This window comes from Mytilus galloprovincialis, chromosome 2 (assembly GCF_965363235.1).
Source record: "Mytilus galloprovincialis chromosome 2, xbMytGall1.hap1.1, whole genome shotgun sequence".
NCBI lineage: Eukaryota > Metazoa > Mollusca > Bivalvia > Mytilida > Mytilidae > Mytilus > Mytilus galloprovincialis.
The window spans coordinates 107,015,498-107,127,566 of record NC_134839.1 but is presented as its reverse complement, the minus strand read 5'-3'; the positions used below and the strand labels follow the sequence as shown (position 1 = coordinate 107,127,566).

Sequence of the window (112,069 nt, the reverse complement as noted above, 5' to 3'; positions counted from 1 at the left end):
CCTTTCGGGATCCGGGAATCCTTTTTTTCGGATTTCGGGATGTCGGGATTTGCTTTATTTAAATTCGGGACCTCGGGATTTCGTTTTTTCAAGTCCGGGATTTCGGGATCAAGACCCCTCCTATCCCCCCTCTACAATGTTTATCTGATTAAATCGGGCCTTTAGCTAACGTATTCCATGCATATAGAACAAAACTAGTATATTATTTCTAATAAGTTTAGTAAAAAATGCCAATAATTTCTTTCACGGAAACCGCTTTATCCGGTCCGACATGAACATTTCCTAATTATCTGGGAACCGTCACCTGCGTGTCGCGTGTCGTCTGCTTTTAATAAAAAAAATTGTTCCTGAATCCTGTCTTTTTCTAAATAGCATATTTCTCAACCTTAGTATCAGTTTTGGCTAACAGGAATACATTGTTTTGCTAAGGTATGTATTTCCTAATACGTGCTATATATTGAACTATTTTTACGTTCACGATCTATTTTTACATTTTATACAAAGTGAAAGTACTATCTGTTTTAGTAAAATTTATTTTCATTTCGTTCAGTGGCATAACACCTGTCTTAAAAAATAATTGTATACAATTCTTAAGCTTAACTCAACTAAAGTAATATTCTGAAAAAAACTATTTCTGGTAGTTTAAAACGAAATTTGTGTTGTATTGCAAAACTTTGCAGTGACACACGCAAAAACAAAATTAAATCAAAAGTTATTCATGAATACTATCATTGTACCGTTGCATTTTGGAAAATCTAAAAAGAAACAACAACACAAATATACAATATTAAACAAAGACCAAGACGTGCTCTAGGTGGATTTTTTGTACTATTTGCATGCAATTTATCTGTTCTTATCTATTCAGAAATTTGGAAATGATTTGCGTGTAATTTATGTTCAATGGCATTTCTGATTTAGAAATTGAAAGAAAGAGGGAAACATTTGCATAATACATGTGTACATGTATTTCGAAAACTAATAACTTTCAAAATAAAACCTTTTAAACCTCCTTTTTCATATCCCGACAACTTTAAAATTAGTATTCGGGCAATAAAATTCACGAACTATGCATCCGTGGGTCTTACTATTTTTCGTCCGTCCGTCCGTCTGCGTGATTAAGGTAACAATTTTGAAAGATGTAAACTGTGATGTCGGATTAATAAATAATAAACCAAAATTTCATCTAAAAAACCCGTTTATTTTGAAATTTGAACTACTATAATTTAAATAGATAGTATTTGAGATTTTGAACTACCTGTCACAAATCACTGGTGAATTATAATGGCGCAAAGCGCGACTACCAGTCGTATAGAAAAATTCTCTTGGTTCAATTTGTCTTTAATTTCATTCCTTTTTAATGTTGTAGTAAATTTCTGAAATGGACTGGTTCAATAACATAGGATGCGAAGAACTAGAAAATGAAGCAGTTGCCTATTTTGAACAATATATAGGGTCAATACCAGAGATTTTGGCATCAAGCAATGTGTCTGATAACAGCGATTCCGATATTGAAAATGACGAATCTGATATTGAAAATACATGTGACACAATTCAAGCTAGGGCCCGGGAATTTTATTCCACTTCCGTCATTCCAGATCAATCGGAAAATACATTTGTTCTTAATCAAAATGATGAATTAGAGGATCCTTCCCGACTTCGAATAAATGCTCTATATGCTAACGACTGTAATTGTACAAAAAAATGTTTTACAAAGCTTTCCACATTCAGAGAACAGGCCTATGATGTATCGTTATCTGTTTGTGAATTTACAAAAGCAGAGCGTGACATATACTTGCTTTCAAAATTAGAAAACTTAGAAATAACAGACTCGGTTTTCAGAGGAGGAAAGAGAGAACGAAAACGATACCGATATTCTTTTCAAGGAGTTGAGATATGCGAGTTCACATGGAGAAATATTTATAACATTGGGAGGAGCGAATTTAAAAGTTTAAAACAGCACTTAAATGCAAATGGCGTAACCCCTCGATCCCATGGTCTTAGTGGAAGAAAATCGAATCACGGACATTCATTTGAAGTAATTGAAAATACAGTAAAATTTATCAAGCGGTATGCTGATGAATTTGGTCTCCCTCTCCCGGCTGCGCCTCGGGCAACCGACAATACCCCTCCTATTCTTCTACCTTGTAGCGAGAGCAAGAAATATGTACACTCCAAATATGTTAGTTCATGCGTTAACTCAGAACAACAGTATGTTCAACTAACCGTATTTAAAGAAGTTTGGAATGCATGTGTCCCTCATATTCAATTTATGAAACCAAAGACGGATCTGTGTAAAACGTGCTTTCAGTTGAGGGAGGATATTTCCGGATCTATTTCAGAAGACGCGAAATTAGTGACAACTCAAAAATTAATTGACCATATACAGTCTGCGCGGACGGAGCGTGAGTATTATAAATTATGTACACAAAGATCACGTGATGAATTAAAGTTAGCTGAGTCTCCAATAGGAAAGTATAACACTCCATGTTCAAAAAATTTTGAAAACGTTCATTACACTTTTGACTTTTCACAATATGTAAACTTGCCACATTCGTCTCAACAAGTTGGAGCTCTTTACTTTTTAACACCTCGAAAGGTTCAAATATTTGGAGTTTGCGATGAAAACTTTCCAATGCAAACTAATTATTTGATTGATGAGCAACAAACAATCGGAGAAAATGGAAGTCGGACACATGGACCCAATGCTGTTTTAAGTATGCTCCACCATTATCTGCATGGTAATACTTATGGCGAAAAGGCGTGTCATTTTCATGCTGATAATTCCGTGGGACAAAACAAAAATAAAACTACATTACATTATCTGTTGTGGAGGTGCGCAAAGGGTTTGCACAAAACTATTAATTTGCATTTTATGATTGCTGGGCACACAAAATGTTTATGTGACGCATGTTTTGGCATGTTGAAAAAAAAATTTAGAAAGTCGGACGTAAACACTGTATCGCAACTGGTTAAAATTGTTGACAATTCTGCCAAATGCAATAGGTCAGAAGTTTACAATGAAAATGACGATGACGAAAACAGCTTAAAGTGGTACAGATGGGATAATTTCTTCACTAAATATTTTAAACCACTCAGAGGTATAGGAAAATTCCATCACTTCAGATTTACCAGTGACGAAGTAGGAGTCGTATTTGCGAGAGAAACTCTTGATCAACCGGAGAAAAGACTGGTCCTCCTAAAGGAAAGCGCAAACCTACCGGAGTTGCTCACGACACTTCCAGAAGTTATTCAGCCAGCAGGGCTGACAGAGGAGAGAAGGCGTTATCTGTACAATGAAGTCCGTCCTTTTGTTCAGTTTAATTTCCGTGACGAATTTTGTCCTCGTGCTTCAGAGGAGTAACATTTTACATATATATACTGGTTAATGTTGGATTGAAAACTTGAGAATCATGTATTGCTTCATTGTAACAATCTTATAAATTAAATTAAATATTGTATACAAATGTATGTTTTCATGTCTCTCTTTATTACGAGAAAAGGAGAAAAGAATAAAATTAATGCACGATAACGTTAATTTCACGACGTTGTCGTGAGATTTGATGTTAAATATATGTATCCGTCAAAACTTTGAAATGGCGAAACTTTTTTAAAAAGAAAGTTAGAGTAAAACGGTTTTTTGTATTCAAATTGTATAAATATCAGCAAAATTAATATGAACAAAACTCAAATTGAGATTTTTTTTGCATAAGGTCGATTTCTATCCGACGCGGCTCAAATGATATATTTTGTATTCTCAAGGTAATCTATATGTAGCTCTCTACATTTTTGTCCGTATAATTGATTCGTTTAGAATATTGAATTTATCCGTAAGGATTTTGAGACCACCTGTCGTTTTCTTAAGCAATACATTTCGACACTGACCTCTACATTTTTATCCTTTGAATATACACCTCAGCTACATTTCTGAGAAAATATCATTTTGACTATCAAATACAAAACTTGATGACATTACTTGTTCTCATTTCAATATGCATTGACCTTTTTGTCTCAAACAATATATACGAAAAAAAAATCCGCAAACATATTTTTTTTTAAAAACATCTCAAACATAGCCAATCAAATATATTTTGTATCAATATTTATATGCATTGTTAATTTTCATTTATCTAAAAGTATATATTCAAACTAAATTGATTTAATTTAAGCTAAAGGTCAAAAAGTAAAGCAAAAAAAAATTGAGAAAGGAAATGGGGATTGTGTCAAAGCGACAACAACCCGACCATATAGCAGACAACAGCCTAAGGCCACCGATGGGTCTTCAATGTAGCGAGAATTCCCGCACCCGTAGGTGTCCTTCAGCTGGCCCCTACAAATATGTATACTAGTACAGTGATAATGGACGTCATACTAAACTCCGAATTATACACAGGAAACTAAAATTAAAAATCATACAAGACTAACAAAGGCCAGAGGCTCCTGACTTGGGACAGGCGCAAAATTGCGGCGGGGTTAAACATGTTTATGAGATCTTAACCCTGCCCCTATACCTCTAGCCAATGTAGATGGTCAAAACATTATAGCTATATTTGCATAAAAACAAGTAAAAGTCACCATCATTATATTCTACGTTTGAATTCGTTGAATCATTTTACATTAACTGGTATCATGTATATGTATAACATTTTCTTCTTTTTTTCTTTGTATTGAGCGTCAAAAGAGAATTGATTATATTATGTTTCAATACCTGCAAAAAATATTATGATATGTCAATATTACTATTTTCCATCAATGTATTGTCTGATTTTGCATAATCTACATATATATCATATAAAAAAAAGTATACCATGCCATTCTTTTTGTACTATTTTACTATTTCTTTTCAACAATTAAAATGGAATACCCATAAACATGATGAAGTGCATCTTTTTTTCGGATTTGTATGAGTCTTTTTTTAATATATTTATTCCTGTTTGTTTGAAAGTGATCCAAACCATATACGTGTCTTCTAGTTGATTTCTAGTAATTTTTTAAAAGTAAATTTAAAGTAAATTGAAAGTAAATTTTGATTGTTAATCTATTTCTCTGTGACCAGTGTTTTGCGTTTGTGTGTACAGCATTATTTCACGTAGCTTTGTCATTTTAGTGGTATTGTTGACATTGACATTTAAGCGGGAGTTTTGGCTAGCCAGAAAAACAGGTTCAATCTACAACATTTTCTAAAAATTGTTCTGTCTTAAGTCATGAATATGACAGTTTTTATTTACATTCCGTTTCTATGTACATGTTTGTTGTTGTTTGTTGTTGTTTGTTTTTGTTTTAGTTTAGTGTTTATGTTGTTCCCTAGTTTTTCTCACAAAGTTGATATCGTTTCTTTGGTTTTAATTTGTTACCAGGATTTGTTTTTGTTTAATCAAATTATAAATTTTGAACAGTGGTATTCAACAGTTGCCTTAGTTTTTAAGAAATGAGCAAAACTCATATTATACAGTACACGGTAATAAAACCCCAGATATTTACAGTCCGTTCCTTTTTATGTTAGAGTTTGCTTATGTTGTTGATGTTTTCCTCTAATAGTTGATGTTTTTCCTTTGGTTTTAGTCTTTTTCTGAATTTGTATTTGCTTAATCGAATCATAACTATTTAACGCGGTAGATTGATTTACCTCTGGTTGTTAAGATTCAGTGTATAAAATCATTGGCAAATCTCGAGTCAATAGCTCACTTGCATCAATTTCTAACGTAGATTAAATAGGCTTCTTTTTTGTCAACATTTATGTACAGGATGTTGTTAATAAATATCATTCGACAATATGTAATGATGCTCGATGTAAAAACCACTTAGTTCTCAAAACGCAATAAAAACGTGTAAGGGAAGATACAACCACAAGCGACCTAAAGTATATCCTATTTTGACCGGGAATATGAGCTCTGCATGACAAAGAAAGATTTCTCGCATGCTATAAAAGTACACTTCGGCATTTTAGCTGGTAATACATTAACATTAATAACGATACTACATTGTAAATATAAAAAAAAAGAAGATGTTGTTTGATTGCCAATCAGACAACCTTTAACAAAAGATCAAATGACACAAAAATAAATAATTATAGGTCACCGTACGACCTTAAACAATGAGCAAAGCCCAAACCGCATAGTCAGCTTTAAAAGGCCCAGAAAAGACAAAAGTAAAACTCTTCAAACTAACGGACTAATTTATGTACAAAAAATGAACAAAAAACAAGTATGTAACAAAGCAACAATAACAATAATATAAACGGCAACCACTGAATTACATGCTTCTGACTGGGGACAGGCACATACATACAGAATGTGGCGGGGTTTTACTTGTAAGCGGGATCTCAACCTCCACTAACATTGGACAGAGCTGTAAACGTATAACATAAGGACAAAAAATTAATATCAGTTGATAAAAGCTACTGTCGATAGATGTTAGACAACACCAACGTACATGAAGACGTGACCTTATTCTGATGTTCAAATCTAATATTGAAGGACAAACTGCATAACCTCCAAGAAGTATTATTTGTTTTTTTTAATCATACACTGATTTTCCCGAGACTTTTTTAAGACTTTTAAATAGAATACAAGAACTTTACATAAAATATCCCGCATGCGAAAAAATTTATTTGAGCAAGAAATAAAATGTCTGTTTACATTTTTTTTAAATTAGAAAACATATTATTCAAAGGTTCAAAAAATAAATTGAAAATTATTCATCTGAAATTATGTATGGGAGTATAACTTTGAACTTTAATGAAATCTAATAACTGAAAACGGAAATTTATTCGTCAACAACATGTAGATTTGGAATTTTAATGTGCGTATTGTTATGCGTTTACTTTTCTACATTGGCTAGAGGTATAGGAGGAGGGTTGAGATCTCATAAACATGTTTAACCCCGCTGCATTTTTGCGCCTGTCCCAAGTCAGGAGCCTCTGGCCTTTGTTAGTCTTGTATTATTTTTATTTTAGTTTCTTGTGTACAATTTGGAAATTAGTATGGCGTTCATTATCACTGAACTAGTATATATTTGTTTAGGGGCCAGCTGAAGGACGCCTCCGGGTGCGGGAATTTCTCGCTACATTGAAGACCTGTTGATGACCTTCTCCTGTTGTTTTTTTTTCTATGGTCGGGTTGTTGTCTCTTTGGCACATTCCCCATTTCCATTCTCAATTTTATAGATATATTTAAATTTGGAGATTGTATGATTTTCTGCGATTCTATGTGCTTTCTATACAAATGTTCACTTTTATGAATATGCAATCTTTTCTTCTTCTGCTTTAGGTTTCCAGTAGTCCTTCAATGGTCTAAAGATTATTTACTTTTGCGCTGCGTGGCCTATATATATATATATATATATTATTTTGCGCTTGTATCATATTTTCCCTCCGGTTTATATGATCCGTTCATCCTACATTGACTCTTAAAATGCAAGAGTCTATCTAAAATTGTGTGTAAATTATATGGCCTTCCAAATACCGTTTCGATTCCCTAACATCACTGAAGAGACATTCATTGTCGAAACCGGATCTTGTGTACTAAAAAAATACTGACACCTTATGATTGTGGCATAACATCTTGACCACAAGTTTATTGTTTTCTGTTTAGTATTAAATTTGAATTAAGATCCATTTTGTTACATCTTGTGGTCAATTTTATTTGGCAATCGCCAATGGCAGTCATCAGGGTTAAAGAACATCAGTTGTTCGACCTGTTAGTCAAATGCGTTCTGTTTAAATTTACTTTTTCACTATTTTTGGTCTTTTGGAAAATGTTGTTTGTACTGTATTTAGACCCTTCTACAACGAAATTTGTTTTACATGCACACGTGAAAAAATTGCGGTTTTTATCCAACGCAATCATAGGTTTGAACGTAGTTTTCAATTTAGACTTGTTTATATTTTTTCGTTTGGGCTTGTATCATATTTTCTCTCCGGTTTATATGATCTCTTCATCCTATATTGACTCGTAAAATGCAAGAATCTAGGTAAAATTGTGTGTAAATTATATGGCCTCCAAATACCGTTTCGATTCCCTAACATCACTGCAGAGACATTTATTGTCGAAATCCGGTTCTGGTGTACTAAAAAAATATTGACACCTTATGTTTGTGGCATAACATCTTGACCACAAGTTTTTCTGTTTAGTATTAAATTTGAATTAAGATCCATTTTGTTACATCTTGTGATCAATTTTATTTGGCAATCGCCAATGGCAGTCATCAGGGTTAAAGAACATCAGTTGTTCGACCTGTTAGTCAAATGCGTTTTGTTTTAATTTACTTTTTCACTATTTTTGGTCTTTTGGAAAATGTTGTTTGTGCTGTATTTAGACCCTTCTACAACGAAATTTGTTTTACATGCACACGTATAAAAATTGCGGTTTTTATCCAACGCAATCATAGGTTTGAACGTAGTTTTCAATTTAGACTTGTTTATATTTTTTCGTTTGGGCTTGTATCATATTTTCCCTCCGGTTTATATGATCCGTTCATCCTACATTGACTCTTAAAATGCAAGAGTCTATCTAAAAGTGTGTGTAAATTATATGGCCTTCCAAATACCGTTTCGATTCCCTAACATCACTGAAGAGACATTTATTGTCGAAATCCGGATCTGGTGTACTAAAAAAATATTGACACCTTATGTTTGTGGCATAACATCTTGACCACAAGTTTTTCTGTTTAGTATTAAATTTGAATTAAGATCCATTTTGTTACATCTTGTGATCAATTTTATTTGGCAATCGCCAATGGCAGTCATCAGGGTTAAAGAACATCAGTTGTTCGACCTGTTAGTCAAATGCGTTTTGTTTAAATTTACTTTTTCACTATTTTTGGTCTTTTGGAAAATGTTGTTTGTGCTGTATTTAGACCCTTCTACAACGAAATTTGTTTTACATGCACACGTATAAAAATTGCGGTTTTTATCCAACGCAATCATAGGTTTGAACGTAGTTTTCAATTTAGACTTATTTATATTTTTTCGTTTGGGCTTGTATCATATTTTCCCTCCGGTTTATATGATCCGTTCATCCTACATTGACTCTTAAAATGCAAGAGTCTATCTAAAATTGTGTGTATATTATATGGCCTTCAAAATACCGTTTCGATTCCCTAACATCACTGAAGAGACATTTATTGTCGAAATCTGGATCTGGTGTACTAAAAAAATATTGACACCTTATGTTTGTGGCATAACATCTTGACCACAAGTTTATTGTTTTCTGTTTAGTATTAAATTTGAATTAAGATCCATTTTGTTACATCTTGTGATCAATTTTATTTGGCAATCGCCAATGGCAGTCATCAGGGTTAAAGAACACCAGTTGTTCGACCTGTTAGTCAAATGCGTTTTGTTCAAATTTACTTTTTCACTATTTTTGGTCTTTTGGAAAATGTTGTTTGTGCTGTATTTAGACCCTTCTGCAACGAAATTTGTTTTACATGCACACGTATGAAAATTGCGGTTTTTATCCAACGCAATCATAGGTTAGAACGTAGTTTTCAATTTAGATTTGTTTATATATATTGATATATATACAACTCGTCTAAACATAAACCCAAAAATGTTAGATCTGTAAATTTGCTTTCGCAAATATTTGGTTCTTCCCTCGCCGGGATTCGAACCCATGCAACTGTGATATCGTGACACCAAATCGCCTGCACTGCAGCCGTCCCGCTAGACCACACGACCACCTGGGCTCTTATATATATATATATATTAACGAAAACAAAAACAAAGATATTTTGAAATACATTTGAGGTGCGTTTTTTTTTTTAATTTGTGATTAAAACCATGTACATCGGCTAATAATAAGTTACATAAATTAGTGGAGAACAGCTGGTGGGAGCTGTTCGATGAAAGTGTCGACTGTGGCGACAGCGACTGTATGCATTAACAATAAATTTCACTGAGTTATGGTATATGGAAAAAAAATAAATACTTATACGTATCATTTTGGGTTAAAATGTGTCTAAAACTAAAAGTGTAATTATGGTTTTTGCGGGTTCTACTGTCTGATGGTATGATAATAGCTGATGGTATAGCTACGATTTTATGTACTATTTTGTAGAACATTATTGTTCTTGTGCGTGTTCTTCTTTCTTGGCCAGTTTAGTGAGTTTATCATATCTGTTGGACTACTGATGTTATGATACCTGTTACAGACATATCTGGCAGCTCGCCTTTGGACCATCTCAATTTTAGAGTTGTGTTCAACTGAGTGACGGTGTCATACTGACCATGAATATTCCAGTTTAGGATGGACTAGTGACAGATATGCCTGAGTTTTGATGTTCTGACATGTTGTTTTTAAGTTTTTTTTAAGAGGCCCAGAGATTTGTTGCCATTAGCTATGGTGTTGTCTGTATGTTTTGACCATTTGAGATTTTCCCGAAGTGTAATGCCCAGATAGATATTTAGCTGAAGAGACATGTTCAAGTTTGTAATTTGGAGGATAAAGTCAAGTTTAAACGAGTGTGTCTTTTGTTACACTGTAAGGTATGTGCATTTGTCTGAATTGAAGTCCGACAACCAGTCTTGCTCCCACCTAGCAGCTGCATCTAAATCTAGCTGTAGTGCATCACAGTCACTTTGAGATTTGATGGTTTTGTAGATAATACTGACATCGGCAAACAGTCTGAGCTTACTGGATGATAGGTATTCTAGTTGGTCATTTATGAATACCAAGAATAATATTAGGCACAGAACTGTGCCTTGGGGAACACATGAGGTGACTGGAGCCAGGTCAGATGACTCTCCATCCGGGACAACTGTTTGTGTTCTGTCATTTAGGAAGAGACCCAGTTTAAAGTTTCATTTTGGATACATAATGTTTTAATTTGTAGAGTAATCTTTTCTGAGGGGCTTTGATAAAGGCTTTGACAAATTCCATTATAATTAAGTCTATTTGAGTGGTGTTGTTATTATTTGCTGCTAGTTCTTGGATGAATGACTAGACTGGCGGAAGCCTTTCTGGAGGTCATATAATATATTTGTTTTTTTTTCAAGATGGTTGATGATGTGTTTGGTGATGATATGCGTCATAAGTTTACAAAAAATACATGTCAATTTTGCGGTAATTGTCTGGTTTATATTTCCCCCTTTTAAAACTGGTGCTACGTTGGCGTGTTTCAAGTCTGTTGATGTAATGCTAGTTTCAAGTGATGTTTTAAAGATCAGTGTAAGAATTGGCGATGTTTTATCTTTGAGTTCGTTTAATATTCTGCATTTCCTTATTTGGGTTTATGTTTTGTAGCCGTTTCTTGACAACAGGTAAAGATATTATTAGTGGTGTTATCACGGTATGTGAGATATGACCTTGTCTGGAATGGTGTTATTTGATATAGTTGTAAACACTGATTGGAAATGTGTGTTGAGGATGTCTACCTTTTGATTTGCATCTGTCCTTTTTTTAGTTAAGAAAAAAGTAATGACAAAACTGTATTAATTCAATACGAACTCATTTCATTTAATATCGAAATATCATTCAGTAATGGCTATTCCATATTGAGTTATATCAAAACATTATTACGTATGTCAAAACCATATTATGTAAAGGCAATAATAAACCAACATAACGTAATATCAGAGTTTAACATTAGACAGATGTGGCGTTCCATAGTATTATTCTACATTCTGTTTCAGCTTATCGTTGTTTATTTTAGTCTGTACCAGGTTATACCAAACACAATTGTTTTTGGTTTGTCAGTAGGTTTACTGCATTATAAAAGATTTACATTGAAAGTGTTTCAACAATGGTGGCAACTTTAATGTTGTTCTGAAATGGTCTTCTATTGTTATTTTCTTACAGCTGTGTAGTCAAACCTGTTTCAAAGTAATCCTTTAATAAAAACTCGTCATATATACCAGGTTTATACGTTTGTATTCTAGAGGCATGTGTCTACTGAACAAGACTTGTCAGAGGCGATTGAATCATATTTCAATTGATTTGATTCGCCATTTTAACTAGTCATTTATATTGTAGTAATCAAAGTTTCATGATCCATCATGCAAATAAACCAAACCTTATTTTTCTTTGTACACACTCAAATATAGGTACTTTAAATGTGGCTGAATAAATTCTTGTTGCCATGGCTTTGTCAATATTTATCGGTCATCTTTGTTCGAACAAAGCAGCAAATATTAATACAAACAGCCCTTATGCAAAAAAAAACCACATAAAACAAATACTAGCAAAACAAAGTTAACGAAACATAACGATAAAGTTAACGAACCATAACGATAAAGTTAACGAAACATAACGATAAAGTTAACGAACCATAACGATAAAGTTAACGAAACATAACGATAAAGTTAACGAAACATAACGATAAAGTTAACGAAACATAACGATAAAGTTAACGAACCATAACGATTAAGTTAACGAAACATAACGATAACGATAAAGTTAACGAAACATCTTATAAACAAGGAAAATCTAGTCCATGATGGATAAGTGTTTCAGTGTTTCGCTTGTCAATAAAATCACATCTACTTTTGGTTTTATATTTTTTTGGGGTGGATACACCTGTCATTTATGACAACAAGATTTATCAAACGATCATACTTCAATTGATAACATATCATATGAAAATCGAATAACCCAAACATTAAACGAGAGTTTCAAATTTGATTTTAATGACAAATTGTATAGTAAATTTCCCTACTTCTAATTGTGAAATTAATTGGTTTTTATACCTCATATATCACTTAAAGTATTTTTTTAAATTGGACTCCAGCCAGATTATTACTTCCTTTTCGATTTAACAAACCTGTTCTCAAGACTATAAATTAAAGGAACCCGAAAGATAGAAATAGTTTCTCGATGTAACTGACATGTTCAAGACGTAATCATGGCTTTTAAATTACTGGTATTATGTTGTGTTTTTCTATTTATTGGAACTGTGCAACCATGGTCCGGGTAAGAAATATTACATTTAAATAAGATTTATTTTGAAATTGTGTTGTTTTTGATTTTGCTTGTATTATTCCGAAAATCTAAATATAGGTTAAAATCCCCGTACCGTGACATCTAGTTATTAATTTCTGTGATATTTCGTCTCCTTTGCAGATCTGTCTCATTGACAATCATACCACATTTATATATATATATATACAACTCGTCTAAACATCAACCCATCAATGTTAGATCTGTAAATTTGCTTTCGCAAATTTTTGGTTCTTCCCTATATATATTAAAAATTAAATACACAAAAAAAGTTTTAAAAGCAGCATTGTCTAGCGCTTTTATCCATCTTGGGACTTTTCTATAAACGAGTCTAAATTGAAAACTACGTTCAAACCTATGATTTCGTTGTAGAAGGGTCTACATACAGCACAAACAACATTTTCCAAAAGACCAAAAAAGTGAAAAGTATAAGTTATGTTATGCCACAAACATAAGGTGTCAATATTTTTTGTGTACATCAGATGTATATATATAATACATTAAATGGTATCAAATCAGGCATTACTTGTTATTAAACTCATTAATACAATATAGGCAGTCATAAGCGTTTTTATGACAAACAATAGATAAACAACAATATTTACAATTGCGAGCACTAGCGGATGCCACCCTCGTCTCCTATTGCTATGGTAACATGTCATTTCAAATACCAAAATAAATCTTCACGTACCAGTTACAATTTTTGTAAAGTTTCATTAAGATTGTAGCAATTGAAATTTTGGAACCTTTAGCTCATTCCATTGTAACGTCGACCATTTTTTAAAGTCCAAAGTCAAACTGCAACTTCACAAATGCCACTTACCAGTTCTATAAAGATTCAGTAAGTTTGAAACACATTCCTTTTTTGTCTGAATTTTTGCAGTTTCTATATCAACGGCAGCCATCTTGAATATATCATTCCCCAAATGCACATCTGCACTTATGTTAACATTATATCTCATGGGATAGTTCCATTGAATTGGGTCCATTTATTTCATTGGATCCAGAGAAGACAAACAAGTGTTAAAATAGAAAAAGTAAAAGAAACGTTGAAAAACAAGATGACACCCAAAATCAGTTGATGGTGCCATGATTAATTTTTCGGCAGCCCAAGGTAACTTGATCTCTTATGTAAAGCACCTATAATCGTTCTTATTACTATTCACAACTTCTATTGTAAAATCAAATGGCATAAATAATTGTGCAGTAAATGACATTTTATTTTTCTGTTCTTGTAATACGTTTGGAATACGTTTAAATTCCGATGCATAGAGGGAATTGTGATGTTTTCTCATGTTGCAGTTTAGGTCATTCAATCACTAAAATATCTATCCTTATCAGCTTGTTTTTAGAATATATGATATCACTCCCATTGTTTTATGAAACTCTTGTTGCTTTGCTTTTAGTTTTTACGTTATTGTAGACTGTTGTTTGTCATGTGTTTGCTGATTTAAATTTTAACCTTTACTGCTCTACTTATGGGCAAGAACGAAGACGATTTATAAGATTTAATATACATTTGGTACATATAGCTCAACATTGACAACTATTTACAATACCCTTAACGTAAACTCACGGTAAATGTTGAAATATGATGCAACCTGGCTCGACCGAGGTCGGCACAAATTACAAATTAATTTATCAGGTGCCTGCTTTCAAATATCTTCCGTTTTCAGAATATATCTATTATTTTTAGTACGAAACTTAAAGTGATTCTAGATATAAAGTTCACAATTAGGAAGAATTAGTTAATTAGAATCAATTAAATAGGGGGAACTTATTTTCGTTCATCTTTTATAATTTCATAATTTTAAAGGAAACAAATAAAGTATAGAGTTGTTTACCATATCTCTTTTTTATCAAAACAGTTTGCATGAACTTTCATTATACGGTCATCCTTTTGTAATTTTTATGTTTTCAAGATTTTGAATCAATTGAAACATTAAGGTTTAATTTTCTATCCCAAATAACCATATACGTATTCGGTGCACTATGGTCCGGAATATCATGGTTTTTTTCATGTTTAAGACTAGGTATTTGATTTGGCCTTACAATAGAATAAATTGACCGGCACTGTTGATTCTTATGAAAACGTGATCTGACATTATAACAAAATGTTTTGTCCATGGATTTATGAGTTTTGAACAGCGGTATACTACTGTTGCCTTTATTTATTTATTTAAGATGTGTATTCTGAATGCAATAACTGGATTTCACCATCGATAAACTTATGTTGTCTCTAAGAAAATATCAGTGAATTATTTTTGTTTTTTATGACATTTTGTATGGGCTCATGACACGGCCATAGAATATATTGCGAAGTTACTAAGGCACAATCAGAATCATTAGTCCCTAACAATCCATAGCCAAAACGAAAATTGATAAAAACACAAACAGCAATAACAAAACATTACACAGAAAACTTAAGATAAAGCAACACATATTCATCCAAACCCCTGGAAAAATTAACACTAGAAGGGATAAGTTCTTCCTGCTCTAATATGTTGGTGATTAAACATATTTGTATACCCTGTATGTTAACATTACCCTTGTGAGTTGTTTGTTTAAACACTTGTTTTAAAACGACAAAAAATATGTGACGTATAAAAAAATTTGACGTCAGACACGCGAATCAATGAATGTGTTTGTAGATAGATGTTTTTGTATTCTGTTAAATTGTTCGTTTTAAAATTGTTACACGATGATGACTGATGTACCCATATTTTGACTATTTTATTTATTACGCATCATTGTAAACATAACGGAATTTGATGAGACTGTCAACAAAGTGAGAGGTTTAGCGCTATAAAACCAGGTTTAATCCACCATTTTCTACATTTGAAAATGCCTGTACCAAGTCAGGAATATGCTAGTTCTTGTTCGTTCGTTTTTAATGTGTTTTGTTATTTTGTTTTGCTATGTGGTTATGGACTTTCCGATTGGATTTTCCTCTGAGTTCAGTACTTGTGTGTTTTTACTTTTTTCAGAAGTTCCGACCTTGATGACATCTGATATGTTCAACTCACTGTAACAAACTCTCATAATCTCCTTCTGATATTCATTGCATTGAAAATACTCCGATTATCGGAGTTTTACTGACCATAAGCAACCCGAAGCGTACTACTTATAACAAAAGAACTTACTACCAGTTCGGACTACCGTAGTTCTGCTACAATTTGGGATTTTTAACTCTGTAGTTCGATCATAAGAGTCTGTGTTGTGAGTATGAATTGGTTTTGTGTCTTAGTACTGTTCGGCTATGGTAGCATCATCTATGTTTTGTTTTGTGTTTTGGTTCGAGCATCACTGGTGAATCTTTTGTTGTCAAAACGCGCGTCTGGTGCAAAAGTAAAATTTTAATCCTGTTTACATGAGTGTATTTACATTCACGAGGTCGATGTCACTGCTTGTGGATTTTGTATTTTCCGAGGTTATCAACAGCACAGTAGTTACCACTTCTGTGTTGACATGAATAATCATTTATATGGTCATAACTATAAATGGAATGTTTACAAAACTTTAAATTTTTTGAAATACTAAGGTTTTTCTCCTTCAGGAATTGGTTACCTTAGATGTATTTGCCCAAACTATTGGGTATTTTAGGTCGTCAATGCTTTTTAACTTCGTATTTTATTTGGCATCATGTCATCTTTTTATTAGCATCACTGATTAGTCTTCCGTAAACGAAACGATCGTCTTGTGCAAAATGCATTTTTTTCATCCTGGTGTCTATGATGAGTGAATTGTTCCGTATCTGTAACATATTTCTTTTCTTTTTGTTCTTCGTCTGCTTTATAGGAGAAATATGACAATGGTCCAAAACACATTAATTCTTTTTGGATCGCTTAATGTAGTGCTTTCATATTTTGTAGGATCATTTATTAACATATTCTTATCACCATACGTTATCCTTTGTAGTCATTTGACAATTTTAATTGGAGTTATGTAATAAGTATCTAGAAGATTGATGAAAGCTGTTTATGTTTAAATTTTGTCAGTATTACTAGACAGGATCACTTAGCTTATGACAAGTATTTCTTTATTTAGATAAAGATAAATTCTGCACAAATTTTTGAAAAGTGAAAATTTAACAAAGACTTATAGGAGGAAACGATGATGGCTCGTTTGTTTCTCTGTCTTATATTTTCTCCCATTTATCTGTTTATTTATTGTAACCCTGTGTGTAATATTGTCATTTTATTGTTATAATTAACACTGCCATTAAAGCGGGAGGTTTGGCATGACACAAAACCAGGTTCAACCCACCATTTTTTTAATAAAATGCCCTGTACTAAGTCAGGAAAATGGCCATTGTCACATTATAGTTTGTTTCTGTGTGTGTTATATTTCTTGTTGCGTCTCTGTTGTGTCGTAGTTCTTTTATATTTGATACGTTTCCCTCCGTTTTAGTTTGTAACCCGGATTTGTTTTTTCTCTATCGATTTATGTATTTTGAACAGCGGTATACTACTATTGCCTTTATATATAGCATTACACCTTGTACTGATTTTTACTTCATTTACGAGGATTCAAGCAATTGAACTCTTACACATTGAGGAGAATATCATCGTTAACTTCATTATTAGGATGGAATTTTTCACATATATAAATAGCAACCGTAAATAAGTATTGTAATTGACGATACTGACTTCAAAAGTACAATAATATACAAAACAATATTAAAGTAACATATGCTAGCAAAATAAGGGTCTTATTTACATTGGAAGTGGTACGTTTTACATGCTAAAATTGGCGTATGGTCAAGTCCTTTAAATTTCAAAAACAAGGTACGTATCAACAAAGACAACTTTGATGAACGAATTTATGAGACCATAAATGATACAGTCATAAGTAAAACATATCATGTATACTCTGTGTATACATCTGACGGGAAATATACTTATAACAGACCCAAAACAAAACAAACAAAATTGATGTTTTTGAAAAGTGAAGACTTCAATTTCATCTTGAACATTTGGTTATGTAACTCTTTCACCTTCTTCAATTTAGGAATTTTGCCCATTTTCCTTAAACAGTAATTCAATTCATTTTATTATGTTTTGATCTCTTTTTTAGATTTATTTCGTTTCATGATAAGCATTTCAATGTATTAGGTGTCTTGTGTGGATTTCAATTCCTCCAAACATTGGAACTCATTTAAGATTAATTTCCTTCTTCCTTCTTTTGCATATCGTGTCCTTCACCAAAACATATACGCAGATAAATAACCTCAAAACTGTATTTGGAGACGATAGATATAAATATTTATATATAAAAGAACTCTAAACAAAAGGTATTGTGCAGATTTTTTTCAAACAGATTCTTAATAAGATTTCATTCAAACATTGTTAATAATACAGTTTGAAATATGTAATCGATGAACTAAAATCGACATAACTATATGCTATATCCTTGTCTTTCCTTTTTATTTATATGCTTTGTTATTATGCCTTTTTGTTTTTTCCTGTTTAAATATTTGTTTGTTCTTGTGTGTGATTAAGATTATAGCACATTCTGACTGCTGTAAAACTTTTTTTATATTTTTTGTCTACTTGTTTTGTTCACACTGGGCATTTAGTTAGCTATACAATAAGGTTTATTCTAACATTTTCTACATCCGAAAATATCTGTGTTGTTTGGACTCTTGTATAGAGTTTTTTAACTGGTTAGTATACCATATCTACTTATCTATTTCTGAACGTCATATGGATAGTAAATCATAGTTAGAGTCCTTCACTTGTCCAAACAAACAAATTACTATCTGCAGGTTCTACATAAATTTACTATTTTAATTAACTTATAATTGATTGTTGATTTTAGTATATAATGGCAATTTCGATAAATATTAAGTATGGACTGTTTTTGTTTCTTAGTATCGTTCAGCTATGGTGTCATTAGTGTTTTGTTTTTTTTTTTTTGCATAAATGTTTCCGTATCTGTTACATCTTTCTTATTTATTCTTAGATCATCTTGTTGTAGGGGATATGACAATAGTCCTTAACACATTAATTCTTTTTTGTTTTCATACATTGAATGATCGTTTGTTGACAATTTTTTTTGATTACGCTAAATCATTTGATTTGACAATTTTAATGGGAGTTTTAAGAAACATTTTTGTATTGTTACAATGCCACATGTAGATCTTATCTGTGCATGTTACAGAAAGCTCGCATACTTGATGAAATTTTTTGATATCTTGTGCCTCGATTTTGATTCGAACATTTTTGCCATTTTTTATTGAACGAGGCGTTTCATCTATCCTGAGATTGTTTTTGTATTGCCATTATGTGAAGTTGACGACTTTTTAATGCATTTATATCGGACTATTTTATGGGAGTTTCAGCACTTTGACTATTGTCTAAGTGAAATTTAGTATTTTATCTCTTCTAACTGCAGTATGATATTGTTCTAGTTTATGTCATTGTGATATATTTCTTTTATGAATTACAAAATACGTTGAACCATAAACGTCAAAATCATTCAATCGCGTAGTGGAATTAACTATATGTGGATTCTTATAAATTCTATATATAACTTTTGGACTATTTTCAATCGCGGTCTATTTCTGAAATTTTTTTTTACATTGAATTTCTAACCCCATATGCTAACATTGCTTATGTAAATTTTAAAATTGTTTGTATGCTCATTGAACGACAAATTTATGTGACGTATAACATTTACTGACGTCAGACACACAAATCAATGAATGTGTTTGTAGATAGATGTTTTTGTGTTCTGTTAAATTGTTCCTTTTAAAATTGTTATACGATGATGACTGATGTACCCATATTTTGACTATTTTATTTATTGTTTCTGTTTAGTTAACGCATCAATGTAAATATAACAGAATTTAGTGAGAGGGTTAGCGCTATAGAACAAGGTTTAATCCACCATTTTCTACATTTGAGAATGCCTGTACCAAGTCAGGAATATGACAGTTCTTGTCCATTCGTTTTTGATGCGTTTTGTTATTTGTTTTTGCCACGTGATTATGGACTTTCCGAATTGATTTTCCTCTAAGTTCAGTATTTTTGTGATTTTACTTTTTTCTGAGTTTTAATGTTCGTTTGGTATCTCTATTTCGTCTCTAAATTAAAATAATGTCAATTTGTAAACGTATCTTTTCGGAAATTCATTTGACAAAAGCTGTCATACTTGGAACGATTATTTGTCCACATCTGCATCTGACTATACTGTACCGTCCTATGTATTCAACTAGTTGTTAAGAACAAAGGTACTTTTTATCATAGTTTGACTATTATGGGTGTTAATATGAATATATATTTATAAATACATTTCTGGAGAACAAAGCCTTTGATTTTTGTGTTTTTATTTATTCATTGACTTCTACCTAAATTTACTTTTTTAATTAACTTACAATTGAAAATTGGTTTTAGTATATAATGGCAATTTCGATAAATATCTGCAATATCTTCCGATAAACAACTGACCTATTGTCCATATTTGAAAATTTCTAAACATATTTTTTAAAACGAATATTGTTATCTTAAAAATGTCCACTGGCAGTCCATTCAGTATTGCACGTGTCCACTGGCAGTTCATTCAGTAATGCACGTGTCCACTGGCAGTTCATTCAGTATTGTACCATCACCTCTTTTGTAGACAATTCTAAAATAACAAAAACAACACACAAATTAACAACTATAGGTCACCGTACGGTTTTCAACAATGAACAAAGCCCATACCGCATAGTCAGCTATAAAAGGCCTCGAAATGGCAATGTAATACAATTTAAACAAAAATGAACGGATAACAAATATGTAACATATAACACATGGTGTTTGTTTTTCATTTGTACCAACTGATGGTTCTACATAACAGCTGATGTGTTTGTGTTTGTATATTTGATTAGTACTAAATATACAATTCATTCCGTCTGGGCATTATTTCTTTTACTTTTAAATCAAGCTTGACAAAATGATTTTTTCAATAGATGTGTTTCACATATATCTTGCAGTTAGTTTCTCGTACGCATTGGTTTTACATTTTTATTTCGGGGCTTTTGTTGCTGACATTGTTGTAATTTGTATTTGCTAATTGTCGAAGTGACCTATAGTTGTAAACATCATGTGGTTTCTGGTGACAATTTGTCTCGTTGAAAATCATACTCTTTCTTATTTTTATATTTATAGTCATTTAAAATTAGTTCAATCTGTTTACTTGAGTTTTGTAAATAATAAAAAAAAATACATGTAATGAAGTAAAACATCTTCTTCTTGCCGTTTATATTTCTTTGTTTGAAATGAAGATGTTATGTAATGTCAAACGGCTGTTTTCTATAGTTCACTGTTACACTAGTCATTTGTAGTGCCGTTTACAGCTTGTTGTTCGGTGCAAGCCAATGATCTGTGTTGAAAACCGTATTTTGACATATAATGCTGTCCTTTTACAAATTGTGACTTGGATAAATAGTTGTTTCATAGGCACTCATACCACATCTTCTCATATCTATGTATCATTTTATGTCCTTTAAAAATATTTTGTTGTTGTTGGTAAATTGGAATCCCAAGGGAACAGATGTTTATTGGTGTTTCAGTCTAATGAATAGTTGAGAATATAAAATTAAAGTATCTTACAAAATCTTGAATCACATCAACTTAATAAGAAGTAGGATAAGATTATGTTGTGCTAAAGTCATATGCAACTCAAATTAAAACAAATGGTTGCATGGTTTTTAATATACTTGAATGGCTGAGTTTACTTTATTATCAAAATCTTCCTAAATGTACTGCTATTGAATTGATATCTTCCCGTACACAAATTCGTCGAAATTTTCCTGTATGCAGTGTCTTTTACTACGAGACCTCTTGTTAGAAATCCGATCACTGCATAGCGCTAGTGCGATGGAGGAACCGCCATGACGAAAGAATGCAATCTAACAGGAAAATAAATGATAATAACTGATTTTTAAAGAATAAACATATTACATCAAATAATTACATAAGTATTAAGGAAAGTATAATTAGCAAATCCACTTATTTTTCATGTGATCTGTGTTGATTGTTTACCGATGAAATGAACTGGTAAATTTGGACAACAAACTCCGAAGTTATGTATCTCACAATTTGAAATGAAATAAATTGTCAATATTACAGAATAATTTAATGTTGGCAGTAATGCGTATGCTGATTGGCTAACAGTGTTTTGTCTCTCGCCTCATAGACATAATTTTGTCATGTGACCAAGACGTTTCCAATGTTTTTTGTCATAATTAACTCCGGCTCAAAACGAAACTTAGAAATAATTTAAAATGAATGACTGTTATATTTGAAATAATATCACAAATGTGGTGCAATTTAAGATGACACGTTATGCGGGTTATTCAGTGTGCATCACTTTTTTATGTTATTTTTTCATAGATAGAAAACATTACAGTCATTCTTTAAGTGGATTCGTACTAAATGTAAAACAAATGTGCATATACGTCTTATTTTACTATATATATTTTATAACGGTTCAAAATTTTCACGAATATGATTTACCGAATAAGACTATTTACCGGGTTTGTAATAATTTGAGCAACACGAGTGGGACAGGATCTGCTTACCCCTCCGAATCACCAGCGATCATCCCATTTTTGGTTGGGGTCGTGTGGCTTAGTCTTTAGTTTTCTATATTGTATCTTGTGTAGTATTATTTTTTTATTTGTCTGTTTCTTTTTTAGCCATGGCGTTGTTATTTTGATTTTGATCTATGAGTTTGAATGTCTCTCTGGTATATTTGGCCACTCTTCTTTTGCTTAGTTTAATTTTATATAAATAGGGAAGAACGTAGCAAACCAATTATAATGCTCAACAGTATTCACGTTGTCTAATTGTTTGAAGTAGCTCCGTTTTATCCTTAACAACTCAACATAGATACCAGGATTTAAATTTTATTGTTAACGTCAGACGAGCGTTTCGTCTACAAATGGCTCATCAGTGACTTTTAAATCCAAACAAGGCAAAATAAAGTGCGAAGTCGGGGAGTATTGAGGACCAAAATTCCTAAACATTTTGACAAAAACAGCTATGATAATATATTTCTGAGGTAGAAAAGCCTTAGCACTCAATTTATAAATATGACCTTATCAATCATAACTCATGTCAGCACAGAAGTGCTGACTACTAAGCTGGTGATACCCCGGGGAATAAAAATTCCACCAAATTCCGACCAAAAGTAACATTAACAACTATTTGGGGAAGTTATATTGCTTCAAATTCTATATAAAGTGCACCTCGAAGCGATTAAATAACTTGTTGGTATGCCTATGTTCCCACGACCATTTAATTTGGGAAAAAACCTGTACTATACCTAACAAAGCCGATATGTCTAAGCACATATTATACCCAGTTCATAATAAGTCTTTTATCTATCTGTTCAAAATTGAATTAGTCATTTTTTTTGTTCTTCGTTTTGCATTATACCATTCTCAAAACATTGAATTAAATGTGAAAAGGTCACGAACATAGAATAACAAACGACATGTGGAGTGTGCAATGTACTTAAAATTTTAAAAGGAAGGTACAATGATTATAGGAGTAAGCTACACTTTATAATTTATTTTGAAGTCATATTATGCACAGATAGTTTCCTTGTGTATGCTGTTTGTATTCTTTATTTAATGATATGTCTTTAAATCCCTTTATTTCCATCTATTTTGAGACTTGTGCAGAGTGTTAACATTGATACCACCTTCAGGATATTAATTCCGATAGATTACTATCTTATACAATTCTTTTATTACTATCAAACTGAAATATAATAAAATGTTATACTAGATGCATTTTGTACGGCTGTTGACTTATCCAAAACGTAATTTATTTTATTAAACTGATAGTTAATGGTTACACCTCTCTTCTTAACCGTCATATCAAATAACAACAACAACAATTTGGATTTGTCAATCAAAACGCCCCGAGGAGCAGTACTATTACAGTTTAAATTAAAGTGTACAAATAATTATGGTGATTTTTTTCATTGAACTATTTGAAATTACAATACATGACAATAAAACTAAAACTATATAAGAGAAACAGGAAATTTATAAAAATGATCACATTATTGATATTCATGTCAACACCGAAGTGTTGACTACTGGGCTGGTGATACCCTCGGGGACGAAACGTCCACCAGCAGTGGCATCAACCCAGTGGTGTAAATAGTTGTCAAAGTTACCAGGATTATAATTTAGTACGCCAGACGCGCATTTCGTCTACATAAGACTCATCAGTGTCGCTCATATCAAAATATTTATAAAGCCAAACAAGTACAAAGTTGAAGAGCATTAAGGATTCAAAGTTCCAAAACGTTGTGCCAAATACGGCTAAGGTAATCTATGCCTGGGATAAGAAAATCCTTAGTTTTCCGAAAAATTCAAAGTTTTGTTAACAGGAAATTTATAAAAATGATCACATTATATGCCTGGGATAAGAAAATCCTTAGTTTTTCGAAAAATTCAAAGTTTTGTTAACAGAATATTTATAAAAATGATCACATTATTGATATTCATGTCACCACCGAAGTGTTGACTACTGTGCTGGTGATACCCTCGGGTACGAAACGTCCACCAGCAGTGGCATCGACCCAGTGTTGTAAATAGTTATCAAAGGTACCATGATTATAATTTAGTACGCCAGACGCGCATTTCGTCTAAATAAGACTCATCAGTGTCGCTCATATCAAAATATTTATAAAGCCAAACAAGTACAAAGTTGAAGAGCATTAAGGATTCAAAGCTCCAAAACGTTGTGCCAAATAGGGCTAAGGTAATCTATTCCTGGGATAAGAAAATACTTCGTTTTTCGAAAAATTCAAAGTTTTGTTAACAGGAAATTTATAAAAATAATCACATTATTGATATTCATGTCAACACCGAAGTGTTGACTACTGGGCTGGTGATACCCTCGGGGACGAAACGTCCACCAGCAGTGGCATCAACCCAGTGGTGTAAATAGTTGTCAAAGTTACCAGGATTATAATTTAGTACGCCAGACGCGCATTTCGTCTACGTAAGACTCATCAGTGACGCTCATATCAAAATATTTATAAAGCCGAACAAGTACAAAGTTGAAGAGCATTAAGGATTCAAAGTTCCAAAAAGTTGTGCCAAATACGGCTACGGTAATCTATGCCTGGGATAACAAAATCCGTAGTTTTTCGAAAAATTTAAAGTTTTGTTAACATGAAATTTATAAAAATAATCACATTATTGATATTCAAAAGAGGAAAAAGAGCTATATCTCAAATTATATTGACAAGTCTGATACTATAGAAAAAAGTATTTATTCCTAGATATTTTGTTTTGTTTACGTACACAATTAATGGTTCCTAGATATTATCTCTATGTTTCTTACCATAGCGACATAACTTTTGAATGTTAAAATATGCCACATAACCTAATTGTTTTACCTTTGATTAATATAGTAGTGTATATCAACTTTCCATTCAACTATCGGATATTTCATGACACTTTTTTTCCGCAAAGGAAGTTTTGATTGGAAACTGCATTATCTATATTTAAAGAAGTGAAAACTATAAGTACACTCATTTGATAGATGAACCATCATTGTTGTTTACATATATTATTTGAATACAATGGTTTATTTTTAATTCTTATTGTAAATCTATACTACGTCGTTGTCACTTAAAATATTTGAGCGAAACCACGTTTCAACTTCCTTCTTTCTTTGTTGAATCTACATAATTAAATCCAGGTCATCAATAATAAACAAAAACACAAATACGGTGACATATATTTGACACTTTCTTCGTCTTTTGGTAATATCAATATCATACTCTTGTGCTATCTCCTGTCTGTGAAACTTTCATATAGTATCTTGTTCATTGTACACTTTTACAGAAAGACAAACTTTTTTGAGAATAAGCTCCCAAAAAGACGCGTTTATCGGAAAAATATAAATTCCGAGGGTATCACAAGCCCAGTAGTCAGCACTTGTTGTGCTGACATGAATTATCATTGATATGGTTATATTTATAAATTTACTGTTTACAATTTTTTTAATTTTTTGAAATACTAAGGCTTTTCTACCTCAGGCATAGATTACCTTAGCTGTATTTGGCAAAACTTTTAGGAATTTTGGTCTAAATTGCTCTTTAACTTCGTACTTCATTGGCCTTTTTAACTTTTTTTGGATTCGAGCGTCATTGATGAGTCTTTTGTGGACAAAACGCGCGTCTGGTATATATACTAAATTTAGTCCTGGTATCTATGATGAGTTTATTTACAACCACTGGGTCGATGCTACCGCTGGTGGAGATTTTTTCCCCGAGGGTATCACAAGCCCAGTAGTCAGCACTTTTTGTACTGACATGAATTGTCATTGATATGGTTATATTTATAAATTTACTGTTTACAAATTTTTTAATTTTTTGAAATACTTAGGCTTTTCTACCTCAGGCATAGATTACCTTAGCTGTATTTGGCAAAACTTTTAGGAATGTTGGTCCTCAATGCTCTTAAACTTCGTACTTCATTTGGCCTTTTTAACTTTTTTGGATTCGAGCGTCACTGATGAGTCTTTTGTGGACGAAACACGCGTCTAGCGTATATACTAAATTTAGTCCTGGTATCTATGATGAGTTTATTTCCTACACTGCAACGATATTTCTCATAAAAATCGATTCATGTTAATATATAATCTATTTTTTTTTAATTGAAGAAAAATATAGAAAGTAGCCTTTATGAAATATAGATACTGCAACAAGTGTGTTACGATATTTCTCCACTGGAGACAGCTAAATCTTAACTTAAAAAGCGTGCGGCTTACCGAGCTTTTAAAATAATTTAAATTTAACAGTGGAAAAATATCGAAATACACGACTTATAGTGGTGAAATCTGCTTCTCTGATGATTGTTATCCTTCCTTGTTTGGAATACGATTGCTTTTAAGCAATCTGTAGACTTATACCATTGACTCAGGTCCATGCCCTCACGTCAACCGTTTTAATATAAACATCAAGAAACATCTCAGATTCTTGAGATTGTTTTGCTTTAAATGGTATAAAAAACAAACGATTGAATATAAACAACTATAATGTTCTTCTCATAATCTTCATGTTTCGATATTTCCCTTGACTTGTATGCGTGTTTTTTACAACACGGAAAATCAGAATTAAGCAGTATTTACATTTAGTGTTTTTATAAATTTAGAAACACGTCAGAGGGAATTCCCCAGTTTTGATAACATGCGCGAGTTCTCTGGATTCCGATCGATTAATCTATTTCTGTCATATAAGAACTGGAGTTTTCTTATGTCACCGTTATGAAACTGATATTTGATAATGTACTTCCATAATGAAATGGAGGTCGTTTAATTAACATTTAATATACGTCCTTGCTACAAATCACAAGTGTATGGTTTTTTTAGGTAATTATGCACATGCGTATAATTTTTTTGACTTGAAGGGTATCAGATTAAATGGTTGCTAGTTTAGTTTAAACACATTTTATTGTTTAAATATACAATAGGATTGGATACAAGTTATAACAACTTAAGATAATCCTCTCCATATAAGTACAATATACAAAATTTCAAGATGATAGCAATTATATATTTCAGTATAATATGAAAAATATATACAATAGATATAGTACGTTTAAACAGTATAACAGTTGGATACGAGTACATTTTAAGATACAGCAAATTGCCAATATTAATCAAAGAATCTTTTTGTATGGCGTATATAACTATGTACATTTCTGAAAAGGATTGTGTTTTGTTCAACAGTAATTTCGTCTGTTCCAAATAAAATATGTTCTATAGAGATATCAGCTAAGTGTTGAATGTTTTTAAAGAGCTGATTTCTAAATGGTTGCTCTGGATTCCCCACTCCATTGATTAATTTGAAACTCACGAGATCTTTCTATGTCTGTCTGCTATGGAGGGTTATTGTTGTTAAATAATTTTAAATCATTTGCATCACATAAATTAAAATAAATGTAGTCTACAACGTAAAACACCCAACCAAAATGGAGTCTTCCATATTATCGCTTCGAGTTGCCTCCCTTCCGGAAGTAACTTTCGCAAAACGACAATAAGTCCAGAAAAATTAACTCGTTCTGTCGATAGACGTCGTGTTATATTAAAACCGATCGCAATTTAAACAGACGAATGTGTACGGAAAGGAGTCATGCCGTCTGACCAAGGGAAATTAAGTATTTAAAGAGTTAGGAATGGGGTTCCACCTAAAATGCACGTAGGAAAATAGGTGATAAGGTACGACGTGAAATAACTTATCTCACTCTCTGTGACTGCTGTGGAACGTCAACTTAGAATTAAACGTACAAAAATAAAACACAATAAGTACATTGTTCATACACTTGTATCGAGGATTGGCTATTTTTAAAGTTGAATAACTATTCAGATCACGTAAATTGAATTTTACACGTACAGTTGAATTATTTTTGAAAAAAACATATTAATACTTTTTGTACATGTATCAATGAAAACAATGGCAATCGTATCCCTCAGAGCATTCTGCTCTTTGATTAAAAGAGTTTCGGGAAGTTGTGTCCTTTTTACAAATTTCTGGTTTTGGGTTACACTCTTTCATTTTTTGTCAAGAATCACACTGAATCTTCAAGAAAATATAATGAAGATGATATAATCAAAATGCTGGACTTTTTGATCGACAATATATCTGTTGAGTTTGGAGGATTTATATTTCAACAGACAGTCGGTATTCCAATGCGTACTAATTGTGAACCCCTACTGGCCGATTTGTTTTTTGTACTCGTATGAAGCAGAATTTATTCAGAACCTTCTAAAAGACAAAAAGAAAAAGCACCTTGCGAAATTCTTTAATTTTACTTTCCGATATATTGATGATGTTCTATCATTGAATAACCCATATTTCAGCCAATACTTACATCTCATATATCCCAGCGAACTTGAAATTAAGGATACTACTGATACTAGTAGGACTGCTTTATACCTTGATCTTTTCCTCAAAATTGACGCAGATGGACGACTTCACACGAAAATCTATGATAAATGTTTCTCGTTTTTTTTATTTTATTTTATATAGATTAGACCGTTGGTTTCCCGTTTGAATGGTTTTACACTAGTAATTTTGGGCCCTTTATAGCGTGTTGTTCGGTGTGAGCCAAGGCTCCGTGTTGAAGGCCGTACATTGACCAAAAATGGTTTACCTTTTTTTTTTTTTTTTTAATTTTTTTTTTAAATTGTTATTTGGATGGAGAGTTGTCTCATCGGCACTCACACCACATCTTCCTATATCTATTGTCTTCCGTTTCACACCACTTTCAGTACGTTTGCATATATTATTGCGACATGTTTTCTTTGATGGAGGAAGCTTTTATCAGTGATTAAAGACTAGCGATATCTGCAAATTATCTACTTAGACCAGTCATTTAGTTCCCTTAATCCCTTACACCTAGATAACAGTATTATAACCGATGTAAGACAGAAATAAACATACAATCTGTCTAGTTATAAAGATTAGTACGGTTACAATAAAGCACCAAAATCAAAGTAAAGCTATGAAATAATATTTCATTATTTGCCGAACAAATTCGTTAAAATCTTTTGTAAGCGTAATGTATTGGAATCCAACATTTGTTGAAATATACTAGATGAATTAATTTATATTATATTATCTGTCGAACAAAAAATATAAATCGTTAATAAGCTTTAAAACGTACGTGTCTTGCAATATGATTAGATTTAGCTCATTCAGAAAAGGCATACTTCATATAGATGTTTCTTAGTGTTATAACTAAGGTGAAATCTGCGTACGTTTATTGATAGTATAAATTAATCCACAAACGACATTATAATGTGAGGGGTTTTTTTTATGTTCATTATCTTTATAGTAGTGTCGATTATCTTGTATAACAGGGTTTGATTTACGAAATAGATAATGAATGTATCATTAAATGTATATTGAGTTGTTTTCATTTTTTTATTATTCTTATACACAGTTGGTTTTTTTTACTTATCATGGGAAAGTATGCAAATCATCCGTTGAATTTTAAAAACGTCGAACGTTTCATAATTTTGTCTAGTGTGTCGAGTTTTTATTATTTCAATTATATAGATCACTTGATGCTCCTTCAACAGTATTTATAGAAAGCAATTTCAAACAATGATACTTCATATAAATATACTACAAATTCAAGGGAAAGTAGGATTTCTTCTTTGTATATTATTGCTCTGAGATCAGGACAATCAAAGAGGGGAGACAAATACCAGAGGAACAGTCAAAGTCATAGATCAAAAATGAACTGACAACGCCATGGCTAAAGACAAACAAACAAATAATAGTACACAAGACATAAGACCAAAGACTTAGCACAACAAACCTCACCAAAAAATGGGGGTGATCTCAGGTGCTCCAGGGGGGTAATAAGATCCATGCTCCGACCGTTGTGTTGCTCGTGTAATTACAAACCCGGTAAATTTTTGGTAGATCAAATTCGTGATACGTTCGGGATTGTAGTAAAGACAAAAGGAATATACTTATATCTGATATCATCTGTGAAACGGTTATTCCATAACGGTAAACTAACTCGTGTTAAGCTGCATTATGCGAGTATCCTAGATTTGTGTTCCACCCAATAAAATGCTGAAATTCTTGCCATTGTTATTATCTAGCTGGCTACTATGTTATATATAACTAATTGAACATTTTTTTAATACTTTTCATTCTGGATTACAAAAAATATGACCAAAAAAAACCTAAAATGACCGTCAAATCATCCAAAAGTTTTGAAGTTACACATAGGAAGTAGTGCTCATTAGGAATCATTGTGTAGTTTATTATGACCTGTACTTTTGGCTTAAATGTCAAAGAACAATTGTATGAAATATCTAATCGCCGAAAATCACTTAAGACAAGTACTTTAGATTTCCCAAATGGCAAAAGTCGTAGGAATATTGTTTGTCATCAATACATAGTACAGCGTCAGTAGTCTATTATAACATAATTTCAACTGTTCAGCTATTGGCGGCAATTTCAAATTAAAAGACAAAATTTTCACATCTTTTCAATTTGGAGGAAGGGTTGCAAATTAGCGGTGGTCCGAGGTCCGCGACCTTCCACTTTTGCACGCGGTAATTCGACTTGGTTTCTAGCTACGCCCGACGGAGTCACCTTTCACTTGAAAGAAAATAAGAAATTACGTCGCAAACCTTTTCACCAAAGTTTCCAAATAAACGATCTAAAAACTTATTTTCATCATTATAATTCATGACAGCTGTGTTCATTTTGTTCAACCGCTAGCTTTATACAGAAAATCGCCGACAAATAATGTGTAATTGACAAAAACGACATTGTAAACTAAAAAATGGCTACCGTGAAGACAACATTTTACAATATCGGATCCGATTCCAGAAGCGGATAAGGGTAATTCCGGGTTTTGGCTATCAACTCCAAAAAAAATCCAGACAGGTGACAAAATACATCTATGCATAGTAAATGAATATAAGCACTATAATTGAAAACCAAAAGATATATGTTTAAAAAAGAGACAGTAGAAAATATTTTATACAGACACTCAAAATTACTTTTTGACAAATTTTAATGTCAAAATCCAATACAATGTGACAACTGGGAACAGTATATCTAACAATATATGATAATGCATGTGAGATGTTTTTAAAGTGTAAACAAATTACTGCAATTTTAAAGGGATATTTTTGAAGAAAAAACGTCTTTATAAATATTTTGATATGAACGTCAGTGATGAGTCTTATGTAGACGAAACGCGCGTCTGGCGTTCTAAATTATAAACCTGGTACCTTTTATAACTATTGACTATGTTGAACGAATCTATCCCATCGAACTAGAGATAAAGGATACAACAGATACAATTAAGTACAATACTATAGAAAAAAAAAATCACATAACATTTCATGGCATATATGAAGTTAACCATCACTGGAAATTAACCAATCAAAGTTTCACCTCTCTTTTATCTGTGTACAACATGTACAAGCTTTAGTAACCATGTAATCTCAAATTTCAAAAATATTTTATAGAAACCACAAATAAAAAAATAATGGTGCTTTGAAATACCTACGATATATGTTTATGAACCAGAAATGTGTTACTGCAATGAAATGTAGGATTACTTACCTGTCAATTTCAAGGGAATATTTTTTCAACCTGTTTTCGTATGCAACCGGATGTGACGTACTATGATTTGGTGGTATTACGCCTAAAGATATTTAACGAAAATTGCTCTGACATTTATAGTTGTATATGTGTCAAACGTCAGACATACGCCAATATATGCTACTTCAACGCCCGATAAACGTTATTATACGCTTCTCGTATGCACTAAACAGGTTGTGCACACGATACAAATATTATCGACAAGTTGAATGCGTCAAAAATTACTAGCGTATTAGAAGCGTACATGGTTTTTGGACGTCGGTGCTAAACGTTGATGTGTGACACCGGTATAAATCGTGTTAAAAGTATATGAATATTGGATAATATAAAGAAAACCAATGGTCCAAGTTGATATTATGATAATTGTTAGAAGTAGCTTGAAACTTTCTAAAAGTTGAAATATACTTTATGAAACTATATCGGTGCAAATTCCATCTTTAAAGAACCATCCTTATTCTGACAAAATCCGCCACAAATATAGTTTTTAGAATTTACTCTATATTTCAGAGCAACAATTTAAATTTTAGATGTGATTGATTTCTTTATAAAACAACTTTGAAGGATAATGAATGGAAACAAAACGATCACTGATGTATGTTTATAAACTTATATGTTTAAAAATGATTATAGAACCCACTAAAGAAGCTAATTGAGTATTATCTAGAAACTCAGAATTATTTCACAGCTATACTGTAACCACTAAACATGATTCTATAAAAGGCACTTCGAGAGGTACACGTCAATACGATCAGCTTTAGCAGAGATAAAGCGTAGAAAATAGAAGATAATGTTAATTTACTCTTAATGGTAACTAGATTATGTAAACAAGATGGCACGTTTGGATTTCATGATATTAAACGACATTCTAAGTTATTCCGATTATTTCAATGTCATAAACGCTGTAAAAAAATTTCCCTAATTTTAATCTTTTTAATATTCACAGATTTATAAAACATAGGCGTTCTAAAAATTCATTTGGATCCTAGCCAGATTAATAACTTCCTTTTTGTTGCACCTGTTCTAGAACAAGTTAGTTTAAAGAAACAGAAAGATAGACTGTCACTATAATATTGTTAAGACGTAAACATGAAATTATCACTTGTGTTGTGCTGTGTTTTCCTGTTTATTGGAACTGTGCAACCATGGTCTGGGTAAGAGTTATCATAATATAGAAGTAGATCAGATTGATCTTAAAATTGCTTAGTTTATGAAATTTGATGTATGCAGAAAGTTATTATTCACTAAATAATAAATGTGTTCCCTTTTAACGAAATTTCTTATAAAGAATGAACAAGAGTAAAACTCATAAAAGCCTAAAAACATTAAACCATAGATACCAGGATTGACAATTTGTACGTCAGACGCGCGCTTCGTCTACAAAAGACTCACCAATGACGCTCGAATCATAAAAGCTAAAGCGTCGTTTTCCATATTATTAGTGCATCGGAATGAGTCGTCTATGGTTAAAATATAAGAATAATAAAATTGACGGATCAAATGGAAGTATATATTCGCGGGAAGTTTACCTGTTATTGAAGTCCCTTAATCAGCAAAAACTAAATGAAACGCAGTAATATATTATTTGTACTATACTAGAATTTACTTTTTTTCAAAAGGAATTCCACTCATACTAAGAATAAACTTTGACTAAACACTGAAATGACTGTTTCACAACACTTGTTTTGAAAAGCCTAAATATCTTAGGAATAACAGAGACAAAAACACTTTTAACTTCCTTTTAAAGGCTAAATATTATAAATGTGAATAACACACGATGACTTAGCTCTCATTGAATACCTCTAAAATCTCTTAACCCGGTTTCTTACGAAACAATAAATGATAGAGCCATGTCTATGAATGAACACTATCTCAATTTGATTGATTGTCATGAAATTGTTGTACATCGTAAAACATCGAACTCACTAGAAAAGAAAACAAAAATTTTGATTTTTTTTTTTTTGTCATTATAGTTCGTTTCTGTGTGTGTTACATTTTGCTATTGTGTTTCTGTTGTTTCGTAGTTCTGTCATATTTGATACCTTTCCCTAATTTTTGGTTTGTAACCCGGATTTGTTTTTTCTCTATCGATTTATGAATTTCGAACAGCGGTATACTACTGTTCCCTATATATGCATCAATGGTCAATAAAATAAAAAGCCAAAAATCAAGAAAATCAAGATATTGCGCATATATATATATATTTGTTTGTTTTCATTAATTATTTAAACATATAAGTTTGTTAAATAATGCATGTGCTTATTTTCCTCGCAATCTTCGTATCATTATAAAGGCAACATGCAGGGTAATGCCTAAATATGCATTAAAATATCATGACCACCACTAGTAATATCGGGTGTTGACTTTCCAATAATTCCCATGGAAATGAAACTGCATTTGTATACCAACTAGAACTATTCTTTCTGTTATTTGTGAGCATTTAGAGTGAGTTTTCTTCAGTCCAACCACCATGGCGTAGAGAGTTGAAGAAATTGCCCCCTTTACACATGCCGGAAATAGGAATACTCATTTTTTACAATAATTGAATGTGCCATTTCAGATAGGATGGTAGATGGTATAAATATATTAAAAGGTTCAAAAGGTCTGAAAGAAAACATTGCACTTACAAAAGAACAAAAAATGTCACAATGCAACAATTGGAATGATTTACAAACCAAAAAGCAACATAGCAAGTGTCCTCTACACAAAGCAACAATCTTTTTGTTTATATCAGTATTGGCAAGTTTTACATGCTCAACATTCCTGATAATAAAGTACCTTTTAACCCTGGAAATTAAGTAGCAATGATCTAGAGGTAAACAAGCGTGTTATATTTTACAAACACAACTAAAGAGCATGAATTGTACGTAAAAAGGCGGCTAGACATCGTCATTGTATTAAAATTACGGTAAGTCAGTTTGTAATGCTGACCACTGGTGACGGCGTAAATCTTTCATCTTGAAAATTTGACACTAATTCATATTATTATTTTTTTTCTTCAATAAAAGTGTCAAAAATTGATGTTTTTACACGCAACATTGGCATTAAGCCAAATTTCAACTTCCTTGTTCCTTGTTCTGATTGTTTGTGTCCTTGACAAAACAATTTATCATAGATATAGTCCTACAAAGTTTTGACCATATTTGGAGACGAGATATAAATAAGTAATAAGAAAAGATCTTAACAATAGTTAAAACGCAATATTTGTAAACTTGCAGAAGTGGTGCAGACATAATGTTACTTATAGTGTCTTCAAGCAAATGAAATAAAGCAAGTTTTAAACACAAATAATTAAAATAACAACCTTACAAATTTAAATAACAAGGTCCAAAATAATGTTTAAAATTGGACCATTCGCCTGTGTTCACGCGTTATTCATAATCAACGATTATAAAAATATGTTTTCTATTCTGTAAGAGTAAATAATGTTGAAACAGTACTGTGCAATCAATTGTGTCAAAAAAATCAGCTACTAATATTTTTTGGGTCTCATTTTGAGTTTTTAGATGGTAATTGTCATCAGACGATATACCTGATCTGAGAATGTAACCACAGTCGCCAATTTGTTGATAAAATCTTGTCTCTTTGTCCCAACTTATGTGTGACATGAAACCAGAAAAGATTATGTTACCTTGTTTGGCGTATAATGCATGTACACCAGGAAATGCTTATATTTTTTAAAAAGATGCAACCGGTCTGGCTCTGTTTAAACAATAATCATGATTAAACAATGCAGTTGGAATTTTTATCACTATTCGGTATGTTCATAACAAGTCCTGAACGTCAATAAACTACTGCTGTCTCTTAACTATGCACTAAAGTTCATGATATGAAAAGTGTGGGATAAGAAGATTATACATGATCATTTCTCAGAATAAATTGGCATTGTAAAACGTCTTTAGATAATCGTTGACCAAAATTTATCTTCCCTCTTCCTGAATGTAAATATCAAGCTATCAAAAAGTATAACATAACATAAAAGTCAAAGCAAAGGATTGATATGATTTGACAAGAATAAACTTGGTCGGTATATACTGAATATTCATCATTTTCTCGTTTAGTTAATGACTTGACAGACTCTATAAAAATCAAATCTATTAGGTCGGGTTCAAAGATAATAACTGAAATCACAATAACGGTTATCCGTTTATATTTTCTTCCGAAAATTTTTTTTTAAAAAAGGAGATCGATAAAACGGATAAGCTCTGGTACATCTATTCTTAAAGGTGTTAAAAATCAATGTTTTTATCATGTTTGCACTCAGGTAATTTTGAAATTGGATGATAATCCTGAGAAACTTTCTATATATATGTTAGACTCAGATCTACGCCCGGCCTCTAATCGACGTCCGTTCCTCAAATCGACGTCCGTTTCACAAATCGACGTCCAAATCTGACGTCACATTCTCAAATCGACGTCCAATATTTTGATACTCTAATCGACGTCCAATATTTTGATACTCTAATCTACGTCCAATGTGACGGCACTACTTGCCAAAACTACACCCGATTGATTGTTGTCGTCTTAAATCAATGTCCAATATCAATAAATAATAAATTGGTCACAGATAAGGCTTTTAGTTTATTCGTTTGAATTGTTTTACACTGTCATTTCGGGGCCTTTTATAGCTGACTATGCGGTATGGGCTTTGCGCATTGTTGAAGGCCGTATGGTGACCTATAGTTGTAGAGAGTTGTCTCATTGGCAGTCATACCACATCTTCTTTTTTATATCAATTGTTTACACTTATACATGTGCATAATTTATTTTTCAATCCGAAATAGGTATCATGCATATTAAAGTTTTTCTTGATATAAAGTTAATCCAATTGATCCACATCAAGGAGCGTGTGTCATTCCTATTCATAATGATTAGGCAATTAGTAATGCAACCCAACGACTAAGAAAACCAAACGACATGTAGGAGCTTTATTCATTCTTCATCAATAGACAAAATAAAGAAGCACAGCCAAGTGTTTTGAGAGTATTATAATTCGGGTTTTTATTTTAACAAATTTCTGAGTTTTACACCTGGAGTGAAACGTAAACACAAGATAATTGGCATTATGTTTTTATGTTATGCTTTTACATCACTGTTCTAGGTTAAGTGCTCACACACATGTGTAACCCCTGACAAATTCTGTATGGGCATGCAGTACATTGGTTTCCCTGGTTTATGTCTGTCATATTTGTTTTTCGGAATTGTTTTTAATAAATAAGACCGTTAATTTTCTTATTTGAATTGTTAACATTATTTATGTCGTGGCCTTTTATAGCCTTTGCGGTATGGGTTTTTATCATTTCGAAAGCCGTATGGTTTATAATTGCTCTCATCCATTTTTTTAAACTCTGGTGTATAGTTGTCCCTTTGAAAATCATACCAATCTTTGAAAAATTGAAATCACAACCTGTTTACATACTTCTAAGTCTAGTATAATGATTAAAAAAAAACCCACACATTTCTTATTTATTCCGTATTTTACTTATAACTGGACTTAGTTTTTCTGCTAGATCTTATTTGTCTCACTCTCACATACTATGATATGTTTAAAGGTCTAAATGTTTCAGCTGCTTTCGGTTCAGTTTAGTTTTGTATTTTGTGTCCAAAACGGACGTTGATTATAGAAGCTCAAAATCGGACGTCGATTAGAAAATGCTAAAAAAATGGACGTCGATTAGACAGGCATAAAATTAGCCGTCGATTTGGAATGTTATTTTATTGTGACGTCATATTTGGACGTCGATTTGAGGAACGGACGTCGATTAGAGACCGGACGTCGATCTGAGTCTTACATATATATGTATATATATATGAATAACGTAACCTAGTAGAAAGAGGAGTACAGCTGATTCCCCTAGGATACTTCTAGAATGTTAAAAAAAAATATAAACGTACAATGAATATATATTTTGAATCACAAAATCAGGCATCTTGATCATGTCAGTTTCAGAGATTATTTCATTTTGAATCAAACGATTGTTTTTGCGTGCATGTTCACACTATACGGACTTCATATACAGAAGTATGCTCCTTACATAGAAACTGCTTCAACAAAGTTATGAGGAGGGCAGATTAAAATTGACACTCCGTAAATTTTATGGACACCATCACGAATTAGTTGATCCATATGATGTGTCTTTGACCAAACTAGCTAAGGACATTTTTACCACATGGTAGATTGTGGTTTGTCATTACGTCGTCTAATCTTTTAATTACCGAACGTGACTTATTCCCGATTGTGACTGTTTTGCTGAGTGTGAATTCGCATTACTATAAGACGTGTTACGGTACTTATCTATCCCAAATTCATGTATTTAGTTTGATGTTATATTTGTAATTTTCATCGGATTTTGTCAAATTGGTTGACGTCTTTTCTATTAAATTCATGTGTTATGGTCAAGAAAATTAATCACCGCCTTCATTTATTAGTTTTGATCTTGTTCAACGTAATCTGTACGATTTTTATGTTTGAAGTTAGATTCACAACAAATCAGACATATATAAAATATATATATTGCTATTGATTAGTGTTGCAATGTGCATTGTGTTTAAATGTAATATCAGTATTTAGTTCTATTATAATCTTAAATCAATCCTATTTCTATCTTATTTTTTAGACATAATTTTTCAAATATGACGTCATATTTGTGCTGTTTCAGAAATTCACATGTCTGCATGACGTAATATTGTGCCATTTCACCACTTCGTATGTGACGTCATGGTTATGACTTTTTGCGTTCAGGCCTAGTTTGTCAATGAGTCGGGTGTGTATTATTTCTTTGTTGGTCTTCAATGTATTATGTATTCGGGTTTTGTTTTCTGTAATTAGTTAAGACGTCAGTTTTATCATGTAAATCTTTTATATTCATTTGATAAAATTTACTGTTTGCAATAGCATAAATTGTTCTATATAATAAGGATGTTCTTATCACAAGCAAAAAACCCTAGCCGTATTTGGCACAACCTTTTTCAACGTTTGATCCTCAGATCTGTACTACTTTGTACCCTTTTTTTTAACTTTCGAACTTTTATATCTGGGCGTCACTGATAAGTCTTGTTTGGACGAGGCGCGTTTTTGACGTAATGAATTTTAAACCTGATGCCTTTTGTTATCTATTATTCATGTGTTTCTTTGCCAAATACGTTCTGCTATTTGTTTGTATTGTAGTCCTGTATTATTATGTTGTCATTTTAAAGTTATATTTAACAATGCCATCAAAGTGGGAGGTTTGGCATGCCACAAAACCAGGTTCAATCCACCATTTTTTTCTTTAAAAATGTCCTGTACCAAGTCAGGAAAATGACCATTGTTATATCATAGTTTGTTTCTGTGTGTGTGTCACGGTATTTGGTTTTGATGTTATATTGGTTATTCTCATCGGATTTTGTCTAATGCTTAATCCGTTGGTGTGTGTGTTACATTTTAATGTTTTGTCGTTGTTCTCCTCTTATATTTAATGCGTTTCCCTCAGTTTTAGTTTGTTACCCCGATTTTGTTTTTTGTCCATAGATTTATGAGTTTTGAACAGCAGTATACTACTGTTGCCTTTATTTGCGACGTATGATGTATTCAAATAGTAAAAGTATTTGTACATAAATTGTTTGTTCTTCTTAACAAAAATAAAGTGCTGAAGATAACGATCACGACTTAGTTGACCGTTATGTGCTATCCGTTTTATAGATAGCAAATATGTTGTAAAAAGTATAGTAACTGTCCCGTACCTCAAATGCGACCAACTGATTCATACGTATTACCGGGTTTGTACTTTTGCACAACTCGACAGATGACAGTTGTAGAGCAGGATCTGCTAGCCCTTCCGGAGTACCTTATATCGTCTATAGTTTTTGTTGGGTTTCGTCTTTCACAGTCTTTAGTTTTTTATGTTGAATTTTGTGAACTACTATTTGTCTTTTGGTCTATTTTTTTTATCTATGGCGTTGTCGACTTTTGAGTTTGAATGTCTCTTTGTTTTCTTTCGTCTCTTTTTTTTTAAACTATTTCTGAGCTTTCATATCGGATATAAAAGCTTCAAGGTTAGATAAGTCACATGTTTATAAATACTAAACAGATATTTCGTTTTTATGATAAGTACATGTGATTGATATCGTAGTGATATTTGTTAATATTTCAAGTAAATTATCAATACATATTTCTGTTATCATGCAATATGTCTGTTTTATTAGATTATCTAACAAAATTATAAAAAATAATCGAGGCTTTATCAGCGGAAAGAAACACCACATTTGGCATAAGGGTAGAACAAACGCTTATGGATGTTTGAGTATTTTAAGATAAATGTAATACCATAGACATGCTCATTTTTTATTCTAACTTGTATCATTGTCCTCACAGTCTTAACCGATCCAGGAAGATTTCCACGTCTCATTTGTTTTATTTCGAAAATTTTAGGTCACAAGTAATAACGTGGCCAGCTGTACCATATATCAATGGGGAATAACCGCAGTGCAGTCAGGAATTTATACTGGATGTTATCAATATTGAGATGCCGCGTTCCGTTTTTTTAATAAACATTTTTGTGGATTACATCCCAGCATCTTTTGTTCTAACAGGGTGATCTGAGCCTACCCCTACCAGATCACCCCAGTTTGAGTTTCTTTGTTATGCATGCTTCCCTTTGTTCTGTAGCATTTTGGCGGGAATGTCAAATCCACAATAAAACTTATAATTAATTATACGGAAAAGACTATCTATCAAAATTCACATAGAAAAAATCCAGTGTATATGCTGGAATTCGAATTCAAGTCCTTAGGCATATGAAGCCATGACACATACCACTACACCAGGACGACTTGATACGAAAGAATAGTAATTTGACATACTTAAACGAAGCAAGATCTTTTTATAAGTGGGGCGAGTTGTCAGACCTTTATTCAGTGGGGTTTTAATCTTTTCCGTTAATTAGTAAGTTTTCAGACTGATTGTTCAATTTGATTTTACACTTTTTCAAAGTGGGGCAAGTCGGTAACAAAAAGTGGGACGATATTCTTATAAAGTGGCGATATAGTGTGGGCCGATTGGCAAGTTGGGCGAGTTTACATTGTTTGATATCTACTCATCGTGTTTGGGGGTCAAAGAGGGTATACATCATATACATGATATAGTAATATATAAAGTATATTGACTACATTGAAGACCTGTTGGTGACCTTCTGCTGTTGTTTTTTTCTATGGTCGGGTTGTTGTCTCTTTGGCACATTCCCCATTTCCATTCTCAATTTTATGTTATGGTTATGTGGCGTTCTAAACTAGATTTTATGATTTGTAAATGGTTTTTCGTCTAATCTAAAACAGCTGGGATGTAAAACAGTTATCCCAGTCGGACTTGGTGTGTCAGTGTTAGATCACCCTCTGGCCTCCGGCCATCGGGGTGATCTTACACTGACAGACCGCGTCCTTGTGAGATAACTATTAATTAAAGTGTGGTATATGTATAGGTTTTGTGTGTAACTGATCTTCAAAGTGAGAAAGTATTTCTTTATTGAACTGATTAATGTTTAACTTATAAACTTGTTGCTGCCCTACATGCCGATTGCATAAAGTAAGTAAGTTATTAACTGACTTAAATCATTTAACACATCAAGTTTTCTAATAATAAACTATCGTTCAGTACACAATTTATTGCCTTCTTATATTTTAAATCGTTTTACAGGCGTCATTGGGATGTCGTTGATCGGTTTGATTTAAACTTGTAACTTATGAGAATGAATATGTTCAACATATACGGAGACACAATCGCGTCTTTTGGCCTCAATTTTGATATAACCATCCTTCACTAATTATTCGATTTTTTTATTTGCCATAAGCAAAATGATGGGTCCCTAAAATGAAATAGACACCGCATACCCTTTTTAAACATATCGTAATTCATATTCTTGATTGGTGTAGTGCACTGTTTTCCCCTTCTTTTCTTTTATTTGTTGAAAGAAAGTGAAGCATATGATTTATCAATTCATTAGGCAAATTACAAGACGAACTTGAAATAAAACTAAATCAGTGGAAAACGGATTTGTTCTTGTTCTTTTTTTTTTTCAGAGTTTCATTGAGGGCTTCAACATTGCACACACTTGCTTACCTCACTGCAAGATAATTGCGGTCCCAGTTGACGAGTAAGCAGCTTTGTTGCTGTCTTTTGCCCGTTCTGGCCAATAAGTTGTCCCATTTTTTCTTCGATTAATATCACTTTCTATTTACAATTATTTTGGTTTTGAGAATCACAAAATCATTTCTGTGAATCATCTTAAATTTTAACAATTTCCGGTTTGTTTTTTTTTTTTTTTTTTTCTTATATTATACATTTAACATTTAGTATGTCGTTTATAAACGCATTTGGTAATTAAAATTAATTTATAATACTACACGATTGTTTTGTCTTTTCGTCATATTTTACAGAAACTATTGTACTCGAATAGCAAGTTCCTTCCGATATTACAGTCGCTGTAGATGTTGGTGGTGGTGGTCGTAAGTGCATTTTATCAATAAGAGTTCAAAAACTTGATTGAAATTCTGCTTCATATCAAAATATTTTACAAATACAATACAACCAGAATGACAACGAAAACTTATTTGGCAAGATACACTTTAAGGTCTTAACAAATTGATAAGTGTCGATAAAAGAGGTACGAAAGATACCAAAGGGACAGTCAAACTCATAAATCTAAAATAAACTGACAATGCCATGGCAAAAACGAAAAAGACAAAAAAAACAACAGCACACACGACACATAATAGAAAACTAAAGAATAAGCAACACGAACCCCATATAACATATGCTAAGCGAGTCCTTGTTGTATATACTGTTTCAACCAATACACATAGATATAAATGTATGTATAAAATAAATGGATTAACGGAAAAGAAAATGAAAATGAAAAACCTGAACTGAAAATCAAAGTTACAGCCACGATAGGCCTCTTGAAAAGATTATTAAAAAAACGTCGCTATCTGACTTTTTCGTAGTTCTTTGTTTTTCATGCTTGATTTCATCGTATTTTTAACTGACTTATTCAAGAACCAATACATACAATTTGTAACACATTACATCTAAACAAAAAAGTAAATTCACTAAATTACTGAACTCCGAAGAAAATTCTAAACGGAAAATTCTGAATCAAATAATAAAACACATCAAACGAACAACGTGGACAACAACTGTCATATACCTGACAGTGTAGAAAATGGTGGTTTGAACCTGGTTTTATAGTTCTAAACCTCTCACTTGTACGACAGTCACATCAATTTTCAATATATTGAACAAAATGACACTAATATAAAAACAGATTATTTCCAATACGTAGGTTGTTCAAATATGTTTCCAAATTTTATATTGTCTTTAATGATTTCCTGTACATCATCACAAAAACAACGATCTTCATTTATAGATAACATCTGTAAACTACTGTGATTTCTTATTCATATTATAGCTAGCCTAGTTATTTTTTTCTGAATTTTTCTTCAATGTGATTTTAACTTGAAAGTATATTAACAGCTATATAATGTTATCTTTTTGTACATTCATGTTCTGTTTTTTTTTTTTTTTTTTTTTTAATCACATATATATGACTATGTGTATTGGGGATCCACAGAGGACAAAATGTATAATTATTCTCTAATGTCAGAGTTTTGATAAGAAATGCAACAATCTTCGGGATAAAATTTGAAATTCAAATATTTTGAATTCGAGTCTCACTGAAGAGACATTAATTGTTAATATGCACATCCGGTGCATTAAAATTAGTACCGATCATGTTATTTCCTCTGAATTCTAATGTATACCAAGAACGATTTTGTGTATGTTTAACAGAAAATACTGAAAAGATTTCCATGTACATAAGTATTACCTAACACTTTTAATTTCGAAATTTGCACCTCTGTATGAACAATTGCTGACGGCTATGTTATTACTACAAAAGGGTCAATACTTCTGCTGGTGGGCTATTATTCCATTGTGCGTATCAAACGTATAGAAGCCAGGACTTCAGTACGCACATGAAAATACGAATATTTGTTTTATACATATTTGTTGCTATATTTTATTTGGAATTTTTTTTTAATTAAAGAATATATCATCTTCATGCAACAACCTAAGTCCTTATCTGTTTTTTATATTTGATTCGAACCTGTCTTTAACATTTTTATAAATTTTGGATATTGAAAGTTTTTGGACTCGGGATCACGGAAGAGACATTGAGGTGAATTAAAATTGAAGCCGTTTATGTAATTTCAATTTCTGAAATTGAGTGTATATACCACTCACGATTATGTATGGTTAAACTGACAAAAATCATTGTGTAAATTTACATCGTTAGTAGTATGGTATAATAATAAATTACAAGATAAAATATCCTATATGACAGGTGTACTCACTGGGGAGGGTACAGACGAACATACTATTACACACAAAACTACTGCTGTCCAGGATGGAGACATAACGGAAATCTAAACTGCAATATTCGTAAGTATGATTATAATCAAATGATAGTTGTCTTTATAAAGGTCCCGCAACCTCTGACCATGTTTATAATGAAAGGATAGTTGTATTTATAAAGTTCCTTCAACTTCTGACCTTTCTTAGCATCAAAATACATCTTATGTTGTTGGAGGTTGTGCTGAAGATTTGATTTCCGAAAATTAGTAATTCAATGCAATATGACTGCTATTCGTATGAACACACATCTCAATATATTTTCACATATTTTTGGACCGTTTTTCTGCATTTTATCATTGTAATTAATTGAGCATAATTATTATGAATACAAATTCGAACAATTTTTTTTTTTTTTTTTTTTTTTTTTAAATGTTGTGTCTTAATCGTTGATAAGTATAATAAGGTAACATAATTTGGCAAGTATGTCAAGTGTATATTCGTGTAACGATGCACTATCAACAGTAAACTACAACTTGTTTCGAAGGTACATGTAGTTAAATCATTATCGATCGAATCATTCTTGTCGATATATGAAAATGCGTATTTCCTATCTGTTATTGTTTGCTTCTCGTTGTCCACGTTTTGCGTTTGTCATTTAAGGTTTACATGTTGGAACGTTTTAATGATTCTGCATTTTATCTGTTTTCAGCCATATGTTCTCCACAGTGTCGAAACTCTGGTACATGTGTCAGACCTAACGAATGTAAATGTACTGCTGGACATTCAGGAGACATATGTGATGGAAGTAAGTTTAAACACACACAACTTTATCTTATATATTACAACAAAATTTAAATTGAGTTTTGTGTGTATACAAACTATTTTATGATTTTCACTTGGCAATAGACGAGATTGTTCTAAGCATGTTTATGAGGTTGTCATATGAACTCTTCTCCTAGGCAGAGTCACCGACATTAGTATAAAGAACCGCCTGATTTTAAATCAGCAGATTAGCTTCTTACCGGCGTCACACATCAGCGTATAGCTCCGATGTACGCTGGGCGTGTTCAGAAATCATGCCAATACGCTAGTAATTTTGGATGCATTAAACCTGTCAATCATATCTATAACGTGTGCACGACAAGCTTTAAGCGTGTATTGGGCGTACGAAGACCGTATGGTTGCGTATGTCTGGTGTTTGTCTAACGTAGATTGAATGCACGCTACGAAGGAAAAAAATTCTTGAACGTATTTGAGACGCGTCCCGGTCGTATCTTTGACGTTCTATTATGAGGTGTTTGTTACAAACATACCCGCATACGTTTTAGTTAAAGTCGAACGATATCGAAGCGTATACAACGTGCTCTAAACGTGTCTCAAACTTATCTGTAGCGCGTTCAACGCGCTTGTAGCGTATGTATAACGTGCGTGTATCGTACAGGTATACGCTAGACACACACTTGAGTTAGGTGAAAATTTGTACACTGCATTAAAATTTCCTCGAGTTGTAGCGTTCAACAAGTATATACCTTTGTATTTCGACGTACTTCAAACTGATGCAACGCGCGTTTAACGATTGCTTAGCGTTCCTCTGGCGTGAAACTAACGTATACCGACTTTGTCAATTTTCTCTGTACGTTTGGTGAACGCCGGTCTATACGCCAATGTGTGACGCCAACGTTAGTGCTTCTTTTAATTTTCCGTATTTGCGTTGTTGCAAATTTAACATTGTGACGTCAAACAATTTCCCATAATGCAACTATTGCATATAAATAAAACAAAATACTATACCAATTGAATAAAACATATTGCATTTGAATGACAAATTATACCATTTGAATACAAAATTATTGCATTCAAATGAAGAAATATACAATTTGAATAAAACAAAATATATCGCATTTAAATGAAAAATATAATTTTTTTCAACAAATACAATGCCATATTAGATAACACTTTTTGTAAATGAGATGTTAAAAAAACAATGCAACTTGAACCGATTTTAGCCATTTGTATTCATTTATAAATGTGTCCATCGATCAAAAGTCGGAAATAAATAAGAACTTAAGGTAAGTAGTATTCCCGGATTAAGATTTAAAAAAAAAGACAATATCTATTTAGATAAATTTTGTATCTTATTGCCTTTGGTTAATCCAATGGTAAATATTTTTTACTTGTATTTAAGTTTGTCATGTTGTTAGATGCAAATGATAATGGTCAAAACGGAACTGAATCCGAAGTGTACAGTAATAGCTATCATTCTCAATTTCTTCGTACGTACAATTATATAAGAGATGGACACTGAAGTAACCAATTGATATCTGATTTCCATCTGTTCCCATGGACTAATAATTTCATAAAATATTGGTATGATTAGCCCAAAAGTATAATCATTGTTTCTACGTTACTAAGGAGAATATCTTTGTAATGGTATGTCTCTGAACTCCTTGTGTAGTTGTGTATATATTACTATTAAATCTCAGTAGCTACATCTTGTAATTTTTGTTTTGTACTACCTTTTTTGATAATGTGTGATTATTAGTATAAATTTGAATGACCTGTCGCCACATGTATGTGTATTAGTTAAAGTGTGCAAACCAGTTTATGCATTCTAATTCGCGCAATATTGAAAATTTCTCTGTCTATTCAAGTAATAAATATTTCTTTTCACAAAAAGCTTGCCTCAAAATTTGTGATTATACAACCCAAAAAACAAATACATCTAAGGCGTCACAAAACATGTCTTAGTAATCTAAATGTCATGATTATCAACCTTACTAGATTTAACACCTATAAAGTTGACATTTTGCAGTAAAATAGACTTAACGTTTATCTCATAATGGAAATTTTAACAAATCTTTACTCATGTTACTGGTGTATCTCAACTTGCTCTATTCGTGTTACAACTATAAAAATCTGTTATTTAATCTTGCTAAGTCGCCTATGAATATCTGCAAGGCCAATTTACCCACTGTGCAAGCGACTGCACAGAGTCATGAACAGTACATTTAAACAGGATCTTGTCAAAAAAGGAATTCGTCAATTCAAACTTTTTTTTTTTTTAGTTTTATAATTAATCTGTTCATTTGCTAAGGTATTGTTTGTTGATATATAAATCTTTGTTTTCAGTTGCCACTTGTTCACACTTGTCCCCTTGCTATCCTGGGCGTTGTTATGGAAACAACCAATGCATGTGCTCAGAAGGGTTCGAAGGAAGTACTTGCAAAACTTGTAAGAATAATACTGTATGGTTACTATCTCCGTTGATCTACCGTTCGTTCGATTGAGCGAGCTTCAGATTTAACATAATCAATTAGAACTTTATTAAACATTATACAAAATGTTAAAACAATATTTTAAAGATAAATAGCACTACATGTTTCATATTTTACAGAATCAAATTCAAGTTTATTTGTTTTAATATTCCTTAAACCTGTATGAATTATTTTTTTGTTGTTTTAGTGAAAGCAGAGAGAGAAGATTTCAAACCTTTAATAGAAAAGGGCAATGCGACAATTGCAAAGTATAGTTATACAAAAAATACTTTCGAATACCAATTTATGGCAGATTCAACAAACAGATCTGATATTGACCTGATCTGGACAAATTCTGACGAGTTTAATGTAATGAACTTCGACATTGATGCCTCCATAGATGTCAAATATAATTTTGATCATATTCCACCTGTACCAAGATACATAAGGAACATGAAGTTTGGAATTGTTGATGCGAACGTGTTGGTCATTCATTATAAACTTGGACAAAGTGAGTGTAAAATTTATCGTTTTTTTTAAATTGTATACATTTAAGGTAGCACAATACAAAGATTTTATTCCTCCAATTCCCCAGTTTTAAAATGCTGTAACTTTCGTTATAATGCTTGAAAATTTATAAAAGTGGTATTCATGGATAGCTAACAGATTACTCTTTCCAATTAATGCAATGTTAGTATTATACAACAATTATGTAATCAATTATAAAGATAACTGTGTCTACAAAATTTTACAACAAATTTACACTTTCAATTGAAATTAGCTTCTTCATGGATCCCCCTAGAGGGTTGATTTTATTATATGTTGTTCCTTGAGTCATTATCTACATTTTTTTGGATAGAATGTATAGATCAAATTTTACACCTAATCATACATTATCTACTTGTATGTGGTAAGGATGTTTACACTAATTACAAGTTTATGAGATAATGGAAAACGAACGATAATTTGAGACACTCTTTTGAAGCTCCTGCTGTGTTGATTAAAATAACGTTAAAATTTCTTGTGTAGCTATAGAGATGAAAGAGTTAAATTCATTCAAGTGAACTGACCAAGATTTTGCCACTTATTGCATAATAATTGATTACATAATGATTGCATAACAAAAATATTACATTCATTTAAAAGATCATTCTTTTACCTATCTACATATACATCTTTTATTAATTTATATGCAGTTTTAAGAAAGTTACAGCATTTTAAAGGTTGGGGATTGGAAGTAAAAAAATCCTTGTATTGTGCTACCTTAATAAGAGCTAATTTACTTTTTATGCGACTGTAATAATATGTACAGAAAAATCTATCTTAAACAAATAACAAAAATAAACTGTTAGGTTTCTTTCTTTTAATGTAATTATGAGGCTGATTACATTTATACAGGTGGCGAGTACGAAGTTAACAACGAAAGGTTTACATGTCCACAGCCTTCCAACGACAACCCAATAGCTGATAAGGTTCTAGAATGTAGACTGGACAATGGTACGAATGTATTTCAGGTCGATTCGGGAGACAGGTGAATATATTATATATTAATTATCAACACACATTTAAGGTGTATAACATAATACTATGTCTGGTCTCTGAAATACAATTGCACGAGTTCTTTCGGTTTTGTTCTATTAGAAAGTAATGGCAGAAGCTGTTCGTAAATACAATCTATGGTTGATTAATCTATTGTTTGATAGTTCAAGTTAGTAGAAAATAAACTTTTATAACTAAGGGAATTCTTAGATTGTAACAGATTGTTCAAAATTCTTATGTTCTTAGGATAGATACCACGATTAAAATTCTGTACACCAGGTACACTCTTCGTTTACAGAAGACTTTTCAGTGACGCTTTATTTAAAAACGTTAAAAGGCAAAAATATGGTACGAAGTTGAAGAGCATGGGAGACCCTTAATTCCGAAAGGTTTTGACAAATACAGATGATCTATTCCTGACATTTTCTGTGGTAGAAATTACCGTAAAAATTCTATAGTGTTTGTGCGTTGTGTTCTATCTTCTGTGAATTTTTCCTGTCGATTTTTTTTGCTTCGTTAGTTATCGATAGAATATTTTGGTAAATGACATCGAACTGTTATTAATACGCGTTTGACACGGATACCGCCTCACCGAATAATTTTATTTGTAAGAGTTAACTCCCCAAAAATATGTTTTTCGTTTTTATTAACCCATGGAGTGTTTAAATGATATAAACCACAAGCCTTAACAATTAGTAACGACCTTGATATTATATCATTTCCTGATGACATAAACATTTAGTCTGTTTGGTGTTTTTTTATTTTTAGCCATGGCGTTGTCAGTTTATTTTCGATTGATGAGTTTGACTGTCCCTTTGGTATCTTTCGTCCCTGTCTTTTTATGAACACACATGATTATACATTGTTGTTGAAACTATTTAATATCATTTGAACGTTGCACAAGGTCATGCATTTCTCGGTCTGTTTATGATGTATTTACACTTAATCCGATGGTTTGCACTGATTGATACTTTAGTTAAGGAAAACATGATTTATTTAATGATTAGTTGTTATTGACTTTAAAATATTTTTAAAAGGTAATAACCTAAATATTTGTTCATGTTTTCCACATCTAATCTTTTGTGGTAATATTCTTTACAAAACACAAAAGTGTCGGCATTCACCTCAACAGCTAACCAAACCTTTAAACAGACTTATGTATTACTCAGAAGAAACACAGTTTCGATACTGTTTTCAGGTCATAAAGGATGGCATATTTTGGTATTGATATTGATTCACTCATATGGTCTTTGCATCGGCAATAAACAGATTTATTCTAAAACAAGTTTTGGCATTGTTGTTGTTATTGGTTTTGGTAGGCGGCTTACTTATGTAGTGATTGCGCCTTAAATTTATATAACATAAATATTATGTATGTATACTTTCAGTCCTTAATTTATTTTTAGTATTACGTTTTGGCGAGTAATGATATTAAACTTTGACGAACATGGTTGACTGAATTACTAAAAAATATATATATGTTGAGAGACAAACAAAAACCCACACATAACAGAAGGTACATGTAATAAGAAAATGAGAAAAAAAGTAAATGATAGTCCCTAGTGAAATGTACATTATTAATTGATAAGTATCATAAAATTGTTTATAAATTTTATCTGGTTGTTCACCTTTGTGTCGTCTGTGATATACTTATATATAAAAAAGAAGTATATTTAGAAACATGCTAGTTAAATGTTACCAATGTAAGGACGTCTCCCTCGATTGATATAGCAAATAAAGAATCCTTAAGTTAGGATTGGATGTAGATTTTTCATTTTCCATAACGGCAAGACATACTGTTATTTAGTGATTCCTCATTCCCTGACGAGAAAAAACACTTCTGTCATTGAACGAGAAATCATCCCTACCTACACCCTTAATCGCCTATTTAGATATATATGTATATAAAATATAAATGGAGCAAAAATAGAAAAATATGAAAAATAGTAATACCATTATATTATTTAAACAATGACATTGTTTGCTTTTGTTGTAAGTACAAAGAATGTCAGCGAAACAGAAGTGCTGGGATGTGCATATATATAATTATACAATAATCTGTGTGTGTTTGTCTAACTGACATCCTCTAATACAAATTTTAGATTTCATCATTTTATTGTCATATAAAAGGATTTAACTCTTGTTTCTATTCTAATAATGTATGAGCGTAGTGATTGTGTTTGTTTATTTTTCTTATTTTCTATCAATTGAATATGACTATAGTTGTCAGTTTATGAAAATCTGAGAAGACATATTGTATTTTCCTTTAATCTTTTAACATATAACGTTAAATAATTAAGATAAATGTTAGTGGCACTTTCATAAAAAAAAGCCTGTAGCAAATGTTTCTATTGTTAAATTTCTGAGCATAGTGTGTTGTGTTTGTTGTTTTCATTTCTTAAAAATATGACTGTAATTGTCCATTGTAGAGGATCTTAAAGTGATGTTGTATTTTCCCTTAATATGTACTGTTAACTTATCTAGTATACTAATCCTCGATAGATCAGAGCGTTTAAATTGAATGTTAATACTTGTTAAAATTAAATGCGTGCATTTTATGGTCAATTACTACTGGTGTTTGAAAGGTGAATGATTTACTGATGTGTTACACAGGTAGGAAAAAAGTCTGTTTGATTACGCTCAATGGACAGACACAAAGGTGAAGTGTGAATTGCACTTGTGACATGCTTATGGTTATTCTAAATATATTTAAAAAGGAAAATTATTTCATATTCGGGTGAGTTTTTCATTTATCTTTAATCTTGCTGGTTGTATACTAACTTTATGAACTAATTTAACTTAGGAACCATCTGAGAAATAATTCATATACACTAGTTCCAAATATATAATTATTTGTTTTATAATCTCTAAACTAAAGCTAAATGACACCTATACATGTAGTTGAGAGTCTTCCTATTTTCTTAAAAGTATATTAGTTTCCCGTAGATAGTTATGTACGGAATTAAAAGTGTGTGTGTATCCGGATAGAACAGGTTGGGAAAAAACCCTCTATATGGTAATTATACCTGTATAGAGGGATAATCCTTCTATAGAGGGGTAAAATTATCCCTCTATAGAGGGATATTTTTGTTTAGACTGGATTTAAATCAATATAGGGCAGAATGGCATTCTCTACTTATTATGGCAGTAACCTGGAACAGTTGATTCACCAATTGATGTACTTAATTTAATATGCAAATGCCCAGTTTGATGCTTATCTGACTAAATATAAAATCTATTGTTCACCATGATTGAAAGCTGTGATGATCAGGTAAATTCTACTCACTTATGCCTCACTGAACAGAATTTCTATTGTTAGATTTAAAATGAAATTTAAAGGTCAACTATTCCTTTTGTTGTTGATCAGGTGTTCAGATAGGTTTACAATAGATTGCAAGTTTTGTCACTTTAGCAGAAAACTGGTTATCCCAATTTTTAGTAAAGTGCATATGTTGATGCATATAATGCTAGAGATTATAGCCAATATAACTAGAAAATGCCATTCTGCCCTAATTTGCTTTAAATCCAGTGCAAACAAAAATACCCCTCTATAGAGGGATAATTTTATCCCTCTATAGAGGTATAATCACCAAACAGGGGGTTTGTTCCCAACCTGTAGAAGGTGTTTCAATGAGAGATCTACGACTCCATTATTTTTAGGCGTATCAAACATCTGTTAACGTTGCACATCATATTTTGAGCAGACTAATAGAAAGGGTACAACACCGTCTGTTACTTTGCAGTTTTCGCAAATTTTCACTCGGGCTTTTCCCTATTTTGTGAAGATATTTATTGACATTAATAGAGCCAGATCTTAATCTGAATATTATTCGTTCATTTGCTCTATTCATTTGTGGAATGGTAATCTTAAATGATACATTATTTTGGACGGAGTGTAGTAATCTTCCCTTTGGGTTGTCTAACCACTGTTTTTGCCAAATGTGTTTTAAAATGTTTTTTGTTAAACATTTGATGTCTTCTTTATAAAGGGAAATATGACAATCTAGTGTATCTTTATTAAGAGCCACTTTGGCAGTCTGGTCTGTATTTTCGTTTCCTAAAATTCCGACGTGGCTTGGGATCCACTCAAATATTATGTTGCTATCTAGTTTGACTAACTGGTTGTATAAAAATATAATGTCGTACAATAAATAATTTTTTACCTTAAATAAATTACTCTTAAAGGCTTGAAGAGCTGATAAAGAGTCGACAAACACAATAACATTATGTGGTTTAAATTCTTCTAACCATGTAATAGACAGAAATATTGCCATAAGCTCATAAGTGAAAACTGACATATTCTTAGGCAGTTTGAAACCTTTTTTTATTCCCATTTCTGGTATTGCTAACGCACATGAGGTTTTATTAGAATTTGGATCTTTAGATCCGTCCGTATATATTTTTAAAAACTGGCGATACTGCGTATCAATCATGAAGTTACTTTCACTTCGAATTAAGTGTGGATTATCCTTTTTCGAGATGAGATTTGACAGTTGTGTACATACACGGGATTTCGTCAAATGCCAAGGGGGTGGTAGGAATTGTTTGTATTTATATTTTTGGTTAGTATCTACATCATGTTGATTAATCATATCTTTTGCAACAATAAAATATGTTTTTTATTCTGTTTTATTTCCCTGGATTAGCAAAGAAAAGTTGCCTTTTTTTTTTTGGCTAAACTTTCCTTGGTTAGATGGTTTTCTTCATGACTAGATATGTTTAAAAACGATTTTGTAATAAGGCACTGCCTACGTCACCCATTTCTACTTGCAGTCCACTTGTGGCTACATTTTAATATACACCGGCACAACTTCGAAGTGCTTGACTTTGCACCCGGTCCAGTATTTTCTTTACGGAATGTGAGGCGGAATTATATATTTCAATCCGTAGTCTATTTAGATATTATAAGTGAAATATATTTTCTAAGCGAATGGCTGTTTGCTCCCCACTTAGTACTATCGTCTGCAAATCGGGAAATAGAACAATGAGTAAAAAGTAAAATCACAAAAATACTGAACTTAGAGGAATATCTATTCGGAAAGTCCATAATAACATGGCAAAATCAAATAACAAAACGCATCAAAAACGAATAGACAAAAACTGTCATATTCCTGACTTGGTACAGGCATTTTCAAATGTAGAAAATGGTTGATTACACCTGGTTTTATAGCGCTAATCCTCTCACTTTAATGACAGTATCATCAAATTCCGTTATATTTACATTGATGCATTAACTAAAAAGACACAATAAATAAAATAGTCAAAATATGGGTACATCAGTCATCATCGTATAAATAAAGGCAACAGTAGTATACCGCTGTTCAAACTCATAAATCCATGGACAAAAAAACAATTTTAAAAGGAACAATTTAACAGAACACAAAAACATCTATCTACAAACACATTCATTGTGTGTCTGACGTTAGAAAATTATATACGTCAGATAGATTTGTCGTTCAATGTGCACACAAACAATTTTAAAATTTACATAGGAATGTTAGCATATAGGGTTAAAAAATCAAAAGTATGCAAGAATAAATTTCAGAAATAGACGGAGATAATACATGAAGGGAGATCGTTTACCATAAGTTGAATAATGTCGAGCTGATGCAACTTCCTTGAGGGGTACCATTTTGGATCGTGAGAATATCAGAAAGAGTGTTATTTATTTTGACCTGTTTTGTTCTGTTAGTGAGAAAACTATTAACCAAACCGAGCATGTTACCCTTTATCCCAATTTTAACCATTTTGTTTAAAAGTCCAAACTGCCATATCATATCAAATGCTTTCTGGAAGTCAATAAATATTCAAACTAAATAGTCTTTCTTTAAAAATGATTTTTGTATATCGTTATCAAGTCTAATTATTTGTTCCATCGTCCTTCTATTTTGACGAAATCCACTCTGATAAGGTGAGTAACTATGATTTTTCTCAAAGTACCACCTCAGTCTGTTATTAATCATCTTTTCTATAATTTTTACAAAATCAGATGTTAAAGCTATTGGTCTGTATGCATGTGGGATCACTTGAATCATTCCCCTTTTTAAAGCTTGGAACTATTATTTAATGTTTCCAAGCCAGAGGAAGATCTTGTGAGAACCAAATTCTGTTATATAATAAAAGAAGTACACCAAGTGATTTATCACTAAAGCTTTTAAACATACTATAGGTAACCTTATTTTTACTAGGAGATGTATCTTATGTATCAGCAATAGCATCCTGTAATTCATTAAAGGTAAATGGTTCATTATAACTTTGGGAGTTTTCAGAAAAATAGTGTTTCAAGTTTTCAGCTTCTATAGACTCAATATGTTCTTTATGTGATATAAATGCTTCTGAATAGTTACTTCAACTACTTACATTGGCAAATGCTTCAGCTAATATATTAGCCTTTTCTTTAGTAGATTCATATATTTTATTTTTGTAAATCAAAGTAGGCTTAATTAGAGAATTAATTGTTTTACCCATCATTCTCTAAATCGTATTCCATACTTGCCCTATATTATTATTATTATTATTATTATTATTATTATTCTAGCCACTGCAGAAGGTTTCCCAATATTGCTGTGTGTTAATTTTAAAAATACTATTTCTACATTCCGTTTCTTTGTATAATAAATAGTCATGTCCATCTCCTCCCCCCCCCCCCCCCAACCCGTATGTCTGACCTTGATACGAGCTTTATTGCGTTCTTTTAACCCAAATGTACAGTTTTCATTCCACCAGGGGACTTCTGGTTTATTAGTTTTCCTCCTTTTCTTAGAAGGGATGTGCTCACCAGCAATTTTAATGATAGTGTTAGTGTGATGAGTACATGATTCATTAATATTTTCAGTAACCATGCTCTTACGTTGTTTATGACATGAGCTGGCGATCCCATCCCAATCAGCTTTTTTATAGTTCCAAATCAACTCTTGTTCGCTGTTTGAACAAGATGAGGTTTTATTCAATGTTAATTGTATTACAAAATGGTCATTATGATACTAAACCCCTAAGGGGAGGGATTTTACTTGATTTTTATATGAGCAGTCTACCAGTCATTATAAAAATCACCATAAAGTATATTAATGATTGTTTTTTATTTATAGGTTAGACTATATTTGGTCATGTTTTATGAAGATTTAAGCCAAGGCGAAGCCGTGGGCTTGAATCTTCATAAAACATGACCAAGTATTGTCTGACCAATTTAGAACATATTCACACTTTCGAGTGACCTTATAAAATTATCCTTTACCATTGTAATATATTCAAACCTAAATAAGAGTTCACTTTTTATAATGAACTAAATGTAAAACATAGGTAATCATCATTTCAATGGATGGAATAATATAGCTCTGACATAGTTTGTCATGACCAAGTGGATAAAATGTTTTTCTTCTGCTTCAGGTAAAATTTAATACTTATTTATCTTGAGATATTTCTATTTTGAAAAGCAACACAATATTATATAAATTCCCTTTTTGAAATTTGATTTTTCTTATAAAGATAAAACTCTCTGTATAAATATTTAAATTCAGACCATTCAACATTAAATGCTTACTTTTTATTGATAAATTTACATATATTGTGTTTCTCGGAAAAAAAATCCTTTGCTTTATATATCAGTAGTCTGGCATTATTTTCTTGAAAGAAAAATAAAATCCCTCAAATGTCAGGATTATAAATTAAATAAATACTATTTTACCTATATCCTTACCCCAATTGTTTTTTTGTTTATTCTATATAGTGTACCATTAGAAAATGTATGAAAATTTGCAAAATTTAAAATGTTTTGCTTTAATCATTGCTCTTTCATCTTTAATCAGTAGACTTTTCCCTATGGAAAATGCCTCAGGGAATTGTACAGTTCGTTAGTGCAGTTGTTAAGAGTTCACTTTTATAATTAACTGACAATGAAATGTCATTCATGTATAGCATTTCATAGTGCATGGAAAACCATGTACTATGAAAATTAGAGGGCAAAAAACTGACTTTTCATTGGACGAGAAAGGGTGAGTATGTTCTAATGAGAACATCTGTATAACTTGTATTTCTTTTAATATGCAACATAATTTTTGTTTGTGTTCTTTTTTGAATTGTTCATGAACATTAATAATGTGTTAACTGTTGATATTTATAGTCTTTTTCTTCTTCGCTGTGAATACCACTGTCACTCTAATATAATTATAATCAATTTAACTATTGTCAATTTATTGTCTTAATTTTGTATGCCATAACCATTTAATGTAAATGTGTTTGTGCTAATAAATATTGTCTATTGTCTATGATGAATACATACCTTTCAAGCTAATTAATTGAGGTCTGGAGCTGGAATGTCAGTAACTGCTAGTAGTTCTCTGTTAATGTATATATCATTGTCATTTTGCTTAGTTTCCTTTGTGACCTATTTTGACATCGGACTCTGACTTATTGTAAACAACGTATTGCTGTGATTCTTTATTCTGCATTGACTAGAGGTATAGGGGAGGGTTGATATCTCATAATAAGTAAAATCACAAATATACTGAACTCAGAGGAAAATCAATTCAGAAAGTCCATAATCACATGGCAAAATCAAATAACAAAACGCATCAAAAACGAATGGACAAGAACTGTCATATTCCTGACTTGGTACAGGCATTTTCAAATGTAGAAAATGGTGGATTGAACCTGGTTTTATAGCTAGCTAAACCTCTCACTTGTATGACAGTCGCAAATTCCATTATATTGTCACCGATGCGTGAACAATACAAACAGACATAATAGGTAAAAATGTCAAAAATAGGGGTACAGCAGTCAACATTGTGTTATCATCTTAATCACTATAAAAACAACAAATGTAACGAAGAAGCACAAAAAGGCATACATCAAATTAACATCCTCAGTTTGATTATATTATACGATTATATTTGTCTATGTAAAATGCACCCATCAAGGAAGGAGGGTATGGGTACTGGTGTAAAATTGCGCGTTTGAAATTCGCACAGGTAGACATGAAATAATTTTGTCGTTCAAAGTATGACGGGATGCATAAATACAGTCACGCAAAATAGATATAACAAACACTGACTTAACAGTTAAAGTAATAAAACACCTTTAACCTACTGCATTTGTGTGTCTGTCCCAAGTCAGGAGGCTCTGGTCTTCGTTAGTCTTGTATGTTTTTAAATATAAGTTCATTTATATGTATCAGAGTTTGGTATGATGTCCATTGCTGAACTAGTATGCATTTTTGTTTGTGGGAGAGCTGAGAGCCACTTGTGTTGAAGACCCATTGGTGGTCTCTGGCTGTTATCATTGGTCGGGTTGTTGACTCATTGATAGTCCCCATTTTGTTTGCAATTTTATTGTATCTGGTTGAAGCATTCTTGTAATGTAATATAATGATATAATCAATAAAACTATTACAGTGCTATACTATTAACATGCAACGTGTCGATTAATTAACTTATATCGAAAATATATAGTACAATCGACGACTCAAAGCTATGTAGTAATAATGTTTAGCTGACCAATAAACATCTATACTTTTAAACGAGAAGACCTCATTTTGTGTGTCGCTTCTCTTCCTTCCACAGTAAATCAATTATCGTGCCTCTGTGTCCTATAGGTAAAATGCATAGTCGCATTTGTCATCCATTCTTATGATTATTCGGATTGAGTTATTTTGGGAGAAAAACGACAAAAAAGGAGTCCGGATATGATTCCGTAATCGGACTGGCATTTAGTCATAGTCAAGACTTCCGGTTTGAAACATGCACAAATACAACCAATCGTATGATAGATAACAAAAATGAAAAATAAATAAGCCAATCAGAGCGTTATCCATATCATGGTGTTTAGATCGCAAGAACCACAACTATTATACCTCCTTATAGAGGACAATTATTTTTCGCGTCTATCAACATGTAAACTACGATTATACTACTTTAATAAATAGAGCCTCTCTGTATTCTTTCTACTGTTTTCTTTGAATGTTTACTCTTTTAGGGGTCATACCAGTTGCATATATATTAAAATAAGTAAAACATGTGACACAAGTACAACCAATTGTATGATGGATAACAAAAATGACAAATAAATAAGCCATTCAGCGCGTTCTCCATATCATGGTGTTAAATTAGTTCGCAAGAATCACAACTACTATACCTCCTTAGAGAGGACAATTATTTTTCGCGTTTATCTACATGTAAACTACGATTATACTACTTTAATGTATAGAGACTCTCTGTGTTCTTTCTACTGTTTTCTTTAAATGTTTACTACTTAAGTGGTCATACCAGTTGCATATATATTAAAATAAGTGAAACATGTGACATATGTACAACAATCGTATGACGGATAACAAAAAAGAAAAATAAATAAGCCAATCAGAGCATTCTCCATATCATGGTGGTTAGATCGCAAGAATCACAACTCTTATACCTCCTTAGAGAGGACAATTATTTTTCGCGTTTATCTACATGTAAACTACGATTATACTACTTTAATATATAGAGACTCTCTGTATTCTCTCTACTGTTTTCTTTGAATGTTCACTATTTAAGGGGTCATACCACTTGCATATATATATAAGTAAAACATGCTCAACTTCATCTAAAACTACCTCGACCAAAAACTTTAACCTGAAACGGGACAGACGGACGGACGGACGGACGGACGGACGACCAAACGAACGAACGCACGGATGCACAGACTAGAAATCATAATGCCCATAAATGGGGCATAAATATTTATTGTTGAAAGGGAAAATAGTGAATTGGCAAAAATGAAAGTAAGGTAGAGATTAGAGGCAGGCAGGACCTTTTTCGAGGCGTCGGGATCGGGTGTTTTTAAGCTCGGGATTTGGGGATTGATACTTACGGGATCCGGGAATATATTTTTCGATTTAGGGATTTCGGGATAAGGACCCCTCCGACCACCCCTCAAATTAATCTTAGTCGGTCTTAATCATTTATACATGATTCATATCCTACCATTGGCATGTTAATAAGGCTCTCAAAAGAAAAAGCACTGATAGGATTGTCCTAGAAGCATATTTTATTACACTAATAATGGTCTATATATAAGCAGTTACATTTATTTCATGTTTGAAACGGTGCAAATTTTTAATTTGATTCGACTTTTACCAAAAGAAGCATTGTAGCAAAGGAGAAGAACAATTGTGGTCTGAGGCCAGACACACGAAAATAATTGAATTTAACAGAAATTAAACTAATATCGGACTTTGGAACAAGGGAGAGGGAAAAGGGAGAGCTTTTGATACCTTTTATGAAATTCGACATATTACATAATATCTTTTACAAAAAATCATCCTACAACAGTTCACAAGCTGTATATGCCCGCGATTTCGCGGGTGTGTTCTAGTTCTATATAACATAGTTATATTTCTTTATGTATCAAGGAATTAATTTGTTGTAGATATGTTCTGAACTACACGGTTACTACAGGCGGGTACAGAGAACTTGTCAATAGAACAACATATTTATATTTCTTTATGTATCAAGGAATTAATTTGTTGTAGATACGTTCTGAACTACACGGTTACTACAGGCGGGTACAGAGAACTCGTCAATACAGACAATGGCATAATTACTGCTACTGAAATATATGATGGAGTTAGTTCTCATCAAATTATGGAGTATCGGTTTGACTACGATAAACCAATTCATTGTCAAGAAATACATAATTGTTCTTCTGGTGATGTCCCGCTTCAGCTGGAAAAGGATATAACAAAGGTATGTTAAAATTGTTCAGGTGGAAGTGGATATAACTAAAGTATGTGATTAGTGTCTACAAAGTTCAACATCAACTTGAAGAGGTAGTAATTAAGGTATGTTTTACAGCTATTATAAAGTTCTGCTTAAACTTGAAAAGGATTTACTTGTCAAGGGAGAGTATATAACTTCTATTAAGGTCAGTTTAAGCTTTTTTTATTTCAAATGAATTGTATTGGAGTAATAAATAATTGTATCAATAAACCAATTTTTTTGAGACGTTTCGGCCATTGGCCTTCTTCAGTTCTTTATTTTTCCTCTCAACTACATGGCTGACATTACATTTGTATTACATTACATTATAATCAACCATGTAGACTAGTTGAGAGGAAAAATAAAGAACTGAAGAAGGCTAATGGCCGAAACGTCTCAAAAAATTGGTTTATTGATACAGTTAGTTAAAGTGTGTTCCCTGTTCACTGGTGGTAAGCGGATGGTCGTAACTTAAAGTTACAACCATCCGAAAATTGTAGACAACTCTAGGGATCAGTTTGTCTTTCAGTGGCGGATCCAGAAATTTTCGTAAGTGGGGGCCCACTGACTGACCTAAGAGGGGTTCCAGTCACGCTTCAGTGATTCCCTATATAAGCAACCAAATTTTTTCCCAAAAAGGGGCCCCCCCCTAAATCCGCCTCTGTCTTTTCCGATTTTCGTGCAGTAAAATGTTCATTTGAGCCAAACCGCTTGTCTCAAAATACACTTATCGTGAGTGCGTTGATATTGAAACCTAATTTGATACATAAAATCATTCCAATTTTCGTAAAAGAGTCATTCAAAAATTCAAGCATGATGGTCGTAACTTCAATAAATAGTGTTTTGGATGATGGTCGTAACTGACACAAGCTGGGCGTAACTTTTAGAGATGACCGTAACTTTTTTTGTTTATCTTTTAAAACAAAAAAGTTATGTATATCTGTGGTAAGGAAAAAATGCGTCCACAAATCCGAAAGTTAAGGAAATATCCGAAATCTCGACCTCAATGTACTCAAAAAGAAGCACATGAATTTCAGGTATATTTTATTACATATTTAATTTGATCAAGTATAAAATAGCCTATATGCAAAATTTCAATATGGAATCAAAACTGTATCGTATGCCCTTAAAGAGGACTGTTTCTCGAGCATTTAGGCGAACTTTTATCGAAGTATTTTAAAGTACTGTGCACGTAACCATGTTAATAAACTCACTGAATCACGCTGAATTGAAGCAAACAGTTCTATCTTTCAATATTATCCGGGCTACACGCTACTCATACATGTATTTGATTCCATTTTTAAGTTCAGTGTGTATAGTGGCTGGCAGCGTAGATTAGGTAATCAGTGTATAGTGGCTGACAGCGTAGATTAGGTAATCAACAACCTCCTACGTTCGAAGCTAACGCAAGGTTCTATGCGACCCGGTGAATTCATATTTCTAACCAATGTCAAGAAGTTTCTCGCTCAAAACTCATGAGGACCCCGTACGGTATCCATCAGTAGTTACCGATTTGATTTTATCCAACAAATTAATTTATGACCTGTCGCTTAGCACACGGTTATGATATAAATATAATCTTTATTGCAAAAGTACACCCATAAGGGTGAAGCAATACATTCAAACAATTATACAATACAATATTATATAATCTAAAACTCAATATATAGAATAATAGAATATATTTTAAGAGTTCAATTATAAATTTATGTCAAAAACACCATCATAAGCTTGTCTTACAAAAAGTATTTCAACGTCTCTATTAGGTGCCATAAAAGCTGACTGAAAATCATCCATAAACCAAATTTCATGTTGTATGTCAAAATAGGTCTTATAAGAGTATTAAATAATTTACATGACAAATTAGTGGGAACAAAATTTAAACTGGACGTTTGTTTTCTCAATAAAAATAAAACTGTAATACCTTTTTTACACAGCTCTTTAGTAGTTTTTGTAAAATTCCTCTATAGTTAATAATATTCCCTAGAAATTTCCTAAACTTCAGTCAAAAATTTATCATTGAACAAGAGGGGTGGAGATTGTTTATAAATATTCCGAAAAACTAGAATTTTAGTCTTGTTTGTATTTACACCAAACTGCTATTTAATGCAAATATTTATTTAGTTTGTCTAGCGCGTTTTTAAGCCATTGGTGTGTCTCAGACAATAACACTAAATCATCTTCATAACTGAGAGTTTGGATACTTGAAGTATCAAGAACTGGAGGGTTACAAGTCTCACCAAAAACTGAATGCAAATCAGTTATATGTAACAATTAAAACCCTGACTCTTCTTGGTTTTTGGAAATAATATGAAAAAAAGATAAAAATCATAACAGATAGTTGTAATAATGTTTGAGACCAAATTTGGTTTAATATTTCTTTATTTGCTTTCATTCCATTCAATGGTTCTCTAAAAGAAGACATTTGAATGTGTTTCCCATAGGGTCCTATGTTAAACTAACACCCCCGCTGGCGGCCATCTTGAATGATGGATTGGCTACAAAGTAACACTTGGTCAGCACCTCATAAGAAACATTCATACCATATTTGGTTCCATTCCATTCAGTTATTCTCTAGAATTTCAAAATGTAAAAAGTTAACGACGACGACGGACGACGGACAACGGACACAAAGTGATGAGAATAGCTCACTTGGTTCTTCGGGTCAGGTGAGCTAAAAAGTAGGACTTCAACTGTCCCCTTGCCTTACACCTCTAATAATTGGAAAAAAGAGCGTTCAGTAATAATCTTCATTGCGGACTGTGATAAGTTATACATATTTTTCAAAATAATATGAAACTTCACACCAACACCATCATTTATCAATTTATACAAGAGTCCATTATGCCAAACAGAGTCAAAAGTACCACGCAAATCTACAAAACAAGCTTTGTCTTATTTTTTCCAAGTATTTAATTGGTGACAAAAGTTTTTAAAATACATATGCTATAAGACGTTCTATGATTTGAACGAAATCCAAATTGATGACTGGAGAACTTATACTCATAATGTTTTATTAATAAGACTTTCGATAGACAGTTTAAAATAGAAACATTTCTATAATTGCATATGTCCTCTTTATCTCCAGACTTATGGATTAAAACTATAAAAGCTTTCCTCCACCTGGTGGGATAAATACCAGCTTATAAAAAAAATATTATAATGTATGTAACATGTACTCCTCGACCACTTCACTCCTTTTAGTTTTTATTATTTGGTGAAAACAACTTCACATATATATCATATAATATATTCATATAATAAAGGACACGTTTAAAACTATTGACAAGCCTTATTCGGTACAATACTTTAAAAAAAAACTTTTTAAAATTTTGAATTCATAAGTGTTAACACGGACCGAAATTCTTTATTACACTTTGCATTGTGAAAATAAAAAATAAAAACTTCATAAATATATCATATAATATATTCATATAATAAAAGACACGTTTTAAACTCTTGTCTTGCTTTATTCAGTCCTATTTTATAAAGAGTTACGACCATCACAATTTTACGTTACGAACATCCTCAACATTTTTGTTGTTTTAGTTACGACCATCATGCGCGAATTTTTGAACTACTATTTTACGAAAATTGGAATGATTTTTTGTATCAAATTTGGTTTCAATATTAACGCACTCACGATCAGTGTATATGAGACAAGCGGTTTGGCTCAAATGAACCTTTTACTGCAGGAAAATCGGAAAAGAAAAACTGATCCCTAAAGTTGTCTCCAATTTTCGGATGGTCGTAACTTCAAGTTAGGACCATCCGCTTATCACCAGTGCTATTGGAATTTTGAAAACAAGGATGTATTGGATTAGTCAACAGATCAAGCTTATGTATTCCTCTTCACACAACATGCTATAATATATTACTTTCAAACAAAATGATATCACAAAATTAACATCTACAAATTTTCTGAAATATGATTAACCAGTGGCAGATGAGGTGTTCCTGGGGATCCCCCTTTATTGTTAGACAACAAATGCTCGTGTGTGGGGACATACGGTTGGAAACCCCTTATTATATCACATGTTGGAACCCCCACCCACACCCTTAAAAATGATAAATTGACAATCATATGTGCACGAAAACCCTTTACACAATTCGTTGAGGGTGTAGGATTAAATAATGTCCCCAATGAAAAAAATTCCACCGGACACATTTTCTTATGTCCATGGACAATTTTTACTTATTTAAATATGTCCTAGACACAAATTTCTATGAAAATATGTCCTCAGGTATGAAAAAGTGTCCATGCACATGGACATTCATTACCATAAAATTGTGCAGGTGGACATTTTTTTCACAGGACATTGTGTCCGCCAAGGTATTTTTAAAGTATTAAATAATATCCATTGCCCTTCTCATTACTAGAGGCATTTAACCTTCAATTGCGGACTTTAATTAATTATTACTTTGACATACAGTTGTGTCGTTGGCACTCATACAATCCTTATCTTCATATTTTTATCTTTTGATGTAATTATATACATGTATAATTCAAACTAAGAAAGTAACAGATGCTGTTCAGTATTATTTTCCTTGGAGGACCCAATTTAATAACATTTACTACGAAAATGTGTTCTGTAGATGGACCATATTTCATAACTGTTGCTGTTAAATGCTGTCTGCTTAGGAGACAATATTTCATGGCAATGGACATAATTTATTTTCTATTTGATTGTACACTTCCTTCATATAGTTATTCTTTCATTGTCATTGCTGTTTGCTGGGAATTTCTTAGAACTTAAATTTCTCTATATTCACTTCCATCCATTATTTGTTTGTTTACATTTCATGATTTGTATGTTAATCAATTTCTCATCAATCCTTCTCATTTTAATTAAAACCCAAGTATAATAAAACTTTTTAATGACCTTTATATTACTTGTACTTCCCTTGGAGGACACATTTTTTAAAATAGCTGCTATGAAAATTTGTCCTGTGGGTGGACACTATTTCATATCTTTTGCAGTAAAAATCTGTCCATTTGAAGGACACTATTCCATGGGAATGGACATTATCAAATACCTAAATTCTATGAAAACTGTGCACATGGACACTTTTTCACAGGACACTATTATGTCTTAAAAGGGTTCTTTAGGTGGCCTGTTGCAAGACAAACTGTTTGTACCATTCCAATTTACCTTCATTTTGATGTGGCAGTTCAAATATCCCCTAACAATTACATCATCCAGAACAGCCTCTACCTGTTGTATTTATTTCCAATTTGTTCTCGTCCTGAATATATATGAAATATTTGCAACTGGACGTTAAGCAACCAACAATCAATCAATCAATTACAACTTGAAGATGATATAACAAGGATTGTTAACAATAAATTAAGGTCCGCCTCAGCTATTAAAAGGATATAATTGAGGTATGTTAACAGTACATGTTACACTTCTATAAAGTCAGATACTTCTGCAAGTGAATTTACTAGAGCACAGTGTCTACAAAGTTCCGCTTCAGCTATGAAAAAATATGATTCAGGTATGTTAACAGTGCATATTACAAAACTATAAAAATCAGCTTAAACTAGCTGTGGATTATGTATCTAGAGTGTATCAACATTGTTTATAAAGTTTCACTACATCTGTGTCAGGATGATGTTTTGCTAAACTCTGTCTAACGTCTTACGTTAAATATGTGATTGTCGGAAATAAACTGATTGAATTTTGGCTTTGCATTGAATCTGATCGGTCAAGCCCTGTTTAATCAATATTTATAATATGTTTTATTGTTGTGCTGTTAAACACTCTCACAGGTTAGGGGAATTGTGCTCCGTTACACATATTTAGCCCTACACTTTCGGTACTTGAATGTCCGTAATGTATATCAGTCATTTTGTTTGCTATATATCATACTTGTCTCCATTTGTGGTTTTTTTTTTCGTACGTAAATCTCGTATTTAAGACTTACTTTTCATGTTGTCATTTCGGGCTTTTCATGTGCGGACTCTCCAATTGTTGAAGGCTGTATTGTGACCTACAAATGGTCACTTCTACGTCAGTTGGTTCCCTGGTACATTTTAGTTTCTTTAAGGAATGACTGTAATATTTTTTCTGTCTAAAAAGAAATAACACAAAAATGTGGTACACACTGAAAAATCCTCGTAGCAGGTTATTTTTTAAGTGTGCACCACATTTTTTATGTCATTTCGAATAGACAGAAAAAATATTATAGTCATTTCTTATAATTTAATTCTTAATTGCACCTTATGTAAGAATCCTGGATTTTGATTGGTTGATAGCCGGTGTATTTTTCACCAATTTACTGTTATAAAATGAATATCGTCCATTTTTTAAAGCCGCCGGGGTATATGCCAAAAGGATATGCCCTTTTTACCCTCTTTGCCGTGGTATTTGCCAAAAAATACTCTATCCGACTGGACGCTTGTAACGTCACGATCATCAATGCGTTTTTTGAACATTAACATTCGGTGTGATTAAACAGATATAGCATGTTCTTGAGGGGTATTTGCGAAAAATAGCAGTCTTGAGAATGAATTTCCCTCGCCTTACGGCTCTTTTTTCGCAAATACCCCTCCTTAACATGATATATCTGTTTAAAATTCAATTTTAAACCATAGTAAACCATGAAAAAACGTTGATAACGTCACGGTCACATGACAAACTTATGTCTATGAGCTGATAAACAAAACAATATCAGCCAATCAGAAGACGCGTTACATCCAAAATTAAATTATTTGACAATCATACCACATTTTCTTAAAATATTTTATATTTATTCACACTAAAAGTTTATATTCGACTGTCCATTACGATTACTAAACTGTCAATAATTGTCCTGAAAATCATGTTTAGTTTATTCCTTGTCTAAGTTCAAGCATACATGTTTTAAATCGGAGAATGTATGAATATATCTAATTCTGTTTAAGTACTATACAGTACTTCGCTGGTTTTTAATATGAGGGTCTGGATGGGTTTAACAGAATAGAGATATGGCTAAACAGATTAAGAAAAGATAAAATGGGCCAAAAACAAAACAGAATAAAGAACAAAAGGGTCCTTATATAAAGAAGAATTCTATAAAATTAACGAATAAGGTTAAACAAAAACTGGATGGGTGGTGGCTTTACAAGAACGCGACAACGTCCACTCGGTTTTTGTTATATATAAATATATTTGTATCCATCTAATAGGTTAAGATTTTTTTCATTTTGTTCTTTACCTGAACTATTACACCCCTGTCCAAGGTTAGTAAACACGTTTAACCCTGTAACAGCCTGTAAGTGCCTGTCCTAAGTCAGGCTCCTGTAGTTCAGTTGATTTTGTTTGTTCATGTGTTACATATTTGTTTTCCGTAAATTGTTTGAATTGCTCTACATCTATCATTTCGATCCTTTTATAGCTGACTTTGTGGTATTGGCTTTGCTAGTAGTTGTTTATTTCTGTGTTATTCTGGTATCTCGTCACTGCCATTCATTGCATATATGTAACAGTAATTTCTCTAGGCATTATTGAAATAATCTGTTTTTCTCCTTGAATTGCATATAATAAATGTTTGGAATACATTGTGTTTGAACAATATCAACATTCATTTATATTGACTCTATCTTATCGATAGAGGGTTACTGCTCACAAGGAAGCTATTAAATCAAGAGTTCCAAATGGTGAAGTTGAAATCATCCCTTCGTAAATTTTACGGACGCCATCACGAGTTGGTTGACCGTTATGGAATAACCATTTCACAAATGATATCGGATATGTTCCTCACGTCGTAACTACAATCCCCTTCCCTTTCATGAATTTGACCTACCGAATTAGACTATTTACCGGATTTGTAATCACATAAGCAACACGACGGGTGCCGCATGTGGAGCAGGATCTGCTTACCCTTCCGGAGCACCTGAGATCACCCCTAGTTTTTGGTGGGGTTCGTGTTGTTTATTCTTTAGTTTTCTATGTTGTGTCATGTGTACTATTGTTTTTCTGTTTGTCTTTTTCATTTTTAGCCATGGCGTTGTCAGTTTGTTTTAGATTTATGAGTTTGACTGTCCCTTTGGTATCTTTCGTCCCTCTTTTATCGTATCGTGTGTCTTAAAATCTGACTTATTCTATGGTCGATATGAAAATCGAACTTATATCTAAGGACGTCATTCAGTCATAATACGTTGATTTAATATCTCTTTCTATTGCGAATGAAATGTGAACGGATATCGGGCTTTGGTACGAAGACAGCACAAAATTACCAATGCAACACATAAACAAAGCATCAATTTATTTCCATCAAATGAGCAATCATATCCTGGCGGTCCCAAACTATATAGAGAAATCAAAGCCCCAGGCACATCATTTGTTTCAAACAACAACTATCACCACTCGATAAAGTTTCCTAATTCTTCACGTTGGCTTCAACTAGAACATTAACCACTATTCATACGACCTAATTTATAAAGTCCCGTAACACATACCGAGGGTTCTTAGAGGAGAATGTATGTGATCACCAAATCAGACTATGCTTCATTTATACATGTACATATTACAACAAATCATCCATGTTGAATGTGTAATGATATCATGATGGTGTGGTGACTTAAAAAATAATTGATCCAGTGTTTCACCACGAAAACATTAGCATGGGGAAAATGGCTTATGGAAACCGACATGATAAGAGGGTGTCGATCTGAATTTTCGAAAATTTAAAGCAATCTTTCCTGAAACCCGAAAAAATAATAAGAGATTACAAAGTCCCGATAAAAATCATTTAGCTCTTCATATGTGGCACACAAAGGCCGAATAATATATAGATATGAGAAGATGTTGGAGATGTAATTCATTACATTTAATTTATTGGAAATGGCTTTAAACATTGGTAGAAGTATATCCTTGAATCGAATTGTGAAGATCCTGAAATCGAATCAAGGAGGTACTGAAATATTTCAGGATATCTTGAATTCAAATTATGGAGGTCCTAAATATTTCGTTAGGTCCTCATTGATATATGAATATTCTAATATTTTACTCATGAAGGTCTTGACATATTTCTGATTCTCCTGAAATAAAATAATTTTGACCATATCCGTGTCTCGAAAATAATTGCCCATAAAAATTGTTCACTTCCAATTTTTTAAATGTGTTCTAACCTTTTCCTTAAAAACTGATTAATAGTCAATGTTTGAATAATTTTTTGAACAATTGGGCTAACAAGAACACAATTAATCAGTTCAGGTAGTTGATTTTTTTTTTTACAGCACAAATATAAAAATGCCTAAAATTGAGCAATACGAATCCCTCCAAAAACTGTGGGTGATCTCAGTTGCTCAAGAAGCACCCGTTGTGTTGCTATTAGATTCTCGAGTTCTCTAATGTCAATTATCCACTCTACTGTCTTTTTTAATAAAACTGACTTGGGTATCAGGTGTATCTTCTCACTAGATGTACCTCATATCAAAAATATTTTCCAAAAGACCAAAAAAGTGAAAAGTATATTTTAACACATCGCATTTGACTAACAGGTCGAACAACTGATATTCCGAAACCCTGTTGACTGCCACTGGTGATTGCCAAATCAATTGATCACAAGATGTAAAAAAATGGATCTTAATATTAATTTAATACTAAACAGAAAACAATATACTTGCGGCAAAGATGTTATACCACAAACATGAGGTGTCAACATTTTTTGTACACCAGATCCGGGTTTCGACAATTATTACAAATGTCTAGTCAGTGACGTTCGGGATCGAAACGGTATTTTGAAGGCCATATAATTTACCTCAATTTAGAATAGACTCTTGAATTTAAAGAGTCAAAATAAGATGAACGGATCATATAAACCGGAGGGAAAATATGATACAAGCCCAAACGAAAAGTATAAACAAGTCTAAATTGTAAACTAAATTCAATCTTATGATTGCTTTGGATAAAAACCGCAATTTTTATACGTGTACATGTAAAACAAATTTCGTTGTAGAAGGGTCTTAATACAGCACAAACAACATTTTCCAAAAGACCAAAAAAGTGAAAAAGTATATTTTAACAAAACGCATTTGACTGATGTTCTTCAACCCTGCTGACTGCCATTGGCGGTTGCCAAATAAATTGATCACAAGATGTAGCAAAATGGATCTTAATATTAATTTAATACTAAATAGAAAACAATAAACTTGCGGCAAAAATGATAGACAAACATGAGGTGTCAACATTTTTTTGTACACCAGATCCTGATTTCGACAATAAATGTGTCGAATTATGGAGGTCCTAAATATTTCGTGAGGACCTCATTGATTTATGAATATTCTTATTTTTACTCATGGAGGTCCTGACATGTTTCTGATTCTTCTGAAATAAAATAATTTTGACCATATCCGTGTCTCGAAAATAATTGTCCATAAAAATGTTCACTTCCGATTATTTAGACATATAACGGAATTTGATGAGACTGTCATCAAAGTGAGAGGTTTGGCGCTATAAAACTAGGTTTAATCCACCATTTTCTACATTTAAAAATGCCTGTATCAAGTCAGGATTATGACAGTTCTTCTCCATTCGTTCTTGGTGTGTTTTGTTATTTGATTTTGCCATGTGATTATGGACTTTCCGATTAGATTTTCCTCTAAGTTCAGTGTATTTTTGTGATTTTACTTTTTTTCTAACCTTTTCCTTAAAAACTTATCAATAGTCAATGTTTGGATAATTTTTTGATCAATTGGGCTAACAAGAACACAATTTAGTTCAGGTGGTTAATTTTTTTTCAGCACAAATATAAAAATGTCTAAAAAGACAAAGATACAAACAATTTACACAAACAACATAGAAATCTAAAAACTGAGTAATACGAATCCCACACAAACACTGTCGGTGATCTCAGTTGCTCCGCAAGGGTACGTATATTCTGCTCCTTATTTAGCACCCGTTGTGTTGCTATCAGATTTCCGAGTTCTCTAATGTCGATTATCTACTCTATTGTCTCTTTTATAAAACTGAATTAGGTATAAGGTGTATCTTCTCACTAGATGTATCTCATATCACAAACCAAATGTGATCAAATATACCTAATTGCATCTACTGCTTAATATTCCAGATATCCAAATGATTTAAAAGAAATTAAACTAACCCAAAACTTTTCCGTATATGGTTTTAGCCACATAACAATCAAAATGAATTTATGGTGTTCTTTGTGAAGTGCAGTGGCGTTTTCACGAGAGGCGGAGGTGCGTTAGAATTCAGAAGTTAAGGATTACCTCTTTTTAAGGCATAATAAGTGGAGTGCACGAAAACAACCATCATTCTTGAATTATAACCTTCTAATGGAGGTTAAAACAGACAAGAAGAAGAATAATCATGAAGATTTTTTATATAACAGGAAATTTGCATATGAAGGTCCGTCAATGAGCAATTTACAAAATAAGCATTTTTTTTTTCACTGATCAGAGTTATATGTGTTTTATCTAACAAGTTATTTTTATTATTACATTGAAAACAAAGATTAAGACGACTACGACACTGAATACTTAGTAATTTTCAAGCATGAATAAATCAAAGTAATATATTAGTGTTGCTGTGCTCAATACTCGTTGTAAGTAACCACTTGTATTTAGAGTAAATACTTGTTACAAATGATTGCACCTAACATCGAAACATTAACTGAATTGCTGATATTACAAAAACGACTAGTGGCAGAACCCCTAATGTTTTGCTATATTGCTACATAATCTACAATGATTTTTTACACGACTTTTTGTAGACACCAATTAAGCCGAAATGGTCTGGATGGTCCGATAGAAGTTTGTCTGGAGTAAAACGGTACGCATTTGAAGTATGGAAGATGGAATTTAGTCTTGATTATTTAGTTTTGAGAGAACCAGATATTTTGTCAGATTATAACCCAGTGCCAGAGTTTATTACTGAAGTACTAGCTAGCAACAATACCTTCCCAGAATATGAACCCAAAGAACCAGGTGTTTATTCAACAATACTTGAAGTTGCAGACAAAGCAAATAACTCTAGATATGTCCGAAGAATAGCAATATTCGATAAAACATCAGAAATATCCATCATGTCAAGCCATCGGTTGTTCATTTCCTCGGCATCAAATCAATCTAACTACAACTGGCAGACGACTCCTGAAAATGTGCAAACAACTTTGAATGTACAGTGGGAAAATCATTTTATCAACGAAGTACATGAACATGGACATTTTTTGGCAAGCGTCCAAGACTATACCGCAAGACTTAGTGATAACGTCAAAAGAGTGGACTATAAAGAAATTGAACCTCAATTTGACGATAATGAAGGTAACAGAACTAAAAAAGAAATACCAAACATTAATTCAATTGTTAGATTTGAAATAAGTCACCGTACACCCAGTACGGTTATACCAACTAGTGGTTGGGAAGACATCGTTCCAATGAAAGAAAACAAAAGTATTGTTCTCAATGGAGGGAATATTAGAGATGGGTATTCATACCAGGTTTGGGTTCGTGCACATGATGTAATGGGGAATACAAAGATTGATTCTACAGTTGTTTATTTTGATCACAGTCAACCGATAATATACTCTCCTAAGTTTAAAAAAAATGTCGACGATGGAAAGTTTCCGTTTTCAAGCAGGTATGTTTTTAATGTAATCACATATTGAATGCTAAATCTATGTTCCTTGTTCATATACGAACTAATGTCTTTGGAGATTTCTTTTCAACTATAAATCATCTACATTGATGACAATTTGCATGCGTGTTTATTGTTGTGAAATTTGAGATTTACAAGATATTAACAAATGAAGTTGATACGTTGTTAGTGTAAACTAGTAAACGCTTCGTCCCTTCATAAAACAAGTTTTGAAAAATCAATCAATGAAATAGGCAATCATTTTCAACCAATTTCGTTTAACATCCACCGAAAATAATTTTACCGAACAGGCACCTTAAAAACACTCATCAGCAGAGAGTAACCATTCATTATCAAATAATTATCCTATTTTACACCCAGAATAACTGTCACTGCCAAAGATGAACACAGCGGAATCAGTAAAGTATCGTTTAAGTTTATGGTAAACAGCACAGGGGAAGTGAAGAACCAAAAAGACTTCAGGATCGAATCTCAGGTAGTTTAAATTCTTTTTTTTTAAATTAGTGGAAATCAAATTTAGCTTTAAAGGTAGTCATATATAAACTAAATGGGACGGTATCATCATAGCTGTCTCAATAATTTCATAAAATTGTTATGATTATATTTCAGCATTATTAAAGTAGTTATATGTGTTTCGGTGGTTGAAATACGTTATTAAAATAAATACTAAACAGAAAATGCACAAAATAAAATATGTTCACAAAAAAGTTAATTATAATTAGCAATTTTAGTTAACTTTGATTCTAGATGTACAAAATAATTGTTGTGTATTTTCTTGGTATGCTCCCATACACATTATATACATTTTGTTTTTGTTAATTTGATGATGTAATTGTTTAGAATTGTTGTACTACGATTGGCGATATATTCCCCTTTATTTTCTAGACACAGTCGCACTGCAATCAGCTTCCTAAGGAGTGTTACTGCATTTCAAAGGGGGAATGTTTCATGATTGATAGTGTTCTGGATATTGATAACTGCTGGCTTAAAGTTCCAATTGATAGAGTTAAAGATGAAGTTCATATTCTTCAGATTTCTGTATACAACTTAGCCATGCTTTCTAGTATGATTACATACAACGTAAGTGGCTCATATTAATGTCATTTATCAATAAATGATCACAATACGCAAATTATGCACATTTTTTGTGACTATACCGTAATTACATCTAAAGAAAACCTCAAAAGCTTTCAATGATCATAATTAATGTGAGTTTTCATTTACGATTTTCATACCATCCTCTATCGTTATACTATGTGAATGTTGTATCAAAAATAGTAATTAATAATTTTGCAGTAAAGTACAACTGTTGATGAATGATGAAATAATGAGAGAAAGAAAGGATAAATTATGAAAGCCGTGTAGATTTTGTTGCTATATTTTTAATACCATCGGTCATATTTTCAAGTTCTCAACTTAGTAGTCAGTACTTCAATACTTCGTAATAATTAATAAAATGAGGTTCCAATTCCCTTAGCTAAAGTTTATCTATGTTGAATTTGGAACTTTTTTATATCTCTTTTGCTCATATACCTCTTCATATTGTTCCCAAACATCCTTGATTTTCAAATGTTTTGGGTTCAGCGTAAATGATAAAAAATTACTTGTCAAGTTTTCGTTGATTTTACAAAAAAAATACATGTTGTCAGGTTCTTGCACGGCAAAAACTAATGTATAAACAAAATTTTATACCAACAATTATAGGCATCTTTCGCGTTGTTGCTTTATTTACGTCAATCCCTCGACATCATTACCTTAAGCTAGATGATAATACTTTCGGGTATGATTTACCCTAATTATAAGCTCCAACATGCTGATTTAGAAAACAGTGTTATCTTAGATTATATAACAACTTTTAAACACAAATTTTAAGCAATCAAACAACGGTTACATTTTTAAGAAAACACATCATGGATAAAATTGACCGTTTTAACTTTATTCTGTTTGTTCTTTCAATGGTGTTTGTTTTTTAATATGGTGCAACATGTTTTAAAAGTATTCCAAAACTTAAGATATCGGAAGCAATTTAAAAGTAAATTTGGCAAAAACATTCGAAACGATTTTAAAGCATGATTATATAGAAAAGTAGTAATTTCTATAAAAAAAAAAATCAAACTGGCGTTCACCAAAAATACAATAGTTTTTTAATACTCGGTTGGTTTTCTATACTCGGTACATCCGAGCGATACTTGAGTACTCGTTGACATCAATGCAATATACCGGAAAGCTCTTTTAACGCACTAAACAAGTTTTATGCAAACATAAGAAGAAGTTTAATGATTGACAATGTGATAATTCTATACAAAAAAACAAAATGACAAAGAAACCAACAACTGTATATGTAGCTGTACGGCTGTCGACGATGAAGAAAACTCAAACCGCAAAATTAGCTATAAAAGACCCAGAAATGACAAATGTGAACAAACGAGAAAGTAACGGCATAATGTATGCTCGAAATGATTAACGAAATCACATCCCTCCATCATAATTTAAACTAACTTGACTAAGTACAGATCTTAGATAACTCACAGTTACTAAATAAAGGCAACAGTAGTATACCGCTGTTCAAAACTCATAAATCCATGGACAAAAAACAAAATCGGGATAACAAACTAAAACCGAGGGAAAGCTAGTTCAAGGTTAATAACAACTGATAAAAACATCATGCATCTAAAGACTAGAACGTATACTTGTTTATAATTTTTCACCATGAGTAGTCCATGTTTATAAATAAAAGCAACAGTGGTATACCGCTGTTAATAAGTTAATAAAATCGTCATAGATACCAGGATTGAATAATAAATCGATTACGTGAAAACAAATCAAAGTAACACATTATCGAGTCAATAACTTTTCAGCTGTCATTGTTTTACCCGTAGTTTTCTTATTACAGCTAGGAGAAGTGAACAGCTTCAAAGGAATTAAAGAATGTAAGCCATCTACTTATTTTACACCTTTACACACGTTCATCTATCCTAAAGTGTTCAGTGCGCTAATTTTATCATTTGAAATACGGCGTCAGTGATCCGTAGTCCCATTCCTTAAACTCTCGTTAAAATCATTTCCTCTGTAACTATTGGGCAAGTTTAGTCACTGTTTACTTTTATACATGTGGAAGATGTAACTGTTTGTCAACCAGCACGGCGGCCATGGCTAATGATAAAATATAGAAGAAAATGCAAGAGTTTACTATTAACTTTAAAACCGCTATAGATAGACAACCTGATAAGCGCCTAATGTTTAGAGTGTTGAGTTATACCTACTATCTATTAAATCAAAAACTTTCAGAAAACTTTTCAGGAGAAAATGGCTTTAATTTTACTTGTGTTATTGAAAAAAAATATTGAAACTGTTAAACTTTAAATACTAAAACAATTTTGATTTATTATTGATTTTGAACAGTGATGAACTAAACATTCATATCGTAAATGTCAACAGAAATTACGTGATAAAAATATGTCTGCAGATATGAACCATTAAAGTATAAGATGACTTACAGATCGAGTTTTTGATTCGTTCCGGTGTCCAACTTTTTACAGATTTGCCGCTCTTGATAAAACCAAATCAGTATATATCTTTTCAAATATATATTTGTCATTTAATGAGCTCGCTATTGAAAAGAAATAGTTTTAAGCAAGAAGCACTACGAAGTGTGGAAGTCAATAAACAAAGTTATAAAAGGACAAAAGGACAAAATCTTATACAGGAGCAAAAGAAGAAACTAAAACCGTCAATAAAATACTACATAGAAAAATAATGACTGAGCATCACGAAACCACCAAAACCCGGTTTAATACTCTTGACTCGGGAGCGACAGCCATTTCTATGTCGTTTGTGTTACATTTATAAATATACTTGAGTCAGAGCCGGTTATTACACACCTTACAATAAGAAAAACGTGAATTACTGTTTGTACGCCCATATACATCACATATTCAAATACGTTCGGTTCATGTTTATTGTTTTGTGTTTGATTTTCTACATTGACTAGAGGTATAGTGGGAGGGTTGATATCTAAAAAAAATCCCATATTTAACTCCGCCGCCATTATGCGCTTGTCCCAAGTTAATAGCCTCTTGCCTTTGTTAATCTTGTATGATTTTTGATTAATGAGTTGCTGCGGGAATTACACGCTGCATTGAAGACCCATTGGCGGCATTCGGCAGTTTTCTGCTCTTTAGTCGGGTTGTTGTCTCTTTGACTCATTCCCCTTTTCCATTCTCAATTTTATTTACATGAACCTTCTAAAATAAATAAGTTTAGAACAATTCTGATATTTTAACTTCCTAAATACTTTTAAACCAAATCTATTGATATGCAAACTCCTTTAAAAAAAACGCTCCTTTGAAGATATTCGTAACCGAAAGAAAGAAATAAAACGTTAAACAAAATGTGGGATAAGGAAATCAATGGTATTGTGAAAGGATTATATAGCAATAGAGTTAAAGGAACAAACATTTTTGATAGTCATTTGTTGACCATCAAAACTAATCATATGTTCGTCAAATTATATGTTGGTGTCTATTTCCAGATTATAGTCCATCAAATATTACAATATTAAAAACATCAGACACAAGTTTAGGTATAAGCTGGATTCAAGCACCAACCTGTTATGAGCGTGCTGGTATTCTCATCCGGTTATTCCGACCAGATAATTCCACAAGGGATTTCAAAGTACATAAAGATGCGACAACGTTTGACCTAACGGGACTGTCACCTACAACTCAATATTGGTTTCAACTATTTACTAAATATGGTAATGATACAAAATTTGAAATTAGTGGATCTCCTGCAATTCTAAAATTCCAAACAGCTGAGGCGTGTAAGTCATAAAATATCTATGAATCTATTTTTTTTTTTTTTTTGATTTTCTTAAAACTAGAGCTTACGTCAAATTTTGTTTATGTCATAACAACAGGCTGCGCATACTTTTTTTTTAATGGGAAAATGCATTGAAAGATTAATATATTTACAATTATTTTAGTCTAAAACATTTAATTGACCCGTTATTATCCTGAAAACCAATGGAAGAACATTCTTGTACTAGATCTTTAAACATTTAAAATCTTTTTAACAATTGCTGTTCCAGTATAAATGAAGGCGACAGTAATTTACCAATATTCAAATCCCGTAATTAACTTTGAATAGAAAATTCAGGTAACAAACAAAAGCAGACTGTATGAACTCCAAAAAGAGGGAGCAAGAGGGTGACGCCGGTGATAGAATACAACTGGTAAAATTACAGATCCGACGATAATATAAATATTTTAAGTAAGTGAAAGAACTGTAACCTTGTTATTCATACCCTCTACCCCAACCTTAGCCCCAACTCCAACCCCAACGTAAAAAAATGTTATGGTATACTTCTTATATTTTCAGCTGTAGGATTCCCACCAGGCGGAGTTGCAGGATTATCTGCCGGTGAGTTTTGTCACGTTTGTTTGATTCACTTGAACAATTTTTCATTAATAAAATTATTACCTCTAGCGGTATTTTGTTTCTTGTGTGTGATTAATGTGATCATTAAATATTTCTCTCTTGTATTCATTAACGTTTTACAATTCTGAATACCTCTATGTTTTGTTAGTAAATCAATCAATCATTATTCTCATATTGTAGGGTTTATATTGCTGCTGGTTGGTGTTGTGGTCGTTCTGTTATTCCTTGGACGTACCGGACGTTTACAGCCTGCTAAAGCCAGAATGACACAAGGGATTAGAACTATTCGTAATACAATCCGTGTTCGCTCACATACTAATGGTGGATACAATGTACGTACTGCTTAGATATAAAAATATTGATATTATAATGCATGAAAAAGATACAACTATGAGGAATATAGTGTAGTATAGTCCGTTTGACTGTACTGGATGTATATACGAATGTGGACGTTAATACCGCGATGCCTTTTGTAGATAAAGTGCCATGCTTTCTGCACATTAAAGAATCCTTGCCACAACTCATTAAGGATTTGAATTAAATTCTGTTACTATCCATTGCCCTAACTCTTCCTGTGACATCAAAGTTTCTAGCACTTTACCCATACGACTCTTATTACAACATAAAGGAAAAATTGTGTAACTCACTTAAAGTAAGCATTTTTAGTATTAGAATTCTTTTAGAATTTGAAAAATAAACAGATATCGACCCTGCAAATGTAAAAATTAATATATTGAAACTTTACCCTACCTCTTTAGAACATAAACGCAGCTAGCATTATTAAATTCGCAACAATATTCTGAATTTTATTCAAACAATTCCATCTTTGTATTTTAGAATCGAGCGTATAGCACTAAGTTTGATGATGATATATACTTCTATGGACAAATGGAATCGACTGGCGCTACGAATCTAAAAATTTCACGTAAAGACATATCATTGGAATCCGAGTTAGCACAAGGGAGATTTGCAACAATTTATTTAGCCAAATACTATGGCAACCATCGTGACGCTCAAACCGTTGCTGCTAAAGTTTTAAAAGGTATACATGTAGCTATAGAAATGTATGCAATACAGATAAGATTCAACATTTGTTATTCTTAGATATACCAAAGAAAACTAAAAAGTTCTAGTACTGTACGAAGATACTTTTCCATTCATTAATTATACATACTTGGATTTCAACATTCTGAGGCTTAGCGTTCCTCATGATGGTTAATCCGAAAAAGCACCTCAGACTCTATTAAGGGCGACTAAAACAAATTAAAAAAATAACATCCGTATGAAACTGTTATTGCTTAAGACGATATAACAAAATTCTTTAACAATATCATGAATATAATCCACATGATGATAATGTATTATCTACAAAAATACCTACATCCTTAGTTTCTTTTAAAATTAAATTACTTGCATAAGCGTTTGAAACACATATAATCTGTCTACACCACCATCTTAAAGAAAGTAAACTGTAGAAGGTAACCAAAGCTAGATATAAAAGAGAAATTATTATAAAGTTTATTTAGGAGAGCATATTTTACTGACTGCAATATGCATTTCATATGCATTTCTGCATCGACTTTCGATATAGTAGTTCAGGCAGAATTGTTTTGAAAACCATATTTCTCTTTGACCATTGTTGATACAGTCCTAATAAAACAGTAAAACGTATTCATATTGTTGGTGATTTACATTAATCATGTTCTTCTACTTCTTATTTGATTTGGTTGTCCATATATTTTTGTTCGAGTATCTTATATATATGGAAGGTTCGTGTAGCGATTTGTGATAAAGAAAGAATAATATGGGGACCAAGACACAAAACCGGTGCATGAACAGAAAAACGCCCAAATACAAAGGGATGTTTAGTGCTTATATTGCTGTTTTTCATCTCAAAGTCACAGTGAGGCCTTCAACAGAAAAAAACCTCTCTTTTCACTGTAAATTGGAGCATAGTATCTATATTTGATAAATTGTCAGTATAATTAACGTAATTTCGTTACCGAAACACGAGTCGACGTGAATTTTTTAACTTATTCTTAATTAGTTGTAAGTACGAAATATTTGATATTTTTATTGTTAATGTGTTTATATCTAGTTGTTTTGGAGAAGACATAACTTAATTGTAAAATGTGTGTCTGATCTATTTTGAACATATTAAACTAAGACACTACCAAAAATTCAGATAGATCATATTCAGATAGATCGTACCTCTGCTGGTGGACTATCAGTCCCCGAGGGTATCATCAGCTCAGTAGTCAGTGCTTCGGTACTGATATGATTTAAGGATGTACACCTTTCTAGAATTAAACTTTTTTTCTAAACCTGATTTTTGGGTTTATATGACTGTAAAAAAATAATTGGTAAATCATATGGTAGTGCGCTTCTTTTTTTTTTTTGCTACAGCCCTCTGAAAGTACTCCATTTTGATGATTTTTCTATTTTTCATCAATTTTTACCCATTTTTGGGCTATTATTGTGAAAAAAAATACAGTTCCACATTTACAGTTTTATTCATACTCTCAATAGAGATGAAGGGGACCAATCTGAATAAATTCAACTAATAACAACTATAGGTAGGTGTTAATATAAGAAAGCTTTATAATATTTTGATGCTTTTTAGTGTCAAATATACCATGTTGTTAATTTTGGAAATTTGTGATTTTTCTCTGTTTAAAGAACAAAATGCATATTTTTTCAACATCCTTGTTATAAATGATTGAAAAAAAATACATATCTAGGAAATTTGAAAAGAAAAAGTTAAATGGGATGTTTATGTTTCTGATAAAATCATTTTCTGTACCCTCACCCATTTTTCTAAAAATTTCACTCAAAAAGACTGACTTGATTAGTAATAAAATTTGAAAATTTCATTACTCAAAAACTACTTATTGGAAATACACAATTCTTTCACGGAGTTAAGTTTGATTATGATAATTATCAAATTCATTGTTATTTTCCACTTATATCACATGTTTTGGAAATAATTCCAGAACGAGATTTCAATGAGACTGAACGAGACTGAAATGTCAGAAAAATACATCCTTAAGGATGTACACCTCTGAGGAGCCAAAAATTTCTAAAATTAAACTTTTTTTTTCTTAACCTGATTTTTGGGTTTATAAGACTGTAATAAAATAATTGGTGAAGAAAAAATCATATAGTGGTGCACTTCTTGTTTTGCTACGGCCCTTTGAAAATGTCCAATTTTGATGATTTTCCCATTTTTCATCGATTTTTACCTTTTTTTGGGCTATTATCGTGAAAAAAATGGCAGTTTCACAATTAAACTTTTTTTCATACTTTCTATAAAGATGAAGTGGTCCAATCTTAATAAGTTTTACTTTAAAAAAAAACTATAAGTAGGTGTTAATACAAGAAAGTTTTATCATATTTTGAGGTTTTTTTGTGTAAAATTTACTTTGCTGTCAATTTTGTATTTTTGTGATTTTTCTCAATTTTAAGAACAAAATGCACCTTTTAAGTTTTTTTGTTATAAATGATTGAAAAAATACATATCTAAGAAATTTGAAAGACAAAAATGATATGGGATGTACATGGTTCTTGTAAAATCATTTTTTTGTACCTTTCACTCACTTTCTCAAAATTTTGGCTAAAAATGCAGACTTGATTGGTGGTAAAATTTGAAAACTGGATTACTCAAAAACTATTCATTGTAAATACGCAATTTTTTCACAGAGTTATGTTTGATTATAATATTTTTAAAATTCATTGATATTTTCCACTTGTATCACAAGTTTTGGAAATAACTCAAGAACGAGATTTCAACGAGATTGAACAAGACTGAAAAGTCATAAGAATACATCCTTAACAAACTTTTAGTTAAATTGTCCGTTAATAAATTTTGAAATTATTATGAAACTAGGGTTTCAACTCTCTAAGGCAAAGTTTGGTTTAGATGAATTTGGCTATTCATTTTAGGTATTTTTGACACACAGCTCTTCAACGATTTTCGATACTTATCTATCTTCGGATTTCAAATGTTTGGCTTTGAGCGTTCCTGATGAAGGTAAATCCAGAAAAGCGCTTCGGACGCCAAAAAAAATATTAAACGTGTTGTTTTCAATTTTTTAATAGTTCTAAACAAAATGCTAAAATTAGCGGTATTTGAACTTTTTCATATAATTACAGATGACCAAAAGGAAGAGAACGTTATGAAGATGAAGGCTAAAATAAACTTTTACATAGAAAAAGTCGGACACCACAAAAATGTTGTGGATTTTATAGGATATGTAGAAGACGATGTTAGTAAGTATTCAAATACATACAATAACAGCAGTGACACAACCCGCAGTATTCTAAAAGAGTCAGAATATTGTACAATATCTCGACCAAACAATAGATGTAAGTCATTATAAAAGCCTGTTGTAGCTTTAGATAACATTTGTCCCATATTCCTAATGTTTCCTCCTCCCATACATTTACGTAAAAAGGTAATGAGCAATGCTGTTTAGCAGTCTGTCCTTAGTCAACTATATGCCGCCCATATTCAATTTCATATACTTTTTTTGTCATTTACTATCGAATTGAGTTATCAATGGCGTTGAGAAACAAGTCTGTCAATAAAATTATTTCCCTTACTGAAAGTTTTTATCTTGGCTGATATTTGACAATAAATTATGACACTGGTTTGTATTTGCATGATTTCCATAGTTGTGTATTCCATCTTAGAAATATTTACCCTGTGTGCTTCATTATTTAAAACACTTAATTGTTTGCAGGAGGATCGTTTATGGTACTGGAATATTGTGAAAGTGGGGTATTGAAGGAGTTCCTTATCTCAAAGAAGTCCGACGTAACTGTTGATTTGGAAGAAAGATTGTTCAGAATGGTCTTTGGAGTTTGTCTTGGAATGGACTATTTATCATCGAAAAAGGTACAAAACAGAAAAAGATCATTTTGTTACCATATTTACATATAAGAGCCATTTGTATCGCTTAACATGAAGAGAGCATTGATTACACTAGCGCAACGACATATGCTTTGAATGTCATTGCTAAATCAATTTTACATGTGACCATCTTTGAACTGTTAAGCTTTTTAAAAGTTCAAATGCAATCATTTTAATTGTTTACTTAAATGAGTAGTTTATTCGTTGCGATAGGTTGTCCACAGAAGATTAGCAGCTAGAAATATTCTTTTGGATCATTTGTTTGAACCAAAGATAACTGGATTTGGACCAGAACCTGAAGCGGAACGAGAAGGGGAAGTAAGTTTTTTAATCTTTTGTATTTAACATTACTCTTCTAATTTTTGCATTCGGCTCGACGGTTTTTGTGTTTGTATGTCAATTATATTTTGAATAAGTATTCTTTAGATGCACTCACAAGTATTTTAAGGCAATGAAAATAAAAGAAATTTTCGATGTTTTCAATAAACTTTTATTTTTATAATTGAATATATGTTTGTTTTCAAGAGTACTGAAATACATTTTTGCTAATTATGTGTAAATGTTATTACATTTCATTATACTGATTGAACGACTATTTGAAGGGTGGTTATGACTTCTCCTTCGCTATTCTTAAAAATCGACAAATTTATTTTTCCAAATTTTGCTATATCCTCAGAATGTGATGTTTTAATTTTGACCTAGGTGTTCCTGAGACTCTATATGAGTGCTTGGTACCCTTCTTTATCTAAGATAAGTGTGACATGATAAATGTTATAGAAAATCTTAAACTATAAGCTAGAGAGATCAATGGTCTTTTAATTTGAAAATGACGTAAGGTCAATTGATTTTGACTTGTGTTTTTACCTATTATCAGAAAACGTATTGGTTGAAAATGTTCATTGACATTTAATTGGAGGTTTCTCCCCTTCTTTATTTTAAATAAGATGATTAGTGACATAACTCATGAACCATATATACACTGTGTCTAAACCACACCGGCAAAATTTGCTCGGACTCGATGGTATCTAACATCCGGCACAATGACGGAACACCAATAGACAAAAGAAAGGTAGGTTTCTCCTTATTTTTTTATTCTTTTTATGATATCAAAGAATATATATACATATACAACTATTTTCTATTGTGAGATGCAATATTTTCTACAACCTTTCTATATTAACGGAGAAATAAGTCAAAATGCATGTCAAAATGACGAATTGAGTGAACCTTGCCTCGAAATTGTTTAATTTCTCGTTAAATTGTTCACATTGTACGGAAAGAAAGGTACGGGAAGATAGATATTGACACGGAGATTGCAAATTTAGTTATTATGAGCATCTCCATAATTGTATTTCTGTGTATGGAACGAAAGAAATGGGTCATGTCAAAATGGAACTGGCCGGTTTCGTCAATGTATACAACCCGGTTTCGTCATAGATTTCAAAATGCATAACCCGGTTTGGTCAAATAAAAAAATCATAATCGCATTACATTATAATTGATTATTTAACTTCAGCGTTCAAAAGGAGTTTTGTGGGTCGTTGGAAAACAAATTCGTTCACCGGACAAGGGCTTATTATTTATATGAGTCTCAGATTCAAATAAATAATAAGCAAAAAGTTGAATTCCTACTCTTATAGAACACAAATATTTTAATTTACTTTGCATTCCGAAATTTTTTAACAGCATATTGAGATTAAAGCTCTCTAAATATGCGTTTTCTATATGAGTTATGGGAAAACATGTTGAACATGTTAAAACTTGAAATTAAAGTTTACGGTCTTAAAAATCGAAACACACAATTGATATGTGATTTTCTCGCACAAAAGGATGGACACCTTTATAAGTAATCTAATCATTCTATGTATGTAATCTTTTCTACAATCGTTAAAAATAAATCTTCTTACGGATAAACGTTGATAATAAGACAACTGTATATGCATGCATAATCGACATAGAAAATGAATGTAGGATTACAACTACCATGCATTAAAATATTTTTTTTTATCCCTTATTGTAACTATACTGCTATGTACAAACTAGTATAATAGTATAATAGTCTCAGGTCATTGACAAAATTCAATAATAATTATTTTGTTAACATTACTAAAAAAAAACGAGTCTGTACTGTCGCCGTTGTGTTATGATGATCGTACACTGACGTTGGTCAGTATATTTTGACAATATATACTGACAGACGGATTCAGTTTATTTCAAAGTGGACGTATTATTTAAAAATGTCTATCAACATGAAAAGTTCATACAAATTCTAAGCGACAACAACCCGACCATGGAGCAGAAAACAGCCGAAGGCCACAATGGGTCTTCAATGAAACGAGAAACTCCCACATCCGGTGGCGTCCTTTAGCTGGCCCCTTAATAAATATTTATACTAGTTCAGTGATAGTGGACATCATAGTAAACTGCGAATACATGTATATTTATTATATTTAAGGGATAATTTTAACTATGATACAAGTTTTGGCACACATCGCGCATTTACTATACAGGCTCTGTCCTCGGACGAGTTAAGGTTTTTTCATCATTTTTTATCATTTGTACTTTTGTTGTACTGTTTGTGTCAGCGACAACACTTTGACTCAGGCCATTCCCGAATCACACGCTTGTAATTCCATGGTTGTCTTTGGTTGCTTTATACCATATGCGTTTTGAACATAAAATAGGCAGGTAGTTTTCTTGTTTGAATTGTTTTACATTTATAATTTAGGGCCCTGTTATAGCTTGCTTTCATGCAGTTTGTTTTCTCATTGTTTAAGGCATACGCGGACCTAAACTTGATTAATTCAACGTAATTTTTGTGTCTAAAAGAAAGTTGTCTCATTGTCAATGTTTATGGGATAAGTGGTTACCGTCACTTCTTAATAAGACCTAGATATAAATGACGGTCATGTTTTGCAAACCAACTTTTATCCACATTGAAAATACAAAACTGTCAGATATTGTTTTCGAAAGTTATCTTGAAGTTTCAATTGAATTTGAACTGTACAAAAAATGAATTTGAACTGTAAAAATAAGGTGAAAAACATGCATATGAAAATAAATGTGCCTACCAGAAACGGGGAGAAAGTTACAAATCTCACTGCTATGTTATGGATGCTTAAGTGTGAAAACTCGCTTTAGTGCGCAAGTAACATAGTATATATAGTACCAGAAAATCTGGCAGGACTGCATGCATGATTAATTTGTGCAGAACAGTATAGACTTTAGTCGGTTTGGGACTGTTCGTCAATGATTGAATGCATAAATGTATTAATAATTGATAGTAAATATTGTAAACTAAGTGTATATAATATAGTATAGTAAATTAAAATTATGGCACAATCAAAACACATCCTTTTATTTTTCATCTTTACATACTACTATTATAAACAAAGAAAATATAATAATGTTACAAAATAATTAGATACCAGTGTTTGCTATTCAGTATTTATATTCCATTTAAAATTAGTTTGAAGTTAAGTGAAATAAGGGATACGCCTTTCATTAGGAAAATGTGTATTATCATAATTAACCATGTCCAAAAGTGCCCGTTTAAAATAGATTTTAACACGCCAAGTTTACTTTACAATAAATATATATTTAAATTCTCGAAGGACAATGTTCAGATCCGTGCCAAAGTTTCTTTTCATAAATTGTTTGTCAAAAAAAAAAAAAAAAACCGGGTGATATATATATAGACGAAACCGGGTGATTGTGTAGTAACAACATTGACGAAACCGGTTTATTTTAATTTGACATGACCCTTTTCTTTCGTTTCCTTACACAGAAATACAATTATTGAGATGCTCATAATAACTAAATTTGCAATCTCCGTGTCAATATCTCTCTTCCCGTACCTTTCTTTCCGTACAATGTGAACAATTTAACGAGAAATTAAACAATTTCGAGGCAAGGTTCACTCAATTCGTCATTTTGACATGCATTTTGACTTATTTCTCCGTTAATATAGAAAGGTTGTAGAAAATATTGCATCTCACAATAGAAAATAGTTGTATATGTATATATATTCTTCGATATCATAAAAAAAATAAAAAAAATAAGGAGAAAACTACCTTTCTTTTGTCTATTGGTGTTCCGTCATTGTGCCGGATGTTAGAAACCATCGAGTCCGAGCAAATTTTGCCGGTGTGGTTTAGACACAGTGATATAGAAAAGACCTAAGCTCTACTGATTTTAGGTTCTTGCTTCATAACCTTGAAATTTGCGTAAAGGTCAAATGTGAATCTGATGATCTAGATCTTGACTTTTTGTGAATTTCTTATTGGCACATGAGGTCATTGGCATTGATTTCATACATATGACATTAAAAGGTGAAACGGATATGACTGTTTGTAAACCGAAAGTAGTACTTTTAGCATTATTTCAATGTAACAATTACTCGAGCTTTATATTTTGGAAATATGTCTGCAGAAAAGTTCAGTTACATACTATTAATAAATGAAACCAGAACTAAAGTTTTGTAAACCGGACGTACCTACCAGATATCTCCCTTATCTTTAGCAAAAGTTTTGAGTAACCATATATTATTTGTTTTGAAATCTGCCATATTTAAGATTACATTTGACACCAGAATCGATATTTGAACCGAATGTGAATATTTCCCATTTAAAACATGTGCATTTGGGGGTGATAAGAACTTGTTCTTTGAAAAATATTTTTTTAATTTATCTTGATTTTTTTTTCTAGGAACGTATACCACTAAAATGGATGGCACCTGAATGTATGAAAACAACTATTCATGCAAATGAATTGAGTGACGTTTTCTCCTTCGGCATAGTTATGTGGGAAATATTTTCATTGGGTAGTGTATTTTTTTATTTCAATTTTGATGCTATGAGAAAACTGAATACTTTTATTAACTGAAAAAAAACTTTTTCACTCAAGGTAAAATGTCTATGGTCAAGAATGGACTGAAATAGTTTAGAAAATATGAAACAATGACGAATAATACAATTAACGTCCTTTATCTGCGTACATATGCAGCAATGTCGGTCTAATACTAGTAGTAGCTGAACGATTAACCCATTTCTCTAACGTCAGTCTATTGTTCTAGCGATGGATTATTTTTCAAGAATCCACTGACCACCATGTTAACTTAAGAAAACTAATATCATAACTTTTAACTAACGATATTTTATCCTCTCAAAAACGAGTGAATAATATAGGTTCGAACTCACGCGTATTTTCGACAGTTAAGTCTGTAGTTTATGCATGATACCACTAGATCACGAGTGCTGTATAAATTGTTAATTAAATATCACTCTTATAGCGTATATCTGTCAATGCATGTCAATAAACTGTAGTTCTGTCTTTTTGTTATCTAATGAAATATATAAACACTATAAAATCAAGGAATTGTAGATATTACTTACAAGTACAATTCCTTGATAAAATAAACATCCATGTACACATTACACTTATTACTTTTAAGGTACAAGGTTTTCCCTTTTCATCATCTTTTGGTTTTATGATTATAATGATATCATACTATGATCACTTTATTAATCTTTGTTTGATTATAAATGGTCCAAATATACATCAACATTTAACTGACTCTTATGTGAATAAAGTGTGATTAACTACGACTGTAAAACCACTTCTTTGACTGTGAAACCAGAAACAAAATTGTCAACTTTAGAGTAAAAATGAAATATAGATACCTCTAAGATTAAAAAAATATTTTGGTAGAGAAAAACATTACAAAAAAAAATCATTCCGGGTACTAGTCTTTACTTTGGCACTGTTAATATCACAGTTTTTTTCTTTAGGTGCCAACGACTAAACGATCACGGCTATGAACAGCTTACATGTCACATTGCAAAATTGACATAATTATATATTGTACATTTGAAGCAAAAGCAATTCTGCTTGGGTTTTAGGATGCGTACAACAAATAATAATAGTTCATTAAGTGATTGACGATGGATGACAAATGCAATAACGTTAGAAAAATCAAAACAAAATGAAAGGAAACCAGTTTAAAAAAAAAGTATATATAATATTTCAATTATGACCAACCACAGTATCTATTTTATCAACCACACGTGTCTAGTAAAGTGGTTCTATTGTGAATTTTACACTTCATTTTGTTTTAAAATGTGTATAGTAATTTAGAATGTGTGTTGTTTTTTTATCTTTATGAATGTGTGTTGTAAATTCAATCAATCGGGCCATTGGTTTGATAATTAGGTTGCTAAATACTATATATGTAAGATGGTTCCTAAATGTTGGTAATCAAAAAAATTTATTTTTCCAAAAAAAGATTGTAAAAGATCCATTTGTTAGTTATATGTCTATTTGAATGAATTATAAACACTATATTAATTATTTGTAATTATTCAACATTGAATGAAATAATCATTTACAAATACAAAATCTGGTAATAAAAAGAGAAGAATAGTACATGTTTAAGTTAAATTGAACTTATATTAAGTTAAATATAAATGTGAACTGGGTGGATCTAGTCAGTTCCAGCTATTAGACAATAAAAAAGACAAAATATGAAATTATTTTCATGAAATTCAGTTGATTCATTGTCAGATCATGAAACAGATAGTCGTTTTACTAGAAATGGGTTAAGCTAGAGAATTGATAAGAAGTAGTGGATTCGAAAACGATAATCAACTCGCGACTAAAGTCGCTCGTTGGTTATCTTTTACGAATCCACTACTTCTTATCAATTCTCTACTACTGAATGTGGACATACATGCTGATCAAGAATTATACAAACCTGCTCAATCTTTTTTTGACAACTAGTTTGTAATTAAAAAATATATTATAAAAGATAACACATATTTTGAAAAGAAGTGTTAGAATATGCCAACTTCAGATAATTTTGCTAACATTTTATATGTTGTTGATTGAACACTGACCGCTTCAGATAACTGAGAGATAATAAGGATTAAATGTCTCGGGGTAAAAACCATGAAATGCGAGAAAAATCTTTTTTGAATTGCAGGAGACACACCTTACCCAGACATACAAAGCAGGGACGTTGCTTCTAAACTTAAACAAGGATACAAAATGAAGAAACCAGAATACTGCGATGATGCGTGAGTGATTGAATATTCAATTACAAAATGACTTTAGCACAAATATGTTTTTATATTGACCAAAATTTTAAAACTTTAAAGGAAATTTTATATTGTAGCGTCGTGTCATTATTTTACTTGTTAAGAAAAAGACATCGAAATAGATATTGGAAAATTAATCATCACGACTAGTTTTATTGCACTATTACCATACTAATGGTTAAATACTTAAAATACATATACTAATGGACGTACACTAATACGTGGCCCCTTTGCATTTTATGTTTAATTCCGCAATTGCAAGCAGGCACTTCCCTTTCGTCTAAAATTCAAATAAAGTGGCAATCAATGAATGTCAAACCAACACATTAAGGTGTGTGGAACTGAATAAAAAATCAAAGGAACTTCAGATGTACCAACATAGGTACTTCAGATCTGAAAAACGAACAATATGTACCCTCTTCTTTAAATTTTATGCAATTTTTTTTTATTATTTAAAATTATAAGATATGATTTTCGTATCATGGAATTTTATGCGAACGTCATACAAGTGAGAGGTTTATGAAACTTTAAAACCAGGCTTAATCCACTATTTCCTACATGAGAATGACTGTACCAATTTAGGAATATGACAGTTGTTATCAATTCTTTTGATGTATTTGAGCTATTGGTTTTACCATTTGATCAGGAACTTTCCGTTTTGAACTATCCTCTGAGTTCGGTAGTTTTGTTATTTAGTTTTTAATACTAACTCTATCAAAATATTTTACATCATTAGAAAGTTGCATAAGTAGAATATTGCTTTAAGCACGTCATTGCTGGCCAAGTCCGATTTATAGTAGTTACATTTTACATTAAACAGCAATTACATTTGTAGGATGATTTCTTCTCATATGTTTAGACTTTTTCCTATTATTTTGCATTTCTACTTTTATTTTTTACTTCTTATGCATTCCAAAGCAGTTACAGCTAATTCCTCTGATTTTGTTTTACACTTTGATCCTATTCATAATCAAATCAGTACATTAACAGAAATTTTTATCAGTACAGCTGTATGTTCCCGATCTAAGAACAGAATGGCTTATTTCGAAGAAAAAAAATGATAAACAAATATAAGCTCCTAAGTATTTTTAAATTGTCAGTATAAACAAAACAAAATTTATTGAAAGATTGAAAGAACATATCTAATCAACAACAAAATTATATTCGTATTTATGTTAAAAATTGTCTTTTAGATACATTTCTTGTTGGTTAAATTCTTCGTTCAATCCAATATATGAATAAAAACTTGTAAACTTTGCAATGTTGTATCAAAAGTATTCAAAGCATAATGTAGATTTGGGATTCGTCTCAATATCACGAAAATATGTAAAATTGTTAATAAAATATTTCAAAACTGTTTTGGATTCTTCTACATAACCTATTGCAATTCAACAACCCATCTTATATTTCTTGAAAAGAATATTTTTTTATTTGTTTCATTTCCAAAAAGATTTTTTTCTTCACTCTTATTTCCATAAAGAATAACAACTCCTTTCCCTGCCAAAGAGTCTTTTTTTCTCATATCTCGTATCTCGAAATAAGCTAAATGACCCATTCATAATTCAGTTCATTTTCTTTTGGGACGAATACTATTTCTTGATGTTATGTTCTTTTTCTAAACAAAGATATATCATTTATTTGTTTCAGCTTCTATAAGATCATGTTAAAGTGCTGGCACTATCATCCAAACAAACGTTCAGGCTTTGCAGAGGTTAAGGATCAGCTGTCGCACATGTTCCAGGAAGGACCAAGTGAAGAATATTACTACCGGTCGAATGATCTGTAAATCAGGCACTAACACTAGACGAATGATCTGTGTTAGACAAAACTGAACATTATTAAAGAAAACAGCGGATTGTAATTGTAACTATATGAGTTTTTTTTCTGTCTTGACAAATTTCCGATTCGATTTTTTAAAGATCAATATATATATCTTGTACCCTGATCAACAATTTTATAATATAAAGATTCAAAGAAAATAATTAAAATTACAATATGCATTCGCCTGTTTATTGCATGTTTGTTTGCTCTTTCTCTCTGTATTTATACGCAGTAGTTATTTTTCATTTTTTATTATTTGATTTCTTTTAAACTTAAAGATAGAGAGAAACTACTTGAATTAAACTTAATGGATATAAACTAGTGACATATTTGTCTGTTAAATGTGGAGTTAACACTTACATAATGTGAATGGAATAGTCATTTTTCAAGTATTGTCTTTGTAAAAGATTTCAGTTTGGGACCTGAGATGAACTTTCGAAGGGAAAATTTCACCTTTCACTCCATATCCTTCTGTTATCCATAAACTACTTAAAAATGATATATTGCCCGGATATTCAATATGTACTGCTCTTTATTTTTGTCCTTGTTAAGTTGTTGATTGTTTAATGATATTATAAGTTATGTGGTTCGCTACTAACCCCTACGTATCCATAGAAGGTTAGTAAAATCCATAGGGAGTAAGGCCTGAGGCCGAGTCCCCTATGGATTTTATTCACCCTCTATGGATCCGTAGAGGGTCTGTAGTGAACCGAATAACGAATTTATCGTTCACTAAACTTTTTCTGCTGCGTTTTGTTGAAAATAAACAATGAAAAATAACAACATTAATAGATGACGTCACAATTAACGCATCATGAAATCCCTATGAAATTTACTAACCGCTACGGTCTCATAGGGGGTCACCACGTGACGGCGTTAAACCAATCACAACGTGATGATTTACCTGCGGTGCGATGATTAACATTTAAGCCCTTTGTCATGTCTATCTTTTGATTTTTATTGTTTTGTGTTGTCAAGTATTTTATGCTTATCTTTCTTGTTGATTTATTCTTTTATGTCTAAATGTTAGGCCGTCATTAGCTCCAATTGATTATTTTTTTATTTTTATTTTTAAAAATTCATATTGAATTATCAATACTACATTTTTTTTAAATATTATACCCATTATTTGTATTGTCATTAGTATCATAGCTATTATATTGTTGAATACTAATATGCAATCAAAATTAATCAAGTATTTTTTTATATTAAGCTTCATAAAAGCATCAACTATATGATAATAGAAATAATTTGATATGTTAATTTTGCTAATTTCTATTCATGCATGTCTGTTTTAGCTTTATGTGTACATATTGTCAATAAAACTTGAAATTATGTATGTACCATTTTCCTTAAACATTTGGATTGGAACTCCAATATAGTGCATATATTTTTGAAACATTATGTGTGTTTCTTTTAAAATATTTTTTGTTTTCCTTTTCTTCTAAAGCGTCCCAAACCAATAACTTTTTTCTAGTTTATTATATAAAAGAGAGGCGAAAGATCACAAAGGTAAATTATACACATGTGTCGTACATAAACTCACAACGCCATGGATTTTAGGAAAAAATGAAAAAAATAAAACAGATAAACAACAGAACACAAAACTAAACATAGAAAACTAATGTCTGCGCAGCACGAACATCACCAAAACTTGGGGTGATTTCAGGTGCTACAAAATATTAAGCAGGTCCTGCTCCACATCAGGCACCCGTAGTGTTTCTCATGTTGGTACAATTCCAGTTATAAGTTAAGTTCGGTATGTCATTCTCGTAGATGAGGGGACGGGATTGTTGTTACGACATTTGAAACATATCCGATATCATCTGTAAAACGGATATTCCCTAATGGCCATCCAACTTGTGATGGCGTCCGTAAAATTCACGATGGAAGAATATCTTTTTTATAAAGTTCATTTTGCTTGTTAAGATGCCAGAAGTATTGTATTTATAATACAGAGTACACCAGCTTATGCCATTGATTGAACTTGGAATATCATTCTAGTACGCGTTTACCAGCATTGATTCAAGTTCGTAAAATTGTCTCTTTTTTTGTTTATGTTTAACTTAAAACAGTCATCACTTAGACTACAACTAACACAAGGATATGGCGGTATTACTTATAAGAATGTTTACCTATCAAATACAGAAGGATACAAGAGTAAAGGGATGATCAACACAAGGTTAGATCTTGTTGCATAGAAACAATGGCAACAGTAGTATACCGCTGTTCCGTTATAAATCCATTGACCCCAAAACAATTTCAGGTAACAAACTAAAACTGAGGGAAACAAACCAACAGTACTGTAAGGGGACAATAACGAAACAACAGAAACATTGACTAAAATCAATACTGCGTAGTCAGCTAAAGCATGACCCGAAATGACAAATATAAAACAATTCAAACAAAAACACTAGCGGCCTCATTAAGTACAAAATAATGAACGGAAAAAATAAGAAAACAGAAAACAACCACTTAATTACAAGCTCCTGAATTGGGACATACATATACATATACAGAAACGTGGCGGGACTAAACTACTTCGAAGCGCAAAAGCTTTTTACCCCTAACCTGGGACATTGGTGTACCAGTAAAATATAAAAACAAAATATAAAAATCAGTTGGAAAGGGTTAATCTCATCAGATCGTTACAAAGCACAATCTTTCTAATAAGCCCAATATTTAGTTATAATTAACCAAGTTGGTGATTATGCTACCTATAAAACCAGGTTTAACACAGTTAGTTTTCTTCAGAAAAAGCTTGCACCAAGTCTGTTATATGGCATTTGTTTTTCACTATTTTTTTTCTTTTAGACCCACAAAGCGACAAGAGAAGTATCGCTGAGTAATTAATACCTTTACAATCTTCATATGTAAAATAAGGTAATAGAAATCATTATCTTTTCGATTTGCAGATATAATGCTTAAAGGATTATAAAAATACCATCATCTCGGGCTTGTATTTCGTATCATGATTTCTTGGATAGAGAACTGCTTCTCACAAAGAAGCTATTAAATCAACAGTTGAAATATTGGTTGAAATCATCCCTTCGTAAATTTTACGGACGTCATCACAAGTTGTTTCACCGTTATGAAATACCCATTTCACTGTGGGGTTCGTGTTGCTTTGTCTTTAGTTATCTATGTTGTGACTTGTGTACTATAATTTGTCTGTTTGTCTTTTTCTTTGTTAGCCATGGAGTTGTCAGATTATTTTCGATATATGAGTTTGTCTGTCCCTATGGTATCCTTTTGCCCTCTTTTGCTTATCTCCTTATCGATTTTTTTTTTATTATTATTTTATTACTTTGAAGCAGCCCATGAATTTATAGTTGTTTATTGGTACGCTTAACCTTATTGGTTTTTTTTTTTGTGAGTTTTAATGAATTATAAACTTCGTATTTTTTTATTGTTCTTTTGTCTTGTTTTCTTTTAAGGGTCCCTTCTTCTCCCTTCCCGTCAGGTTCAGTTACTGCGTGAGTTTTTTGTATTACCTCATTACCTCTTGTAACATAACTCGATGTGCAATGGGTTCGGTATTTTTGTTATACTTATTTCTAAAAAAAAAATTTATGCGCAAGCAATTATATCTTTTTATTTTTTTATTATTATTATTTTTTTTTTTTTTTTTGGTTAATGTTTGTTATTACACACAATATAACCATGTTAAAATTGTGAAAGTATTTCTGAGGTCATGCTGCCCGTCAATATTCTGTAAAAAAAAATTTGGATGTTTTTATTAATGTGAATAATGCGACTGGATGAGCAACGCAATAATTAGAACTCGCATTCTTATATTTCATATATACATTATGTCCTGAAATCGCATGTTTTATCTCGCATTTGTATCCATTCATTCAATCGCCATAATAGATTTCTGAATTTACATTATATTTAAATACTTGATTTGTATGATTGCCAAAAAGACAACTCTCTACCAGAGACCGAATGAAGTAGAAGTTAATAAATATAGGTCACCGTTCGGCCTTCAACAATAAACAAAACCCATACATCGTAGTAAGGTATAAAAAGGCCCCGAAATTACAAATGTAAATCAATTTATACTAAAAAAAAATCTAAAGTAAATGTCGGATATTTGTTGATAATAACCTGCTTACATCTTTCAAACTCAACTTTTATTTCTGTTGTTCTGACGCAATGATTTAAAGATGAAGATCAGTGTACATTTACTCAGGGTATTCTGAAGTTCGTAAATGGAGGGTTCATCATAAATTTATCAATAAGGGAAACAATAGTATATGCTGTTCGAAATTCATAAATCGATTGAGACAAAAACAAATCCGGGTTACAAACTAAAACTGAGGGACACGCATCAAATATAAGAGTTACCATAGGGACAGAAAAATATAATAGAACAACGACACAACAGAAACACAACACTAAAATGTTATACACACAGAAACAAACTATAATATAACAATGGCCATTTTCCTGACTTGCTACAGGACATTTAAAGAAAGAAATGTTCGGTTAAACCATGTTTTGTGGCATGCCAAACCTCCCGCTTTAATGGCAATGTTAAATATAACATTGAAATGACAACATTAAATGACAGGACTACAATACAAATAAATGGGAGAAAATATAGGACAGAGAAACACACAAATTATAGCTAACAAACGGTACCAGGTTTAAAATTTAATACGCCAGACGTGCGTTTCGTCCACACAAGACTAATGAGTGACGCTCAGATGAAAAAAGTATGAAAGATAAAACAAGTTAAAAGTTGAAGAGCACTGAGGACCAAAAGTTCCAAAACGTTGTGACCAATACGGCTAGGGTTTTCTGCTTGGAATAAGAACATCCTTATTATTTAGAATAATTCATACTTTTGCAAATGGTAAATTTTATAAAATGATTATATAATAAATATACATGATAAAACTGAAGTGGTGACTAACTACAGAATAAAAACGAATGCATTACATAAAACAACCTAAATTCCAGCACATAAAAATACACAGCCGAGTTAGCCAAAGTCAGTTCATCGCATAAAGTGACGTCACATTTGAATTTCTAAAACGATTTTCCAAAAATAAGATAGAATTCAAAATTATATTTGTAAGACTTATATAACATTTATTAATAACAATGAAAATTACAATACTTATATTCCTTCTACCGTGAGGCATATTATTGTGATACGAACTTGATAGCAATAGATTAAATTGTTGTTGTTTTAACGTGTTAAATAAAAGAATTTATAATGATTAAAACATTTTGAGTTCAAGCTATATTGATACAAATTTGTAAATCGAAATTAAGGGAAACCGTTGATTTCCGTTGCCTTTCATTTCGTTTTATACTTAAAGATCCATTTAATATAGAAACAAAAACATTTTATTAATAAAGTAATCTTACGACTGGTTATGTGAATAAAATAATAACACTTTACTCCTGTAGCTGATATTTTCTCTGTAATGCATCTGGGAATTTAAAAAATTTTGACGAAATTAAATCTGAAAATCGATAGTTCAACATCTGTGTGGAGATGCATTAAATATACGTTGTCAACCAAGGTGATGTTGTATAGATACTATATTTCATACATAATAACCCCATATCAAATTTAGAAGCACTGAAATTCATTTTAAGTTTAAAGAAGATGGAATCAAAACAGCATTTGATGACATTATCTGTTATTCTAATTGCAAAGAGTTACGCGAATTTTCAAATAACACGTAATAATTTTGTCATTGAAACAAATACAAGCATAATAAAGTCAGAGGCTACATTTCAAGTAACGGCGAGATCAGCAATTGAATGTGTAAACATATGTAGCAGCACGCATGCATGCTGTAGTGGTAGCTTTGATACCTTATTAATGGAATGTTACTTGGATCCTAATTGTGTGGTAAAGAGACAGACTGTGCTAGACTCTATAGCATACAGTAAAACAGGTTAGTATAGCTTGCTGTTTGGTGTGAACATATGCTCCGTGTTGAAGACCGTACTTTTGCCTATAATGGGTTACTTTTATAAATTGGGACGTGGATGGAGAGTTGTCGCATTGGCACTCATACTGCATCTCCTTATATCTAGTTAATTGCTTTAGAATATTATCACTAATAATTATTTAAAACGCACAATTATAAGGTTTACATTTCTTTTGATAGTTTAATTTTATTCACAATAACATGTTATTCATATAATTTTGAATTTTATAATGATTTCCCAATGAGACTACGGTCCAACATGGGACAATGGTCGAGAATGAACACAACGGTAGGTGAAAAAAACCCATACCGTTTAGTAAGCTATCAAATACATCGCATGTGAAACATTTAAGAAAAATTGTACAAAGGAAGGGGTACTCAAATTCATAATAAACTATGGACAGACAGTTCAGGGGCGGATCGCGGGGATTGATTTTTAATTTTTAATAAAAAAAAAAAGTTCTACCTGTAAGCCCGATCTGAATCCACCCCTGTCAGTACAAAGAAAGACACAAAATCTATAAAAACAACTCAAGATCAACACAGAGTCCATGAAAAAAGTAAGGGGGATACAGATACTTTAAGAACTGCTCCTAATACTAAGATATATATTGTGTTACTCCCAGATATGTCATATTTTGTTATCAACAGGGAAAGGAACATGGGATTGTAATCATAACTTCACCGAACTTTTGGAGCACAAACAAGCGAGTCATTATAACGGTCGTACATGTTTCTTAAAGATACTTCAATATTATGAAATCTTGGCACAGAAGCTTTATTAAAGCATCAATATGTTATCTATTAGGTAATCCTGATGGAAACACAAGTTAAGGAATATAGTATCAACTATCTGCGTTCAATTTCTCAAGGTGTTAGAAAAAGATATAACTGCAATAACCCTTGTAATGTATTTAATGGAATTAAAGCAATCAACGTATTTTTCAGTGGATTTACATCATCCTTATAGCTTATCAAGAGTATTTATTAAGTTAAATATCTTTTTGCGATGTTAAAATGATGACATTGTGTTCCGGAAAGTTTTATGTATGCAGCTATATAAATATATATATTCTTCTTAAAGACATATATTTAATTACTTTTCATTCAGATATTTGTAATGGAGGTGCGTTTGAATATTTTTTTACAAATGCATACATTAAGAATGGAATATGTCAAAAGAAGCTGTGTCTAAAACAAGATGCCCAACATGTGTGTCAGGAGAATAATGCAACACTCATTAGACTTGATTCTCCTGAAAAGAACATGGCGGTACAGACTTATCTTAGATCGAAAGGTCAGCATTCACATATATTAAAGTTTCATATATTATTTTGATGAAAGATTGATAATGAAACCTATCGATGTCTTGTAAAGTCCATCTGTATTTCTAAAAGGAGACTTTTGGAAACTTTAATCAAAAATCGACCGTCAGTGATATTACATTAACATTTATTTCTCATAATAACGATCCAAGTAAGGTAAATTTGGTCGTAGTTCATTTTACTAGGTGTGTTCTACATTTTTCTAACATAATTTACTCTAATAATAAGGTCTGGTATGATTCTTCTTAAGTATTTGAATTTTATTACCGGTAATATATTTGAATTGAATCAAATAAAAATGAGACTGTGTACAATGCTTTAAAAATTACTCTTTGCATTTTCTCTCTACACTTGATTTTATGAATTTCATATTAACACTGCTATTTCCATTATAATTATAGGTTCTTTGGGTGTTGCCTATTTCACTGCTAGCGGAAATTGCTTCATAGTGCCACCTCGTGGAAAGATAATGCAGTCGCCCTATTTTTGTAAGCGTCAAGACTATAAACATGGATATATATGTGAAAAAACACTGCCATAGCAGCACAATCTAACTGTCTTTTGTTACTACAGAGATAGTCAAGAAGACACACATAATCACGTTCATTAATAAACTTTATTTTTCAATACAAACTGGTCAGATTTGTAACTTATTACAAAGTCTGATAAAATGATTTTGCATACTACCTTGCGTTGTAGTGTACTCGTTTATTTATTAGAGATACTACATTTTAATGAACAGGAAAGACAGAATTCCTGGAAGTTTTAAAAAGTGAAATTACTGCCAGTATTTCTTCCCAACGTTAAGTCTCTTTTACTATGCTCTTCAATGCTCTTTAACATTGTACTTGTTTGGCTTTATAAATATTTTGATATGAGCGTCACTGATGAGTCTTGTGTAGACGAAACGCGCGTCTGGCGTACTAAATTATAATCCTGGTACCTTTGATAACTATTTACTAGTTATTGTCTTGTATAGAGTTGTTAATATTATACGACATCTATTTCATACACCGGATGGACACTTTGACAAATAATGACTTTAAATGGTGCTCGAGCTTTACGAAAATTAGAATCATCAAATTCAATAAAAGAAAAAGAGCCAAAAAAATCACAACAAAAAGCTGGCACAGGATTCAATTATAAAGAAGAGCTTACAATGGTCAATCAGTTCATCATTGCAAGGACAAATGATACCTTCCGATAATTGGTACGCTGTGTTTTTAAATTTTCCAACGGAAACAATCCTATAAAAAGCAATCATGGAAACTATATTAGAAATAATTAAAAGCGTTTTATAATGAATTAATTTCCCTCTTTGTATACCATGTAAACAGAACAGCAGGCTAACGGAGTATTGTGTAAAAAGAGTTTCGTGTAAATTTGGTATAATGTGTTCTCTTGATCTTCACGGTTAGTTGTGCATGTTCATTAACTTTCGATATTAAAATTATGGGTTTAATTGTTCGTCATCTTGTTTCTGTACATATTTGAAAGGCTGTTTATTCTACAAAATCAATGTGCTGCACAATAACAATCTGAATTCAACTCTACACAATAATCAACTGGTAAACTTCAAAACATTGCTTTAATGAAAGGTTGATGAGATAGAGGATGGGCAGTGAAATGAAAAATCAGTTTTCCACTCATTTCAAGTGAGTTACTGTTTATTGCAGGAAAAGATATAAATAAAAAAGCAGATTTTAATCTATGGAATACGGGTTAAAAATATTCAATAAAATATAACTTGAATACGATATGTTTCAGGTTTTGATTTTGCCATTTGATAAAGGACTTTCCGTTTTGCATTTTCCTAGGAGTTCGGTAATTTTGCTATTTTTTTTTTTTTTTTTTTTTTTTTATTTTTTCTATAATAGTAACATATGATATTCAAATTAGGTTATGTCCATAAAAAGAAGTTAATAGTTATTTGTTACAGCAGAATCAATGAAATTTTATCTTTCTAAAGTATCGACTACTATTCTGTCTACAGTAAAAGATGACGTTCAAAAATATTGTGACGAGATATATTCAACATAAGATGTGATTTGTATGTGTATTCTCAACGATTCAGTCTCTGAAATTTAGTAACAACATAGAGACGTTTGATTCGTCTTCGCTTTACACTTCTATTCCACAGGCTTAATTGAAAGATCGACTTTGTCATTATACTATTAATATACAGAGCTTTTTTTGTAACACTGGGAATCGTAGATATGAATTTCTTGTTTTGGACGCTGTTCGAACGTTATAAATCTATTGAAAGAAAACAAATCCGGGTTACAAACTAAAACCGAGGAAACACATCAGCCATAAGAGGAAAACCAAAGGAACAACAGGAACAATGAAGTGCAACAATAAATAAACGACAACATTCATAGAAACGAACTATTTGATTACAACTGTCATATTTCTGACTTGGTTCAGGACATTTTAAGAAAAATGAGGGGTTGAACCTGGTTTTATGGCTAGCCAAACCTCCCGTTTTTTTGACAAGGTTAATACATATTGCTAAAAAACTGATATTCTTTCATGGCTTTTAGAAGATATTTCATCAAGTAAACCAAGAATTTCAAGTGGTGAAGTTGAAGTAACCCCTTTGTAGGTTTTACGTACGACATCACAAGTTGATTGACGGTTATAGAATATCCGTTTCACAGATGATAACGGATGATATGTTCCAAATGTCAAGTCTAAAATTCCCTCCCTTTTATCGAATGTGACCTTATGAATTATACTTGTTATTGGTTTTGTACTAATATAAGCATTATGATAGGTGTCACGTGTGCAACTGGATCTGGCTACCCTAAGGAGCACCTGAGAATATGATTTTGTTTGGGTTCGTGTTGCTCAGTCTTTAGTTTTCTAGGTTGTGTTTTATGTACTGTTGTTTGCCTGTTGGTCTTTTTTTATCCATGCCGTTGTAAGTTCGACTTATAAATTGGAATGTACATCTGGTATCTTTCGCCCCTCTTTAAAATGCCTGTACATTTTCAAGCTGTTTCGTTATAACATCACTATTTATCAAGTGTAATAAGGGGATACCGTTTATGTGCGGTGATGAAATCTATGAACATTATAACACTCACTGCCAAAGAAAGATATACCCCGTTTGGTGTAAGAAAAAAACAAAGTACTATCAGACCAGCTCATTGTGTTGCTAAAATGATTGCAAATTTGCCATAATAGCTTTAATATTATTAATGAAAAATATGACAAACTGATTCAAAATCTAATCCGAAGAGGTATCTTGTGTATTTTAGATCTTGAGGTATATTCAAACCTATTAAAAGGCTGATAAATTACACAAAGTTATGACAACATGAATCTGATGTGGCAAACCATCACTATTACGAAATATTTAACAAGGAGATTGCATCTAGCTATCAGTGTTCAAACTGTCTCATATGCTCCATATCAGCGATATTATCACATGTCACCTTATACTTGTTTTTAGATGAATGCCCTACTCTCACAAATAGAGGAAATGTTACTATCACAACGGAGGTCAAGCCATGCAAAAGATTGATCGACTTTTCTAAAGAAATATTGTATACAATCAGCATTTCTTGTACCATCATTTGATGCATCGTCAGGCTGACCCGGGCCCCAATTTGTATACGTTATGTTCTGACCAGATATCCATTCGAATTGTCCCTCATTCCATACGTCACTACCGCCAATCCACCATCGTTGCACCGACGTCATGTCTACAAAAATAAACTTTTATGATAAAAAGTAAAACAAATTGCAAATCTTTTTTCGGGAAAACCTTCTTGTTCATTTAAAAAAAATATTTAAAAAACAAAAATAGTAGCCTGTCATCATATAAAGAAACACATCGGCTCAAACTCTTCGTTTTAGGAATAATGTGATATAATATTACATATGGTGTAGCAATCTACTATTTTCATTGGATATTACGATCACGTGTTTCAAAAGCATATTTTACGTATTCGCAGGACCTAGGACAGTGTTGTAACAGATCAACATAACAAAAAACTATAAAAATCAGTTGAAAAGGCTTAACTTATCAGATGGATATAAATAGAAATATATATTATTACGTGGCCAGGTATTTGTACATCCCACCAATAAGAAGACACTGAGTAAAGATATGAGAGTATTTGCAGTTAGTGACAGCTAGTTCGAAGTCAAAAACAACTAAGTTAACAAAAAATTCATGCGTCTTAGACTAATTTATCCATCAGTATACACATTCAACATATCATGAATTTATTGCAAAGACATCAGAAAAAGTCAAAGAAAAGCATGACTTTGTGCAATGTGAAGATACGGAATCGACAGATTGAAGATCCATGAAAGTGCATACATATGTATATAACAAAAAAATAGTTTTCTTTTAATCTACTGATAACAAAAGTAATATTAATACCAATAAAAACAATACCCAAAGATATAATAAAATGGTGAATTGTTAACCTTTTAGAATGGGCGCACTACGTTTGCGAGCATTTTAGGATTAAAATGTTTTACGTTTGCGCGCAGCTTTTGATTACATTTGCGCGCATTCATTTTACAGGTAAACTCCGGTAAAATATATATAAAAATTAAATTATGTTATAAATACCTTTATTTTTTTTTTTATTTTTATAATAACTATGACATTCAATTATTATTTTTGAAACTATTTGTTCAAATTTTATATTGTTCATATTGAATTCTAAAACCAAGTATAACGTGATCATAATAAACCCTGTTATAGCTTAACAAAAAGGGGTAATATGGTCTTATTAACAGCAAAGAGCATGGTATTATTATTCTATCATGCAATTCTAATCTTGATGCATTATGCACAAAAATTCAGAACTTTTCATAGACGGAACTTTTAGTTACTGTCCAAACTATTTTGAACATCTGTACACTGTTTATGGATTTAACTTTGGACATTATAAACCACTAGTATTTGCTCTCTTACCATCCAAAAAGTAAGATCACAAACATACTGAACTCAGAGGAATATCAATTCGGAAAGTCCATAATCACATGTCAAAATCAAATAACAAAACGCATCAAAAACGAATGGACAAGAACTGTCATATTCCTGACTTGGTACAGGCATTTTCAAATGTAGAAAATGGTGGATTAAACCTGGTTTTATAGCCCTAACCTTATCACTTTGATGACAGTCTCGTCCAATTCCGTTATATTAACATTGATGCGTAAACTAAACAGACACAATAAATAAAATAGTCAAATCAGAGGAAATTTACACTGTTTTGATCAATATGATATCTTCGTAGTGTACAGACAGAAACATTATGTTTAAATCAAGGACCGCATACATTGACTTTGAAATCGTAATGCACAATGCATTTTATAGGTCTGTATTCCAAGATACTGGAATAGAATGCCGTCGAAGTTGGTGATGCAACATATTTATTTCTAGTATTTAGTGCTAGTGCATATCCCACGTCCACCTCCTCGTTGGTGAGCAGTCAGTGAGCAGGGGGTTTAGACTAACGAAAGGAGTAGTTATACTTGTTAATAATTGAACAAATGGATTAATTATCAAGCATTATTACCTGTATTTTACCTGAGTTTACCTGTCAAAAGTAAAAATGTGCGCAAACGTAATGTTTTTGCGCGCAAATGTAATGGTAATGCGCGCAAACGTAATGCACCGTTTAAAATAAGTTTATTTAAAGGATCGATAAATTTACCTGGATCGTCTCTAATTTAACGGGCACGATAAATAACATTTCCATAAAAAAGGGATGTGCTATCCCATTTGAAATACGTTTTTTACAAGTTATGCAACCATAAGTCTGTTATTATAGGATTATAGTGTATAAAAAAATGGAATAAATTACTTTTTTAAAGGAAGATAATTCAATCTGTTAATTTACGTCACCGTAGACTTTTGTCAAAAACTTCAACAAAAACAAGTTTACAATTCACAGGCTATCATACTCAGTATTAAACTTTGTGCATTGGAAATATATTTGTTTCACAAAATAAACTTACTGTGTATTTCATTTAAATATACCAGGAACCGTTTGTCTTTGAATTCACTGTCCACTACAATTAGGTCACCAGACTCGTTTTGACATCTTGTTCGCGATTGAGACCAGGATAATCTTTCCGTCGGGGCAAAGTAGAACTTTAGACATAAGTCTAATTCCCATGCATATTCGTAGCCACTGTATAAACAAGTTTTAAACTCTGTAAATGAAATGAGTACGAGTTTTTAAAGTGTATCTCAGTGTGTAGACTGGATTATATGTATAATACAAATGTATTGACTTCTAAACTAACAAATCAAGTGAACATGACTACGCTATCTACATTGAAAGGAGGCGACAAAACAACAATCAAGTTAACCCAACGCTACACAAAAATTTGAAAGGCGGCTGCTTGTTACGTACCAAAACATTATTTTTTATTTTTGCGCCTCCATCGTGGATGACTTGTCTATATTTCTCCTTCATCAGTGTGAATAGTTTTATCTATTAAAACAAATTGCAATTGCATCCACATTTTGAGTGAAGTGCAATATGCGGAGAGAAACACTTATCAGCAACACAAAATTTCATTACCAACTTATAGATATTTGGTAAAACTAATCAAAAACGTGGTACATTGAAAACATGCGAACATGCTGTAGTTTGTAACTGACATGTTTGAATTGCCTGTAGATCAATTTTGTAATTAAATGCTTGATTGGTTTTCTCTGTAGTTGATATATATGTGTTCATGTGTAACACTGTCGTCATATCTGCAAACCAAGATATATAGTCAATTGATTTAAACTTCTACATAAATAAAATTTGTAAACATAGACATCAATATACTCTCTTTACCTGCTTATAAAATATTAAATTTGCGTAGACATATAAGGGCATGATACTCAAATTCATCACACGAAATAGAAAAAATCATACTGCCACTATATTATAAACAGACGATTTTAAGGCTTTTATTATGTTTCAGATTTTTCATATACATGGTTTACACAAGTAAATTTGAAGTTTGGTGAGAAGTTGATAGGATAGACGGTCGAACTGTATATGCATGCACCAATAGATACTTATTAGTCCATATTTTATTCGTTGATATTTCTTCCTGGTTTGGACTTCTTTGTGGATTTTAGTATTAGTGATTGGTGCACTTTGTTATACTGTCCAATATATGGTATAATTGTTTATGAGACAACTCGTGGATCGTGGATTCATGGATTTGAACAATAACTGTTCACTGTTTGGTCTTAGATTCAAAGTAATGTTATAAAGAAGGACATAAAAGGTGGTCAATGAATGAATTCATTCTAAAAACCTTATGATCTCAATTGTCGAAAACGTTTCGTTCCCGATGGTATCACCAGGCAAGTAGTCAGCACTTTGGTGTTGACATGAATACCAACTATATGGTCTTTTTTCCAAATTTAATGTTTGCAAAAGTATTAATTATTCGAAATACTAAGTATTTTCTTATCCCAGGCATGGATAACTTTAGGCGTATTTGTCACATTTTTTTGGAAATTTTTATCCAAACGTCACTGATGCGTCTTATGTAGACAAAACGCGCGTTTTGAGTATCAGATTAAAATCATGGTACCTTTGATAACTATGACCACCACTGGGTCAAAGCCACTGCTGGTGGACTTTTACCGAGGGTAACACCAAACTAGTAGTCAGCACTTAGGAGTTGACATGTTTATCAATTATATGGTCATTTTTTTTTTATAAATTCACTGTTTGGAAAGTATTAATTATTCGAAAAACTAAAGGTTTTGCTATATCAGGCATAGATTACCTTAAGCGTATTTTGAACAACTTTTTGAAATTTTAGGTCCTCAATGCTCTCCAACTGTATGCTTATTTGGCTTTCTAACATTTTTGATCCGAGCGTCACTAATGAGTCTCATGTAGACAAAACGCTCGTTTTGCGTATCAAATTATAAACCTGTTACCTTTGATAATTATTTCAATGATGATCTAAAAAAACATTAGTAGTTTGAAAAATTTGTTACAAATATATTTATTGTGGCGACAGGACAAGAAGAAAAGGCAATAGTTCCGGCTACTATGAAAAGGTACCGAACTCAAAGGTAATTTCAAAAAGGTCCTTTAACCCAGACAAAAGAATTTGATTAACTATTCGATTTAATGAAAATCCTGATTTGGTAAAGGCATTTTTTTTTTAAAACAATGGTATGTTAAACCATATTTGTATATCTTAATTTCAAACTTGAATTGGAGTTGTTAATAATTTAACATCGAACGAGACTTCGTAAGCATCTCCTGCTGTGCATGCATCAATCAGCGTCACTGATGAGTCTTTTGTAGACAAAATGAGTGTCTGGCGTAAAAATGAAATTTAATCCTTGTATCTATGATTAGTTTATTCACCTCACGAATTTCCCAATCATGCATAAAATGCGTCTTTTAATTTGTCATCGGAAAAGTAGGATAAATCCTAAAATAGTTCAAAGGAGGCTCGAGGGTACACAAATTTCAGCAAAAGCACATTTAAAAATTTTCATAACTAATTTTATTCATTACACAATTAGTTTTAATACTTTAATATATGGTACAAAAATCAACTAAAAAAATGATTCCTTTTGACGCCAGATGACTTTTGAAATGTTTATGTCATAGGCCAGTTCTGGGATACGGTTCTCAGACGAATCTCTCATGTGACATCCATCACCATGTGACAAAAATGTATGCATAGAAATTTCCAACACATGTTGAGCAAACGGGTGAAAAAGTTTTATTTTATACTGCACAGAATATTTCGAAAATTAAAATTTAAAAGGATGGTCATCAAACCTCAGTCATACGGCAATCACGATTATGTACTTATGGAACATTAATTATTCCTATACTACCCAACAGAAGGACGTTCCTGAAGGTGTTGGGAACTTTCAAAAGAGCAGGGATACAGACGCGCCTTCTATCTGGTAAATGACGTCTTCAAAGCGTGCGAAATTGACGATCTATTCCGGTGAAAGACATGATTCCAACACTGACCTATTGAAAGAGCTCCAAATTGTTTCCATTCGCTACCAAAATGCCATTTTTAGCATTAAAATTGAAATATCTCCTTTAACTCATCGGTGACCTATATTTTTATTATTATTTTTAAATAAGTTGTAATTAAACTAAACAATCGTAAAATTCAAGCGATTTCTGTAATTTAGTTCATTTTTTATTTCGATATTAAATCTATTTCTACTATTAGTTCAAAAGAAAAAAAGTACCTTAACAAACATGCATGCTTCTTTTGAAGGCAGATTGTTGAGCTTAAATAAACGGTGACCCCATTTTTTATTTTATTTTTTTACTAGGTATATGATAAAGTTCATTTATAGAAAAAAAAAATAGTGAAATCCTATATTTAAAAACAAAATTGATTTATACCCGCGAGCCCCCTTAATACTGCTAAATTGTTAGGATATATTCACATCTATGCGTATTCACCTCCTCTATCACACTATGAATATATAATTCTTATATCATTTGCATATCTATAAATACTTGAATTAGATTGGTCAATTGGAATTTTTCTCTTGGTTTACACTTCTATAAACCATGTTTCCGAAACTACTTTCGTAATCTATTCATGCGCGATACACATTCTTGCAGGGATACTGGGATTAGCAAATTGAGACTATAAAACAATTGCATCACAGTTGTTTCTATTCTAATGCATATTTAACAAAAAAAAGAAATAAAATAAATGCTCAAAAGCTTCGAAAATGTATAAAAATAAAATTTAAATAAAATTCCGCGAAATTTCATGAAGGATTTGGCGAATTTACGTCATGGAAAAACACGACGTCGTACGAATGGAAATGTTCAAGAAAGAGATTATTTCGAAATGTGTACGCTTCAAATTCGGATATTATTTAATAAAAATGAAGTTTTTGAGGTAGGTGCTATTTCATTTTAGATTCTGTTGCATATATCGGACATTCATGGTTTTTAGAAAGTCAAAATGGCGGCCACTGCTTAGTTACGACATGCCATTGTGCTTTTGATGGTAAATATAGCAGCCATCAATCAAATAATGTAAATTAATAATCGCGTATGTTTGGCTGAAGAATTATAAGGATTAAACACATGTTTTCTAGAGGTTATTGATGTGAAAACTGGGTCTCTTACTCACAAACTTGACATAAAAGTCCTTCTGACTTTTATTCAGTTTGTGAGTTAATCGCCCCGGTTTACACATCAATAACCTCTAGAAAAAATGTGTTTAATCCTATAATATACATTTATATAAAAACAAGTCTAAATTGAAAACTACATTCAAACATGATTGCGTTGGATAAAAACCGCATTTTTTATACGTGTGCATGTAAAACAAATTTCGTTGTAGAAGGGTCTAAATACAGCACAAACAACATTTTCCAAACGACGAAAAAGTGAAAAAGTATATTTAAACAAAACGCATTTGACTAACAGGTCGATCAACTGATGTTCTTTAACCCTGCTGACTTTCATTGGCGATTGCCAAATAAAATTGATCACATTCTGTAACAAAAATGGATCTTAATTCAAATGTAATACTAAACAGAAAAATATAAATTTGTGGCCAAGATGTTATGCCACAAACATATGGTATCAATATCTTTTTTTTTGTACACCAGATCCTGATTTTGACAATAAATGTCTCTTCAGTGATGTTAGGGATCGAAGCAGTATTTGGAAGGCCATAAAATTTACCCTTAACTTATATATACAAAATTTATATGTACAAATATATATATATAATGACGGACTAATAGCCAACGATAAATCATACGGGGCGATTGATCATATAATTATGATACAGTACAGTATAAAATAAAATATATAACAAGTCTAAAAAGGTACAACAAAAAAATAGTAAAATAAAACGAACAAATGTATAGGGGGAAAAGGAGAACATTCAGAATTTAACCAAATCTGCTTAATTTCACAGATTTTAAAGAAATTAATTCAAATATGAAGTTTTATAAATTTTAATGAAGATAGATAAAATCCTTAAATATGATGACTCAGCATAAATTCACAATTTACAGTATGCATAGTTTACTTATAGTCCTGGATACAACATTTATTCATAATATTTGCATAATTGTAAGTTCAAATTGTAAAGAAGTGCTTATATTAAGTCATTGAAACTTATACATCCTGCCTGAATATTATTTATGGGGTATTTGTGTCCTTTCGATACCCCAAAAGTAAACCGCAACACCTAAATCTGCTTTTTTGTCAACACGGCATAATAAATACAAGCTAGAAAAATAAAAATATCTCAAGAACACTTACAATAGTGTGTTCTATCCTGAATATGTACTAAATATTCCAAATTTCTATATAAACAGCAGGATGATTTAGGAAATTTAAGGCCCCAGAGGCACAAAACATCGAAAATTGTCAGCCCCTTGGTCATAAAACAAATAATTTAACTTGTAAATGCTATTATTTTATGATTTTAAAGTTCTTGATATAGAAAACAATAACTATGCTTGGAAGTTATGCAAAAATCAGATGTTAGCAGTCATCTCTACAACATTTTAAGTGAATTTATATCTCAGACTGGTATCTGCATGCATACAACTCTTGCACATATGGCTTTTTTTGAACACTTCTAATATATATATTAGCTCAATTGTGTCAGATATATGGTAACAGATGAGCTGTTGTGGCAAGAATTCTAAATTGACCATTTGAGGCAGAAAATGTGTTTTTTAATTGACAAATAGGCATACGGTAAGGTGTGGACTAGATTGGATACTTTATACAATCTTGAATACTTTATATAATCTTGAATACTTATATATCTCGAACTCTACATATACAGTTAAGTCGGCCTCATACTCATACTTACATCTAGAAATTGACAATGAGGGTCGGTTGAAAACAAAACTTTACGACAAAAGAGATGATTTCAGCTTTCCAATTGTCA

At 31.9% G+C, this 112,069-nt stretch overlaps 1 protein-coding gene and 1 long non-coding RNA gene across 4 annotated transcripts; both read left to right on the top strand.

Annotated features, from left to right (window-relative positions):
- The first annotated feature begins 12,821 nt into the window (after positions 1-12,821).
- On the top strand, positions 12,822-94,201 carry LOC143065294 (uncharacterized). Of its 3 annotated transcripts, none has more exons than XM_076238788.1 (22): positions 12,822-12,905; positions 42,501-42,569; positions 44,465-44,562; positions 45,185-45,280; positions 47,605-47,706; positions 47,938-48,240; positions 49,128-49,260; positions 60,772-60,985; positions 72,716-73,581; positions 73,960-74,074; positions 74,485-74,679; positions 76,493-76,529; positions 78,131-78,421; positions 78,979-79,020; positions 79,219-79,370; positions 79,876-80,080; positions 83,191-83,307; positions 83,781-83,935; positions 84,164-84,268; positions 88,658-88,772; positions 90,930-91,023; positions 92,692-94,201. In XM_076238788.1, exons 1-22 carry the CDS (start codon positions 12,838-12,840, stop codon positions 92,828-92,830), a joined length of 3,711 nt encoding a protein of 1,236 aa, XP_076094903.1. In that variant the 5' UTR covers positions 12,822-12,837; the 3' UTR covers positions 92,831-94,201. The 3 variants fall into 3 exon arrangements, with proteins under 3 accessions (XP_076094903.1, XP_076094905.1, XP_076094906.1); XM_076238790.1 differs by lacking the exon at positions 12,822-12,905 and adding an exon at positions 33,107-33,244; XM_076238791.1 differs by lacking the exons at positions 12,822-12,905; positions 42,501-42,569; positions 44,465-44,562; ... (2 more) ...; positions 47,938-48,240; positions 49,128-49,260 and adding an exon at positions 51,924-52,005.
- A 4,269-nt stretch (positions 94,202-98,470) lies between these two features.
- On the top strand, positions 98,471-100,833 carry LOC143062492 (uncharacterized). The gene is made up of 3 exons (XR_012974787.1): positions 98,471-98,786; positions 99,934-100,119; positions 100,549-100,833. It is a non-coding gene; the product is annotated as an uncharacterized LOC143062492 (long non-coding RNA).
- The last annotated feature ends 11,236 nt before the right edge of the window (positions 100,834-112,069 follow it).

Excerpts from the sequence above, each read along its gene's own strand:
- LOC143065294 (XM_076238788.1), top strand. The coding sequence starts at position 12,838 with ATGGCTTTTAAATTACTGGTATTATGTTGTGTTTTTCTATTTATTGGA. Across the intron at positions 45,281-47,604 it reads AGGAGACATATGTGATGGAA|TTGCCACTTGTTCACACTTG; the intron begins GTAAGTTTAAAC and ends CTTTGTTTTCAG. Across the intron at positions 79,371-79,875 it reads ATACTAATGGTGGATACAAT|AATCGAGCGTATAGCACTAA; the intron begins GTACGTACTGCT and ends TTTGTATTTTAG.